The sequence below is a fragment of the Perca flavescens genome, chromosome 23 (assembly GCF_004354835.1).
Source record: "Perca flavescens isolate YP-PL-M2 chromosome 23, PFLA_1.0, whole genome shotgun sequence".
NCBI lineage: Eukaryota > Metazoa > Chordata > Actinopteri > Perciformes > Percidae > Perca > Perca flavescens.
Genome location: NC_041353.1, coordinates 10,954,115 through 11,098,293, shown reverse-complemented (window position 1 = coordinate 11,098,293; position 144,179 = coordinate 10,954,115). Strand labels below are relative to the sequence as shown.

General features: G+C 41.0%; 2 protein-coding genes across 2 annotated transcripts; both read left to right on the top strand.

Annotated features, from left to right (window-relative positions):
• The first annotated feature begins 28,662 nt into the window (after positions 1-28,662).
• sema3aa (sema domain, immunoglobulin domain (Ig), short basic domain, secreted, (semaphorin) 3Aa) lies at positions 28,663-61,536 on the top strand. Its single transcript, XM_028570624.1, has 17 exons — positions 28,663-29,266; positions 42,716-42,876; positions 44,264-44,326; positions 47,834-47,953; positions 48,856-48,946; positions 49,040-49,159; positions 51,237-51,379; positions 51,557-51,671; positions 51,781-51,850; positions 54,013-54,157; positions 54,324-54,543; positions 55,349-55,440; positions 55,552-55,593; positions 55,829-55,986; positions 57,816-57,883; positions 57,981-58,129; positions 58,974-61,536. The coding sequence occupies exons 1-17, from the start codon at positions 29,161-29,163 to the stop codon at positions 59,703-59,705; spliced, it is 2,595 nt and encodes an 864-aa protein (XP_028426425.1). The 5' UTR covers positions 28,663-29,160; the 3' UTR covers positions 59,706-61,536.
• Positions 61,537-73,684: 12,148 nt separating this feature from the next.
• pcloa (piccolo presynaptic cytomatrix protein a) lies at positions 73,685-130,295 on the top strand. Its single transcript, XM_028571291.1, has 26 exons — positions 73,685-73,896; positions 75,961-76,972; positions 79,099-80,121; positions 95,309-95,506; positions 98,846-102,950; positions 103,281-104,818; positions 105,426-107,496; positions 110,368-110,522; positions 110,733-110,808; positions 111,974-112,099; positions 116,497-116,605; positions 116,973-117,037; positions 117,262-117,446; positions 117,970-118,020; positions 118,267-118,397; positions 120,383-120,409; positions 121,592-121,685; positions 122,162-122,233; positions 122,320-122,566; positions 123,196-123,465; positions 124,578-124,766; positions 125,895-126,036; positions 126,198-126,259; positions 127,440-127,574; positions 128,951-129,096; positions 129,842-130,295. The coding sequence occupies exons 1-26, from the start codon at positions 73,685-73,687 to the stop codon at positions 129,983-129,985; spliced, it is 12,585 nt and encodes a 4,194-aa protein (XP_028427092.1). The 3' UTR covers positions 129,986-130,295.
• Positions 130,296-144,179: the final 13,884 nt, after the last annotated feature.

Genomic DNA, 144,179 nt, shown 5'->3' with positions numbered 1-144,179 from the left:
AGAAAACGTACTTAATCAGCCCAATACTGATCTTTCGTTGAGTAATCGGAACCCAAACAATGTTATCTCTGAAATAATATGTCAAACATCGATTCCCATATCATTTTAAAATTGGTTTAAAGCCCTCAACGGCTGTGCCGTGTTTTTTTCTTAGGGCATAATTTTGAGCTATAGTAGCTGATTTCTCAGGATTTTTGCCATGGTATCTGAGAAATGATATTGTCTCCTTTTTATTATCTTTCCTTATATAATTACAATAGTTATTTTTGCCACCAGATATCACACTATTGAATCTGTTTTTATATTGGAACTTTGTCTTTATAAATAATCCATCCTGGGCTATGCATCCCTATTTCTTTCATATGTTACAAGACAGAATTAATCTGCCATGTGTTATAATAGTTAGCAGACACCTGTCAGTATAACACCACTTGGTATTGTGAGAGAGGGCACTCAACCCTCACAGGGGCCACTGGCCAGCACTTTAAGCTATTACAAAGCTTGGCTGAATTCACGCCTCTCCGTTTAACAGCCCTTGGCCCCACTTTTAGGAAATCGGGCCCATCCTTTTCATTGGTGCACCTGGAACAATTTTATTTGCCGCGGCTGGAAATATTCAAGGTGCAAGGAAAGGGGACCATTTGTGGAGCTGTGGTGGAATGAGTCTCTTGGCTTGTATTGTCCCGAACAATGCCAGAGGCTTTTTGTTTCATTACTTTCCCAAACAGTTTGGTTCTTACACTGACAGGGTGAATAGCTCTGACTAGGCTGCTTTGGGGGAGTTCTCTATTTTGGGACAGTCATTTATATAAGATGACTGTTTTTAATGCAGGTCATCCCTGGGTGAGATTCTGTGCCCATCTTTTGTTACAGTGATTTGAATCCAGGATGTCAGGTTTTGACATATTCTCTTTGGTTTGCTTTGCTGAGTCAGGAGACCGTGTATTTTTATATATTCTGTTGCTATTGTCCTTGTTCCTTTCCCTGTTCCCAAATCACATCTAAACCTCAAGCAGTTTTCTTACAAGTTTCTAACCCTACCGTGTTACTCATTTTATTCCTTCCTTTAATTGTGCTAGACATTCTTCAAAAGCCAAAAAAAAATAATCACTGGCCAAGACATGGCATTGCCGGCAGTCTTAAAACAAGCACTACATTTGCGTGCGTGCGCGCGCGTGCACACACACACAGAAACACACTCACGCACACTCACGCACACATCTGGTTTCAGTTTGAAATGCCTTTCCTTATATATTTTCCTTGTTCATCCTCACACACACAATAGTCTTTTTATCCCCTCTAAATCTGGCTCTTCTCAACCACAGTCACCACGTCCAAATAGGCCAATGAATTGCAACATGTCATTAGCATAATTAAGACGTTTAGTGCAGAGAGCTGAATGTGTCATGCATTTCATAGGATGCATCTGACCATTTCCTCATATAGATCAGGTGTATTCTAGTTGCTCCTTATGAAAGGCGGGAGAAAAAGAAAGAGTCTTCAGTGGCTGTGGCATTTCACGAAAGGCAATTACCATCAATCACTTTGAATTCTGTGTCAAGGTGGCCTGGAGTTGAGTTCCTGTACCGTGGGGACAGCGTTTTGACAATGACATAGGATCCTCTATTGGCTACAAGCAGGAACATAGAAGATGAAAGATCCTATTGGACCTAATGGGGGCCATGGTCTGAAATGTAATGCATGGCCATTGACTATCATTACGCCCTTGAAAAGCCAATAAACTGCTGTAGGACACAGACCATTATATGTCATTAGAACTCAGCTCATACCCTTCATCTAAACACATTCATTCATAATGTACCACTTTCAGCAGCTAGCACAGACAGAAGGAGTGCTTTTCGGTAAAATAAGTTCAGTTAATTTAAGTAGTTAGCAAATTACATAACGTACAGTCAGGCAGGGAGGGGTACAAACACATATAAGCTTTTACTTTTGCCGGTGATGTTTGCACCAAGATTTAGACATAACCACAACTAGCTCTCCTTCCCAAAACCATCTCTCATTTCTGGTCTATAATTTTCCACTTGACACTTGCTGTATTGTACACACAAGAACTGAGTGTACACACATAATAATCCGCTTACAGGTATCTTCCTGCGAGTGTTTATAGTCCCAGTGAAGTGAAGGGAATTCACAGATGCCACTTCTGTTTTTCCCGCCCTCGGCACGGGGCATTCCACAGCTCCGCAGAGGTGTTGGCCAATTAGTCGCCTGACCTTTCAGGTCGAAGGTTGCCAGTGCACCGAGCCTCAGGAGTACCCAGTGATATTTTAAGGAGTTGTGACTGTGGATACTTAAAACAGCAGAAATACCCTCAAGGCTGCGCAGGCCGTCTTAAGTGCATTACCTAGGTCACAAAATGACAGGTGATGGGTATCAAGATGGAGCTGTAGCGTTTTTTTGACCCCTGCTCCTCTGTTCCCCCAAATCTCTCAGGTAAGGAAAAGAGCCTGAAGTTGATGATGCAAGGGGAAATGGGGCAGTCCTTCAAAAGATGACCTGGAATAGTTGCTTCTGGCTGGGGTTGGTAATTGTAGCACATTCCCTGCCTGGACTGGAGAGGCCCAGGGGATAATGGCTTACCACAGCTCCTACAGCCTAATCACAGCCTCTCCTCTTCCTTTAATGGACTTAGAGAGAGTTTATTTCAACGTATAAAAATGGAACCCTGTTGCCTTATAACAATTTTGGATTATGTTGCAATGCTTTGTTAAAGTTGACCGGCCTGATGACCTATGATTGGGCAATCACTGTTAAGGAGAGGAGCTTTGCAAATGGATAAGAATGGTCAATTTGGATAAGCCAAAAAAATAAAACTCAGAGGAAGGAAGTATCCTTCTTCCATGACGTGAAGATGAAGATAAAGTATGTGCCGTATGTACAGAGTAGACAGGAGTGGTAGTAGTAGAATTACAATATTAAGTAAATAAAGCTCCTATTATGTGCTATTACAGTAAGTCAAACATTAAGTGTAATACCTAAAAAGAGTTAGGGACATAAGTGAAAAGAACATTATAGGAAATGCTGCTGGTGAACTCAGAGTCATAGGGTTCATAGCAAGATCTCACCTCTAAAGACCCGAGCAACATAGACAGTGACAGAGTGAGAGAGAAAACAGGTGTGACGAAGTGGGAAAAAAAGAGCCATAACCCACAAACATGGAAAACTCATTCACAAGCCCTGGCCTCTTCATTATAGATCTCTGCCTGTATATCTTCCCCGCTTTTTGACAGGTGATACCTGACATGAATACATCCATAACATTCCTTCCCACTGATCTCCCACTGTATCTTTACTTCCCGCCACCCAGGTGGAGCTGTACATATTGGAGGTCTTTGAACGAGTGCTTTCACTCTCCTTTGCCCCAAGGGTGTTTGAACACAATACAGATGACCTGCCACACCATTAAACTCACCAAACCTTCAATCGCCATGTTCAGGTACACTGTGTGAAAGCCCAAGCTGTGATTTACTCAAGCCTGTCGTGGTGGCTTTTGGGTTGGTAACTGTCCTTCAAATACATCAGTTATTTGCCAAGACTTAACCTTTGGGTCATTGTGAAATACTTAAAAACATAGATGCATGGAAGCAGGGCTGATTTGAACTGTCCTGTAGCTTGGATGTAGAAATTAATGGGGTTCTGAGACCACCGTTTTGGTGGTGGTTTGTAGGAGAGAGAGAAAAAAAAGTCCCAGTTGCCTTTGCAGTGCTGCTGCATCCTTGATAAGTGTCCTTGTGTTGTTTTTGCAGCCGCAGTCTTTCTGTGGTGGCCGCAGTGCAGCGCATTGTTTTATTTTACTTTGGTTGCACAATGTGTGTGGCCATTGTCCTTCCAGTTAATTCATCCTCGGACATAAAAACAAAATGAGAACAAAGTGAAAAATTGCATCCAAAAGCAGTCCGCCTGAGTAAAAAGGCTCTTTGTGTTATTCATTACTATTTACATTATTAATGACAATGAATATTAAATGTGATACTAAGAACTCTTTTTTTTTTTTAATAGTTTTTGGGTGCAATATTGAATTTGTCACCATTATGATTTGTATAACCATAAATATGTTTTACCCCTACTCTCTGCTGTAACCCTGGGGTTTGCCTCCCACTGTTTCTAACTCTATGGTTTAAGCAGTGGTGTTATTGCACAGTGAGCAGGAGCAGCAGGAGGTTTACAGAGTGTGTAAAGCATTAGGAGGCCACACAGACAGTAATAAGTCTGCTCCATCCTGACTGATAGGTCCATTTTATTGCAACAGCCAGTGAGTGCGGGTGTCCCCTCGAGGGACACATACCTATCTGCATGATGGATGGAGATTTTAGTCCCAACAGAACCCCTGTTCGCTCTGGGGGGAAAAGTTTCTCACTTTTATTGAGTATTTTTGAGCAGCACTATTTGGAAAGTGAGTGAACAATTAAAGTGTGAGTTGAAAGTCAAAAGTTCAAGCTGATAAGATATTGAGGTTTTGGGGGAGACAGGTTTCGCAGGGTGATTTGTTTCCTCCCTGTCCGCTGAGGATTTGAGTGAGTGAGCTCCTCTGTGCACCGAGGCCGAGCAGTTAGGAAGTTTGGAAAGTGTGAAAGTAAGTTGAAGGTGCTAAGTTGTCAACCAGCCATCAGGCAGCAGGGTGGATGTAATGAGGTGTGTGTGTGTGTGTGTGTGTGTGTGTGTGTGTGTGTGTGTGTGTGTGTGTGTGTGTGTGTGTGTGTGTGTGTGTGTGTGTGTGTGTGTGTGTGTGTGTGTGTGTGTGTGTGTGTGTGTGTGTGTGTGTGTGTGTGTGTGTGTGTGAGCTTTTGAGAAAGCGAGACAGGGGTATTTTTTGATTTTGTGTGTGTGTATGCTTGGATGTGTTTGTTACAGAGTAGTCACTTTTTTTTTACCTTTCCCCTACACTCCTCTTCCCTTCTATATCGTTTACACACATACACATAAGAGAGGAGAACAAAATAGCTTACCAAACACTGCAGATGTATTGAGCCTGATTACTTTACAGGGGCGTTCTAAGCTCCCTGCAAATACAGGGTAATGAAAACAATTACAAGTCATGCTAAACATTTCTTGCTTGTTTACAGTGGCCTCATGCATAGTATGTCAATACCAGAAAGGCCATTTTTCTATAGAGGTGGGTCTTTCTTGTGATTGCTTTTGAGCTCCTTGAATGGAGGTCACTGTTGGTGTTGGAGAGCAGCTTTGCATATCGACTCTGGAGAATGTTTGAAAACATGACTTATTGATTCATATTAGGTCATTAGGTTTATAAAAGTCCAGCACTGATGGATGGTAGTGCTCAACTCAAAAACATGCCAGGCTGCCTGATGGATGTTTGGCCTGCGTAACATGTCAGTATTGATAGGCAGGGATGGAGGGATTCTGTGCTAAAACATACGCGTGTATTGATTGGTTGATGCAGATGAACCCAGTGCGAGGGTCAGAGCGAGCCCTCGGGGGCCGTGGATGTGTTGGTGTGAATGTCAACCAAGGTTGGATCTAGTCATTCTGCAACACGTGTGTTTAGAAAGGGCTGGGAGGTGTGTGTGTGTGTGTGTGTGTGTGTGTGTGTGTGTGTGTGTGTGTGTGTGTGTGTGTGTGTGTGTGTGTGTGTGTTGCATTGCCCCATAGATGTGTGTTGACACTCAGCATACACATTAGGCTTTGTTTCTTCATATTTGAGTCTTTCCAAAATTGTGCAGTAAGCGTACGCAATAAATATAACTGCCTGGCTATTGATCCGATGGCATATGGCAATACCATGGTAGATTTACGGAGACATTTTTACAGTTATATTTACTGTATTTAAAATGTGATCTAAATCGAACCACTAAAATCCATCTAAAGTTGCATTATATTCATAGTTTATAGAGTGTCAGTAAAGTGGGAAGGCTCACAACTTTGCTTATGTTGGCAAAAAACACAAAAACAAAAGATAGAAATATAAATTGTAGATGCTGAAACTAAATAAGAGAAGGGGGGAAAACAAGACCAGAGGGGAATTCTCCATTAAGTGCTATACAGAAAGAAGGCATTTCTCCTTGACTTCTGCAGACAGCTTGGATTGTGTCCTGATTCATGAGCACTTCAAGTTGAAATGGGCATTCCTCCCATCAGTAGGAAGGTTGACACTTTCATTTGGTAAAATAAATAGTCAAATGTCCTGTAGCAACAAAAGACATGTTCCAGCTAAACATGTCTTGTGTTGCTTCAGGGCATGCAGAAAATGTGTCAAATGAAGCTCAATAAAATTCAATGTATATACAATTCAATACTTCCGAAACCATTTTACAGTTGTGAGAAATCACTTTCAATCCTGGTGACAAATGTATTTCACACATAAAAACAAGATTTGCAAATGTGTATGACAATTTGTAAGTAATTTGTGGTGTTCACAAATGTATTTTGTAATCCACAAACGAATACCAACCAATTTGAAAAACTGTGGTTAGTAAATTTGAAGTTCCCAGAATGAAAGCAAGATGAACGTGGAATATTTAGTGTGAAAATACTTATATTGTGATATTGTCTACTCAAAAGGCAACAAATTATTGTCTTATCACACTTTGAAATTCCACATGAATGCGCTGAAAAAACACTTAAAAACGCAACATGCATTTGTGGATTGGTGGCTTTGAAAAGAGCCTCAAAACTCCACAAAGAAATGTAACCCAATCCACACGTCAGGTGATCTATGGACACACATTCATCAAAAATAAAAAGAAACTTGATTTTATTTATACATTTATATGTATAAACATTTGCATTTATATGTAGAATAATCACATTAACACAACACCATAAATTGCTCACAAATCATATATGTGAAACAGTCAGTATTGGGACAATTCTATTTCCATAATAAAATGTCTTTTTATATATTTTAATACATTTTAAAAGCTAGTTTGAACAGTTTTGAATGTCATTTTCCAATCCTATATGATGACCATGAAGGAGGGAACACCTGTCCCACCCGCCCATCACTATCAAGGTCTGAAAATCTTGAGAATGGTGTAGATTTCCTCTAATATGTGTTGAGTAATTGTTAACAGAGTAATCTTTGTTACTAATGTTACAGATATTATGTTAGTTTTGTCACAAAATGGCAATTAATCTTATCGAGACAATCCTCTAGACGCTGCTCTGTCAGATATCGTCATTTGATCCTGGTGATCTCACAGTCCGGCCTGTCATCGCCCGATAGCAAAGGTTAATACTCTTTCCAATGAATACACTTCCTGTTTGGATAGTGTGTACAACATGCCCTGGTGGTTTAGATAATATTGGGACAGTCTGTGTTTGTGAAAATAGCCTGGCCTGGACCTGATTTTGCTCCTCCATAGATCACACTGATTATTTTTCTCTTCAAGCTTACTCCTGTCTTAGATGTCCCTGATGTGCATATCTGACCTACAAATATGGACCGTGACGGATTCAATGCATCTGGGTGCCACGGTGTGTTAACCCTTCAACTTGGCTCCAGTCTCTGCCTTTGCATACTATTTAATTTTCCAAAGAGAGAGGGGGGGGGGGAGAAGGTGCAGTGCATTGTCCCTCTGTCATCCTCACACCTGCACCTGCTCTGGAGAAGAAAAGGAGAGAGAGAGAGAGAGAGAGAGAGAGAGAGAGAGAGAGAGAGAGAGAGAGAGAGAGAGAGAGAGAGAAACAGTGGTGGATCACATGTCTTCATGGCTGTCCAACAGTAAATTAAAACGAGGAGCAATTTCCTGAGGCCCAATTAGCAGAAAATTGGTCCTGTCTGTTGGAGTGACTCCCCTGGGAGGAGGGAGAGTCGGTGGAGGCTGTTGCTGCGAGAAACCGAGAGAGAGAGAAGGTAAACTCTGCACAGATTGTCACATTACAGTGTGTGAACTAGAAATACAGTAAAATCATGTTGAGACAAGCAAAAATAGATGCCAGTGATGATAGAATGAGAAGGATACAACAGATGTTAACATGGAAAGTACGTGTGAGAAATTATGGCATAATCTATAAACTCTGTTTACACATGAACATTATGGGAATCTACATTAGAATTTTCAGGTCATTTTTGTAAGATCTATTATTAGAAAGACCGTTGAATCTATTCCTGTTTCACAGTAGCTCTGCAGCCACACAGGACCCAATTGTATCTGAGCAGGCACACAACAACATTCTCTATTTCCGTTTTCCTCATCCACACTAAAATGCAAAGCTGGCGTTTTCAGATGTATCCACTCTGGAGAGCGTTTTCGGGAAACCGCACAACCGCTCAACCACACCGCTCAAAGTAGAGAAAAAGTAGCATTTTCAGATTGGTGTGGAAGCAGTGTTAATGTATAGTTCAAGTTCAAGTTACTTTATTGTCCCCCAATGGGGCAATTTGTTGTGCAGCAGATAGTATAGTACAAATACATTCTTGTACTACACAGAAGTTAATAAGGAGGTGGTCGGGATGAATGGTAGGCAAGCGCAGGACTTTGTTACTGGAGACCTGAGTCCCACGCGGGGTTAGGGTTAGGCAACAGAAACACTGTGGTTGAGGATAGGGAAAGATTGTAGTTTTAGTTTATGTCCTGTTTTGTGCTTCAAGTTGCTGTTGACTTTTTCAAATTCTAAGTGCTGAGAGTGCCTTAACTTAAGCATAAAACAAGTTTTGTTTGCCGTAGTTTCTACAAGTGTGTACTGTATTACAAGAGCTGACATTTTAGGAAAGCAAACAAAATAAGTTGCTAGTGAAGATTTTCTGAAGTTCTTGGTCAATTTCCTTAAAGGAACATGCCGCCTTATTGGGAATTTAGCTTATTCACCGTAACCCCCAGAGTTAGACAAGTTGATACATACCCTTCTCATCTCTGTGCGTGCTGTAATGCTGTCTGACGGCTCCAGCAGCATCAGGCCAGCACAGAACATGCAGGTGAATGGTTCCAGCAATCCTACTGCTCCGAATAAGTGACAAAATAACGCCAACATGTTCCCTATTTACATGTTGTGATTTATAGAGTCTGGCGTGTACAAAAACAACGTAACATGAGACACAGCCGTCTTCTAACTGTAAACAAACCGGAACTATATTCTCAGGCGGAAGAATATAGTACTTGGGCGGAGTGATATGCTCGCAGCAAGCCTGTCTGAGAATATAGTTCCCGGTTTGGTTACTGTTAGAAGATGGCTGTGTCTCATGTTACGTTGTTTTTTGTACACGCTGTGACTATACAAATCACAACATGTAAATAGGAACATGTTGGCGTTATTTTGTCACTTTTGTCACAATTCGGAGCAGTAGGCTAGTTGGAACCAGTTACCTGCAGGATCTGTGCAAGGCTAAGCTAATGCTGGAACCGTCAGACAGCGTTACAGCACGCACTGAGATGAGAAGGGTATGCATGGACTTGTCTTACTCTGGGGGTTATGGTGAATAAGCTAAATTCCCAATAAGTTGGCTTGTTCCTTTAAGAATCTTGAATAAACGTAATCTGGACGGCATTACATTGCTATCTAAATGTATTTGCTGTTGCAAATTAGCAGCATGTAAACATAACTCTATGAGAGGGTTGGCAAGCCTATGAGCAAATAAAAAGGGGTGATAGAGGTTCAAGAATGCAAGAAATCTGTGGTTGTACGATCAGAGTCATTGAGAAGCTGTATTTACTTTAACTCGCAATGCAACAAACACTTTCACTCTTCTTTCAATCAATTTCTACGTTTATGTGAGACAAAAGACATGAATGTTTTCACTCAAATCACAGAACAACCACATAATTAATGAGGCAAAATGTTTGACTGGGAATTTGCTGAGCTTTAATTTAACCATAATGGAGAATTGATAACCGAGGCAGCATGGTGATGGATGTTGGTTTTTGGATGAGGTCCAGTGCCTCCACAAGTAATACTCTGCATGTGCTCTCCACAATCAATTCACGCACATTTTGCACCAGAGTGCTTTGGCTATTGATGACAGTGATGATGCAGACTCAGGAGTCATGCAGGGGGGGAACTGGGTCAATGTCAGTCCCCGGTTCGGGATCGACCCGCCTCGACATGCCCGTCACTCAGTGTTAATGAAAGTCCCCGATTGATTCCGGTGCACAGTCCTGTCACGACGACGGAACTCATCAATCCTGCTAGAGTCATTGACCATTGATGGAATTAATGTTCTTGCTCCGGTAATTAAGTCAACATTTATCTGAGCTTTTGTCTCTGATAGGGTCCAAGGATGAATATCTGGGTCTTAATTCTCATCATTAACCTTGCTTTCTATCTTTTTCCATGGTAAAAACACATATAGCACAGAGGCTGAAAAACATCTTTTACAGTTTCACATAATTATGTATGACCTAATCAAGGCAAACAGATAAATTACTAAAACTGCTGTAAGACTTAGAACAACAGCGCTGTGTATAATTCCACTTTCTTGGTTAGACATATATACAGCTATATTTCTGTCAAAAAATTCTTCAACGATTGCAAGTTGCATGACTGTGATTTATAATTCTTAAATCCCTCACCACTCAAAGTCTGGAAACCATATCCATTTGAATAAGATTGCGATTAAAAATAAATCATCCTACATTTAATCTAAAAAGACTAATGTTTACCGATAGTAGGCCTAATTAGTGTTCCTGAAAATGAGCTGTTCTCTTGCAGTTGATTGGACACCAATAGACAAGAATACTTTCTGCTCCGAGGACCTGAATCGCCCTCTTGGTACATTCATCCTCTTCCTTTTAAATTAAATAAGTGATGGCCTGTCCCTGTTAAGGAATTTCATCTCATCAAAAAACCATCTCGGTCCTCTCTGGACTAAATGATCATGTTCTCTTAGAATCACAGCCAGTCCTGATGACCCAAAAGAAGCAAAGAAAAATCCCACATATCCAATGAAAGAATAAGTGGAATTCTGTGATTCATCCTTAAATCCGTAAATAATCATCAAAGTATTCTTAAATCCTTAAAGAATTGTCCAAGGATCCTTAAATCCTTTTTTGTATATGTATTATTTATATGTAAAAAAAAACAGCATTCCTTTAGTCACGAGGAGAGCAGGATGAGGAAATGTCTGCAACTAAAGCAATTTTTGACTTTGGAAACCTCAAATACTTATTCCAACGAGGCAGATCTAAAACAATCCAATACTAATTTGGCACTCATTAAACATAATTGTTTTGCCATCTTTCTAGCATCAGATTTGGTATCCTGTTTTGTCACAGTGTGAATGTAGGACAAAACTTTTAATGAGCGTGGGCCAATGTGGATCCAACAAAGAGACTAGGACATGAAGATCCAGTATTGTCTGCTTCCCTGTTGTTCCTTGCTGATAAGATTCAGCCCTGTGTCTACTCATCCATCTAATTATCTGTCTACCTGCCTGCCTGTGTCCATCGCCACCCTCCTCTATTGTTATTCACTCCAGGCAGGACAAACATGACTTGCTGACCTCTGGCCATTAGAGACCTTTCAAGCAAAAAAAAAAAAAAAAAAAGATCGTGCTCAGGGTCATTGAATGCCACTGTTTCAATGCAAAATGCCATTATATCATTTGAAAAGAGGATAATGGCAGTTTTCTCTTGCCAAGTTTCATAGCCTCACCCCAACTTCAACTACAGCTTCCAAGAGGACAAAAGGAAGATAACCCCAACTGAAACCAATTGAAAACTTACCCTCCTTGAAACATTAATGAACATAAGGACAGAGCTTCTCCTGCACTTGGGGGTTAATATATAATCACACACTTAAGAGTTTCTTCCAAGATCTCAAGACATAGAGAGGGCTTGACCTGGATTTTTGTAAAGCTCTAACTCCAGGCGTCAGTCGTACTATTCAGGGATATCAAGTCTTAACATCTTCGCTTTCTCTTTTTTTTTTCTAAGTAGTATCGCTTACTTTCGTAAAAGCTCTGGCTTGTAACAATAGGCCTTATTCTCTTGGTGATTGAGGTGCGGCTTTATGCTATACCCCTTGATGCATAGGAAGGTAATTTCATGGCTCCTTCCTGCAGACACGAATCAGAAACAACGCTCTATTATCAAGCCCTGAATTTTAGGGATCCTAGGTAGGGGATGGAGGTGGATATTAATCCTCAAAGTGTGTGTGTATGTGTGTGTGAGAGAGTTGGAGACAGAGCCAGATAGAACATGAGTATATGTGGTCTTCATGAAGCAATAGAGGGGATGGAAGTGAGGGGGGTTTGTGCGGTCCTGTGCATGATATATCACGTTGCCGACTGTGTGGCTGCTGCCATCACATCAAAGAACAAAGGGGTGTTTATGTCAAGGCTGACTGATTTGCTTTTTATTAATGTCTTACCTCCCTTTACTCCCCCACTACCATCAACTTCCACACATCACTCCCCTTCCCCCATTATATTAACTCCAAACGGTGCTTTGGAGACCACACTGATTTCTTTTGCATTTGTCTCCCACCCTTCAACACACACACACACACACACACACACATGCACACACACCCACACTGTGCAGGGTTCTTGCCTGACTTAGCTGGGGCCTCCCTGAAACGTGCCATGTTTTCTCCCCGAGTGGATGAAGCGTACAGGCAGACATTCATTCCCACTCAAGCTCCTTTTTCTCCCCCCGAGCCATTTGCACGGTGGAAGAGGTTAATTGCTCGAAACACTGGCGGTGTTATTTCAGCTGATTCCAGAAGCATTGCATTTGATATTAAACAGACAAGAGATTACTGTGTGATAACAAACCGTGTGCCAAGAGAGTATTTGCACATGCAAATGGGATATGCTTTAATTCTTGGGATGCGTTAGGGTGATAAACTTTAAAAGAAAAAACACAAATAAAGCTAAGCCTCCAGTTGCCGTTATTTTTTTTTTATTTAAAAAAAAAAATCAAATATGGCAGCCACAGGACAGTAAATAGAGAGAGGCTAAGCATTCAAAGCAGCCTAAAGTTGTTAAATCATTTTCAGTTTAATCTGCCTTTACTCTCAGCTGTCCTCACCCATGAGTGATGGGTCCATGTGCAGAGAGCTGTGCTAATCCCTTATGCCCACATTGTGCGCAGTATCGTCACCCCGTGAAGACCATTAGCATCATAGCTGTGGGTGATCGGTTTCTGCAGCTCAGGGTCAGCGCTGGGTTTACTTTGAGGTAGCCCGGAAGAAAGAAAGATGTGGATCAAAGTGAGGAGTTTAGACGAGACAGATAGACACGGGGGGATTAACTGAAAGATACATTTGACTTGACAATGCGGAAAAATGTTGTGAAAGAAAGACCCAACCTACAAAACAGTGATGGGTGATTTCACTAACTCACCAATTAGTATCTCCTTTCTGATTTAAGATGTGCTGATCACTGAAATCTCCCAATTCATCAATACTGGAAGAATACTTCATATAAAAACGTATTAAAAAATTTTGTACTTTGGTAGTTAATGTGATCTTTTTGCAGCTGTGAGTAGCTCTTTCATTGCTGTTCATTGCATTAAATAGTGTTGGGCACTACACTCAAATGTAGTGTAATGTAACTAATGTGCATTATATAATATCATTTCCAAACTATCAAAAATTCACAAATTTGAAAGGCAAAATGCCAAACAAGCTGTGAAGTTTGTGAAATTAAAATAATTTGTCATATAATGGAAATAACAAGCCTTAGAGTTTCCTTAGGCCCAACAGTGCTTTGCGCTAAATGCTAACGCTCAATGACAATGCTAACATGCTGATGTTTGGCAGGTATAATGTTTACCGTGTTCACCATCTTAGTTTTGTATGTTAGCATGCCAATGTTTTCTATTTAGCACTACACACAAAGTGCAGCTGAGGATGATGGGAATGTCATATTTGAACCTCATGGTGGCGTTAGAGAAGATCGCCAAAGTTAGTAATTATTCATTTTCTCGGAACCATGAATGTCTGTACAAATTGCATAGCAATCAAATTCTGTAGTTGTTGAGATATTTCAGGCTGGACCAAAGTAGTGAACCAACATTTCCATCCAGAGAGCCATTCTGTTAGCCTGACTGACCCTCATGAAATTCATGAATAATTCAATATTATAATCAGTCTAATAGATGCATTAAAAACATCGTAAAATACACAACAGGGAGGAATTTTCTTTAGAAGATAATTATTTATTTGCAATGTACTTAATTCAAGCCTTTGAATATTTACAATAATTTAATTTATTGTAATTTTCTGTCAATTGCTGACTTGCCTCATGAATTACTTTGCATTCATCTTAATCAGTTACTGTATATGCTCATAGTGAACATGTTTTTTTTTTTTGTGTGTTTTTGTGTGAGAGATTCTGTAAACGCTCAAACACATTAGGGTGTAAGTGGCGTCGGAAAGGCTAGCATAGTCAAACAAATTACACAAAGCGAGGTAGCCTATGCTCTCAAACACGTTACAGTGATTGAGCTTGAGAGGTAAGAGTGTGGCATTCTTTAAACACATCGTGTTTGGGGAGAAGTGGCGTATTCAAACACACGGATAAGAGGGATGGGGGTTGTGTAGCAAAATGCATTATGGAGTCGGAGAGGTTGAAGGAGTGCAACATTTCTAAACACATTATGCTGGAGCGGCGATGGCATGCTTAAACAGAGTGTTGATAGAGAGCGGAGAGAGAGGGGGGGGTCAAGAGAGTTTCTGTTTTATTTTGGCGAGGTGTGTGTGCTTTGTCTGCCCATTGAGTGCTGACTGAGTTTTGACATCAGCTCAACCTGGGTACACAAACTTCCTAGAGTGATTCGTCTCACCTAAAGCACACTTGAGGGTTTATTGGCACACACATACAGTACACCAATGGACTGATAAACATGCATGCATATAGACGCATATGTGAATAAAGTCAATTGACATGCACAGACAGTCTGTCTTGTTTTTTTTGCATCCAATAAAACCAGCATGTAGAATCACTCCCAGAACCACACTCCTGACCCCGCCGATAAAGCCCGTCGTGAAAGATTAAGCTCAGATCGAGCAAAACACTTCAAGACATGTTCCCGCATACTTTATCTTGGCAATGTGTCCAGCCCAATTAACCTTACTAGCAGGCCTTTTTTCAGTTGCCAACTCTGAAGCAGCAGGGGTACCTCATCCCTGGCATTTTTCTTCGCCTGGCAACGGAACACCTTAATGCCGAAAAAAAAACGTAAAAAATGCTCTCTTCTGCTCCTGTGGCGGCACTCGGGTTGAATCTTTTCAATTAGCCAGGTTGACTTTGCAAGGCTAATTAAGTCCTCATCCTTGATGAGCTGTCTGACTTCTCCTCCAAGCCTCTTACCGGGGGCTTACAGCCCTGCAGGGGCCACCGGCCAGACAGATTGTTGTCCAGCTGGAATGGGATTAGCAGCCCGCCAGGGGCCTGAGGCCCACAGTTCCCGAGCTTTTGTTTGAATCTGAAGTGTCGAGTTGGAAGGGGTGAAGCAGGGAGAGAGGATTGAGGTAATCCCCTCCTCTTCACGACTGCTCCCCAGAGGAGCGAATCCCTACTAAACCACTGAACGCTGTAGACCACCAACCACCGTCAGAGCCACTGTTTACCCATCACAGCACAGCAAGTAGAGGGCCAAAGAAGAAGACTCCCCCGCCCTGACATGAATTAATGTATGTTCGGAAAGGTAATGTTCAACTTAATGAAAACATGTTGTTCCCTGGCCAAGCGTAAAATATAGGAGTTGTCTGGCAGGATTAGATGCTTCACACTGTGCAGCAGCAGGTTGTGAAACCCACCTAGTGGACTGGATTTCGTATGCTAGTACAGTGAGATTATTTATATAATCAACCAGCTGCCAATCTCAATATTTTTAACAGAACAAAATGGATATTGGCAAGAAAACATTAGTTAGCATATCCAAATAAAAAATTTTATTCCAGGAAAACAGTCCCTGAGCACTGATTAAAATAATAATAATAGTTGCGAAGCTGCAGACTCTTTTTACTTTTTAGACTTAATTTGCACAAGCATGTTGGACTTCAGCCAAAATTGTATGTCACATTATGTATCAAATGATTCTCATTAATAAATGACTGAATGTACAAAAAGACTAAATGATGCTGACTCACAAAAGCACTCAAACACCTGTGGTATGCAGGTGTTTGTAGACATGTTCTTGCTGCAGTGTGTATACAGTATGACCATACAGTGTTTGTGTAGATGATAATAATAGATGATTCAAAAGGTAGGCATTATGTCAAAGGACATGTCTTGTTTTGTGATGTAGGTTCTGCCTACATTTTTCCCCTGACAACTGTTGTGTTAAGGTAATCCTTCATAAAGAAGATGAAGACATGTTAATCACAAATAGCTTAGCTGTGGAGGCTAACCTTGTCAGGTTTGCAAAATCCTCCAACAAAGAACACAGTGAGTGGTTTGTTTTCAAAATCTCCACCCTTTTTAAAGGATTAGGGGAGAAAAAAAAACAGAATTCTGTAAATTGTCAGGTTAGTCACTGCAAAATCAGGTTTTACAAGTTGAAACCAGTATGTATTTACTTCTTGAGGGTAAATGAGGTATAGAAATCCCTGCTAGTCAGCTAATTTGTTTTAATTTATTTAGTGCATGTTCCTTCGATGAACACCATATTATTTTGTATTGTTTGCATTTCTTATGAATATTATTGAAGGTCAGCAAGTACTTTGACCTCTCATGGAGCACCTGTGCCTGTGAGTCAGCTTCAGCATTGAGCCAATACCAACAGGCTGTCTTTCATCACAGTGTGACAGAAGCACATTGGATTATAGAAAAATCCACCAAAAACAACCACACTGAGCTGAGGGATAATCCAGAGCCCAAACATCAGAGGGAAACAGGAGGACACTGCTTCATCTATCATCCAACAAGAATCCACCCTGAAGGAAAACACAGGGACGAGATGCGCCGCTTTTGTCCAACCTCACTGGCACAGGGCGTACAGGATGCGATGAGTTTCTATGCCTGAGGCAACTGGGGAACCACTGTGCCACCAGCCTTGAAACGTGTTATTATTGGAGCAAACAGTGGCTGCCTTCATACAAAAATATAAAAAGAGAATTTCTTTGTCTTTTACTTGATTTTGAAGCAGCCCGTGTGTAAAAAAGCTGGCCCAAGCACAACTTTATCAAGAGATATGGATTGATATAAAGCTCTGAATAGACGTTGGACTTCAGGGCATTTATTAAAAGTTCAATGTGGTTGAAGATAAAGCTGTGCTAATTCAAACAGTGCACTATTATGCACCATTCACTGCTCAGGTGACTGATGTGGTTGCTTCCACTGTCAGTACTCTACATCTTATTTTACAGTCATTACAAAGGCTTTAGTTCAAAGGCGTGATTAAATGCCAGAACATATGCAATACAGCTGTTTGAGACACTTAATACATCGGTATCACCTTCATCTTTTCTTTTTATCATCAACCAACACCCTGCCACACACACACAGCCCCCCCACCAATGTACAGTATCTTGTTGGCTCTCCCTATTGAAATGCAAGATGGCTAGAGTACAGTGAGTCTGTATGTCATTGTGTGTGTGTTAGTGTGTGTTAGAATGTGTGTAGCGAGCTTTGCCCAGTTCTCACCAGCAGGACCAGAGGCTGTTTTTATAGCTGCATTTCTTGCGTCAGTTCTCTGAGATGTCAGAACTGAAGGGTCAGAGAAAAGGAGCCTCCGACTGAAGAGGAATGAGACTGATCCTTTGCCAGACAGCCTCAGCTGGGGGCCACCATCCAACTGAAAACCAAAAACCCCCACTGTCCACCCTCCCCACATTTATTTCTGGACATGCACTGATAACAGAATTTCCGGGGAACTGTCCAAACAGATTGCCCTGTGTTGCAATATATGCTGTATTTTGGACACAAATCAGGATTACTCCATTAGATGGGTATCAGGTGTGGCTGCTTTGTCAGCATGTTAACACGGAAAAGAAAGTCCCCATTTGTGCCGTTGAATAGCGGAACACACCACAGCCCTATATTTGTCCTGTAAATTGATTGTGTTTCTAGCTTGTCTCTAAAATTGCCAGATGCAAGCCTCTTGAATCTCGATCTATAGGCTTGAGCTCCAGATATTTTCTCTCAGGCCCCAGATGGACTGTCTTGTGCCGGTCAAACATAGCATACAAATGACACACTGACTTATTTATTTTAACAAGGCTTGTTGTACAGACACAAACTTCTGACATTTATATTCCTTTCCTCCTCTTTCTCTCATCCTCCCTACCTCTCCTTTTCACTGGACAAAAGAAGAGTTCGCAAAAGTCAGCATCACGGTCATTCCTCCTAATCTCGGCTACGTTTTTTTTTACTCGTGACATTCTTTAAAGACATTTATTATAAGATAGTAAAGAGTAATGGGGTGTTTCATTTGCCATAATGAAACCTAATCACCCTGTGGACAGTGCTTTGAATCCATCTGTCCAGTGGTTTAATAGTCAAAGTTGAGCCGTGGAACAGAACAACTCTCGGCCTGCAGGCTGTCAGAGAAAGCAATTGAAGGAAGGGATTCCTTTACATCTTAAAGGATTGAAGTATGTGGATGATGACGAGATGAGTAGTTTGAAGTCCAACTTTTTTTCCCCCTTTAGGAGAAGATGTATTCTGACAGATGCGGGTAAATCATTTTAAGATCATTCTCAATGGGATTTGTTTGGAGGAAATGAAACTTTTTATTTAACTGTAGTTGTAGGCTACTGTAGTTTACAACTACAGTGTTCAGCAGTGCACTATTTCACACACACTCACGCGTCTGTGAACTTTGACCCATTACTGATAGCAAGCTGCCTTGACAGGGCTGACCTTTGAGGGAACGTAGAGCAGGAGCGTCAAAAAACAAAGGAGGCTATTAGCATATTAGCTGTGTTGCACCATTCACATTAATTTAACCCTCCTCTCTTGAGTATAAACTACTCCAAAAAAGATGATTGGTTTGCAGACCGTCATGAGACCGGAGTCAATGTTACAAATACATCTTTTGAATTAACTATTTGAAAATATTGTCTCATTAGCGGTTTAGCTAACAAGCTAGCAAATGGGCGGCTAGCAAGCTCCTTAGCTTGTAAAGCTCCTTTTCCCATTTCAATACTCTTTATTGAATAATGATGTAGCTACAGTCTTGATGATAAAAATGTTGGTAAACAGCCCAGTAGAGAGAAAATACAAAATTTAAAAGCTAATGACTCATTAGCACCAGCATTTCCCCGCCTGGCTAATGTGCTAATAGTTAGCATGCCAACTACATTAATTTATGAACTACCCCTACGTCACCAATCTTCTAAAACCACATATGTTGTGCATGGATGAATTTCACTGACTTTCTGGTGTCTCAAAGGGACTAAAGTATAGTGAGAGAAATATTGGCAAGATAGCAAAAAATCACATTTGATTGTTAGCTGTATAATTAATCTTTCCTTTTCCGAAGAGCACCTATATCTACATATAATATGTCTATAGTGTAGGCTTCAGGCAAAAGTTTGCTGTTTAGTATGTGCCTGCCTGTGTTATTTTAAGTGTGAAAGATAATTGGTCACCCAGGAGGTTATAATGGAGCTGCTTTGATGGAGTCATTTAGTTGCACCCCTTTGCATTTCATCACTTCTGTCTGTCAATTATACTTGATTTACAAGGTGTCTAAGGGACAGCGAATGTGAAGCATCAATTTGTGAGTGGGGGATTGCACTAGAGAGAGAGGAGATGGCAGGATATATCATTCATTAACATGGCAGGATGTCCTTCAATTATCCCTTGTCGAATTGGAGTGAGTCATTTCAGTCATTACTCTTATGAGCAACGACCTACCAGGTATACAGTGAAAGTCTGCATGAGCTTGTGTGACTTGTATAAAAAGGTAGATACAACTTTTCCTGAGGTATTGTGCTTTTGTACAGGTGGGACTCATCTCTCACCATACCGGCCTGTCAGAAGTCTGTTTACACAGATGGTTTGTATGTATTCATTCAGGGCCCTATATGAATGCTGTAAAGCTAGCAGAATACAAGGACTTTGTCTCTGCATAGAGCAATGAATAGAGAGTACCCTACATGACAGTTTTGTTCTCAGGGTTCCATGACACGGGGTCTCATAAAAAGTAAATGGCGACAGACATGAACCACTTCCCCTAGACAGAGAGGGGGCACAAAGGTTGTCTGAAGTTCCCCAAGGTTGCATTATGAGCCCTGATAAATTTGAACTGATAATATTGTGCTAATGGCTTCAGGGAGGGCTGGGACAATAAATAAAAGAAGGTAATTACGTTGTTAAAAATTGGGGCCGTAACTGTTCAGGAGTAAGGTCTTTTATCTAGAGGAAAAACAGGGTTAAGTAATGAGAGGTGATGAAGTTTGGTGCCAGTCGAGCCACGTATCTGTCTTCTGATAAAACACAGAAATGTTTTCCCTTGGCGTGGAAGTGTTAGCCTGTTCGCACAGCTGGGGCAAATCACCGTGGAGAAATGTGTGACTGCTGAGTCACCCACATGCCACAACGCATCTACTATATTAAAAGGAGACATTCACCAACCACCAATACATAATTTTACTTTCAGATAGCTTTCATGGGATCATATGGTAGTGATCAATGTTGGGCTCGCTTCTCAAAAAATATATTGTTCTCATTCATCATCTCAAAAGGAATATTATCATTTTACTTATTACTCCATGGAAGCAGTGATTTACTGTACTTCACCTAATTTTTTGAAATCAGAAAATCAAAATGAAAAAACTTTAGAAATCCAATAGGCTATCCAATAAAAGGAGTGGAAAGATGTCCGCAATGAGAAGAGAAATAAAATATCTCTGTTCTTACTCATTTATGCACCATATGTGAGGGGGAGCAGCTAATGACAATATGGAGGATGTGGTATCATGTTTTTGCATAATTCAAATTCATCCATATATCTTAAGGGTGATACATAACATCACTAACTTAACTAAATGAGACTTTGTAACTGGGATGTAATTGCTGGAACTGAAAGAGTCATTTGTCTTCTTAACACTGTGAGAAGTAGTTTATTGAGTAATTCTTTAACTCCCAACCCTAAAAGACAATATGATTGGGGGTAATAATGCTGAGTCATTGTTATTGCATTTTGAATTATGGTTCTTTTTAAGAATTATAAAAACAGTGGGGCACTCAGAATCCCCTCAGCCAACTTTTTCCGCACATGATCTATTAAAACAGTCAGATATGTATGCGATATTCAATGGGTTGAGATGTTTTACTGAGAGATGTGCAGTGCAGTTAGCGTCGTCATGTGGGATTTCAGGCTTAGGTTTGACCTTAAAAAGCAAAAACAAAACACACAAAAAAAGCTCTCAATTAACCGTTGGACACTTGCTCATCAGTGTGAATGCAGTAGGACCCATTTGTCTCTCTGTCTGTCTCTCTACTTCTCCTTATTTAACACACATATTCTTGGAAGCGAATGTGAGCCAGATTAAATCTGACTCCTCTGCCGGAGCGGTATAATTCGAGCGCCGGCGGTTAGTTTTATATGTTTCACAAGCGTGTAAATATTTAATAGAAGATTGGGACGGAGTGCTGTGTCACTGTTCCTGCCCTGCCAGCCATACAGACGTAGAGAGAGAAATACTGGGGGAATTTCTTCCTGACAGGAGAAATTTATTGAGCAGCTAGAAGATTCATATACAAGTCTTATTCTTATTTCGTCGCAGTCGGATTCTTGGATCATGTGACACAGACATGGATATACAAGCTGTTTACGGTTGCAGAAGATGTTAGTTGGTCTAGATGGTGATACCTAACTTGATATGTATGAAACATGACTTACAGCATTCCAAAGTTTGGATGTGTGTTTGGTCTGTTTGGTATTTTGTTACTGCATACTGTATGCTTACAAGGGCTGGTGGGAGTTCAGATGCATTTTTTGGTCTCATAGCATTTTCCATTCATATTTTTGAAACCCACAGGTCTTGCACACATTTCAGTCCTATTTTAAATACTCAGCTTGGAATCATTATCAGTCAATGAGCCGAGGGCTCGTGCAGGAGTAAAACTACATTCCCAAATGTAGATGCAGAATATTTGCTGGTTTTCTTAGTCTTATATTAAATAGAACGTCTTTAAGTTTTAAATTGTGGGTTGGACAAAACAAGCAATTTGAAGATGTAAAGTTGTGAAATTGGGATCAGCATATTTTACTATTTTCTGACATTTCATGGATGAAATGATTTATCAAATAATCTAGAAAATAACCAGCAGATTAATCTATATTGAAAATAATTGTAAAATGTTTTGTTTGTTTGAGGTATTGATGGGGAAATCTGCCTTTGTTTTTAAGTTTTAGTTTTGACAGTCATCACATATGTTATATGGTTTTGTTTTGGTTGCTGATGATTTGGTTATAGTTATGGTTGGCAGGAGGCTGCACAAGTATATAAAAAGTTAATTGCTTTATGGTCGTAAATTCCAGCTGTTTACCAAGAATACAAGTAGTTGGTTCGAAAGAGAACTTTTGTGTTCTGAAATAAAAGACAAGATGTTGCAATGAGTTTGGGGCTGACAGAACTGAGTTTAGTGTGTTACAGTAAAAGGCTTGATTCATCCATCCGCACTCATTAAAGGAAAATTCAGGCACAAAATCACTCAACCTTTCTCTGGGATATGTTTTCATGGTAATCAAATGTGTATGTTGCTTGAAACAAGCTAGTGCGAACTGCTGATTAGCTTAACGCTAGGCATTCGGGGCACTGGTAGAGTAAAAATAAATTGCTATTTTATACCACTAACAAGGCTCAAAATAGCACCACACTTCAACGGTAGCATAATGAGGGTCCCTACATGTAAAGCAAAGCATTGAATACACTTACAAAGTTCTCAATGCTTCGGTGGTTTGCGCTAGCTTGTTTCATGCTATATACACATTCATATCCCAGAGAAAGGTTGACTCGGTACACATGTGTTATCAACCCCTAGGTTCATTTTGCGCCGGAATTGTCCTTTAACTGATGTAGACTTAAAGCAGAGAAAGAAGAAATATGTTTTTAGTTGTTATTTCAGCGTGGGCGACTAAGAAAATAATCACAAGAAGTAAAACTAAATCTCATCTGAATTAGTGTGGACATGGAATAAACAAGGTTGCTTTTATTCTCATCATTACTACCAACAAATCCTAACCACGCAATTAGGTTATACTTTAATTTCAGCGACCTCGCAGAGAAGCTAATGCTCTTTGAGCGATCTCTCAGAGGTTCTATTCACTGTGGGTGACTGTGGGTGTAGATGGGAGGCAGGGGTGAGGGAAAGCAGATTTCTCCAAGGCCTGTAAGCTCCCTGAATTTGGCCATATAGAGGGAATAATGAGCTTCTCCACTGTTGTCTCAACCCAACCCCGGACTTAAGTCCTCCCCCAACGAGCCTCCATTCACAAATGGCGTGTTTTGCATTTACATATACATACGATTTAAAGGAATCCTTCAGGTCTTGGATTAGTCAACGTCCCCCTCACTTCAAGATTTCTATTGGTCCTTTCCGCATCAGTGGTGCCTCATGAGTTTGAAGTCTTTCATCTTAGTCATTCATTTGTGACATCGTACTTGTTGTTCAGCTGCTCTGATTTTAAAAGCCTATTGGTTTAAATATAGTGAATATTGTTATAATTTACTACAGAAGAAGACATTTAGACCTCTACTCAGGACATGTTCCTCAACAAGTGCACACCTGCTGATGTCTGACAAAACAACTCCTCCGTCCTCCTCCCCCACACGAACGTCAGCAGGAAAATATCAGATTTTATGAATCAGTGTTACGTTTCAGTCAAATGTCCTTGCTTCCTGTAAACGGCTCTCAGATCAGCCTTGCACCACCGTCATCAAATGACTGGAGCGGACACATCTGTGTGAGGCAAAGCTCCACGGGAGACTTCCGTCACCAGAAGATGGATGGAAATGTATCAGCAATGAATAAATACGCCCAACAACTTCCCTTCATCCCTCCCTCATTGCAACAGATGTTACAGCTCGGTAGTGTTTTCTCTCCCATAGTGCAATGTGGTTCCAATTTTGTTTATTTATTCTCTCATTCCCGTACTTGTCTTGAGTGGATGCGGAAACTGCACGTGCACGCATGGAACTGCGCGTATGTATGTGTAGATGGAAGGCCCCTGCTAAAAGAGATTACCCAAGCACCGTCATGCACACGATGGGGTTGCGTGACCCCATTGTAAACCTGCAGGCCGACCTCTGACCTTCTGAGAAGCGATGAAATGGAGGGAAACCTCCCATTTCCCTCCGCCGGGGTTTGAAGGCACTTCTGGTTTAGAGGAAGCATTGTTAATGAGCTCTAGAATGGATTTTTAATGAAACCGCCACTTTGTTTGAAGAGTAAGAGTAGGGCAAAAAGAGCATGCAAGAGCCGAAACAGGTGTCAGCACTTGACTGGACAGATGATAAAATAGGGGGAGTATTTTATATTTTTTGTCATTGTTAAGACTTTACTTAGAATGACGTCAAAGTGTGTGTCTTTCATCACGTAACTGCCAGACCTTCTTTCTATCACACTCCAGATGTCTTTCCTGTTAAAATTATCTCTTTTTCTGGTTTTTGGAAATATTAGAAACCTGAGTTGACACTTTGACATGCTGAGGGAGATGTACTTTCAGGCTTCATATAGTGTGATATATAGCTCATTGTACAGCTCTCACAGAGACACAGGTTTACAGAGTTACAATAATGATTGCCTACACAGATGTTTTTTTTCTGTTTTTCTTTCCTTCCTATGCCTTTACATTCAGGCAAATGTTAAATTGTGAAATACTGCATGCACAACTGGTGATTTATTAGGTGATCTTCCTTTTTTACAGTCAAATGTGTGTGACGAAAAAGTCCAGAGTTGCACAGTTATCTCCTTAACTTATGTGCCTCCTCATAGCCTCCCTTTTGCAATAAACATAGTCAGTCAGTATAACTCACTCATGTGCTGATGTTTTACAGTTTCACTTTCCTCACTTGTCATCTGTTACTGCATCTTTTATGGTGTAATATGATCATTACGTGTGCATACCTGCTCACACAAAGACACACTCACTCTAGACTCTTTGCCTTGGCCTGTTTTGCAGCTTTAAGGCTTGGTTTGTTCATAACACCCACTACTCGCTACTGTTCTTCCTGTCGCTTTGCCCGTCTTTCCTGACTATCTCCCACCTTTTCCTCATCCATGTTTCCTGGACATGTCATTTGCTGAGTAAGGGGTTGCTGTGTGACCTCCCATAACAGGGAGTAGGAGGTGGTGTTGAACAGGGAGTTAATAGGAAGAGGAAGTCCACTGGGGTAAAGGAAGTGATGGCTGTCCGTACCTTGAACTTCGTATGTCATTTACCAAAACGGCAATTACTAATTCTGTGGCAATGGCCTCAGGGATGTTGGGTCAGTTAGGAGGTGAGCAGACCGCCTTTTAGGCATGTGCTAAAGAAGGGGAAAGGTCGAAGGGCAGTGTGTACAGGGTGGGACATTTCCGATGTTCTCTGTAAAACAGATATCTAGGGTCATGTTACCATAATCATTTTCTTTAACACAAACACACACACACACACACACACACAGACAGAACATTAACAGCGCTTCCCATACCACCGGATGAAGATACAGCATCAGTAACAGCACATTGACACTCGCCACACACACAGACCTGTTTGACACCTATTCGCTGTGTCCTCATAAGCAGGGTGTCTCATGTCCTCTTCTATTTTTACCGGCAGGCGCTGAAAGCCTCTGGAAGCTCCTTCTCAATGGGCTTCTCGTTCCACTGCCAGCGGCGTGTCACCATTTATTAAGTCGTCATTACTCAGGGCCACTCCGGGTGCTGGGGAGTTGTTACAAATAGATCGGCAAGGATAGGTCTGACTGTTGCTACACTCCCTAAAGGGCAAGCCATAAAGGCATGTTTGAGCACATCTCACTCAGCAGGTGAAGATCGATGCAGGTAGCCAGACTGCCATTAGTTTGGCTAATGCAGATAAATGGGAGAAAGGTGGCTGACCGGAGCAGAGGAGAGAGGCAGAGGTCGATTGACAAAGGCTGAGTGCCAGAATGGAGTACTTTCATATGTCTGTCGTCACATCTTTTTGTTTTGGGTAAACAGCTAAAAAGGTTGTTTAGACTAAAGGGGTGATGAGAGACAAGGACGTGGGCACCATTGTAGTGGAAGTAAATGCACAATGGAAGACATGGATGCATGTAGTTACACATCAAGATTGATTTAGAACAACTTAAAACAGATAAAGGGTCAACATTACTTTAAGAAAAATCCTTCTTATTACACCCTGGGTCTTATTTTCATAGATTTAGCCATAGTTTTTCATTAATTACAATGTACTCACTAAGGCAGTTGCTGAGATCTGGGAACATGGGGATATTGCAAAAAAGTCTGGTGAGTCAAGAAAAACAGAAGTTAGACAATCAAACAGATTTTAAACAAGTGAACTGTTTAGCCACATTATCTAAAACACTTAATTTGGAGGTACACCTGAAATAAAATGCACCTGAAATGCAGTATAATCCTTCATCACACAGGGTGCACTCAACTATGTTAAGTACAGTAGTAAACTAATGATCATTTTACAGTTTGCCTTCATTTTCTCTTTTAGATAACTTTGGCTAAGACTTTTTTTTTTTTATAGCAATTATGCTGTGTTTCCAGATCTCAGCAGTTATCTCGGAGGGCACAATGTTATTTTTACCAATAAGACGGATAGCTAAAACTATTAAAATAATATCCAAGTTCCAATGAACTGGAAGTAGCCTGTAAGGACTGTGTTCCTTTAAGGATACAGATGTCCCACATTCAACTTTTCTTTTAACTTTTCCAGGAATGATTTAGGACACCAACAGTCCCGACTAAAAGAAATTATTTTATAGAACACACACACACACAATCCCAGTTCAAATATGCTTTACAATGCAGCAACAATAGTTTCAAAACACAAAGCACCGGTGGGAGTGCTGGAATATGAGGGTACCCTTATATCACAAGTACACACTCACTATACCAGCCCAATTCTCAGGTTGTTTTCTTTTAGTGTCTTGAGGTGTGTGAGTTGGCACATCAGCACTCCTGTTTGTCAAAGCTTTTATCACCTCACCACTGCTATTTCACCCTCTGAGAGGAAGCAGGAGGTGCCCACTAACACACACACACCCACACACACACACACACACACACCTGCAGGGGCTAGCGGGGGTTGAGAGCACGGGGGAGTGTTGTTGACCTGCTCTGCTGATGTGAATGGCTTAACCAGATACAGGATCCGTCTCAGACTACACAGGTTAACTACCAGCATGTGTTCCCCTCAACCGGCAGTTTTCATCTGGATAAGTCAAAAACACACACTCTCAAAGGCTATACTCTCTGTGGGAAAATTGTGACTTGTAATTTATGTACAATACTCATACTTGACTCATAACTCTCTGAAAAATATGTAAATTCTGAACTCAAAAGAAGAGAAACAGGCCTTTTTAAGTAATCTTCCTTTCAATCTACTTTGTTGAGTTTGGAGTGTACATGATATGGCTATTATAGAAATTAGACACTCTTGCTCTGTCTTGCCTGGCCCTGATTTATTTCGCTCAACTTTTCCCAGGACTGTGACTGTTTTTTTTTTTTTCTTCATCCGTGTCATCCAGCCTGATTCTTTAAAACTCCCAAACCCACTTCAATCCCATGTTTCAACCTAAATATCCTGAAAAAAATCTTAAATATGACCCGCAATGCATTGCAAATTTAAAGAGATAATGTGGAGGATCCTTTATTGGCCTTTCTCACCGGTACTGAACTCTTATATGTGAAAATGGTATATTTTTTGTAAAGATGATGAAAAAGCTGTAACATATAAATTCCTTCCAAATTATCTTCCTGTCAAAATCCTGAAGACACAATGTAAAAACTCCTGTTTTTACATCTAATGTTAGCCTCTATTGGCAAACAAATCAGTCTGAACATTTATGGACGGCCCTTAAAGTGCTCAAAGAAATAATTACAAGTTTAAAAAAGTTCAGCATCTATAGTTCCATGACAAATGGGCAAACTATACTGAGGAGGACTGTGTAACACTTTCCACATTTTTATTTTTTTTTTACCATGGAACAACGTTAACCAGAAAAATGGCTCCTATAACTTTATAACCAACTCACGCACAGATTTAAGTTAAGGACGTGGACCTGAAGAGTGTAGTTTGCATACATCCAAAATGTTTTACAGATGCTGACTCAAAAAATACAAACTGACGGCAGGAATCACAATAAGATTAGTACAGATCTCTGTGAAGTTGAAACGTTGCTTTATTAAATTTAGATTTTTTTTTGAGCTATCAGTTCAGTGTGTCAATCATTGATCTGACTTTTGCCTCAGGACATACAGTTGACCTGCAAATCAAGTGGCAGGGGCTTTAAAACCAGCAAACGCCTCGTTTGAGTTTTGGCGTAAGAGATATTAGCATAAAGGAAATGGAGAATTGATGACTAGCAAAAAAAGAAACGGAAGTGCGGAAGAGACAACACTATAAAAACCTAACCATCCACTATACTTCCTATCCAGTATGCTGGTTTCATCATTGCTCTCAAGTCATCCCGCCCCCCTTTCTCTCTCTCACCAGCACTCCCCTTCTCTCTCTCTCTCTCTCTCTCTCTCTCACTCAGCTGCTCTCCTTCCCCTCCCCTCTCTTCCCGTGGATGGTGTAGCTCTCTCTCTCTTTCTCTCTCTCCCTCGCAGTCTGGTGGAGCCGCACACAAGGATTAGAGGGTTGCTGCGAGTGTCTGCTCAAAGAGAAGTAGCCAGAAGACAGAAAGAGATAAAAAAAAAAAAAAAAAAAAAAAGATTCTCCAGAAAAGGATAGCCTTACTATTGTGGATAAGTGATCTGATTTACCTTTACACAGGCTCTTCCTCTCATCTCACGCCAAGCTGAAGCCCTGCTGAGCCTTCACCTGGGGGAGAGCAGATAAGCCAAGGGACTATATAGCCTGGACCTCCACACAGGGAGCCATGTGAGTGGCACCCCTCCACCCACTTCACACTACAGAGGTCCCCCCACAGTCTGCTCTCAAAGCTGGGGAAACACAACCAGGATTTTGTTCCCCTCAGTGGAGCCTTCACTTTCAGGGCTTGCGTGGAGGGACTCTCCAGGCTCGGCGTACCCCAGCGGGAGACACTTATCTCTAGGCACTGGTCGGGGTGTGAGTGCCCCCTGGTCTGGAGGCCAGCCAGCAGCACTCCAGCACCATGGATTACCTGTTTGGGATTTTAGTGCTGCTGTGTGGGGCGGTGCAGCCGGGAAGAGGTGATGAGTCCAAGCACAACGTACCCAGGCTAAAGCTGTCATACAAGGGTAAGCCCATTCTCTGTTCTCCCCTGACTCCAGGATATGGGACCGCGGTGGTTGCTGGTGCTTTTAACGTAGCTTGTCTAGTTTATTTTTCTTGCCCGTGGGTGCTCTTTCATGCTTTTCCTTTCATCCATTCTTTCTTATGTTGAATATCCCTTTTTTCTCTTCTATTTCTGTGAATCTATTTCTGCCTCTGTATCCCTCTCATTCACTTTCTCCCTCTTGGTGTGTTCCTAGCATCAAACTCCCTGCTTAACCTTCTGTATTGCTCTCTCCCATTAACTCACTCCTTCCTTTTCACTCGCTCTGCCTGTCTCTTAGAATTCACTATTCTTCTTACAAATAGTCAGATTGGTTCCATATGCTGAGGAAGGGCTCTTGCCTGGAGTTAAATGTATATATTGGCCCCTGTACCAATTTTCCCCTTGTGCTGTCCCCTTCTGCTAGTACTGTACAGCCCTGTTAAGTGCTCCGAACATGCAGTGGAGCCTCTGTTTTAATGGCTTCTGTCCCAAAAACTCTGCTTCGGTCATGACACAGAGCCTTTCTTTAAGGGGCCATGCAGTTTTCCCAAATTCTCATTTACTATATCCTAAATGGATCCAACAGATGAGTTTTGTTTGAATGTAAAACTACACATGCATGTTGATTTAATGTGTGCATTAAATAATCCATGTGCAGTAGACTGTATTGGGAGGGAATGAGAGGGAGTTTCGCGTGCCTTTTTATATCGTGCACGTGTAAGTTTTTGACGTATACAGCAAACATGTTATTCTCTCTCCTTCTGTATTATTTTGAGGGGAGACTGCGGAGCGCCGGTTCTTCCTCTCCTCCTCCTCCTCTCTCTCTCTCTCTCTCTCTCTCTCTCTCTCTCTCTCTCTCTCTCTCTCTCTCTCTCTCTCTTGTCTTGTCTCCTCTCTCACACCCTACACTAAATCAGGCTCTTTGTAATAGCAGACTTTTCATCTCAGCTAGAAATAACTGGCAACATTTTTGGCATATTTTGGGAAGTTTTTTTGCTTTTTAATGTCAGTGAGGGAGGCTATTGTGGTTCTTTGTCCTAAAACATGACCGAAAGTATATGGCTTGGAGTGTGGTCTCTCAATTCTTTATTTTAGTCCCGTTTCTCTCATAAAACATGCCCTCTTAAAATTTATGAACGGGCTAATTTGCCGTTGTTTAGCATCATCCTCTTGTGTGTTTGACTGTCACCCAAGGCTTTGGTTCCTCAGATAATTTCAATGTACGTTGAGGGAAAATTTCACTGATGAAGAGGGTGAATGTGATGTTTGTCACTCTAATTCATTTTCTATCTTTAGCCGAGACGTTTTGGTATAACTTATGTTTAGAGGCCTGCTATATGACACGCTTTATTCTTTAGATGGAGTGCAAGTTGTAATTTTGGTACCGTATATTTTCCCTTCATCACCCTTTTAACTTCTTAGTGTGTATGGCGAATGTCTCTGTTCTAAATCTTTTGTAACATTTAATAAGCCTTTTTCAGTGTGTCCTGAGGGCACTGTGGTGTGGTGGCATATCAAGATAAAGGCTTTTAAAGGGCGATGACATGCATTTACCATGCGAACAAAATAAATCTGGAAAGAATCATAGTTGAACTTACCTGCTACAAGTCATCTTTTCCCTTGGGCTTCATCATGTCAGTTCACACAAAACAGAGCCTCTAGGCATGATGGGAAAATGTCATCCCTTCTTTACACAGCCATCTGTTTAAAGAATGTGAATATAGTTCCCTCCTGCCCCCTTTTGTGATCCTCTTCACTGTTGAGTCTGACAAGTGAACATGTTGCTGACAACAATACTAGACAAGAGATATGTCATCAAGCATCAAAGTCTGCATTGACTGACTGTACGAGTGATGGATGTGTATCGTCCAACCAATAGAGCAGGTCTGCAGGGAAAGAGTAGCCATCCATGATGTGGATGTACTTTAGTGTATGTAAAATCATTTTTTATTTTTTTTTGCCAGCAGTACATCAAAGCCTTGTTGTTTATGTGTATGCGTGTGTGTGAATGTTCTTGCCACGTCTTGGTGTGAGGACTCGACACCCTCTCCTGTGATTGCCTCCCCTTAGACTGTAAGTGGTGTCTCGGTGTGCGAGTTTGTGTAGTGGTGTCTCGGTGTGCGAGTTTGTGTGTGTTTTAGCGAAGCAAAAATGTGTCGGGTCTGGCATGCGCCCATATAATTAGACACCTGGTTTTGTGTGTGTGCCCGTGCACGTATGCATAAGCTCACAAATCGGTATCTTTTATTGTGCTGTTGAATCAGTGTTTCTGCAGTTATGTGCGATTGCAAGCTGCTGTCGGTTTCCACTGTTGTGTGTATTTCATTGTGTGAGTCAACATGGGATGTAAAGGCATCAGAGTGTATTGTGTGCCAATGTCTTTGTGTGTCACTGCTCGACAGCGTCTGCGCTTGTGTCTCAGGCCCACAGGTGTTTGATGGCTCTCTTGATGCCTGTCAGGGGACGATTCTCGGTTAACACCCACACTGTGGCGGTTGGAGAGAGGAAGAGCGGGATGGAGGCATGGTGGGGGGTTACGGTGGAGGGGAGGAGATTTGCTTTTAACGAAGGAAAAGCTGGCAGACATACACTAGACGACTCGCATAAGGAAGGGAGGCTGGTCGTTAAGTGAAGTGTCACTCATCCCCTCTCCCTCCACGAAGGCGGCATAGTAATTAAGTCAAATAAACGACAAGGAGGAATCCTCCTGGGAAGGACAGTCAAATACACGCTGAGCAAAAGAGTATGCTGGGCCCCTGAGTGGGACGATCACACAAGCAAAGAGTGAGAGAGAGACTGAGGCCCAGGAGTAGGACCGTTGCAAGAACAAGGTGGGCCTGTGATTTGGGGCAGTCAAATAAACACTCAGCATGCAAGCAGGGTCCCGTGAAATCATTCTCAAATGAGTGCTGATGACACGCCTCCAGGGACTGATAGTCTTCTGCTGGAAAGGACAGGCGAACAACTGCAGAGTGAGCAGTTTGAGAGAGTAGAATGTCTGAGAAATGGAGGCAGGTAGATAAAATTACCCCTCGTGGGACGGCTGGCGCAGCAAGTGCAGAGTAAATGATTTCCCAGTGGGGTCAGTTAGACATCTCTCCCGGCTAAAGGGATCTGGCTTCATGGGGACAGAACTATGATCACAAGAGTTAATGATTTTCTCTTCTCCTTGAGACTAGCTTTTCGGGAACATACTGTAAGGAGAGATAGACATAAGGTAAACTCAAGTCCAAGTTAAAATAATCTTGCTTAGCAAAGATATTACATGTATTGTTATCTCTTCATCAAAGGCTAACTTGTTTAAAGAACTAATAGAAACCAGTGGTGTAATATTTAACGGAAACAAATGGCAACCTGATTTCCTACTGAAAGTGAGTCATCATAACCTAGAATTGCCTAGCAATGATGTAAAACAGTAGTGCTTTTAGTAGTGTCAAGATTATTCACTTCTGTTGCTGCACTTCCACAATACAACAACCATGTGAATTGCAAGGATAAAACAATGTCCCACTCTCTTGAATCGATGTATACCTGCAGACAATCACATTCCTGAGCACAATTCATCTATAGCACCCTCCAATACTCTAAGTAGCCATCAGGAGAAACACTGACCCCTAAAGGTCGGTCGGTGCACATACAGCACACAGTGAATACAAACAGTATGGGGGAAGATCCACGATACTGCAAAACCTGGCCCTATTGTGCTCCCTAAAAAGGAGGCAGCGAGCACCACTTTAATACTTAAAAGGCGACGTCAAACAACCTGATAATTACCCTCGGCATGGATAATTATGGAGCCTTCTGTATGACCTCCTAATGCCATCGCAGCCACCCCACACTGGCTGGATGGGTGGAACTGAGAAGGAAAGAGAGAGCGAGACTGAGAAAGAGACAGGGAATCTGGAATTGGCTTACAACCCTTCAAAATAGACACTTGGTGTGGAACCGCACTCAACGCAGTCTGGACTCAGCCCCATAATAAGTGTGTGTGTTTGTGTGTGTGTGTGTGTGTGTTTGTGCGTGTGTGTGTATGGACTGTTTGTGGGTTTTTGCATGTGTGTTGGTTTATCAGTGTATCTTGTCTTTTCATTCTTTTATATGTGAATGAGTCTCTCTCTTGCTCTCCATTTCTCTCTGTTGTATCTGTCCATTCTGCGGGTTTGGGCTGACATAGCGGATGTAGATAATTATAAGGTGTTCTCCCTACGCGCCAACTTTGGAGATGTCTGCCCCAGTCTGTCTCTCTCTCTCTCTCTCTCTCTCTCTCTCTCTCTCTCTCTCTCTTTCTCTCTCTCTCTTTCTCATCGTTCTTTTCTTCCTACCCCCTTCTCCCTCTCTTGCGGCTCGGTCGCTTCTCAAGGAACCACAACACCGCAGACCCTAAGTACAATCTTCAAGTAGGGTGTGTGTGTGTGTGTGTGTGTGTGTGTGTGTGTGTGTGTGTGTGTGTGTAATTTTTTATTTTTTGCTGGTCTCCTTTTCCTGTCTCTTTGATTGCTGCCCAGTTGATACATATCTTTTGGCTCTCCTTCTTTTCAACTCTCTTTAGACACACACACACACACATACACACACACACACACACACACACACACTGAACTACCGTCATCTTTGCTTCCACACAGCCACATTCCAATAGTATAAACAAATGTTTTGCCATAGCTTGCTTTTCAATTATCCCCCTATGTTACATCCGAATATATTCCATATCCTCACACTGATTCACATACCTGACCACAAGTTGAAAGATGATGTAATTAAGTGTGTATAAGTGTGTATTTCTGTTGCCACACAGATAATTGTGCAATGACACAACGCACTTGCAAACAAAAAAAGCCATTCATCAAGTCACCGAAAACTCTGTCACTTGATTTCATTTAAGTTTTACACCAGCATACTAATACAGAGAGAGTGTGATATTGTTTGTTGATGGGTTGTTTCATGCTGTACCTAAGGTATGGTATTGTATGTGATTAAAGCTAATAGAGGCAAGCTAAAGGAGCGATTAGAGTGTGTTATCATTACCCATGTTGCAATATTGGTACAATCTATGAGTTTTATGACCTTTCAATTGCATGTGTCTGTAGTTTGCTGTCCAAGTTGCTATGTGTTTTGGAATGCTGTGCATTTCCCCAGTGTTCATAAAAGGTTCCCTAATTACAGTACTATTTTCTTAGGAAACCTTTATTTAAACCGAAACGATTATCAAAAACAAACTGGATGTGTGCTCATATGCCACAATAGGATGTATTGTCAGTGCAGTGTATGTTTGCTCAAAGATTAATGAGGAAATTTGTGTGTTCAGTGTACATTTTTGTCTGTGTGTACATAAGCACTGTATGGCACGCAGGAAAAATACCCTCCGCCTTTGCATCTGTGTTTGGGATGTAGGCTTGGGTTACAACGTGGTGCAGATTGCTGAACCACGGGTATGAATGAGTCCCGCCACCTGCTAAGTCTCGTCAGTCAGATGGAGAAAGGGTGCACCATTCAATCTGAACAGAGTCGTGTTACAAATGAGGGGGACATCTCTGCAGAAAGACTGATAGACAACAGACGGACACGAAGACGAAGATGGGAGCGGCAGAGACACAGAAATGTTAAATAAGTAGAGAAAGTAGAGTGTGTAATGACTTTTTGTACAGGATTGATGCTAGTAAGGATGTGCCCTGATTTATAATATTATATCCACTATTAGAGATTTTAATCCAACTTTACCACGCCAATCATAAAAATACCCCAACAAAATCAAAACTTTAAATCGATTTGAAATACTAGTGCCTTTAAATCTCAATGTGGAATAATATTTTTCTTTCTTACCCTCAGATTTGTTATTTGTCATAAATACCAGAAGCATCATAATACATAATTTCCAACCTTGTAAAACATTAATCTTGACTTTATATAATTTAAGAATTTGGGATTTTGTCAATTATCATTTTCTAGTGCAAATGCATTTGATGAAATTGCAGACACTGTTCTCATTTATTGCACAAGACCGGATTTTGTTACACCTTAAATAATGGTGTGCAGAGCTAAAACGTGCATCTGTGCCTGTGGATTTGTGTTTGAGTGTCTCTCTCGCATCGACGTGTTTGCTGTCACAGTTTTCCAGGGACACATTCAGATCTGTAGCCTTGCCTCATTAATTTCTAATAAAATGGCAGAGCTGACATTCAGCTACACGGTACAGCTGACAGGCTGCACTAACAGGCAGTGGCTCCAGACATGACCACGCTAACCACAGCCTGGTTCCTCTCAAAGTCCATCCATCAAACTGCCTCACAATAACACTATCTCCCTCTCTCTGCACAGCTTTGCAGAGGAGTGATATGTGTGTGTGTGTGTGTGTGTGTGTGTGTGTGTGTGTGTGTGTGTCTGTGCGCGTGGATCCACATGGCACATTTTTGCATGTTTGTACATATTCAAACTAGTTTGTGTCGATAACCCTATTTGCATACAAAAGCAAATGTGTATATTTGTAAGTGTGTATGTGTGTGTTTTTCCTTAAAAGTATTACGAACCAGAGAGGCTGAGCAGCCTGGTCATACAGTGAGCATTTATTGGTGTGTGAGTGGGATCTCTGCGGTAGGCATGGCCAGGCCTCTAGCCGTCTGTGGTCACAGCGCTGGTGGAAAACCGCTCTCTGTGGTCCAGCCCTCCAACAACAGGAGGAGACACACACTAATGGAATGGTTCCATAATCAACTGCTTTTGTTATGTGTGTGTGTGTGTGTTTTTTTTTGTAATTGAATTCTTTTGATTTGATTGAAATTGATTCTGCCTTAGTTTGGCTTCATTATCCTCTATTTTGTTGTCTCTACTTGTCATTCATTAGGTTGCTTTCTCTGCTTTTCTTTTCCTGTATACTGTGGTCTTATGATTAGTATCCCCCCTCACTTGCTTGTCTTTCTACCTCGATGTTGTGCGGTGATGCAGAAGTCTAACATTTGGGTTGAGAGAGATGAATGGTGCTGTATGGTGAAATTCAACACATACTTAGACTACTCATACAGATTCTTGTGGTTTGGGATGTGGTCACGTTTTCCTTGTTAGTCCCTCTGATACATATCCCATGGTTTAACATACTCTGAGTCACATTCACGGGACAGAATATGGTATTAAAAGGTCCCATAAGGCACAGTACTTGACAATGAATTATGGCTCTGAGTCACTTTGGTTGAAAAATAGAAAATTAACTTTCTATTTCAACTGAAACCGTGTTTTGTAGAACTGGAATCAAAAGAAATTCTTTCTGAAAGTAATATCACTATGGCTTCAACAGCAAACTTCTCACATATTTAGTGTGGCTGTAATGAATAGTCAATCAACACACTTTGTTCATGCGCACATTCTCTGTTCCTTTGGATTAAAACACACACGCGAGATCTTCTTAATCGCAGAGTTCACGGCACTGTGTAAGGTAGCACATTTCCTGTCAGAGCTGTCACTCGGCTGCACCTGAATGAGAAATTCAACGGCCCAGGTTGTGTTAAACAGACGGGTCACCATGGAAACCAACCCACACCTGCTTCTGTGCTTAGAAAGAGAGAGAAAGGGAGCGAGCGAGTAAGAGCGGGGAGGTGAACTTTTGATGCTTGTGTGTATATCCTTGAGCTTAGGATAATATTTGAACACTTTGTTAAGCAAAGCTCTCAGCAAATGTCCAAGGAGCGGCTGTCTCGTCTTTTTTTCTGACACCTGTGTTTTGTGGCCGAGGCCATCACGAGAGCAGGAAAAACGTACACCGCACCACACACGGAGAAAAAAGGAAGAATTCAGAGGCAGGGTTGGGAAAGAAAGAGAGATTGAAATACCAAACCAAACTAAACCACTGGAGATATTACAGTACTGTGTGTATTTGCTTTTCTAAAGCTACCTTGTATTTAAAAGATAAATGTGTAATTCTCTGCGCCAGTTCCTTTTGATCTGCAATTTTCTTTTTTTTTTCCCTGTCTGTCAATTGAGTAAATCTTTAGTAATACACAGACACAGACTTACACACTCTCAGAAACCACAGAAACACGTCTTTTTGGGTCTAAGCGCACCTTTTGCCAACTGCAGATGAATAAGAAAGCTGTGTCAACCAAGAGGAAATGAACAAGTAAAAGGTGGCATTGGCATTGACATCACTTTTTTACTTTTCGAAAAAAAAAAAAAACTCTCCTCTTGTTGAGCCTTCACTGTATCTATGCACAAGAGATACACTTAACAGTGTTGCATTAGTTTGATGGAATATTACTCATCTGTTGAATCTCAGTCAAGTGTTTTTCTCCGTCAGGCTTTTATGTTTAATGTCACTCAAACACACACTCACAGCAGTGGCGCGTACACACATTCAGATAAACATAATTTAATGCCCTGTCGCCTTTCTTTCATGCAATTTCATTATTCCGCTATTGCGTGGCATGTAGGCGTCTAAAGCGCCTGCCTGTTTGGAGAATGGGGGAGTGAAGAGTACTCCACAGACAATTGCACTTGAATTTTGAATGTAGCTCTCTTTTTTTCCTCAGGGGCTTTTTAAGACAAGAGCCAGGATATTTTCCATAATGGAGTATGACAGAGGGACAAATGATAATTTATATGAATGAATTTGCTAGTTGTAAGGGGTGTCCTTGAATATATAGCATGTGTTTTTATGCATGGAGCGAATATGAAAATGAAGACATGTAACCTCAGTTTAGTTAGTACATATACATGATTAGGGCTGGGCGATATATCAATATTATATCGATATCGTGATATGAGACTAGATATCGTCTTAGATTTTGGATATCGTAATATCGTGATATGACCATAAGTGTCTTTTCCTGGTTTTAAAGGCTGCATTACAGTAAAGTGATGTCATTTTCTGAACTTATCAAACTGTTGTAACTGTTCTATTATTTGCCTTTACCCACTTAGTCATTATATCCAAATTACTGATAATTATTTATCAAAAATCTAAGTGTGAAGATATTTTGTATAGATATATATAACCTGTTTATTATTTATTCATTTGATTTTGCAACTGTTCACTGAAATAGTCGGTTTCTATGAAACTACTTGTGACATGTCATATTTGGCTTTGACTTTGACTGAACTGCTCTCACTTTGTGGAAAAGAAATATCGGGATATATATCGTATATCGATATTCAGCCAAAATATATCGGGATATGACTTTTGGTCCATATCGCCCAGCCCTATATATGATTAGCATATATAACATATGGTACAACTTCCATCTTTCAACAATATGCTAACACTAAACTACAAATTGAGCCAAGGCAACGATTTCACCATATCTGCAATGCATGTGTGTCCACATGTTTGCATCTCTGTGTGCTTGCATGTGTTGCTGCATGTATGTCTGTGGCTTTTTTTTTGTATAGGCCATTGTGTCCGGATGTGTGTACTTTAATGTGTAAAAGACAGAATGTGCAAGTGAAAAAGAGCAGACAGAGGATGTGTGTAACAAGAGAAAGTGTGATGGAAGTGAACTGAACAGAGAGTGTGTAGCTATGTGTGTGCATGTTTGAAGTGAGTGTAATGCGTACAGTATGTACGCACGAGTATATGTGTTTAAATGTCTCTGTGTATCTTATGGCCAGTGTAAGCAGACATGAAAATAGGTGTCTTTTAATTTAATGTGTGTGTATGTTGGGGGGGTGCGAGGCCAGGGAGTGTGTTCGAGGTGGAAGCTGCTGAGTGCGCTCACTGTTGGACTAGTCCATGCTGCATAAGCAGAAATAGTGATTGGATTACAACTTAGTCTGGGAAGTATGTGTGCGTGTGTGTGTTCAGGGATAATTGATGCGGTGTAAACATTTAGGTCAATATTAATATATGCATGTCAGTTTAAGCGTTTAGAGTGCAGTGAATTCATGTTGAACCTGCTTTGTTTGTGTGTGTGTGTGTGTGTGTGTGTGTGTGTGTGTGTGTGTATCTGTCTGTCTGTCTGTTTCTGTGTGTGTGTGTTAGTCTATGCTTGTCTTTTGCTTGGTTACTGTATTTTGTATGAGACGTGCTGTGCGCTCTGTATCTGCCCATGCTCCCATTTCCAAACGAGCGTGTCTGTGTTTAGGTTAGAGGTCCTTAGGTGCTCACGCCCAGTTCCTCCGATTCTCCAAACCACAGCAGATCCCAGCTCAGATAAAGCCTCTCTGTGTATATTTGTGTGCGCAGGCCACCATGTATTTGTCAGAGATCGCCACGTGTTGAAATACGCAAGTGTGTTTTTTCTTCTTTGGTCCATCTGGGGGAAACCTTTCGTGACGGACCATTTTGCACCACATTCCCGGCTCCTGGGTTCAGCTCCAACCTCTCACAGGTTGTTACATATCGAGCCAAGATGGCAGTGAAGTGGAGTTAAGAAAAGTCTCTCCTAAGGCTATTGTTTTTTGTCTTCTGTCATTATTTTCTCCCTTTTTATTTTTTTCTAATCTTTTATTAGCCTAAAACTATTTGTTTTTCCATTTCATTCCCATTTTTATGCCTACCTTGGCTTTCTGCCACATCCATTTCTTTTTCCGTTACTTCATAGTTAAAACATAAGAGGACCTCCCCTGGCGTTCTGTCGACTGGAAATCACATTTCCTTACTACCCTCCTCTAAGTCATTTCTTTACCCTGCAATGTCATGTCTAATTGGTAAACTGAGAAAAAGAGGGCTCTCTGATTGGCTACCACATGATACTGAAATGGCTCCAAATCTGACGAGAAATCTTATCTTCAATAATTAATGTCTTGTCATCGTAATTTGAGTCTTGTAGCGGTGCCTTCCTGTGGTAGCAGACTTATGAGTGTGTATAAATGTGAATGCCAGGATGTTGGTGTGCATGGAAAGGCCAGTGTAGAAAAAAAAGATACCTACACACACACACACACACACACACTGAAACCCACACACATACGCTCAACCCATCTGTGGTACACTACAAATTCCCACACAACCACACATCCACAGACCTCCATTCATGCCCACACCCACCCACTCCATTTCCTCAGCCCCAAACCGAAATCCAACTGACGCAGATGAGCTGCACGGTGACGACCGCTCCCTCTCACAGTCCTCATCCACCCCACTGGTACTCGACACACATACATGGTTGACACACCACTTCCTCCATCTCCCCTTCCATCAGTCCCTTTTTTATGTAGACACAGATGTCCAAGATCTTACACACTGTGAGTGGGCGCAGATGGCTCCTATAGCAGCCTGTCAATCAGAGCTTTGTGGTGAGAGCAGGGAGATCACAATCCACCGGACTGTGTGTGTGTGTGTGTGTGTGTGTGTGTGTGTGTGTGTGTGTGTGTGTGTGTGTGTGTGTGTGTGTGTGTATGCATGTCTTTGTGCATGCATGTGTGTGTTTATATATGTATGTATGTACAGTATATATATATATATATATATATATATATATATATATATATATATATATATATATATATACACAGTATGTGTTTATGTGCATATGTGTACTGGTTTCTATATTGTGTGCCCACATGTCTCTATGTCTATGTTACATGGTGACACTGATGATGATGGATGATGTAGTATGATAGTGAGACTTTTGTATTAGAAGACTCTACCTGTGGTGAAAATATAAAACACATGTTATGTATCCATTGGTCCAACCAGGGGCAGATGGTGAAGGGGTTAATTAAATTTCTATTCATTTCATTGTAAACCAAATGTTACTGTTATTATAATAATAAATCAGAGAAACCCATGGCCTACTCTTGATTGTCAAACTGCAATTGTGCGAGCTGCTTTTCAGTTAGCTAAAGATATTCCATTGTTTTGCTCTTAATTATAATTAAGGACAGATGTTTTTATAGACATTTGGTCAACTTGAGCTCTCCACAGTAGACATACTGTATGTAGTAATTACATGATGTGAAGGGAAAGAAAATTAACAAATGAATTGTCTTTATATACAGCAGTATGAATAGTTTAAATTGTAATAGCCTACATTAATATTGCTTAATCCATATGTTATTTTTACAATTACTTGATTATTTGCTTAGTCTACAAAATGTTTGGAATAGTGGAAAAGGCCTGTTACAATTTCCTAAACCTTAAGGTTTCCAAATAAATATATTATTTAAAATTGATAAATATATTCAATAAATATTTTCAGTGCTATTAAACAGAGAAACACAGCAAATTCTCACATTTAAGAAGCTGGAACTAAAGAATGTTACTTGATAATTGAATTTTTTTGTTGATCATATAATTAAATCATGGATCAATTGTTTGAGATTATTAATACAGACTGAAAGAAGATAGATATTCTAGGTCTTTCATGTTTTCACTAAACATTTCCTGGTTACACTATTACCATCCATGGCTGTTGACATGTGGTATGCTAATGCAAAATGATATATGAATATAAATGAACTGTTTTGCCTGACTTGTGCTGTGACACATGAGGATCACTGAAATCAAATTCAATCGGGGGTTAACTTGGTCTCAGGGAGGGAGGGTGGATCTTTGTTAATGGAATATCAGAGTTGATGGAACTCATGTTTGGTGGTTAAAAGTTAACTGACTGTCAGAGGTCTGGCTGGACTTCGGCCCATACGTAAAATCTTGTGCTGGTTTCCATTTAGCTTGTTGGTATATACTTAAAGACATAAACACTGTGCAGAAATCCATGTGTAGTCACACACTCTTCAATGTTGATTTACATAACCCATTTACAGCTACATGCCACACACACACAGACACACACACACACACACACACACACACACACACACACACACACACACATACTTACGCACAGTATCTCCCCATGGTTCTGACTCCATATGAATTATTTAACCAATCACATGGCTGAACAGTCTGAACTGTGTCCCTGATTGGGGCATGCTGTGTTCTCTTCAAATGTCTCACGCTATACCTGACTGACATGTGTCTGTATGTAAGAGTGTGCAAATGTGTGTGTGTGTGTGTGTGTGTGTGTGTGTGTGTGTGGAAAAGCAGTTAAGGAAACGTGAACAAAAGTTACTGATTTCATACAACAGGGCATTTTGATGGAGGACGCACTAATATTTTCAAATAACCCAGGTTTTATACACTTCATCCAATATTCATTCTTTTTCGATGCAGATACATTAAAGCTTTGACACATGCCTATCATCATAGAGCGAGAAACAGTTTAGTGTTTGAGTGTAAAAATGAAGTGCTCAACTACTGACTCATATATTTAGTATGAATAGTTGTGCTTTCATACAATATTTAATATAAACGTTTTTCCTGCAAATGTATTTTTTTACACCATGTAGTCCACACTTTTAGTTTACTAACTTCCCTTTTTATGACTGAGTAAATGTGGAATATGTTTCCTAATTTTCAAGCTGTTCGTTAATCAATATTTTAGTATTTTGTTAGTCATTCCCAATACATGATCAACACCATCTCCTTCTCCTCTTTCTCTTCCAGAGATGTTAGAGACCAGTAACCTTGTCACCTTCAATGGCTTGGCCAACAGCTCGAGCTACGATGCTTTCCTATTGGATGAGGAACGAGGGAGACTACTGGTCGGAGCCGAGGACCACATCTTCTCATTCGACCTCGTCAACATTAACAGAGACCACAAACAGGTCAAATTCATATGTACTCGTCTTTATTTTGGTTACAGTTTGGGTATAGTTTGTGTGAGAGTTGAATGCAGTTGTGTTCTTTTGGTCCAGGTTGCACATGTTATTTGAGCTCTTCTCTTGTCTTCTCTTCTCTTCCTACTGCTCCCTCTGGAGTCCATTACACCACCTCTTTCTTCCTTTCCCTACATCCCTCCCACTGTCTGTCTTGGTCCAGACATGGCTGTCCATAATTCCATTACTCCACCTGGAGTAGGTTAACAGTCTTTTTATCAGATTCGGGCTGCTATCATGGACACACAAGACTGACACAGACTTGCCTGCAGGCTGCAGAGAGCTGAGCAGGGGAATGAAAGTGCTGAAAAATACATAGTCAATGCAGAGAGGGAGAGTGTGTCTTTCTTTCTTTTTGCCCTTGGCTCGGATGTGTATTTTTTCTTCTTCTTTTTCGCTCTTTTGTTCTGATCTTTGCATCATTATCAGATAAACGCCAAAAAGCAGTGATTAAGCAAATCTAATGTAATTACCCTGAAATGTGCAGTGCAGATTCCCCAGAGAGGGAAACTCAGCTGATCTAGAGAGGATATAAAGTCTAGGAACAGAATAAGGAATGTGTGTGTAGTGCATTTACATAATAATGCATGTGCATACATTTCCTTTGTCTTTCCACATCTGTGTGGCCACCAGCAAAACAAGTGGGCTCAATCGCACCCAATGTCTGAGTATGTAATAATTCCCTTACACTTGTACACTCATATGCACTATGTGTGTTTATAATTCATGTGACACCAGGGGCCACAAATAGATTCGCATTGAGGACAGTACAAAGCCAGTATTTATTTAATATAACGAGTCTTATCTTTTCCAAAACAAAGAAGCAAAATCCTGTTCCCTCTTCGTATTTGAAGTAAAAAATCATAACCAAATGCCATAATTTGAACCAGAACTCATATTTAGACAAGTGTAAAGGGCAATACAGTATTCATACGTGTTCCTACATGCTGTATCTTATCCAATTTCCATAAACACAGCACATTTTTAACTCAATTTGTTTCTCCTTATTTTGATTTACAGTATGAGTCACATAAACCCATTACCTTCTCCACTTTCATGCAGTCATCATCCAGTTATCAATAAAGCCATCCCTTATTTATCATATGCACATGCAACACTCATGGTATGGCCAGGGATATAGAGTGAAATAAGCAAGTCACTGAATTAGGAATTGTCAAAATAAAGCCTGACAAATCCAAAGTTCTCCTGGAATTACACAAATCTGGATTTCCTCTGATTCACTGCATTGACTCACCGCCTTCCTTGTTTCATGAAACAACATGTAAATCTCTGCTCTCCAGCATAGTATGACTTTGTCTTTCTCTCATTTGCACAGATTGCGTGGCCTGCCACCCCCTCTAAGAGGGATGAATGCAAGTGGGCAGGGAAAGACCTTGGGGTAAGTCCAAATTCATGATGGCATCATCGTTTGAGCGCTTCCCTACAATTTTTGCTTCTATTGTTACACAAATTATATGTCTGTCCTGCGTCCATGTCATTTTACAAATTTCTCTGGAATGCATGTTTTTGTTGCAGCGATTGCAGCATACTGTAGGAGAGGTACCAGCACCCGTACAAATTACAAGACCAATGTAGAAAAAAGAAATTAGCTCACATAAAAGTGATAGTACATGTTCCATCTCACCTCTGGCACACTGTACTCTCTATAGACCATACCCAACTGACTCCCACAACTAAACACACTGTGCGACAGATGTTCGGTCACAGTAAGGTGTACACAGTGTCCCAATGGCACGAGGACAACCATGCGTTACCTCAGAGGTTATTTGCTGCTGTGACGTAGAGTTTAATGTCGGGAGTATGTTTATGTTTGCGCCTCAGAGTGTGCGCATGGGTGCATATTTATGTGGGAGTGTATTGTTTGAGTTCTCATTATCTGGCACGGACTATTAGCTCACATGTGCACAAGTTTGCTGAACACATACTATATGCCACCGATTTTGTTAGTGTGCACGATGGTGTTAGTGTGTGTGTTATCTCTGGGTTGCTGTTTGGTTAGGCCCTCTCCGTGTTGTATCTGATCTTAATTTCATGGCTGAATGAGTCTGGAGTGCAGCGGCTTCAGGGTTTTAGGATTATCCAGAATTGCATAGTCATTTTAAATCACAGAGGTTTTTACTGGGGTCTAACTCACACTTTTAGGTTTTTCGCACAAACACAAAGTCGCAACCACACAAGAAGCACTACACCTTTGCTCCCTCACACAGTGGAAAGTGAATATATCTGGCAGCAAAAAAGCACACAAAACACAATGATGAGGTATTTGCATGCTGTGACAATGTTTACCCTTGAAAATGAGGCGGTGAGAGCGGAGACGGAGTGCAACATGGAGAGGCCTTGATTAGGACATTACTAAAGCATTCAGAGCTCCCAAAGTGATGCATTTCTCCAAACCACAATTTACAGCCACAGAACAAATGTAACAGCTGCCCCCCTCCAAAATGCCTGATGGCTGTATCATTCTCCTTGGCAGGATGAGTGTGTAACGCGGCCCAGGTTGTTGCATTTGATTCAGTGAACAAAAGGTTCAGATGGAGTGTAGATAAACGATTTCCTAGAACTGCCTGATGTCATTTCTGATTATTTTCCAGCTATTACAGATATTAAAATAAAAATAAAAGTGATCCTACTTTTCCCATAAATGTCACCTATTCAGTAAGAGACCTCAGCATAATCTCAAAATTCACTCAACTTATCCAAATATATACAAACCCACATACAAATCTGTCCACCCATTTCTCCCATGGAAAGTCATCATCGATGCCCAGTCCAAAGAGAGTCATTAGTTTGATCCAATAATGACTCATTTATCCTCTGTGGGTGTTGTGGTTTTCCCATAATGACATGGTTTGTGATCAGGGAAACCATTTTTCACCTGGGGGGGGAGAAGACAGAGCCGCATGTATGAGTGGCATGCATAACTAACGTCTGTCAGTGTTTATGTGCAACCTACCTACCGCATAGCTACAGTATTATGTCCACGTAACTCGAAGACAGCCATGTAAAATCATAAACAGAGCTGACATTGGCAGCAATTATAGGAGTTGGTGAAATGCATATAATAAGGTTGTGAGAATGATGTGGACATAGCCCCCCCTTTTTAACAGTTGAAAACACAGAGGGTAAAGTCATTAACTTACACATAGACACACAAACGTGCAGGGTTGAGGTCAGGCACAAGAAATCAAGTTTAGTCTTCCTCTGTGAACTCAGCAATAGTCCTGTTTCTGAAATGTGGAACATCGTTGGGACAGTGGGTTAATGACAACACTCACAGTTTAAAGGTGTCATAATGCTTCAATAAACTCCGGTCAGTTAGAAACTACCACCACGCTACAGTTTTGTATTACAACAAGTTAATACTTTGACATCAAATTAAAATCAGATTTTATATTAAAGAAATAGTTTTTGGACATAAGGACATTTTGGTAAATACGTATGCTTATATGAGATTTAGACTAGAAGATCAACCATTCTCATGTCTGTACGTTCAATTTGAGGCTGGCAGCTGGTTAGCGTAGCTTAGCATAGAGTGAAAACAGGGGAAAACAGCTAGCCTGGCTCTGTTCAAAGGCAACACTCTCCGTCTAATCTCCTATCTTGTTTGTTTAATCACACAAAAACCAAAGTACAAAAATGACAATTTATGGTTTATGGTTTATGCGCGGGACTATTTCATGGCCCGGTGCAATGACTGTCCAGCACGCTGTTTCCCCCTCCTTTCATTTTTTTAATGCTTAGGTAGGCTAACAGGCTGATAGCTCAAGCAGTGACTAAGCATACTTAGATCACGCAGAAAAGGGGGAACCTAAATATCAAACTCTTCCTTCAGGCAGATTACTGAGCAGGGAAACGTCAGAGCTTAAACATGAGTTTCTTCCTTTCTGAATAATAGCAGGAAATTTAGATTTTTGGAAAAGCTTTGCAAAGTGAGATCCCAGAGTCAATCTGGTGATGCGCTGGAAAATGTCATCACTCAAACCTGAACTCAGTGAAGCCTCAAATCCATTTATGTCTCATATGAGGGACATCATCAAATCATCAAACTGAAATGTCTGTGTGGTTTGAAAGCCTGAAGAGTTGCATGTGTTGAAGGGAGGAAGAAAGAAGGGTGATTTGGCCATCTGCATGTGATGTGATGTGTGTGCTGCATTTCCAAATCCCCAAGCAAATGTCTACTTATTTGTTGGGTGAATATTAAGCATGTATTTATAATAAGGCAAACCCCAGACTAATCACTTAAACACGTGCCCAAATCAACTCCTCGAGGCTGCTAATAACCCGCCTACATTAACCAATCCCGTTGATTAGCACTCTAATAAACAGTCTCACACCACTGGGACTATCATTATGTATTTGAGAGCCAACCCAAACACCCTCAGTAAATTCAAACATATGGATCATTACAGATCTGAGGTAGATTTGCCTGATTTGACGCACAGGTGGATATCCTTGAAGGAGACCCAGTTTCATTTTCCAATCCAACTGGAAAGTCCCTGCTTTAAAGGGAATTCCAACAGAGCTTTTCTCTATTCTCCGTTATTCTCCGCTTCCTATTGTCTCTATTTTCAGTTGAATCACAGCAGCACTTTTCTCTATTAAAAGTGTCAACGTTATTTTCATAAGGGATAAAACTTAATTCAAACTTGATGGCTTTTTTGAAGTTAATGCTACCATATGCAATCTCTTTCATAAAAATCCCCTTGAGTTTCAGATGCTTTGCAAGACTATATAATATACTATGCTGGTAGGATTACTTCATAAACAGAGTAGGGTATTGCACACACAAAATGTATTTAAATCTCTTCGCCAGATGTAATTCTCACTGTATGAAATGATACATTGGTTGGAGTTTTTGATGTCTCATGTCTCATTTCTTTTCCAGAAAGAGTGTTCTAACTTCATCCGGGTCCTCCAGCCCTACAACCAGACCCACATGTACATCTGTGGCACAGGAGCCTTCCACCCCATCTGTTCTTTTCTAGAAATGGGAAAAAGAGCAGAGGTAATACATTGGGTGCATTAATGTTGGTTCACCAAATGCTGTGGGTTTTTTTTTCTACATGTTTAATCAGTTATATATATGCAAAATGTAATTTAGATCTCAATTGAGCATTCATTAATAACATGACACATGAAATGTGACACCAGTGCGATAGTAAACTAATGACAGAGAAAGTACCATAATATTTCCCCTTAAAATAATCTGTCCACAGTAACCACACTGGCTGCACTGATAACACACACACACACACATTTTTTTTTTCTGTCAAGCACGGCAAAAACCATTTCCCTCATTGATTATTTTCTCATCGATGTTTTCTTTTGTGTGAAGAACTGGAAAATAAGTGGTCACTACATGGTTCGACTTTTTAATTAAGCTACCTCTTCCCTACATAAAAGTGTAATCAGTCATCTTGATAAAGGTCTACAGGTTAATCAATGTACCAGCATGGGTTCTCCAGTCCGACAATGGGGAGGGGAATGAGTATAGAGGACCCTGCATGAGTTCACTTGAGTTTAAAGTAGTGTTGTCAGTAAGTGATTTAAAGAAAACTAAGTTGGGTCTCTCTTTTGTCACTTTTCTTTTGATATATTCAAAGAGTATGAGGGTGCGCTGTGCTTTTGCTACATGATCCTACTTTATTCCCCATCATTTATTTTTGTTGTGCGGTTGCATAAATTATTGTTCTTCTGTAAGCAAAGTAGAAGAAGTCAGCAGTGTAAAAAAACATCTTATTGCTCATGCCTGGATGAAGTTGTGGCGCATCACATGCACATTCCAAAAGCAGCAGGCTATAATGAGAATTTGGTGTAATTTGAAACACAGGCTATAAATGTACCTTCGGCCAGGCTTAATGTGGCTTTCACTGACCTCATGTTGATCTCTGACCCTTTCCACCACAGGACAACATCTTTCGACTGGCCTCGCATTTTGAGAATGGCCGCGGGAAAAGCCCCTACGACCCCAAAATGCTCTCGGCCTCGCTTCTGATCGGTGAGTTTGATCTCTGCCTTGATTAGTTCCAGGAAGTACACATTTACTTCAGAGCTGGACATTTGTTCCTAACTATGCTTTTCTCACTGGCAGATGGAGAGCTGTACTCTGGCACATCTGCTGATTTCATGGGAAGGGACTTTGCTATTTTCCGTACCCTGGGAGATCATCATCCAATCAGAACAGAGCAGCATGATTCAAGATGGCTTAATGGTAAAATTATTAAAAAATAAAATAATAAAAAGGAATTATAAAAGGTTTTTATTAGCATGTCAACAAAGTATTAAAGGTTGACCAAATTTTACTCCTGAGGAAATGCATTTTTCTGAAAAACAAGTTGATTTTTCTTTTGTACGATCTAGTTTTTCTTCTTGCAAAAAAAGTTATTTTGTGTAATTTGATATTGTACTATTCTATGTGGGGTTTTGTCACTGTAGTCTACTGTACATATGTTGCCTTCCCTGGTCATTTTAAGAGTCCATCTCCATCTATAAGCTTATAGTGGAAGCTAATAGTGTTCACACTGCAAAAATTAGATAACATTTTTTAATCCTCACAAATGCCAACAAACTTTACTATTAAAGTAAAACTGGACACTTGTGGCCCACATAAAGTGCAACTATTCAGTACAAGGTGGAAGTAAACCCTCATTGGCCAGTTTTGGAGAAAGAATACCATTCAGCTTTTCAATGGACTTTGAAGAATTAAATTCTCCCACAAGCCTGAAGTCTCATATCATTTCCATTCTTGTGCAGACATCAGATATTAGAGCCCATTCACAAAGTCACTGGATTTGACTGTGTTAGTAAGATTAGCGCAGCAGTGAGGGTTATTGACTCTTCAGTCTGTCTGGCTATCTTTCGGCACCGCGGAGGACTTAGGGAGCCACAAAAGGTCAGTTTGAACCTTTCCATCAAGCTGTGCCATCCCTTTTTCCCCTCTTTCCCACCAAACTAATCCGCTCTCAGCTGTTTTCCTGTAGTGGAGTCAAATTTCTCTCAGTTCCCCTAAAAAAAAAAAAAAAAAAAAAAACCTACCCCAGCGCCATCTAAACTCACAAACGCTGTTCTCTGCAGTGCTGATTGCTGTCACATATTAATAAAGAGTGATTTAAAAGGGAGAAGCCATTGTTACAGCGTAAATCCCCATCGATCTTTCACCTTATTCAAACAAATACACCAGGGATTGTATCCATTCGGCCCGGCAAAATCCAACTCCTTCTCCACAAAGGGGGGATTGTAATTGCATGGATTACTGGGATGGGGATATTCTATTGAGCCTTTATCAACAAGGTTACATGGTACTCAAATGTAACAAAAAAAGAAACTTGGGAATGAATCCTTAATCACAGTCTAAAAAGGATTTAGGTTTAAACGGTAGCTTTGGCTTTGCTGGTCTTTATTCATGCAATTTATTTACACATCTCTTCACCCTTTAATGCCCTCGCACTCAACATAGAGGTTGGATTAAACCTCGACTGAATACAGTGGCCTTTTGTTGGGAATTAAATGTAATGAATTGTATGACCTCGATCGTTGGCGACACCAGCAGAAGCCTGTTTTTGTATGCGAGAGCATGCAAGGTTGAATTTATGAATGTGTCGATTTAATGACACATATTCACAATAGACCTAGAGGCGTGTGTGGGGTACCCATGATTCATACCAGAGGTCTCGCACCCGTAAATCTGCTTCCCACTTTGGCCACACTCGTCTTTTTCACAGCTACTCTAACTCCTAAACGGCCATGGAGGCGTAACATGGCACTGCTTGTTTCTCCCCAACTAACCCCCAAGCTTTTAGACACAGGCTCGTTTTACGCGCGACGACGCCTCAGTGACTGCAGCCACTTTTGCTCAGTCCCTTTGCCCCTTCAAGTCAGGAGAGCCCTAAGGCCCCGGCTGGCCCGTTTATCTTTGATTTCCTCTTCTGCTTAAAGTCGAAATAAATGTATTCAAGTGTTACCGGGGACAATCAGAGCCATGTGTGTTTGTGAGGATGTGGCCTAGAGAACGGGGTTATGTGGGATTTGGACTTGGAGCACTCACTTGGGGTAAAGTCAGATACTGTAACACCAGGGTGTAAAGGGAATGGCTGTTATTACTGAGCCGTGACTGGAGAATATCATGGGGGATTTGAATGCAGTGGTGTAAAATAGGGGTGAAAGGATTGTCAGAGGTTGGATCGTAAGTTTACGTTTGTGTATGATTCAAGTGTATGAACAAATGTACGCATATTTTACTGCCTACAATATTGTTTTTGTGATTTATTCTTTTTCTTTTTTTCCTCTAGACCCCAGGTTCATAAGTGTTCACTTGATCCCAGAAAGTGACAACCCCGAAGACGACAAGATCTTCCTGTTTTTCAAAGAGAACGCCATGGACGGAGAGCACACTGGCAAGGCTACCATCGCCAGGATAGGACAACTGTGTAAGGTAACAACACACACACACACACACACACACACACACACACACACAAAAATCCTTATCACAACCCAAAGCAATGGAAAGATTCATAATCATTTCTTACATATCTGGTTGGTCTTACAGAAATCACTACATGTCAGAGCTTGTGCAAATGTATTGAGTTTCTTTGTGTTTGTAATACAGAATGACATGGGAGGTCACAGGAGTCTGGTGAACAAGTGGACCACTTTTCTCAAGGCCCGGCTAATGTGTTCAGTGCCCGGGGTTACCGGCATTGATACACACTTTGATGAGCTACGTAAGTGTGTATTCTTCATTTGTATTTGAAGAAAAGTTAACCTCACAGACTCTCTTTCAAATGCTGCTGAAAAACCCCACCTTCACCCATTCTTGCTTTGTATTTTCAGAGGACGTGTTCCTCATGAGCTCCAAGGACCCGAAAAATCCACTTATCTATGCTGTATTCACCACATCCAGGTACAGATCTTTTCCGATGACCTTTCAAAATGTGTGTGCAAAGGCTCACATTCTCAAAAAGCTTGACATACGCTGCTAGTGTCATATTTGTTTTGTTGATTTGTTGCTAGGAGATCAGAAGGAGCTATATAAATTCAACGGGCAACCGTCCCGGACCAGTTATTTCCTCTGTCTTTGAAAAAACACACACGCTTCATATTTCCTTTCAAGAATTCTTCCTTTTCACATCCTTTATTCCATGCCTTTATCTGTCATTTCCTAACCCTTTTAAATGACACGGCAGAATGCGAGCTACCAAGCGTGCCCCCGTCAAATTCCCAGACAGCGCTCCGCATCCCGTAATCCACTTACAGGTGTCTTATGGTTGCTTTCCCCTCATATGGTTCCCCTCCCCACGTCTCAGAATGGAGATTGCTTTTATCCGTTCACCGTTCCCCGCTACCTGTCCCCTTTTTCACTGAAACCTTGGCAGAGGCTTGTAGGGAAATCAGATTATGAAGCAGGAGGGAGCGAGAGAAACACGATATTCACTCAGCAGGAACGCGCGTCTCTCCCCTGGCCGCCGCCCCAGCCTTGAATGGGGTTTTCAAAAGGCCGGGTGGGGCTCTATTGAAGTCTGTGGAGAGGTGAAGGCATGGGGCAGGGCAGATAAGTGAGTTGAAATGGCACAGATGGTGGCACTTATCATGATGATGATGAATTTGCATTTTGCAGGAGGGGGGGGTATTTTGTGTCCAGTAGTGTCTTTGAACCGCTATGAAAGGAGGACAAACACCTCACCATCAATCACTGCTAATGATAAGACAGGCTGAATAGAATGGCGGCGCAAGCTAACGCATACCGACAGGCGCCTTGCATCACTAGGCCCGTATGGCTTTTCTCAGCTTTCTGGAAATGTATTCAGAGCAAGAGGTCGGTGCGCTGTAGTGGGTGTACACATGTGTGCCCGTACACACACACACACACATACACACATGCACCCTTTAAAATTCAATTATGGGGCATTGAGGAATTAGAGTGGTTTAATTGGTTTTCTAAGTGGCCGGTTTTCAGAGATGAATAGAGCAGAGATTCAGAGGGACCGGCTTTTAATATCACTGCTTAATGAGGCACAAAGAAGCTGCCACTGACAGATCAATGTGTGTGTGTGTGTGTGTGTGTCACTGAATAATTTGTGTGCTTCTCTCAAACTGTTTGTATCCGCACAAACACATGTTCGCTCCTTTTCTTAAGCATAGATATTGGAGTGCCTTTTTTTGCCCCCGGAGTTAATTGAATTTCTCTGTAATTAACATTTTCAAATGCTAATCCATTCATCTTCCATGCTTTGGTGAGTACTGTTGGCTGTGTGTGTGTGTGTGTACTGTATGCCAGCCACATCCCTAATTAGTCTGATACAACTTCCCATTGCAGTCAGCAAGACAAAGGACGTCCCGAATCTTATTGAAGCATTTAGTTTTCTGCAAATGCAAGACACTGACACAAATTAAAATCTGCCTTGTGTAAAAAGTGACAAAAAGCTGCAAAAAGATTTTTGAACATCTAGCCTACAAGCAAATGTCACAATCTCCACAGTAATATTTTCATGACTCGTTTGGAAAATATATATTTTGGAAAATTCCTGTGCAACTCCCAGATTTTCCACGCCAGACTATGAATTAAAATAAAATCCACAAAATTCCCCCTTTTCTGCGTGATTGATTGACCTTGCCTGCTTTGGACCTTGTCTGGCCAGTGAAAGCAAAATCCACCCATCTGGCTCGAGCGAGCGCTCGCAAAATATTGGAGGGGGTTTCAAATATGCTCCGAACCAGGTCTCCAGTTTTGTTGGTGGTGGGCCCAAATTCCTGTCTGTTCTCAAGAGGCTGGAAGCAATCAAAGAGAAGTTCCAATCTGTCATTCCTATACTTAGGTAATGACAACCTTGCTGCTCCCCATCGTCTTTGTGCGATGAAAAGTAATTTTGTTGTCTTTCTTCAGTATTTCACAAGCCCCTAATCCCTGTCTTGTGACCGATTGTTTATGAATCCTTTTTGTTTGTTTTTGTCATCTTTCTTTCTCTCATCATCCTCTTCCTACCTCCCTCTCTTCATACTTAAGCTCTCTTTTTTTTTCTTTTTCTCTCTCGCCCGTTCTAAGTTTCTCCCTCTCTTTCTCCACAGTAACATCTTTAAAGGCTCAGCAGTGTGCATGTACAACATGGCAGACATCAGGAGGGTTTTCCTGGGCCCCTACGCCCACAGAGATGGACCCAACTACCAGTGGGTGCCTTTCCAAGGGAGGGTGCCCTACCCGCGCCCTGGAACTGTAAGTCCCCGAATAAACAATTGTCCACAAATGCAGTGATTTTACAAGCAGTAAAGTCAAATATAAACCACATGGAACGTATTACGTTCATAAGATAATGAAACATTAATCGTGCACTATCAATCTTCTAAAAGTTACCTGCCTGCCATTTTGGTCTGATTCCCAGTGCCCCAGCAAGACATTTGGAGGATTCGACTCCACAAAAGACCTCCCTGATGATGTCATCACCTTCGCCAGGGGTCACCCAGCCATGTACAACCCAGTGCACCCGATAGGTGGGCGTCCCATCATGGTGCGGACAGACGTGGACTACCAGTTCTCCCAGCTGGTGGTGGACAGAGTGGAGGCAGAGGACGGACAGTATGACGTCATGTTCATCGGGACAGGTACACAACTTCACACTGTGTCTTTGTCAGTTGCTTTGTGCTTTAACATACAAAGCTCCTTTTTCTTTCTTAGAAATCAATTTTTGACAAATTATTGAAATCAGTCACAGTTACGTGGTATTTAAGGTTGATTGCTGTTACCTATGTAACCTATTTTTCACCAAATAATCCGTTTAAACTCATTTTAACCTAGAATGTATGCACTCAAACATTCTTTTGCTTCCTGCTGCAAAAAGAAATGTAAAGAGAAAAATGTCGAGTAAATGAGCTCTGACAATGTACCAGAATCCAACTTCAACTTTATTATTATTATGAAATAAATTTGATTTGCAGGGCAGGCTCTTACATATGTTTGTATTTTTTATATATTGTATATGTTTTTATATATATATATATATATATATATATATATATATATATATATATATATATATATAATATCTTTTTCAATATTCAAAATAAACGGATACATTCCAATTTTAACTAAAACCTGAAAATATCTCTTCTTTTCTTTGTATTTAAAAAGTGGAATTTCATAAATATTCCTAAGGAATGATATTCAAATATTTCACGCAGTATTTTGTAATCCAGCTTTACCGTAGCATCTATATACTGAAAATCTCAAACAATAAAGTTTAGAGAAAAATGGCATTTCCAGTATCCAGTACATAAAGCAACACCAACAGAGTGTCAGCAACAGATTAGGAGCAGTGAATTTCTTTTCACACAAGCAACGATTAGTCATACATAATCAAAAAAGACTTATACATACATTTGCTGTATCTGAATGTCTATATTTTTTCAGACATGGGCACCGTACTGAAGGTGGTGACAATCCCCAGAGAGAGCTGGCATGACCTGGAAGAGGTGGTGCTTGAAGAGATGACTGTCTTCCGGGTATTGAAAATTGAGTGTTAACAACAATTTATGAAGCGTATGCCTATAAATATACACACACTGTCCATAGAAGTGGTAGTAAAGCAGCTGTGCTATATTTGTTTTGTGCAGGAGCCTACTCCCATTACTGCTATGGAGCTGTCCACAAAGCAGGTAAAAACTTTTAAAATCATTTATCCTGAGGCTGTTGACAGGTCAAGAAGTGAAACTAAAAAGTGAGAACTTCTGGGCCTTAAAGCAAACACCGATATCCAAAAACCAAGATGTCTAATGTGCCTACTAAAAGCCAACCCCACAGCCACCTTCTTTTTTTTATGAGAACCTTTCCAACTGAATCTCACAGGAATACTCCATTTTTACATCCTCACTCTTTCTTTTGCTCCCACAGCAACAGCTGTACCTTGGCTCGGGCCTGGGTGTATCACAGATGTCTTTACACCGTTGCGAGGTGTATGGGAAAGCTTGCGCTGAGTGCTGCCTGGCCAGAGACCCTTACTGCGCCTGGGACGGCAGCGAGTGCTCGAGATACTTTCCTACCGCCAAGAGGTAGGAGCATGCACGCACCAAACAAATCTTTGACCTTTTGTTTATCCTCAGAGGGTTTGCTGAGCCTGCATGCTTCTTTTCAGCAACATCCTGCCTTTTGTATAAATGCCGTCATACGCAGTCACACCTGGGAGTTATCAGTGCACCTGCAGTCAGCTCTTGCAATTGGCTTTTAATGCTCTGCTCAAGGGCATCTCAATATGCAGCCCGTTTCTGTAACCTCAGACCTCCACCAGTGCTGTGAATCCCAAAAAAAAAAAAAAAAAAAAAGTACACGGTACATGCCAAAACATCTAAACATGGAAGTAATCTGGAGTCAAAATATTACGCAGGCACAAAATACAGTCATTAAATACACACAGGCCAAGTATGCATTCCAAAAGGTACAATCCCGCACCCTGGGTTATAACTTCTGCCAGTAACAGTTGTTCTGAGTAGTGATCCCGTCGCCCTACAGTCAAGATTTACACACACACACACACACACACACACACACACACACACACACACACACACACACACACACAGTGATAAAAAGACATACATCTACACAACCACACACACACACTAAATTATAACCAACAGGAGCTGTCTGACCGCTTCACCCTCCAGCCAGGAGGTATGAACATACACACCCTCAAATTACCCTCTGCTGTATCCAGCGGGATTAGGCTGACCGCCACAGCCCTCACACACACACACACACACACACACACACACACACACACACACACACACACACACACACACACACACACACACACACACACACGTAGCACTACACCCCTGCATCTCATTCATCCATAACTTCTCACACCAACAGAAGTAGGCCGGTGGGTATAGTCCAGCTTGGCTGGGTTACAGAGGAGGTGGCACACCCCGTGGTTAAGGCCAGGACCGTCTCCTCTTTGCTCTCTTGTACATTGCAAATATTTTCCCTCCCAGAATGAGAACCAGACACCCAGCCCCGCACGTGCTCAGACGGCCAAAAAAGACAGGAATGTTAGCCTAGGAAACCTACATAGGAGGGACATGTGTGAGAAAGAAACAGAAAGACAAGTGTCAAAAATATGTATGGCACACAGAAGTAAAGAAGTAAAGATGTTAGTGGCCATATGTTGTGTGCAGAATACACACACTGACCATTTTGCTCCATCTGTTTCTTTTTTACATCTAACGGTTCTACTTTTTTCCCTCTATCTATTTATTGCTTTCTTTCCGACCCGCGTCTCACCTTTGGCTTAACCCACCTCTCCCCGCTTTGATTTTTACGGCAACCCGTCAGAGATTTTAAACTCGACCATGACAACTAGGAACAGGGGAGACACATTGAGTTAGTCAGTGAAACCAGGCATGTAAACGCCTCGCCATCGCAGTAAAAGAAATCCCCCCCCAAAAAAACCTGAATGATATAGTGGACTTCCATATCGAGAGGACAAAGAGTAGGGCTGCTTTTACAACCATTTCAAGGGTGAAATGCGGTATGTGTTTCATAATAACGGCTCATCAGAAGGCAATGAAGCACGCTGTTTCATTGCTCGACACGGTTATGTTTCTTACAATTCTGCCAGGGTTTTGTTTTTTTCACTCATGCGATTTAACAGTGGAGTAAAGGTTCAATAAATACCTCCTCCTCTCCAGTCCTCAAATGTAAGCGAAGCTGAATGTGGAATAGTATTGCGCAACAGTGCCCCCTAGTGGTTGAAATTAAACAGTACAGAGAACAGAACGTGAGAAGTGCATTACCGGTCTATTTTGTAGAACATATGTTGCTTAAATGACATGTACACCTACTACTGCCAATAACTTCCAGTGTGTTTTCTTCCCAGGCGAACCAGGCGACAGGACATCAGAAACGGAGACCCTCTCTCCCAGTGCTCAGATCTTCAGCATCACGGTACCTCGATGACTTAAACACAAACACCTACACTCTCCCTCCTTTTTGTCACACACTTCTCATTCTCCCTTTCGCTGTGTGTTTTGGTTTTGAGTAGACGACATGGATGGCTTAGGAGGCAGCGTGGAGGACAGGAGTGTGTATGGCGTGGAGAACAGCAGTATGTTCCTGGAGTGCAGCCCCAAGTCTCAGAGAGCGCTCGTTTACTGGCAGCTGCAGAAGCCCAACGACGACCGCAAGCTCGAGGTGTGTATGTTTCTCACGTTGTTTCTGATTTGCCTCTTAAAAAAAGGGCGGTTGGATGATTGTTAAACCCACACACCTCAATTTGGACTATAGCTCAATTTCCCGCTAATTCAATAGCTGCAAAATAAACATCATGTCTCTGCCAAAGGCTACGCTTTTCCTTCTATGTGTTATCATGTAATAACCTCTGACCCCTTTACCTTTAACCTCAGTGACCTAGAAAGGGTGGTAACCTAGGGTTGTGGATGTTGAGATTGACTTTTGACCTCATGATATAACCAATTACTGTTGCCTGACTTTCTACAGGGCCTGTATTTGTCTAAATACAGGGCGTGTGGTTTTAGGTACTTGTGAGACGCAGAAATACAATCCAGGAAGTTCAGTTGGAGTAACGGATCCATGAGTTTTAAGGTTTATCACATGCAAACCACCGCCCAGCAGGTTATACTATTATAAGGATATAAATATTTTTATTTCCCTGGAAAGCTATCTTGGCCGCAATCATTTTATCTTTTTTAAACATCTTATGTAATGTTCATTTATACGCCCTCCGTTGATCCTCACCACTTCAATACAATAGTCCCTTTCAGATCAATGATGTGGTTGCATTTTTTACGCAGTGCTGTTGTTTGTCTTGTACTGAGACTGTATTGTTGCTTCACTTGTGGAGGCTCACTGTGCAGAATGATATATGCTAGTTTGACCAGAGAGGCCTGTTTTTACATTCATCTGCTGAAGGGGGAGGGTTTCTCTGTGCTTACCTAAACTTTTGAGCATAACTTTGTGACATCAGAAATAGTTTGCTCTTTATTTATTTCTTTGTCTTTTGTTTGTCTTTTTTCAGATCAAGCGAGATGACAGGGTGCTGCGTACAGACCAGGGCCTGCTCATACGCAGTCTGGCTCAGTCTGACACAGGTATCTACCACTGCCAAGCTGTCGAACACGGCTTTATCCAGCCCCTACTGCGCCTCAACCTCCAGGTCATCCCCGCCCAGAGACTGGGTGACATCCTACCTGGGCTTTCCAGTGCGGGGGGTGGGGTAGGTCACTCTCCCAAGCACAGGCTGTGGTATCGAGACTTCCTGTCTCTCTTAGACCACCCAGACCTCAACAGCGTGGAGGAGTTTTGCGATCAAGTTTGGAAGAAAGAACGAAAACAGAAGAGGGTGAAGACGCCCAATGGCAACAGTCAGGGTAAACCCGACAGCACCGGTGGTTCTAACCCTGCATTAAGACCTAAAGCTTTGGCTCCCAATGCTCAGAAGCAGCAAGCCAGTCCACCACAGAGCAGGCCATGGCCTCAGGCTGGAGCTCCGACAGTGGAAGGGCCAGCACGGAGCCAGACTACCCAGAAAGGTCAACCGAATCTGGGTACGTTGACTGGCCAGGCACCTAAGAACAATCAGAAGACGCAGAACGTCCAGAAGGGGCAGGGCAGCCTGGCTGGTTCTCAGGCCGCGGGGGGGTCTCGGGCGAGCAGCCAGCACGCGGCCAAATGGAGACGGATGCAGGAAAATAAGAAGGGACGCAACAGGAGGACCCATGAGCTTCAAAGACCCCCACGTAGCGTTTGAGGAAAAAGCACAGAGATGCACACATGCAGCCAGATCTACACACACAAGCACAAACTTCAATTCAGTGACCTCGCCATAACAACAGCAGAACAAAGACCCATAAAAAAAACAGCAGCGCACACTTTTAGGTAGAAATACATGAGCTGCACTCGTGTAACACCATAAAGCTCTCATTCAAAGACACATACACAAATGCACATAACCTGTGAAGAGGACAAAGATGAACAGAGGACTGTAAAACTGGAATGCATACTGTAAATGTGTGAGGATATGGCTGGTTGCCTGGGATACTGCCTGGCAGACACTTCAACCTCCTGTACATAAGCTACTAAAATAGGACTGGGACAGAAATGTTTAGTGAGGTTTGTTGGTAAGCAGATGGACTTAAAATGCTGAGAGGACAGTTGTGGAGACATTAATAGATACACAGACATTTGTGGAAGCAGAAAGAATGCATCCACTGCAATCTGCTGCCCTCTTTGACCTGAGCATGTGAACCGCAAGATAGTGTACATGGAATGGATTAAAAACTCTTATTTTGAAGAACTGTTTGAGGAGAAAAGAACCTTCCATCCAGTCTTTCGAGTGAAGACAGACAACAGAACTCTTAAAGGAGGAAAGGGAAGGGTTGCACCAGTGGCCCTCATGTTGTTCAAAAACAAATAGAAGCATTATTACATGCAAAAACTGCAAAGTCATACCATGGTGCAAAGAAAGTGCTTCGTCATAACCTTCTCCACCTGAGGCTGGGAAAGCATTGTGCATGTTGTTGTCAATCAATGTTTTAATAAGCTAGTTATTTTATGGAATTCTAAAGGCTTTTTTTTTTTTTTTTTTTTTTTTTTTTACACCCTACCTAAAATAAATGTTACATGTCCTTTTATATTTCCTTTCCAGACCTGTGCTTCTATTTTTGGGGCAAAAAATTACAAGCAACATAGTAGTCTCATTGTGCATTATCCCTTCTGCTCTTGAGGATTCTGTGTAAGTTATTATGTTGTTGCTTTTTCTGGGATTTATAGAATCTGGGCACGAATTCCAGTTGTAGGCTATGCTAAAAACCCAGTCTGAAATAGACTGGCAGTTGTTTTGTGTACATATATACAACAAACTAAACTCTCTGTGTATATAGAGTACATATACAGTACAAGAACACCACTTGATTATTATTTATTGCTCATTGTTTTGTGAAAGGGTTGCATTTATTTTTGATATTACGGTATTTTTGGCTCATCAATATATTGGAGAAACAATGGCAACAGCAACTGAGAAAACTTTGATGGACCAACTGGCTGAAATTGTGTCAAGGAATCCCTTTTTGGGGAGAAAAGGGTTGAAAATGACTTAAGTTTAGGAGCACCATTACAGGGGCTTGTGTCATTAATACATTTTTGACAGAGATCCCGCTAACGATAAGCACAATTTTTTCTCTTTTTACTTTCATAACAGATGCTTTCATTACATTTTATTTTTTCCCAAATCCATCCACGTCTTCGTTCATCCAGTATCCATTATGTGTAAGATAATTCCCCAAACGGAAAAACATTAGCTGTGAATCTCTGTAAGAAATAGTGGAGAAAAATGTTAAATTTAGTCTGAAGGAGAAGACACGTTATACTGCATGTGAATGCTACCTACAGTAAGTGCATCTTTTTATCGTCTCTACGTGTTTTGTGTGAGAGGTAAAGTTCCCTTAAATCAAGGTGTGAATTACTTTTGTCCTTCTGCCAAAACAGTGATATTAACAACTAATGATACTCTGGCCAAAGCTGTAGATCCAAGCTCCTTAAACTTTGATTCAACAAAGGTACCCCCTGTCTCCCCTGTCCCCTTAATACATGACAAGAGTAATGTGGCAATGCAATAAATTAGCAGATAGTGTTCTCGACCAAAACTCCAAAGTTTGGTGTGTCCCTGATCCGGGTCTCTCTCTCTCTTTGTTAGAAAAGTGAGAGATCTGAAAGTTACTGCTGCTGTAACACAGTTCTTTCTGGCATGCATTCAGTTGTCTAAATAAACATCTCCGTTACAAAAAAAATGGTCCCCTTGTTCTCATTTAAGTCAGAAACCTTCTGCACACCACATGGTGTCCTCAGCTGCACTCTGTTTTATCCAAGGTACCACACAGGGCTTCAGATTTAACAATTTACCCTAGTCCAGTGACAAAACACAGCTTGACATTCAGAATCAGAAACCGGTTTTTAAGTAGTTTTCAGAAACAATCACTTTGTTTATTGGTGCATAACAACATAGTTTAAAGAAATGTCAAGAAACATAAATATATAATAGAAAAAACATTTCAAAAATTATGAAAAAATTTACTCCTCGACGCAGCGGGTCTGGGTTCGACTCCGACCTGCGGCCCTTTGCTGCATGTCATTCCCCCCTCTTTCCACTTTCATGTCTTCATCTGTCCTGTCAAAAATAAAGCCTGAAAATGCCCCCCCCCCACTCCCAAAATCATATGTATAATATATATGTATATTGGTCTGCAAGAAACAAAAACAGTTACGAATCTTTGTAAGAACAAGCTCATGCAAACGCTATTCGATCTTACTGGAGCGTCATTTCCCCCAAATTATATAAAAACAAGACCGAGTCTACAGCCATGCTCACGGCCCTGTGAGGCTGGACATGGAGCTAATGCTAAGTGCTAACGTCAAACGTCAATCATGTTAACGTTTGCTACAATATTCTATACTATATGAATTGATATTATTATAATTAACATTTGGCGCCAAGTAGCCTACAGCTACTGATGGGAATGTCAGTACTCTTACAGATAGCAGTAAATATTCTGGCATGTCATTGTACGAAAATCACGTAATTGATAATATTAACTGCATTCCATTTAGGTGAGCTTGTATTGTGCATGCTGTCTCCCTGGCATGGATTACATGGATATATGATGAAACTGAGACATTGTGAAGATGGTCTATTCTGGAAATCTCAGCGTTTGTTAAGCTTTTTAAAATATATTTTTGATAGTTTTGCAAGAATGGATTTACTTTCATTGTGTTGTGACGAAGTCAGGATGGACATGGATAACACAAGCTGGGCACCGGTAAGTAGGACTTGATGTTGTATGTAAGTTAAGCGAACCAACCTTTTACAGCTATGCTATCACAGAAAACCACCATACTTAACTAGGAACAAACAAGCTGCTGTTACTGCTTAAAAGATTTATTTATCCTGCAATGAATTTACAAGGTAATTTAGTTTTTCACAACAGACATTTCAGATTTTGCAGTATGCAAGTCAGCATGCTTTTCTGGCTATTCTGGCCCACTATCCTTTGCACAGCAGCCAAGAAGGTCAACATTCAAGGCGTAATGTTATCAAGAGTGGATGAAGAATAGTATGTGCCAATTGTATGTTTACTGCATGCATTAGTAGGCTCCATACTTTGTAAGGGCAGCTGCAGAACACACTAAAAGTAAAAAGAAAATGTATGATTTGGAACTCAGCCTTACTTTGTAGGAAAAGCACACAAGTGTTACTAATAAATGAATGATGGCTCTGTTCTATTGAGTGTCCCAGTGAGCCATGCCAGTGTGACAGTGAGCCAGCATGCACAATACCACCTTAAAGCTGAATCAGCTAAATGAATATCATCATAATTAATGTTATTATGTAAACCTCTGTTTGTCAAAATGGCTTTCTCATGTAAAACCACAGGAAGAATAGCTTTAAGCTTATGCTGAAGCTAATGGGGATCCAAATAAAACAAACCAACAAACAAAAAACCACCAGAGGTCACTGTTACCTAACTGTCTGTGCAGCCTTGCCCATCTGAATCTTGTGCTGATGTCTAAGTGGAAGCTGTAATGTCTAAGCATGTTGTAATATTTTTACAGAAATTTCTCCCTTTTTATAGTCGGGCACAGTTATCCGTGCTCAGAAACTGTGTGCGTGTACGTGCATGTCAGCTGAAGTAATTAGAGGGCTGCAATCATTTTCACTGCCCCCAAGTTTCCCCACACGTGTTATGAGTTCACTGTTGCTGTTACCATGGCGACTGTGTGTGTGTGTGTGTGTGTGTGTGTGTGTGTGTGTGTGTGTGTGTGTGTGTGTGTGTCTTCAAAGCTCTTCACCAAGTAGACTCTATTCAGAAGCTCTGACTTATTCCTTCTTGCCCAGGTGCTAGCCCAAAGGATTGTGGTAAATTAAGTCTGTGGGCAAGCAGAGAGGAGGAGATTTAGGCCAATGGCAGGACAACACAGCAGGCTGCTGGACTCACAGCCAGTCCCCCCCTTTCTACCATACAGTATATTAAATTTACAGTTTTTAACTGACTATTGTTATTTAGTGTTGCACTGTACAGCACCTTGTAACCCTGGTTTTGAAAGGTGCCTTACTTACTTACTATACTGTTTAGCTTCCTCCAGCTCTTTTTTCTTCATTCTGTATGAAGAGTTGCATATTTTTTCTTTTATACGCTCTTGCTGATCTCAAATGTAATATAGTTTTACAGATGCTTTAACATCAGCAAGGGCTTTTCCTTGCTGATGTTAAAGCATCTGTAAAACTATATTACATTTACCCTTTCCCCCTGCGGTCTATCTGTGTAAACTGCTGTAAAAAGCGGTGACACATACTGTACAATCAACGTTCACACATACATGAGAGCTTACAGCTGTAGGCTTTGTAGGTGTGCTGCACTGTACTGCAAGGAACTGTCATGGCATGTGCATTGCACAAATCTTCCAGTGATCCCTTAATTAGGAAGGCAGCAGGTGAGTGGCATCTGCCGCAAAAACCGTGGCAACTGGGGAAGGATCTGATACAGAGCAGCTCTCCTTGATGATCGATGACATTTTCCATCAAGACCAAACCCCACTGAGCCACAACTGTGCTCTCAGGGTGCAACTTTGCTTACCTCCTCACTGATTGCCTTCACTGCTTTGGTCAAAATTGTCTAGAAAACTTGTATGTGTGTATGTGAGCATAATATATCGTAATATATTCCTTTATATTTATAGACGGAGAAAATAATTGACAATGAAAATAATCGTTAGTTATCAATCATTCTATTAATGCTGTGAAGGGTCTTCCTTTAAAAAAAAAAGATGAAAGTGAAATACACTTCAACCCTATCCCCACGCCAATAATTTCCATACAGTCCCTTTAAAATGAAAGCTCCTCTGCCATGTTTATCTTTAATTTTCAAATACTAATTACATAACCAAGCGCTTTTTCCTCTCTGCACATACTGTATATTCCTTGGGGTTTCACTGTATATACTGTTCCCTCTGGGGGTGCTGTTTCCCAGTCTGTTGTTAAGAAGCCATGATTTATAGTATGACCCCGCCTCCTCAGCATCAAGCTACAAGGTTGAGAGTTATAAACACAGACTCCTTACACAGCAGCGCAGCCAGGCACTTGTGCAGGGAGAGATATACAACTGACTCCAACCAGTTTGACTCACTTTTCACTGATTCCTTGGGATTGATTCCGGTGATCAATGACCTATTCCTGTCTGTCTGTGGAGAAAATACTGATTCACAGTGGGCTGCAGGGTTACATTCAAGGACTTGGTCAAATATCAAGGACTGCCAAAGATTTCTGGTCCAAAAGTCACCTTAGTAACGTTACAAGCCCCCCAGCTGTATGAAAACAGTTGGCTTTAGAGTATTTTAAGTAACGCCCTTGTTAGCTTCATAATGTGATGTGGTGTTTGTGTTTTTGTGTGTACGAGCACACATTCGAATTTACCATCAGTGTGACTCATCTGTGTTTAGTCTAGCTTAACTCCAGGGACTTACCCCCTCGTTGCAAAGTGATGACGTCACCGGCTATGACGCACTACCTTGACAACAGGTGTGTGTTGTTAAAGATTCATGAGCATGCAGGGGTGTTTATGACTTGATTGGCATTTAAACCCACATTACATTGACATTACGTCTCATCCCTTTCTAAAATGAACTCTTTCCTTTCTCTCTAAAGGACTACTCCCATGTCGGCTTCCACTTCTGATGAATCAGCCCAGACCCCCAGAGCAGCATTAGTTAAGATGTCAGCTGCTGTCAACTCACTCAGAAAAATGAAAGTGGAATGCAGAGTGAGAGTGGGTGATGAGTAGTGGAGGAGACAACACCAATCCATTATACTGGTGAGCCATGTTTTTGAAGGTTTATCTCCACAATTCTCCAAGAATAGAAAAAAAGAAAGAAAAAAATATAATAATAATAATACGTAAATTAAAGCTGCAAACAGCGTTGGACAGGCCCTCCTCGCTTCTCTTCACGCGTCGGGGTTACTGGCGGACGCCGATCCACACGACCCTGCATTTGCGCAACTGTCGGACACAGCGCACACGCTGGTGTGCGCTGTTTGAGATGGTGTATTGCCAAAGTTGTACCAAGTGTAGGGGGCGGGGCAAACCGTCATCAATGAAACTCTGCTGAGTTCAATGATACCTCACACAATAGCCTACCATAAACGGGTCATTAGTTATGAAAGGGGCATGGCTTTAGCATAGGGGGTAGGCCAAACAATGACCAATGACAAAGGAACTCTCTTCTGAGTTCAATGATACCTCACACGATAGTCTACATCAAACAGGTCATTAGTTATGAAAGGGGGCGTGGCTAAAGCATCGGGGGGCGGGTCAAACCATCAATCAAATCAAAAAGGAACTCTCTTCTGAGTTCAATGAAACCTCACAAAAGCCTGTACATTAAACGGTTCAAAGGACATAAAAAGGGGCGTGGCCTGAGTACATGGGCGTGGTTAAAATATAGGGGGCGGCTCAGTGTCACATGTAGACCACACATTATAAGTTTCATGTAAATCGGATGATGTTTGTCATATAAAGCTGATATCCTGTTGCCAGCGGGGGGGTGCGCTATGATAAGGCGCTGTCCTTAAGCCTGGAAAGTTTTTCTTTTAATAACTTTTCATCTTTAAGGTGTTGAGATGGTACAGAACAAATTTGAAGTCCATTGGATGAAATCTCTAGGAGGAGTTCATTAAAGTATAGCATTAAAGGCCCAGTGGGTAACGTGTTTAGTTGTTCATCATCAAAATCTGTGTTGCCCGTTCACAAACTTGTCCTTTTTCATGAATATTTACCTCCACCATCAATTCCAAGTATTCCTTTTGGCTTGAAATTTCACATTTGCATTCGCATGAACTGGGGTAGACGCTCCATATTCATGTGCCATCTTGAAATACGTCAGCCAGTAAGGGACATACAGGACATACTGCTCCGCCTTTCGCGTTTTCGCTGTCACATGATAAACTCACAGGTGCTGCTAATGCTGCTAATGGGTATCGTAGTTTCCCGGCCCCGGCAAGTTTGAAGAAGGAAACACGGAGGACCACACATATTCAAAATCCAAATTTCAGCATCAGTAGTCTTCTTCTTCGCCCAGAAAAAGGATATTGAAAAGAGCAAGAGACCGGCTTTTTGAAACGTGAAGGCTACCGTAGCTGTAATAAGTACTTTGACCTGCGTGGTGCGAGAGAGTTGATTGCGATATATGATCTCAACGCTAGATGGGACAAATTCCTACACATTGAACCTTTAAGAACTATATTGCTTGATTAAAGAATGTTATAAGAATATTTTTGTTGATTCAAAATTAAAAGGAATAGTACAACATTTTGGGAAATATGAGTTAGATGAGAAGATTGATAGTGCCTCTGTCTGGCTCTGTCCCAAGGTACAAGCACCAGTAACATTCAATAACACGTTGCATCTCGTTTGTTTAATATGTTCAAAAACTGAAATGTAGAAACGACAAGTTGTGTTTTTTTACGGGTTACGTGTCGGACTATTTCTTGGCCGGGAGCTAAAAACTTGGCCAACAGTTGTTTTCTGTGCACTTCAATAACGTAACACCTGAATAGAATAAGTAAACAAACAGAGGGAAAGTGAATAAATAAAATGCAAACTTCACATATTTTGCGGAACAAAACACTATATATTGGGGTCATTTACACCAGGAAGTGACTACACCCTGCCAAGAAATATTACAGCATATAACCCCCTGTAAAACCAACTGTAAAGCCACGTGTTGTTTTTACACCTCGGTTTGTGATGTTCTGACTCTTTGCAAAAAATGAATAACCATACTGTATTTCCCAAAATGTCCATCTATTCCTTTTAAGGTAATAATCCACAAATACATGAGGGCTTTCTGCTGTTGTAAACTCCTGTGGTGTGTTTTCTGTCTGCAACTTGTGTGAGAAACACAGTAGAAAACCTTATTATAAGCAATAGCAGCCTCCACTGAAGAGACAAAGAAAATGACTGGTATACTCACAGGAATTCAAACTGTCAAACTATCTCAGTGAGAAAAAGAGTGCTAGGCACAAACAAGCATCAAGTACTAAGGGGGCTTTCTATAGATATATTACTCTGATGTATTTGTTCACCAATAGTTTTTGGGCCGCATTTTTCTGTCCGAGCCCGGCCCGTGTCCAAAAGAGCAGTAACCGAGCCCGACAGGCATTAAGATATTTATGTCCGAGCCCGACCCAGTTAAAATCTCATACTAATGACACATGTACGTTTGTTTGTCCATCCTCTACTTCTCATCTCACTGTTACCCCTGCACTTTACTTTGGCAAGGAAGTCGTGCTGCTGTTACATCAATCTGCCACTGGACTAGTGGCTTTGGAGATTGGCTTCCGGACTGTGACCACTAAATCCTATTAACAGTTCTGTTACCAGTTAAAGTCTCCTTCCCGTGCCCTTCACCAAAGCACATAACAACCTCCTTGGAATAAATCTTACAGACGCTGATTTGAGATCTGTTTCACTCTCCAAAAAATGATAATCTTTACTCTTGAAAGATAAAAATGTCAGGACTTCCCCACAGTGATTTAGACTGACAGGAGAATTGAAGGTAATCCCTTTGTGAATCCATGCACCTTTTTTAAATCCGCCTCACTCATGACGAGGAGACGCAGATGAGGTGATGTGCACCAGAAAGACAACTGAACCACCCAATGTGTGATGTTGCTTTCAGCACATCATGATGCTATTTGACACACTTCACGTCATAAAATCTCAGAGACAAACATTAATTCAAGCTTTCCCATCAGTTTAATGCACACATATGTCTTCTCGACTCTGCTCTTTGTATTTGTGCTGCTGTGTGTTTGTACGAAACAAAAGGGACTTGTATAACTCTGGCATTGTGTCGAGTGTCTGAATCAGACGCCTTTGTGTGTCTTCAGGGAGCGAGGAGAAGAACATTATTCACAGAGAATTTAGGTGGAAGGAAACTGCGTCTACATGCCATGAGAAAGAAATACGGCCTATTTCTCAAATACTGCAGTGAAATAATATACCACTTACCTTGTTTGTGTTTACTGGCCTCAACAGATGGTTGTGTTTAGGGCTTATCAGTGCAGCTTGTGGCTGCTGAGAGGGAAAAGTATTCTTTGGGTAAAATGTAGTTTGGCAAGGGATGAATAATTGATTTGGGAGCTTGTTTTCTATTTTTTTGTTGTGCTGTTTGTTTTATTTTCAATTGATTGCCAGTGCGTTCACCTGACCCTCAACTATATCAGAGAGCTACAGCAGGACTCCATGCAATGTGTGTACAAGAAAACAGCTTAGAATGCAGAGCAGGGTGTGATTGGACTATCTCTCAGTAGAAAAGAGGATTAGAGGGGCCTCTTATGTCTGCCTGTGTGTCAGAGCCAGTGTTTGTGTGAGTGTGTGCGTGTTGGCAGGTGCACCCAAGCACGCCTACCCGTGTGCCTGTGCGCTAGCATGTAGATAGTAAGATTGAGAAAGGAAAGGAAAGGAAGGGAGCCTCTGCGTCTGTGGTCAGGAGAAAAAGCGCCAAGGGGCGGTGTTAGGCACGTGCCAGGTTTGCTAATAGGGATGAGAAAGGCTCAGTCCTAATATACCAGAAATTAAACATCACATGCAAGTACGCCATTTCCCTGGAGCTCCCTTACCTCATCTTACCGACTTTGTGGATACATAGTCCTGCACATTAACGCACTAAAGTAAAGGTATGTAACTCTTTTTTTGCTTGTCTTTTGGAGATAAAACTGCTAGTTTCAAAATAGAAGAGGGGATTATGGATTAAAAGCTCTCATAGGAAGGTTCTCGTAGATTGTTTTTTAGACGAGAACTCCACTCTATTACAGGGGAAAAGATGCTATTGTGGGACATATTTCTCTAAAAGGTATCTTAGGTTGATAGTGGTGTCTTTGGTGAATTGTGTTATTGGGTAAACCTGCAACCTGTTGTGTGTAGTAAGATATTGTTAGTACTTTAAAGCTAGGTTTGGTAGTTCCACCGATCCCTGTAGCAAAATAAATTGCCTTTGTTAGTGCCTTTGCCTCATACCCCAACTGAGTATCCAAATTTAATGAACACAGTGCAGTGTGTGTTATCTGGTTACCAGACTCAAGTTACACTGGCCAGGCTACACAGCACAAATACATCTCACACAAATTGTCAAATATCAATTCAGTGGTGTAAAGTAACAAAGTTCAACTACTGCATTTTAATGCAGTTTTAAGGTACTTGTACTTTATTATGCTTCTACTGAATTACATTTCAGAAGGACCTATTGTTCTGTTTACTTCACTACAGTTATCTGACAGCACTAGTTACATTTCACATTAAGATCTTACATTTAAAAAAAAGACATGATGCGTCAGTAACAATCTAATAAAGTCATAATATCAGTCACAGGGGTAATTCTTTTGCAGAGTGAGTACTTTTACTCTCTGTACTTCAAGCACATTTTGCTGTACATTTACTAAAGTAGGATTTCAGGAATGAATCCTTATCTGGGATCCATTTCAATATGTTGTTTACTCTTAGAAATATTCTTAAAGGACCCTGAAAGCTGTGTGTGTGTGTGTGTGTGTGTGTGTGTGTGTGTGTGTGTGTGTGTGTGTGTGTGTGTGTGTGTGTGTGTGTGTGTGTGTGTGTGTGTGTGTGTGTGTGTGTGTGTGTGTGTGTGTGTGTAAACACTGCTGGGTTTGCACATGCCTCAGAGAGTGCTTGTCCCCAGGCCTGTGTTTGATGTGGTGTGTTTACACCTGTGTGTTTGTTTGTGTGTCTGTCTGTCTGCTGAGAGAGAGAGAGAGAGAGAGAGAGAGAGAGAGAGAGAGAGAGAGAGAGAGAGAGAGAGAGAGAGAGAGAGAGAGAGAGAGAGAGAGAGAGAGAGAGAGAGAGAGAGAGAGAGAGAGAGAGAGAGAGAGAGAGATACGTGCTGCTTCCGCCTCACAGCGTAGAGACAATTAGGCCACGCTTCAGCGATCAGTGGGAAGAAGTGCAGGAGCAGAGCTACACTCATCGTTTATCACTGAAGACAGAAACCCAGACTCACGGCTGCATACACGTAGGCCTACACTAAGGTGAGGAGGAGAAAGACTGAAAGGAAAGAGGAAGACAACTAATTAAAAAAAAAAAAAAAAAAAAACGAGGCATATCTAGGCTATACATAGGAAAGCCAAAGAGATGAGGTAGGGATGAAGAAAATATGATTCTGAATGTGCAGATAAAGAAAAGGGAAATAAGGACAGATGACTGTTGGTTGGGAAAAAAAGCAAAACATGAAAGGAAACGGTAAAGCTGATTTGAACCCTGTGGCCGCATCACCCACCATGGTCAACAGCATGTTGGTGTATGGCCATTTCCCCGCATCTAATCTATTATGGGAAACCTTTTACACTTTAAAAAAAATATGATTATTTTCTTTTTGAGAGTTGGATAAGAAGATGTCTGTAAAAGTCAGGAGACGCTTAGCTTAGCATTAAGACTGGAAGCAGGGGGAAACGGTTAGCCTGGCTCTGTCTGAAGGGAAAGGCGCTATTTCTTGGCCAGGTGCAGTAACTTCCTGCACATAATTTTATCCACAACCGTGTTACCGTTGTTAATACCGTGTTTAAGCTTTTTTGTGTGCACGAAAAGCAAGAAAAGTCTAGCACATAACCCTTTTAAAGACAGGGGACAGTTAGCTTAGCTTAACTTAGCATAAACACTAGAAACGGAGGTAAACTGGTGGCCTAGATCCGTGCAAAGGTTAAAAAAAATATGCCACCACCTCTAAAACTCACTAATTAACAATAGAATATCTCATTTGTTTAAGCTGTACAAAAAACAAAGTGTAAAATTGACAGGGTTTGGTTTTTCGGGGGTAAAGTGCCAGCTTTCTTCGCAACCAACAGGAAAAATAGGCTACAGCACATAACCCCCTGTAAACATTTCATTTTTTGTATGGATTAAACAAACAGGATGTTAATTAGTGAGCTTTAGAGGTGCTAAAAGGTAGACTTTGTTACGTTTGGACAGAGCCAGGGTAGCTGTTTCCCCCTGATTCCAGTCTTTTTGCTAAGTTTAGCTAACCATCTTCTGGCTCCATGCTTCATATTTACTGTGCAGACATTGGAGTGGTATCAATCTTGTCATTTAACTATTTGCTAGAAATCAAATAAGCACATTTCCCAAAATGTCAAACTATATGGAAACGGACAAAACATTTAACGTTGTGCATTGTCCTCACGATTCAAATTGCAGCAAAGACACAGACAGAATACAATGGTATCTAATATTCCACTTGAAGGAGCTGTCATCACATCTACCATTTGGTTTAAATGATCTGTAGTGTCACATCGTCCTTAATCCTTTTATTCAGAATATTTTCTATGTAGTAAGAAAAAAAACGATGGACGCACATACAGTAAATATCTGTCTTTGGCTGGGTTCCCCTTGGTACAGACTAGTCACCCAGTCTTCACTGCCAGCCTTCAGTTGCACATTTGAGAATATAAAGCGTTAAGATATAAAACCTCTTACAGCTGCCAACTGAAAAAAACAACAACACATATGCGATATTATTCATGCTATTGTCATCTGAAGACCTTTTGCAAATGTTTTATCTGTGTTTTATTATATTTTATGGTAGCAGTTTCCCCTAAAATTAGATACATAATATGGCATTTTGAATGTCATTGCTCTAATGCTTTTAGTTGCTCTGTGGAATGGCTAGTCCTGGGTGGAAAAAGAGGCACATAATTTCTTATTATATACAGTATAAATCCTGGGAGAGCATTTTTCTCACTCTGGGATATAACAAGTCAGAGAAGCTTTGTATATGGAGAGGTTAGGTGTGTGTGATCATACAGTATATGAACTTCCTTAAGCCTTTTGCTGGAGCTCCAGATACTTGACCCACAAACAATATTCACTACAACTCTCTTGTCTTTCTAGTTTAAAGTTATTATAAAGGACTAAAACAAAACCGTCCGTTATGTTCCGCTTAGCCTCGATTCTTTAAACAATCAAACCAGACACATTGAGCTCAATAAGTCCCCTTTAAAACATTTTTTCCTCCGCTGATGTCTTCGGATCACCTGTCAGAGGAGGCACATGCGCGGTGAGCAGCAGAGGCGAGAGGCTGTTGGAGAATCTGCGTCAAGCGAACCAGTGTTACATAGAAAATAACGGAAAGAGGCTGATATAAATTTGGTGTCAATATAAAAGCCATAAAATCTTTTATTTGAGATTACAATGAATGAAGTGTCAGTGTGGCGGAGCAAAAGTCCAGACTTTTAAAATGAAGACTAGAATACTTGTTTTCCACTCGTCTGTGGAATTATAATGTGGTTTTTCATGTTTAAATTAATTGCATTTATTTCCCAATGACACACAAGTTAATACCTACATTAACACTAGCTAATTCCGATTTTATTTTTGTAAATCTACCGGAAGCCACCTTCTTTGACTGAGCAATAGTAAAACAGAGACCCCCCCACACGGAAAACTGTGGTAACTGTGGTGTACAGCTGCAGAGATGCGCGACACGGAAAAACAAGGAGAAACGAGGGAAATGGAACGACATCACATGGAAGAAAAGTAACCACTGCAAATAAATCATCTGAGATGCTACGAGATACCGAGAAACGCCGTGTTGTCTGCGCACTTTGGACGTAAAAACGCGGAGAGGGCTCGGGTCGTACATTGATCCGAATACACTGGACGGGAGGGGTCGATCATGGGGAACGAAGCGAGCTTGGAAGGAGGCGAAGGGCCGCCGTCTGGGCTACCAGAGGGGCTGGCACCTGACGGGAAGGGCGGCTTCGTCCGGGTCTCCGATGGGACACCGGTCAACCTGAGTGAACTCAGCGAGGAGCAGAGGAGGCAGCTCGCCGCGGCGATGTCAAGGGCGCAAGCCAGGCAGCCCGGAGGCGCAGCAGCTGCACGAAGGCAGGGCTTTTTTACCAGCATTTTTATGCACTTAAAGTATCCACACTAACCACGCTATGATTCGTGAGAGAGGACCGGTGGATGTGTTGTGGTTGTGTGTGAAGAATCATTTGGAAAGCGTCAAAGATGCTATAAGGAGGCAGGGAGCTTGTTCACGCCCATTTTTGATCCTCCCAACCGCACTAAGAAATTATTCTATTCTTAGAGCTCACTGTAATGGATTATCATTAACATTTGATGATCAGCATGACAGTAAAAAAATGTGTCGTCTGATAGCCTACAATTCTAATATTGCCTGGGCACGTTTATATTGACAAGCTGCCGCTTTGAACGTTGTGTATCTGCTGTCTTTACACATTTACGCAAGCCTCGTTTTAACTGCTCGCCATTCTCTTTTCTAAGACTCAATGTGTGAAATTAGTCTGAATTGGTGAATGGTTTGACTCAGTGTCCGCGGGTTGTCTCTCCGTGTGAGATCAGAGAGACACACCTCCAGTATTTGTGCGAAATTTTCGAAAAGCCTGCTGGGTAAGAAAATCTGTCGTGCCCAGTGTTTTTTTTTTCCCCATCTGAACGACGTTTGAACACCCAGCTAAACAATTCCACTACCTTTATCAGCTGTGTATCCGCTCTTTAAAATATTGCCAATTATACTCTCTACTTCTGAATCTCGCATTAAATTGGAATTTAATCGGCTGTGTGGAAAATATGCCGTGTTATGGAGGGGGAGGTAGAATGCTGCCAATGAAAACAATATGCTGCCAGTTCCATAACGCTTCCGATTTAAATGTTACTCATAGTGAAAGATTCTTCGATATCTAATAAAATGATGTGCGGTGCTGCTAAATTGCTCCAATTGGTGGAGAATTTTTATTTACACCCGAGCTAGAGATGGGAGGGGGGAGGGGTGCATTAATATAAATATGACTATAAATAGAACAGCAGCGTTATTGTCATCACTCACAGACTTCCCTCCTGTTGATCTGCTTTTTTGTTTATTTAAAAGTGGGATTTCATTTTGACATTAGTCTCGGAGTCTGGTCGCTGTCCATGGTGCTGAAATACGCTGATACTGTCCGCTGCAGTGGATTGCCCAACAGCATTGCAACACTACTACTTACAATGTTTGCTGGGCTCTTACCATGTAAAGTCATGTATTACTCGGTGCTCATTGTAAAAAAAAAAAAAAATCAAATGCTGTATTCATTACAACATTAAACTGTATTGCCTGGTAAAGTAATTTTTCTCAGACATAATGGCAGAAGCACCAGGGACTTTCAAATAGCAGCCTTAAGAAATCACTGGGTCTGTATGTTGCATACACACATCATCATACAATAACAAAACATTAGCCTACATTGATGCATTTCTCTATGCATCCCGTTGACTTTCACGCTTGTGCTTAGCAGTGTGTGTTGGTTGTGTAGGTTGCCTCTCAGCCTGAGCTAACAAAGATGTCTCATCTTACCCCCATAGAGGCAAACAATTCCCTTCCTATCTCAATGATCTGCACTTCATGTCATTCAGCAGTATTCACTTTCCTGTCAGCTTTACCCCAGGGCTGCTAGCTTCACATTATGTGTCCACGGATGTGTTGAAAGGGCCTGAGATGAACAAAGAGCTAGTTTTATGGTCTTAATTTAGCACAGTAAAGCTACAATAGAGGCAGAGGAGTTGGTAACATCATAAGCAATACTGTTTGAGATGGAAAATAGTAAATGCATTGAAAAGACTACATATACTGATACTTTGTTTATTAGCAAGTATTAGCATGAATTAATATGAGAGCTATTTAGCTTCTCATGATTTTAGTGTCAGTTGATCACCACACACATCACAAATTACAGTGGGGATAAGGCAGGTAAATGAGCTAAAGTATATTTCAGAGCCATCTGGTCTTAAACTCTCATTGACAGGTCTATTGTTTGTACTTTGGCACTGGGTCAGCTGAAAGTTGGTGTGGATTTGGCTTATAAAATGTTCTCACATTTCCAAAGTAAACACAAATTAACAATAGCAATAAAAGCAGTGCTAACAAAAACTTTCTCTTTTTCTCTTTTCCAGACCATCAGAATCTGATACACATCAGCGTTCCCAGCAGGTAGGGGCCTCCAGGGGCCCCACAGGTCTCAGTAAGAGTCGTACTGTAGACGCCTTCAACCAGGGTCCACCTGGCAAGCCCACACCGGGCCGCAGCCCCTCATCCCTCAGCCTTTTTGAATCCAGATTCCGGCAGGAGCCTAAAGACCCAGAGACCAAGTCATCCAGCATGTTTGGCTCCAGCTTCATGTCATCTATGACCTCTGTCTCCTCCTCCATATCCTCCATGGGGGATTCTGTCAACATCCCCAAGTTTGGACTATTTGGGGATGAGGAGGAGGGAGATGCATCTGCAACACTTGTGTCCAAGCAGGGAGGAAAGCCACCAGGCAAGGGCCCTCAGCAAGGGCCAGGTCCAAAGGGACCACAACAGGGAGGACCTCAGAAACAGGGTCAGGGCCCTCCTGGACAGGGGCCAAAACCAGGGCAAGGACCCCCTGGTCAGGGACCCAAGCAAGGACAGGGACCACCAGGCCAGGGACCAAAATCTGGCCAGGGTCCTCCTGGCCAAGGACCCCCTGGGCAGGCCCCCAGGCAAGGACAGGGACCACCAGGCCAGGGGCCAAAATCTGGCCAGGGTCCTCCTGGCCAAGGACCCCCTGGGCAGGCCCCAAGGCAAAGTCAAGGTCCACCAGGCCAAGGACCCCCAGGGCAACAGGCCCCCAAACCAGGTCAAGGACCACCAGGTCAAGGTGCCATACAGAGTGGCCCTCCCCAGCAGAAAGGTGGACCCCCTCAGCAAGGACCTGGGAAGCCTGGACCCAAACCAGGCCCTGGGGCTCATCCTGTAGAGCCAGCTAAGAGCGGCGGGCCTCCTGGTCAGCAGGGGGCTGGAAAACCTGGAGCAGGACTCTGTCCACTGTGTAAGACCACCCAGCTAAACATTGGGTCAAAGGACCCCACTAATTACAACAACTGCACTGAGTGTAAGAACCAGGTCTGCAGCCTCTGCGGGTTCAGCCCCCCAGACTCAGCGGTAAGATTACCTTCTTTTTTTCTTTTCTTTTAAACCTTTTCTCTTTTTTTTAATATGTTTCTTTTAAAGGTCCTATGACGTGCTCCTTTTTGGATGCTTTTATATAGACCTTAGTGTATCGGAAGTCTCTTTCCTGAAATTCAGCCTTGGTGCAGAATTACAGCCACTACGAGCCAGTACCACAATGAGCTTTCCTTGGGATGTGCCATTTCTGTGTCTGTAGCTTTAAATGCTATTGAGAAGAAGAGAGGCGGGGCAAGGTGGAGGGTGGGGGTGTGGCCTTGACCAACTGCCACTTTGCTTGTTTGAAAGCCATGATGTCTCTCTCTTTCTCATGGGTGGGCCAAATTCTCTGGGCGGGCAAAGCAGAGAAAGGGGAGGTAACCTTGCTCCTTATGACCTCATAAAGGGAAGATTCCAGATCGGCCCATCCAAGCTTTCATTTTCTCAAAGGCAGAGCAGGATACCCGGGGCTCGGTTTACACCTATTGTCATTTCTAGCCACTAGGGGACCATAGACAAGCTAGGGGAATTCATATTAATGTTAAAAAACCTCATAAAGTGAAATTTTCATGCCATGGGACCTTTAATGACATTGAAGTAAGCATTTTGCATATGTAGCTGTCAGTTTTCCAAATAATAAATATGCAACGGTCAAATAAAATACCAGTCCACTGCCAGGGATACTGGCATTTGTCTAATAATACACAAGACAGTCCATGTTATTGATCACATCGGGTGGGAAAAGTCACAAATTATTAAATTTTCTGTTTGTGAAATTTCAAAGTGTCTATTCAGTTCACTAAATCCACATTACACTGCAAAATGTAATCGTCAAAGCTTATTTACTCCAGTATTCAGACTCAAATGTTGTTAAGAGTTTAATGAACATCTTAAATAAAACTAAATTACTTTGTGATATAGAGAGAGGAAATTCTCAAAAACAATGGAAACCATGGAAATGATTGAAGATTGGTATGTTTCAAACGAATAAAACTAATATTTTAAAAATAAGTTCAAATATAAGACCAAATATCTTTGCTCTATTATTAAATCCAATATGAGGCTGTTAGCATCATATTGCTGTTCTCTAAGCCTGGCGAAGGGACTGCATCTCATAAGAGTGGCACGTGATTTGAGGAGCAGAGGGACCATATGGACCCAGGGAATGTTGATCAAGGTGACTCATGTCATGGCCACAGGAAGATACTGTGCCAGCCAGTGACGACACTCCGTTACACATGGACTGAAAACACTAGTGGGCATTGATTACAGCACAGCAGAATGACCGGTTCCTTCTGCTTGAGCCTCTTCTTAGGATTTATTATTATGCAGATTGAATTCAGAATAACGTCTACGTCTATGCTGTTTGCCGTTAATACTACACTGTATACTTTTTAGATTGGTTGAATTGACCTCATCTCTGTTTATATTGTAAGCAATTGCAATTGTTCTTTTCTAGATAGTGATCAAATTGTCAACATTTGGCCCCTTCAAACACTGTGGTTTGCACACAGTGGAAACCTAGATACCCTGATACTAAACAAAGAGCACTGTGGTGTAACCAGGCTTTTTTGGGAGCAGGTGTTGACATATACGGTATGGTCAAAACAGGGACCATGAAATGCAACTGTTTATGGTTGTCTAACATTTACACAACCTATGATAGATGAAAGAACAAATAGCATTAATAAATAGTGTATGCCTTTCTGCTTTCAACAGTCTGTTAAAAATATTCCTTTGGTTTACAGACTTTGTGTTATTGCTGAATTAAAACAATCATGTGTAGAAATAACATGTTTTTATTCTAATTTAGTTAGAAACACATGTTAATATAAATGTTTTTTTTTATTACTTTTATTAGTAGTATTTATGTTACTCCTGCCAGATTTTAATTATCTCATGGTATAAGAAGCGATTTGCCTATGGAAAACAGGATTTAACATCATTTGATACACTAATTAGTGTGGACACAAATTTGTCTTGAAAATTATTATTTTAGGGGTTTAATTGGTTATGCTTGCCTGTGTATATACTGTTATTACACATGCTATTGGTGTCTGTGCTCATAACAGTGTACACATTTGTTCCAGTCAAATCTAACCCATCTTTTGTTTCATGCACAGGGTAAAGAGTGGCTATGTCTGAACTGCCAGATGCAACGAGCAATGGGAGGTATGGATCCCCCTGGAATGACAAAGCCCAAACAAGGCTCAGCCCCGCCCTCACCCCAGAGACAGGCATCTGGCAAGCCTGGAAAGCTGCTGATAAAGCAACAGAGTACCACCGACCAAGGGTTAACGCCACCAACCACACCGAGGCAGAAATCCCCAGGTCCTACCTCTCCTGGGCCGCTTTCCCCTGGCTCCTCATTGGGAGGATCCCCCAAGATTGACCCCAAGACAGGCCGCCCCATTCAGCTGAAGTCCAGTCCCCAGCAGTCTCCATCTAAAGCCAAACAGGAGTCCAGCTTCTTTGGGGGATTTGGAGGTATCAGTCTGGGAAGCTTGACAGACACAGCCAAACCTCCTGCGGCTGCTTCACAAGCTGCCGAGTCCGTTACAGGGAAACTGTTTGGTGGGTTTGGCGGTTTGATGGAATCATCGAAGCCTCAAGCACAGGCCGCACCAAAGCAGGAGGAGTCAGTGGCTGGGAAGTTGTTTGGCGGTTTTGGAGGGTTGACAGAAACAGCAAAACCTCCAGCTGCTGCTTCTCAAATGTTCAGCTTTGGATCATCACTCTTGAGTTCAGCCTCTAATCTTGTCTCTGGAGAGGATGAGAAGGCAGCAGGTTCTCCACCTGGGTCACCCCTAGACTCTGGACCAGGTTCTCCTGCAGATTCTGGCCCCGGCTCACCACCTGACTCCCCCTTCTCTCTTCCTGGGTCTCCTCCTGATTCGGACTCTGCTCCTGACACTCCAACCAAGTCCAAGAGACCCCCCAGAACCATTTCTGTGGAACAGGAAGAGAAGGTGCCAGCAGCCAAACCTGGACCTGCCCCAGCCTCAACAACCAAGGAAAGCTGCCCTCTCTGTAATGTGGAGCTGAACATCGGCTCAGCAGACACGCCCAACTACAGCTTCTGCACCGAGTGCAAGAAGACAGTTTGCAATCTTTGTGGATTTAATCCTACTCCCCATTTAGGAGAGGTAAGAACTAGTTTTTTAAGCCCCACAGCTTCCTGTGCTTTCAACACACTGGATCTACCCTTAATTTATGCAATCTGTCGTGTATAAATAGAACGTAAACATCCTCTAGATGTTTCATTGAAATAGGTCACTGTAAAGATACCATCAGGAGTTTTCAGCTCTGCGTTTTTCCCCACTAGCATCTTGAAAAGTACTCTGAAAGGAGGATAGCATGTTACTAGTTGTACATTAGTTACAGTATATGTGTTTGTGTTACCATTTCTGCTTGTGTATACAAAATGCACAAATATCTTTCTATTGACTATTCTTTCATGGTTAAATCGGATGCAAGCTTGTAGGATTTGTGTCATGCGTGCGATGCGTGTTACGATTGTGTGCGTTTGTGTACATGAGAGTGTGTCTATTCATTGTCTTAGCTTGCTTAATGATGACGAGGAAATCAAACACTTTTGGCCTGCTTATCTTCCGAGGTGTGGGGACCGGTTTGCCAGTGTTACCGTGGTGTTTTTGTCCCACATGGATGCAACATCACAAGACTGCGTTGAGTTCCACAGAGTAGATGGTACTCTATGCCAGGGGTCTTCAACGTTTTTTAAGCCAAAGACCCCTTAACTGAAAGAGAGCCGGAGCAGGGACCCCCTACTACATATATTGTATACAATGAAGTTGCATATTAAACTAGGCCTACAATAAGGTGTAGGGCAGCCTAAAGCTTTTATACATACCTTTTTTTGCATAAAATACTAAGCTTTTAAAATAGCCTAATAATTGTTGGCATGATTTTATAAATCATGTTTTAATGTTAAACATACATGTAGCAGAGTGAATCTTTAGGATTGACTGTATCTGTGGCTGGCCTTAGTCATCAGCAGTGGGGATTTATGTTTGCTAATAATATGTTGGATTCATGTTAAGACATTTTAATTTTTGAAAAAACTTTCAAAAATTAACAATAATTTGGAGGCCTCCCTAGGGGCCCCGGACCCCCTGTTGAAGATAGATGTAAATGTTAATGGACTGTATTTATATAGCGCTTTTCTAGTCTTAACGACTACTCAAAGCGCTTTTACATAGTACAGGAACCAATCACCATTCACACACATTCGTACACTGGTGGCCGATATTCACACACATTTACACACCGATGCACAGCATCGGGGGCAACTCGGGGTTCAGTGTCTTGCCCAAGGACACTTCGACATGAGACTGCAGGGCCGGGGATCCAACCACCAACCTTCCGATTGGCAGGCGACCGCTCTACCACTGAGCCACAGCCGATCTCTGCTCTATGGTGTAGGATCAATATATTGTGGTAATAGAGGCCAAAAAGTGCTTTTGGTTGAGTGGTTTCTCAGCATGGAGGCAAAACATTCACATATGCCAGCTAAATCCACTTAATATTCCATATCTTAGTTAGTATCTATATGCCACTCATCTACACATTCATTGAAAATTATAAGCCATGCATGGTTAAATTAACTGAAGCCCTAAGTGATTTACAGTACAATATTTAATTATATCATCTTGACATGGACATGCGAGTCAGGGCACAATCTAGTTTGTCAACCAGTAGCTCTATCATGGCTTCGCCTATTAACTACTTTGTTAGCTGGTGGTTTAAGTGTGTCTTTAGTAATCTGCTGTGTATTTTTGGTTCTTCTTCTGTAACAGCGAGTGGGACTTAACTGAGAATGGACTCCACCGTATCTATGTACAGGAAATGCTAAATTCTCATGGGAAATTAACTTTTATTTTGTTAAAGAAAGATCTAGCAAGAATAATCTTGGCTTCCTTTCCATTATTACTCAGATATGAAGGCGAAACCTACAACATTTAAGAATGGACACATTTTGTATGTCCGTACTGTGCAGTCTGAACTTTCAAAGGAATCATTTCACATTTTACATAATACCACTCTCATGCTGTTCGTTAAACATAAGGCTACAGCATAGACTGTTAATATTAATGGACAACACATCCGGTTCGGCAAAAGTGCTGCAAATGCGGAAGTGCCTTAAACCTGCATTCTATCTGAATTCCAGCAGGGGGAGACACATGTGGTTGCAAAAGGAGTTCGGTTTCTGTAGAAGTCTATAAGAAAGTGACCCACTTCTCACTTAATTTATTACCTCAGTAAACACAGAGTTTATGGTCTCAATCGCTAGTTTTAAGTCTTCTGCAACACAGAATGATGTTCATTTTTTGAATTATCGTCTCATTGATTTTAAAATTGGCGATAAAGCAGGGGGTGTTTTAGGACGTGGCTCTGATGTGATTTCCAGTGAAAGTGTGTAACATAATGTAGAGTGTAAGCAGCTCCTCCCTCTCTCCTCCCTGTCGTCTAAAAACGTCACATCCGCAACCAAGATGGCTGTGCCCGTAACGGCAAACTCGGCGACAGATAGCAGATCTCCACAAACCAATGGGTGACGTCACACATGCGCTGTCCATTAATATACAGTCTATGGGCTACAGCCAGCAACTGGATATCTTAGCTTAGCATAAAGACTGGAAAGAGAGGGAAACCGGTATATCTTGGCTTGGAGCACTAACTTCCTGGAATCTTGCACATAACAATAATCAATCATCCTTACTCAATATTTTGACATGCCAGTTTGGTTGTGTATAGTTGTGCACACATGGACCTGACCATGGCTCTGAAATATCAATAGCCTAACTGTGCTATGTGTTGGTAAATCCATGGTGCTGTCCGTGGTGCTGAAGTAGCAAACAGATTAGAGATGCACTGATAGACTGGCCGGTGACCGGAATTGGCCGGTTTTCACGTGCTCGGCCATGACCGGCGACCGGCAGGTCAGTCTGACATATGCCGATTTCATGCCGGTCAATGCTACAATTAACGGACAACATAAGTTATACGAGTTACAATTCTCAAGGACGCACGCACACACAGGACGCTCTTTTTCCTTTCTCTCAACTTTTCGCGTACCCGCTCGCGGTGTGAAGCACGTGTCCGCGCTGTTCTCGCACATATAGGGAACCTCGTGAATTAACCTGCGACATGTCAGCTGTTTGGAAATTCTTCAGCGTGTGTGCAGAAGATAACAAGTTTGCAATATGCAACACCTGCAAGGAAAAAGTAAGGCGTGGAGGGACGACACCAAAAACCAAAATAAATCTTTTTTTAGTTGGATATTGGATGTAAAAAGAAGGAAATGGTTCTAACATTGCACTTTAGATGTGTGTGAATTTCCCACAACAGGAGTAATTTATATAGTTCTATTTTATAGTGATCCATTATCTGTTCAAAAAATGTTCTATGTTCCTTGCAAAATGTTCTATTAAAGAAAAGATAGAAAATAAATATTTGCGTGTGCTGTAAAGTGGTTAGAAAAAATTAAATCGGAATCGGCTAAAATCGGTATCGGCTGGCCTAACTCAAAGAAAATCGGAAATCAGAATCGGCCTGGAATGTTGTAATCGGTGCATCTCTAAAACAAATATGTAATTGTGACTTTTTTTTCCCCCCAGTCCCACCCTTCTGTCAGTTTCGTCTTGGATCTTGGGTGGGGGGTATTGGAAAAGAGTTGTTCATAGGGCAGTTGGCTAGTCGCAGGTGAACAAAATAAACCGGGTCCACCCACTCTGTTAAAATGAACACATTGCATACTGGTTGCTATGAAGTACATGAATGTTCAACATTATTAATGAAATTGTCCCTTGCCCCACTGCTACAGTAGCACTCCAAAACAAGATGGCTGCCATGCATTTACAGTAGTGACAGCACTATTCAACACATTCTTGAACTAGAATAAAATGAGTTAAATCTTAAAACAGCAGTACCTTGTGGAGTATGGCTGTACACACACACACACCTTGGTTGAGTCATCTACCCCCTACGTACTGTGCCTCGCTTCTGTGTCATTCGCTGTCATAATTTTGGCTGTCAGTAGGGGTTTACTTGCTGACGCATGTGAGTGGGTCAGAGTGTGTGTACGTGAGTGTGTGTGGTAACTGAGCAGTATGTTTTATTTCCAAGACTTTAGAGACTGGGCAGGCTGGTGTGAGTCTGAGTGACTTTTCAGCACTACAATTTGTGGTCTCCATTAGTTTTTTGGGATCTATTTAGCTACAGTTCTGTAAGTCACTAAAATACTGAAGGTTGAGAGTGCATGCATAACATATGTGTCAACCGTGTGTAGGCGTAATCTCTGTTTCTTAAAAGGATTTAAAGGGCAACAGGAAGCCTGTCATTTTTATCGAGGCTTGATCCTTGACTGAAGTGTCTGTGCTTAATCCTCACCAATATGAGTCGTGAAAAGAGGCACCCCATAAGGAAAAGCACTCACCTTCATGGTTTTTCTCAAATGTCTTTTTCCATCACAGCCCTCCATCTTTGTCCATCTTTTTCCCTCTAAAGATATTTCTGTCACATTTTCTTAAAATCTCTATATCATTTCACTCTGTTTTATGTCTTCTTTCTCTGTATCCTTTAATCTTAATATAAGGCTTGGAGGAGACACACTTAATACCAGTGTTTTTTTGTGCTTATCCTCCTCTTAAACACAGTGTTTTCTCTGTGTCAGAATCTGCCTTTAGTGGTGCTATCCCTTTGCCTTTCTCACTGTTACTACCCTTTGATGTAGGGAAAGTCTGTAGATGTGTGTGTCCAGTGCTGCTCAGTGATGTTACTGTAGCTCCAGGCTCCATGTCATGTTGCCCTTATCCGTAATGAGTGTGCTCGTCTGAGAAGTCTTACGTAAAATGGGAGAGGCACCACTTTGCCAACAAGCACGAATGAAATAATCCAAGCTAAGAGAGGACGCTGCAAGCTACATCCTGTATCACCTACACTAATGAGAACCAACTGAATCTCACCTTTCTTACCAAGCTCGTTACCAAGCTAATTCTTACCTTGGTGCAGAATTAAAGCCACTAGAGCCATTCCCACAATGAGCTTTCCTTAGTATGTGCCATTTCTGTGTCTGTAACTATTGAGGAGGAGAGAGGGGGTGTGGCCTTGACCAACTGCCACTTTGCTCGTTTGAAAGCCATGATATCTCTCTCTCATGGGTGGGCCAAATTCTCTGGGCGGGCAAAGCAGAGAAAGGGGAGGTAACCTTGCTCCTTATGACCTCATAAGGAGAAGATTCCAGATCGGCCCATCTGAGCTTTCATTTTCTCAAAGGCAGAGCAGGATACCCAGGGCTTGGTTTACACCTATCACCATTTCTAGCCACCGGGGGACCATGGGCAGGCTGGGGGAACACATATTAATGTTAAAATACCTCATAACGTGACATTTTTATGCCATGGGACCTTTAAAATCCAGTCATAGATACAATGACATAGTGAAGGGTGAATGCACCTGTGCCCAGCTACTCTGTAGTCTGACATAACAATTAACCATACCAAATGTGCATTAATTTTTTTATATTAATTAAATTGACGTCTGATTGGGAGTTTATGTTTACTCACCTTTAAAATGACCACTACATAACTGCAGATATACAGCTGACAAAGTATTTTACTTATCAGAGATGCTTTGCTGGAATATATCAAATGGCCTCCCTGGCCTTAATTATTAAACACTGTAATGCTGTGGAAAAGGGAGGATCCTAGCCATTGAATGTTGTAAAGGAACAAGATTTCTGCTGTCACGTTTAAGGACTGACATCTTAAGGATTTGTTTAACCTCAAAGACAGGAAACCGAGAAACATGTTAACCAGGCTCCATACAAAGTAAAAACAAAGTGCGCCAAAAGCTATTATATTTAAAGGAATATTTGACATTTTGTGAAATATGCTTTGCATTCTTGGCGAGAGTTACATGAGAAGATTGATACCACTTTCATTTCTGTATGGTAAATATGAAGCTATCGTCAGTTAGCTTATCTTAGCTTAGCATAAAGACTGAAAACAGGGGAACTGCTAGCCTGGCTCTGTCCAAATGCGATAGAATCTGCCCACTCGCACCTCTGAAGCTCACTAATTAATGCGTTATGTCTTGTTTGTTTAATTCGTACAAAGAAATAAGGGTAAAAAACCAACAACTTGGTTTTACAGGAGGTTATGTTTAGACTATTGGCACTGCTTGGCAACATCATGGTGACTCCAAGTTGCCACTATATTTTCAGTACGGAGTATAGCAATGTAGTCACTACCATCATTGTATCCTAATTTTGTTCGTGGTACATTTTTGATAATATGCAGATCTTGTGATAGTGCTTTTGAGGTGCTGCATGGTTCCACTGACGAAAAATTGCAATTCATTTCTTTGAAAAACAATGTAACACATTAAACATTTTGCAATTAGTTGATTATATAGTTAAGGTTAGGTGTGTTCTCCAGTGAATAAATGTAAGTTCATTCAATGTGTTTAATGTGTGTTTGAACATGTTTTTGTTGGTAGGCTCGTGTCTTTCACATCCTCACGTCTGTGCTGACACTCACTACGTGGTGTTTCCTATGTCTTCCTCCCTTATTATTATTCTGTGGTGGTGCCATGCACAGAATAACAATGCCCTTCTACAGTCTGAAGCCTCTTGAATCTGTACTGGCAGATAAATGCATGCTTCATGGTCATACATAGAATACACACATGCATATGTAGAGTACACCAACAGCCTCAGCTCAGTCATGCATACACACAGTACATTCATGGCCCTCTCAAAATTTTAGCCTGGTGTCGTTTGTTCTCCTCTTTACATAATCTATCACATCTTGCAAAAAAATCCAGTTGTGATATGAATCTGTTGAATCGGTTGGTATGTTAGTCCAGGTTAGTCTGTATCTAGCCCATACAGTCCAGTCCTAACAGCTTTTCCATCATTTGCCCAGGAGGCTGAAGTGTACAAAAATAGTCACAGCCACAAAAGAACCATAGAGAGGACAACACAAGCTATTGCAGGGTATCTCTCTCTCTCTCTCTCTCTCTCTCTCTCTCTCTCTCTCTCTCTCTCTCTCTCTCTCTCTTTCTCTCTCTCTAGGCTATTTTGTGTTCCCTCTTTCATATTTCCTTCTTTAAAAGGGTCTTTCTGTTGCAACCCACAGAGTCCCCCCACACGGCCACCTTGGAAGGCTTGAAAATTGATGGTATTTTTAGACATTAAGGTGTGTGTGTGTGTGTGTGTGTGTGTGTGTGTGTGTGTGTGTGTGTGTGTGTGTGTGTGTGCGCGCAATGCTATGGTCTTTCATTGGAAAAGTGGTGCAGTTTTAGTTATTTTAGCAGTGTGAATGCTTGTACATGAATAGGAATGTACATATTATGTTCATGTTTTACCTGAGTGATCACACAGGGTAAACATGTACCGTGTTGTTTGCCCTATTTACCAGGTCCAAGACCTTGTTTAAGCTGTGTCAAGTGGTTTACATTTGTTTTAGAAATTGCTTTGATTGAAATGAACTGTCCTCAGCCACTGCAAACAGCCTCTTCTCTACCTTTTAACACAGCTCGCCCTCCAGCTCCACTCCAGAATGATTTCCAATTATCCCCTTTCTAATTTACTGGTGCTTGCATGCTTAGCAAGGGCCACATTTTAGTCGCTGAGCCTTTAGCGCCAAGAAGGGGGGAAAAAAGCCAAGACATTATGTTTGCCAGCACTGAGCCCTGGTGAGAAAGAGAGGCAAGGACAGGCAGGCAGAGACACACAGACACTTGACAAAACACACATTCTGGCACTGGCCTCATCTAGTTAGCACGGGCTGTTGTATATTTACATCCAGACTGTTGCTGCTCTCTCTCTCCCCTTGAAAACAGGCTTTACTGGAGTGATAGGAGAGCTTCTGATTTAAATTGAAAAAAGCAAGTTGCCTTATGGATGTGTGTCTGACTCTGGCTTTTTTACTAAAAATTGATATTCAATAGGTGTGGCCAAAGGCAGAGCCTGGATTAGGGAATGGCTGTACCTCCAAAAAAAAAATCATTTTCATGCAATAAAAAACTTGAGAGGAAAATAAATTAGAAAATGGTAAAGTGAGTGAAGCTGGAAGGCACTTGTTGGATTGTCAGATTGAGACACATAGACAAGATTCTAGTCACAAACTGTCAAATCTTTTTGTTAATTTACAATAGTAAGGTGTGAAAACCACAAATACACATGTAGGAGCCATGTTCAACCATTTCTTTTGTTTAATAATTTATTATAATAATGTTTGCCCTGTTCTTCTTAAGTTGTGGCCTCTACAGGTCAAAAGGCCATTAAATAGGAAGGTGGTGTTGGTGGAGGTGTGGCTGACTGGGAGCACACAGCTTTTTGACCTTGCTACACAAACTGTTGCAGGAACTGCTGCTCTTTTTTTGTGCTCTTTAGTTTAAGAATATCCAGTCTGCCTTATAATTTATCTACCAGATAAAGGATCTGTGCTATTTATTGTGTTGTAATAAAGGACCATCTGTTTTTTTCGACTTTACTCTCTTGGATATTTTTTGGTTTATTGGAGCAAACAAGCGTCCCAGATTCCCCCAGTCAACACCAAGGTGACAAAGAACAAACTCAGGACAAAATAGTCACTACAACACACATGCATCCAAGCTGAACAACATACATTACTTTTCTTACCAATGTAAGCTGTGAAATGAATTAACAAACGCACAGACACATAACATGTGTAGTGGAGGAAGGACGACTATACTATTGTGGTTTGTCGTTGCACTTGTGACACACGCCTCTGAGTCACATTAGCAGCACCTATAGGCAGAATTTACCGTCAGACAGAAACATCTGGTGAAGCAAGAATTATAACATAATAACATATTCAAAAATTATTGATAACAGCTACATAGTTGCCAGTTCTGGTACAAAATGCTGGTTTAGGACAATAGTATTAAATGTATGTTGTTTTATGACAGAATACAACTAATCTAAACTAAGTCACATCTGACTATAATAAATTGCATGTTTTATTAGGTAAGGACTAAATATGTGCTTTGTCACAGGCTATTCAGGCACTTTTTTTCCATATGAACCCACAGGGAAAAGGCTTCCCAAGTGGGTCAGTGATATTACTTGCTTGAAACATATTGCTATCCAGAGCCTTTTCTGCATCTTTTATGTCATTGAGTTCTTGTATTTGTGCACAAATAGAGTGTTTTTCATATGAAACAAATATTAAAATCACACATGTACTAAAATTATATAGGCTACATTGTGCTATACATGAACAATTCATATTTGTCCAATTTGTTTTAGATACTGATTGCAGAATTCATGCAAAAATATTACACACTACATTATAATTTGTACATGATTTTTGTAGTCATTATACTGTATTTTGTCATCTATGTAGTATATGCATAAATCAGATATTATATTCCATGTACAGTAAATATAATGTATTAATACTCAAAACATCTATGAAAAACATTTTCAAATACAAAACATTATGTGGACTGTGTGGTACTGTATATATGTTCATATATAAAGTTTATAATTTATAGAGGGCCACTTTTACACAGCTGATTAATTTACAGCCACAGTAATTAGCACTATGTGCTAATTACAGTTAAATGAAAAACACAGTCCCTTTTCTCTCAGTGTGTATCTCCACCTCTTAACGCCATATCTTCTTTAAACAACAGCAAGCTTCCAAATGTTTTTGTTAACCAAAGCCCACAGTTCATTAGGCCTAACCTTTAGACTGAATGTAGAAGGGAGAGGAAATGTTCCTCCCCCCTCTGTGTCCTTTTCCCTTTCCTCCCCCCTTTTCTGGCACAATTCTTAGTAGCAGAATGCAAATTGACATGTACAAGTAACTGATTTTTATACACTATAATGTGTAGCAAGCAACTGATGTTAGTAATAATAATAGTGATAACAAAGTGTTAGCAAACAACTGACAAAAAACTGAGCAATAACTGATCCTCATATGGGTAATGTGTTTTAATATAAAACTCTGAACAGGTAGGATAACAGGGATTTGAGGTTTCTCATTGTGGCTAGCCAGACTAAATATGCATACATTTATTTTTCTGTCTCTTTGGATAAAAGTGTGCATTATGTGCCACATATGATATGTACGATGACTAAGGGACTAGAAGCCTTGACTGAAGAAAGAGAAGCATCTTAAAATCCTTGAGTTTCTCAGACAAAACTCAACTTCTTCTATTTCAGATGGGAACCTGACACATGCAGACATATTATGAAGTGGGTCGCAGATAAACGAACAAAGATGCAGACAGAAAATGCCCTGAAAGAAATTTTTCTCTCTCTCTCTCTCTCTCTCTCTCTCTCTCTCTCTCTCTCTCTCCCTTAATCCCTGGGCTCAGAGTATATACAGTATAGGCGCTGTCTCAGACCTCTTGCTTTGTGTCAAATCCACTTTAAAAAAAATATGGACTTATACACACACACACACACTTTTTCTCCCTCTCTTCTCTCACTCACCTTACTTTGGAATACCAATCCACAATGTAGCGACATAGTCTGACACTCATGTCACAAGGAGGAACACTCAGGCTCTTGTTGTTAATTAACTTTTTTCAACTTTATTCAACCTTCATTTACCCAGATAATGTTTGCTCAGATGGCTTGCTGTGGTTTCCTGCAGCACTCTGCTTCACTAATATTCTGTTACGCACATTTCCATCTAGCAACTGACCAGTACAACCACAGTCCTCTAGATCTGGTTACTAAGCAGCTGAGGGTTAAAAGTGCTTTTCTCTGAGGCTTTTTGACAGCGGCAATCGATTTATTCAACTTCCTCCCCACTCAGATTTTGCTGCTTATTTTGGGATTAAAGCCAAAAATCTCCTGGTCCAAAGCCCAGTTCTCCAGCCTTAAGGCTATCATTGCTCACATAACATATAGTTTCATGATTCAAACGAGAATTGCATCAACACATGAGCATGGATCACTTCAAAAGGGTGCCTCCAGCACATTGAACCAGAGATGGGAACATCTATAAACATGGGACATTTATTAGGACAAAGATCTTTTTTGGCTTGCAAAGGAGCTGATGATGTGATGTTCTGCTTGTCTAGTACATTATAATTAAGTTGGCCACTCAGCAACACTCATCAATGAGAAAAGGGTAACGACTTCCAGACTTTACTTTTAACAAGAGCTTTAGCACCAAAAGGTGACTTGAGCAGTGCTGCAGAAAGGACGCTAGGATTACATAAGGATTATAAAAGACTCATCTGCCTTTTATCTTGATTAAAATAAGGACGTGCAGTATTTATTAACCTGTACAGTTGTAGATACCCATGTATCTTGGAATATGGATTGAAAACACTAGTATCATGTTTAAAGGAATAGTTGCTTCTACTGCTTCACCCTTTCCCTCACCACACCATGCTCCTTTTCTCCTCCCGCCCTTTGTTTCATCCTGTTTGCTTATTATGTGTTTGCTTCTTATTGCTTATCTTTTGTTCTTCATCTTGTTTCTCTTTCCTCCCTTCCCTCATCCTCCTGTTTTTCTCTTGCTGCCTCACACACCATTATCACCCTTTGTTTCTCTCATGTGCTTGCATTTCCTCTCCCTCTTTCCTTTGTCCTTCCTCTCATCTGTCTTTATCCATCTGTCCCATCCCATCCTCCTATAGATCCTCTTCTTCTCCCACTGTCAGTGCCAGGCTCTGTCTAAATTTAGATGGGTAAAACCCTCGTAGGATGCCTAGTCTTAATCAAAGAGCTGCTCCGACCTTCACAACACTGCAATTCCCAGTTGGAAACAATAACCGAATTTGGGAATAGCTACAGCCCATCTTGTCTCAATATCTGGTTGCCGTCTGCGGTTTTTAGTTTGTCTTCTTTCTGTGTCCTTGGAGGAAGTTTGAGGAAGATGGAAAGTTGGAGATGAAAGAGAGATGGAAACACTTAATCTGTCCTTATTCATTCATGTATGAGCTTGCATTTGTTGAGAAACATCATGTGGGAAGAGTGCAAGTTGTCATTTCCTTCCAAGGTATTTCATGCCTTTCATGTGAGAATATGTATGACATCAACACCGTCACAAACTCCTCTCCGTTGGTGTTGGTGGGTGTCAACATTTTGGTATCCATGCACATGTGATGCTAGAAAACGTCCTTGTAAGATGTGAGCAAGCAACTCCCCTGCTTTTATGAGTCATCCACGCTGCTGTTTGCGGAGCTCATGACAGCAGACAGACAGAAAGGCACACAGGCTTGTCACATTTATTTGAAAGCTTGCTGCAGGGTAGATTGTTATATAAAAATACACCTGTCTAGTTAGTGTTAATTACAAGACAAGGCAGCAAGAGTGTAGCATCCCCGCTAATTTAGACCCTGTGGATTCCTTCTATAAACGATTTGTGATGTGTGTGTTGTTACTGGTGAGAAGTCTTCTCTGATGAAGACAGTTCTAACTATGGCTGTATGTTATCATTTTTGTCATTATCAATTAATCTACCGGTATTCATCAATTTTAGTCATGCTAGCAACGTGGCTTTACAGAGGGCAATGTTAGTCTGTCAGTGGGTCGATCAAGCCTTCCTTTTTGTCTGATGATCCATTTGATGGATTAAAATGACATTAAATATAGGAATTCATTATCCCTAGAGGATGAAGCCTAATAAAGGTGTATGACCAAATACCTGCAGAACTAATGACATTCCCATCAGCCTCTGCTGGACTTTTTGTTATTTAGCTTTTTGCTATTTAGCAAATGTTGGCATGCTAGCACGCTACACTTAAATGGTAAGTAGGTAAGGTAAGTAAAGTTGATTTATATAGCACTTTTCACTTTTTTCAAGTGCTTCACAATAAAGTGAAATACAGTAAATAAATGCCAGATGTCCCTCCCATTTTGCTATCTCTGCTGCTATCTATTTTGCAAGGGCACTGTGGCTGCATCCAGGGCTTAGCGTCGCCCAGGACGATTGTGATTGGTTTAAAGAAATACAAACAAGACTGCGTTCTTTTTCTTGTCACATAAAAAAAAGCCCAGTAGCCAGACCATACTCCATACTGTTTCTGGGTGTTGAAGTCAGAGCTGCCAGATTTGCCTTGTGTAACTTTAAGTAAAGCCAGGAAGTCACTTAATGACTTGATGGCCTTCCAGGGGATTGCTGTAAGATGTGTCAGTATTAAATTAATGGAGATGGTCACTTAGCAGTAGTGAGTTAAAGTAACATAGCTGCTTTAACAGAGAGGTTTTTCCAAATGACTAAAATAGGGGTAATTTAGTTCTGCATAGTAGTTATAAGAAACTCACTGCACAACTGCTTTTGAGAGGGCAGTACAAGCTTTAAGTGTGCCTGTTGTGATTTGTTGATAACGTCGGTGATGACTGGCTCTGAAGTGGCTGAGGTTGACCGACTGTCTGACTGAGTGGGTTTTAAGCTTTTCATATCTGGCGGCCATCTCTCCGGCTCTCAGTGCCTGGTCTCTCTGGTTTCACTGATAGAGCCATCAAGCTGGAGAAACTCCCATCTCAAGTCCCCCCAGCAGGGACGGATGTTGATAGGGCACATACATACACATACAAATGCACTTGCATCTGTGCTTTGTCCATCATCATGTCTGAAAATTCGCTGGATTTCTGTCAAGTTGGGAGTGTAACTCAATAACGTCAGCAAACCTTAGCACTGGCATCTCTGTATGTGTTTCTTTTTTTCGTTGGCTTCCATCCATATGTGTTTGTTTCCTTCTCTTCTTACAGAAATTAAAATCATCTCTTTAGTAAATATTTATTTCATCTTGTGAGTCAACATTGCACAGATATTTGCCCTGTCAAAACATTTTTGCTGCCTTTTTATGTTTGTGTATATGCCACTGAAATGTCTATGCAGGTGTGTCCTTTTTTCTAGAGTGTAAGCTTGATATTGTTTAGGACTGAAACCTACTGCTGATTCCTTATTTACCTTGACTTTTCTTCTGCGACATACCCTCAGTCTTCTTTTACCATCTTCCTCCTATCTCCCTCTTTCTTTCCATGCTTGGAGAGAGGTGGCTTGTCTGTTGCGTGGCTTAACATGCAGGCTGTGATTTTCTCCGAATTTAGCATAAACCCTGCTGTTAAGCTAGTCAAAGGCATTCATAAGAGCGGGGGGGTCACAGAGGAATGTTATAGCACTTAGTGAACTGAGAAGTTTACATCAGAGTAGAGGATGGTTGAAAACTTGCTGACTATTAACGTGTGTTTGTGTGTGTGTGTGTGTGTGTGTGTGTGTGTGTGTGTGTGTGTGTGTGTGTGTGTGTGTGTGTGTGTGTGTGTGTGTGTGTGTGCGTGCGTGCGTGCGTGCGTGCACGGTATATATATCCATTGTTGTTGTTTTTTTTCCTCAAATCCCAACATGTTGATTGTTTATCAACACTTTTATACCACTTAAAGCAAAGCACTACTGGATATTAAACTCTAATAATAGCTCTTGAACTATAGCCCTCGGAAGGGCCTTTAGTGTTAGGTATTTCCCTCTTGAGTCCGTGTTTAAGTGAGTACCTGGGAATATACAACAATAACAAGAACACCACGACAGGACAGATTTAGCTGTTAAGATTTGAGTGAGGACTACATCCCAGGTGTTTTTTTTAATGGTACTTAAAGAATAAACACCACTTGCCATTTCTTTAAATTGGCCTGTGCTGTGCCTCAGCGTTTGAACAGAGGTGTAATTGGAACAAAATAAGATTGTTCAGGGAGTTCAAGGAGCACAGAGTCTTGGGAAAAACAGTTGCGCTTCACTGACTCGCACAATAATCATGCAGAAAGTCCCTGTTTTTTCAGTCTTGAATGTTTTTAAGTAATTGAATTAACAGGTTAGGATATGTGCACATTCTACTGTCAAGCATGCCTACACATATGCACACCAAATTATACAATCATCAAAACACAAAATACACATTCAAACAAAAAAGCCTCTGTTAAGTCTGCCTCATGAAATGTCTGCTCAGGCCGCCCAACCCTTTCTAACATGCCTTGGTACACCCTTGTCCCATTACTATGCATTATGCATAGGCCTGTCTCTTAAGTCCCACAAATGTAAAAGCTTCCCTTGAAATAGAAGAAGTCACACTGGTGACTTGTCACAGTGACGTTTTAACTACGTAGAAACATTTAGTTTCACGTGACATTTCCAAATCTAATTATTTGTGGGTATTTTTTAGCAGTGTTGTCAAGCCGTTATGTGCAATTCAAACAGTACTGTATAACAGATGAATGCCAGTTATTTATTTTCTAATTTAGTGGTAGAAATCATATTGCAGCAAGCAGTAATTAATATGAATTCTTAAAACTAACAATTGGTTCTTATCTTTGTCTTACAGAAAGAATGGCTCTGCCTCAACTGTCAGACCCAAAGAGTCATGTCTGGCCAGCTGGGAGACATGCCAACTCCAGCCATGGCTTCTCCAAAGAAGCAACCAGCTGCTCCTGCTCCCTCTTCCACCCCTGCCCCTGCTGCTCTAGATAGCAAACCTGTAGTAGAAGCAGCAGACCTAACCCCACCAGCTCCTGATACCAAGGTAGTCCCAGAAACCATTGCCACACCTGAGGGTGTATTAATTTCCTCTCATCATGATTCCCCTCTTTCTATCCCTGCCCCTCCTCCTGATAGCACCCCTCAGGAAACACCACAGTCACAAGAACAAAAACAACCACTGCTAGCTGAACCGCTGACTGAGCCTGTAATTCACCATGAACAACAAGTTCCAATTTCTGACAGTGTTGCTGAGAGTGTCCCTGCATTCCCAGCAGTTGAGCAAAAGCAGAACAGCTCTGAGAAAATAGCAGAGAACCATCCTCACTCTGACACAGAGCCATCTAATGTTGAGCAACAAGCACAGAGTGCACCTGTCAGTAGTATCCCGGCAGGTCTACAACAGAGTAGCTCTGAGAATGCGACAGAGGACCTCTCTCCCTCTGTGGAAAGTGAGATGCAAAATCTATTGATTAATACAGGTTTAGACAAGACAACTGTCCCTGCTGAGGTAGAAACAGAGCCAAATCCCAAGATTACTAAGAGTGAGACTGCAGCTTCCCTGACAGATTATGAGAAAGTAGAGCCTGTTCCAGAAAATCTTCCAGAAGTGAAAAGTAATTCAGTTGAGTCAAAACCTGACTTGATCACAGAAGCAGTCTCACAGGAAGTTCCTGTTCAGCTTGATCCAAAGCCAGATTCCTCAGCTCCAAATGTAAAAGAGGAGGAAATATCAAAGGTAGGCTTACCTAAGCCAATTGAGGAACCCCAGATAGATGAAGCTGCTCCAGCAGGTCAAACTCCATCAGATACAATAAACACAGCTTTTAATGTAGGGCAAACTGACATAACTACAAAACCAGAGGCCGACAGTGTAGCACCTGATGTCAAGAATGAAGTTACGACAGAAACAAAGGTAGAACCAGAACCTATAATAGAAAAGCCAGTATTCAGAATAACTGCTCCTTCTGCAGTTGGGGTTGCAGAAAATGTAGCACCTATTGACAATGTTGAGGTCCCTAAATCTGACGAGACCCAGCAAGAATTAAAACCAGAGCCAGCAAAATGTGTAGAATCTGAAAGTTCCTTAATAGTGTCAGATAACAATCCTGTATTACCTTCAGAGGAGGAAAGTCAGGCTAATAAAGTAGGAAATGAACCAATAGGTAAAGAGGAGGAGCCTACTCCACCTGACCCAGCAGATAAGTCAGCTCCTGTTGCTCCAGTTGAAGGAGAAACCAAAGCTCTAGAGGAAGCAAAAGAGGAGAACACTGTTGAGAATAACGTTTTTGAAAAAGTTCTTATTGAAGAGGCAGCTAAGCAGAAAATACCTGATGAGCTATCAGTTGAGATGGAAACAGAGAAGTACACTACTGAAGAAAAACGTAATGAGGAAAAAACTGTTGAAAAAGAAACCATTGAGGAGGGAGCTATTGAGAAGGAATTGATTGAAAATAAAACACTTAATGTCAAAGCCTTTGAAGAGGAGGGAGTTCAAATGAATGCAGCTATTGCAGAGACGGTTATTGAAGTAAAAGCTGACGAAGGGAAATCTTTTGAAGAAGAGGCAACTAAACAGAAAACAGTTGAGAAGGCAAATGATCAGAAATCTCTAGAGGAGAAAGTTGCTAAAGCTGAATCAAGTCCAGCACCCTCTGCTACAGACACAGAGAATGTTTGTCCTGCAATAGACAAAAAAGAATCAGAAACGGCAAGAGAGCCATCTCCAACTGTCACTGACGAAATCCCAAAAGAAGAGACACCGATACATAAAGAGATAGAACCAGAAACAAAGTACGAGCCATCACCTGCTGAGAGAAGCCTTGTTGAGACAGCATCATTGCCAGAGGAGTCAGAGGAAAAAGAAAAACCTATTGTCGACGCAGAGAGTGTAGCATACAAAGAAGAAAAACAGATACCTATAGATACAGTGTTAAAGGTAGATAATAAATCTGAGGTTACCTCTGTTTCCCCAACTCCTGATTCTAAAGAGCAAGAAAAGGTCAATGTAAAGGAATCAATGCAAAGTGTAGAGATGGTGTCATTCTCAGCTCTCATTAGTGAGACACAAGTCAGAGATGAAGCCTGTGAGGAGAAACTAATTCAGGATGGGACAGAAGCCAGTTCACAAAATACTAACAGTATTGCTGAAAATCAACATGAAGTAGAGAGGGAGACGTTAGCTCTGACAGGCAGTGATGAGAAACCGCTCGAGAAAGTTGCAGAGCAAAAGCTGTTAATCAAAGAGAAGGAAGGAAAACATGACAAAAAAGAGGGTGAGTCACAACCTGTTGCTGGCAATATCCAGTATCTTATTTCAGTGTCAGAAACAAGCACAGTCTGTGACAAAGATGGCACTGCAGAGTTTGATGTAGGAAAGAATACAATTTTAAAGAAGGATGAAGTATCAGTTTTTGAAAATGGAGGTGTGTCTGTATCAGTAGTTCCAGTCCCTGTTGTAGAACCTGAAATCCCAGTGTCTGTAGTTAGTGAGCAGGTCAAAGGCCCAACAGAGGAGAACACTAACATGGAGGAGAAAAAGGAGGCTGAGGCTCAGCCTCTGGAAAAGTCCAGTGGTGATGATGCTGAGGTGACCATAGTATTTAGCATGAGTAGCAATAGATTATAGGATTATCTTTGTACATCAATATGTTTATTTCTGCTATATTAAACAAATGTATTTAGGTACATGTGGATGTCAGTTATATGGAAATGGCTAAACTAAACATTGTCCCATAATCTCACCACTGCATTATGCAGTAGAAGGTTTTGATTGCAGACTATATGTATCAAATACCCTAAAGAGGAGAACATGTCAATTTACCTAGAAAGCATTTCAAAATGCCTCAAATTTTACTTCCATGCTTCTGTAAATGCTTAGTTCTTAAATTAAGTAGTCTCACAAATTGAGAATATTATACTAAACTGGCCGTGTTTTGCTGGCATTTCTTTTTTATTTGATGTATTGAAAAAACATGTTTTTTTATAAATAATAATGAAGTCCTAAAAAGAACATTCTCATCTCCATAAAGACGCCTATACATGATCCATGGTAGAACCACGAGGTAGGATGCAGAGCAGAGAGGCAAAGTGTTCTGGAATTAGTTGTGCCTTGAATGGTCAGAGGCAACTAGGTCAAATTTGAAATAATTAGAATGTTGAGCCTAGTGATGCAGCACTGCTCTCCCCATTGGAAAACAACGAAACGACCAGCGCACAGCAGTTTTACATGTTTTACACGGATCATGTGTAGGCGGCTTTAGAATTTATACGCACCAACACATGGTTCACATGTAACAAGCTAAAAAAAATCCTAGTTTAGATATTACATTTTTTATTGCAATATCTGAGGGGGGGAAATAATTGTCTTATTTAAATCTAACAGGTGAAAACAGTGGAGACCTTGAAGGAGCCTGGAGAGAAAGAAATGGCTGCCAAGGACAGCAGTCCCACCAGCCCATCAGACCTAGCCAAGCTGGAAAGCACAGTCCTTCCCATTCTTGAGGCCAAGGCAAGCACGCAACCAAAGGATAATGAGGAGAAACTAACAGACACTCTGAAGACCAGACGTAAATTAGAGGTGCTTCCTCTCTCACCTGACTCACCCAGCTCAGAAGATGACAGAGAACCTTCTGAGAAGAACACCAAATGTACCACAAAGAAAAAGCTCCTTGTGCCCATGGATGTCAGGGCAGATTCCCTGGATGATAGCAGTGAAAGCTTTGGAAAGGAAAGCCCAATGTCTGGGGAGGATGAGGAATTTATCCGAAAACAGATAATGGAAATGAGTGAGAATGAGGATGCTTCCCCGTCTGATGAGGAAAATCTAATCCGACGCAAGATCAGAGAGAATGAGAAGAAACAAATGCAACAGAAGACAGCAGAGATTGTTGAGAGGAGTACATCAGGAAAAGCCTGGCGACTTACCAAAAAAAGCACTATAAGTCCAGATGATGAAGAAGATAAGCAACTCTGTGGCTCAATGGATAAACCTGATATAGACAAAGAGGAGGGACAAGAACCAAAAGAAGAGGAGCATCAGAGTGGTACTGGAGTTCGCAAATTCCAAACTATGGAGCTGAATTCAACCAGCAGCCCTGTGCGTATACCTACTGATGATGGAGAGCCTGAAATGGAAAGCCTTACAGACTCTCCAGATGACCGGTCAAGAGGTGAGGGGTCGTCCAGTCTACATGCATCCAGCTTCACTCCTGGGACATCCCCAACATCTGTCTCATCCCTGGATGAAGACAGTGACAGTAGTAGTCCCAGCCATATCCGTTCTGGTGAAGGTAAACAACACAGGAAAGCCAAACACAGACAACCTGGTCAAACGCTGCCAACTATTGAAGACTCTTCTGAGGAAGAAGAGTTACGGGAAGAAGAGGAGCTGCTCAGGGAGCAAGAAAAACAAAAGGGTTCTGGCAAAAAATCCAAGAAAGACAAAGAAGAGATTCGAGCCCAGAGAAGGCGAGAGCGTCCAAAATCACCACCAAGCAACCTTTCCCCCATTGAAGATGCCTCACCAACTGAGGAACTTAGGCAAGAGATTGAGATGGAGGAAATCAGACGATCATCCTGCTCGGATTTCTCCCCCAGTATTGAATCCGATTCTGAAGGATTTGAAATCCATCCTGCAAAGATTGCAGCAGTTCAGAAAACCTATCAACTGCCTGTATCAGTATCTCTTCACTCTCCAACAGATGATCAAAATACTGATAAACCGCAGAAAAAATCTCTCAAATCTGCTGATGAGGCTTATGAGGAAATAATGCTGAGGGCTAAGTCTCCAACACTTGACAAAGGCGAGATACAACTGGAAAAAGAGTCCCTTTATGGAGGCATGCTTATTGAAGACTATGCCTATGGATCTCTTATTGACAATTCAACAGATAATCTGGGGGAGCCAGAGAAGATTGTTGTTCCTGTCCAACCCAAAACGCTCAGATCACCAGATGAAGTTTATGAAGATATGATAAAGAAGAGGAAGGAGTTCATGCAGCTGGAGCAAGAATATCAAAATATTCAGCCAAAAAAGGAAAGCACTTACCCAGAAATTGTGTTGCAACCTGCTGAGAATATCATCCCTAAACACAGCATAGTAACATTAGGCAAAGATGGAAAGCCATTGTTGGATGCTGAAACTGCATATGAAGAGCTGATTAAAAGAGTGCTGACTCCTGGAACAAGTCCAACTCAGCAGGCACCAGAAGCAGAAGCCAATGCATCTAGAAGGGCACTCCACCCCATTCCAGACTTAAAGGTGACGCAGTGCTCTTCAGGAGAGTTGTCTTCTGATGACGAGAGTATGATTAAAAAGGAAGCAGATACAACTGCAGTGTCAGACACAACATTACCTATGGAAACTGAGCCTGTGACAGTGTTTTCCGAGTCCCCTCCAATATCCATATCAGATCAGCAACCTCACACCACAATTGCAGAATCACAGGCTGAAGTTGTTGACTTATCTAGCGCACTACCAAGAACATCAGCCCCCGTAATTGTAAGTGTTTCACCCTTGCCCACAGTCCCCCAGTATACACCCACTATTCCCAGCGTAGTTTCAACTGCTCCACCTATACCTCCCAAGCCAAGTGTCCTGCGTCGGGCTAATTCTCAGGAAAAAGCAGAAGTACCTGTTGCACCACCACTGCCTCCTCCTACCCCACCAAAACCTACTGTTTTTCCCAGGAAAGCTCCAGTTCCACTTCCACCTCAGGCTTCAGCAACTCCAATCAGGCCCGAGATAGTGGCTACAACTGCAGCCCAAGTACCACCTACAAGACAAACAGTTACCCCAATGTACAAGCCTCATGTTCCCCCTCCTGTTGCACCAAAGCCATCCATTAATGCAGGGATTGGGGATAGCCACCGACCAGGACATGGTGTCAAACCACCAATTGCACCAAAGCCTGGCTCACAGCCTTCTTCACCTGCCCATGCCTCACATCTACCAAGACCCACTGTACTTCCCACTGGTCCTACTGACATAGCCCTGAATTTGAGCCCTTCCTCTGAGAGCAAGCTTTTTCAACCCGCACCAAAGTCCCCTTCTTCTCCAAGATATGCTAGCAATCATCGTGACACATATGTAGTCATCACACTGCCATCTCAGCCCAGCTCTCCAGTAGACAGTGTCTTAACTCAAGCTCCCTCAAGCCCTGGCCCAGTATCTCCTTCACGCCAACCTCAGCCCCAAAGTTATTACCAACCACAGCCGCAACCTCAAGCTTATCCACAGCACCATCCACAACCAATCCCTCATAAAACAACCAGGGTGCCTCTGGCATACACACGAGTCACAGAATCCATTGAAAGTCAAGAGATTTGTGGCCCAGAAAAACATGTATCTAGTTCTTGTCACACAATTGAGGCTGTATCTGCCTCGGCACAGCCACCTATGGTTATGCCTAACCTGATCTCTCAAGTGGTCACCACCGAAGTCCAAAGGACCACTGTCTCTGTTGTTCATGAAAGAACACCACCACCAGTGCCAGCTCCAAGGGCAAATGGTGTCCCAATCTCGATGGAGAAACCTAAGCCCCAATGGCCAGCACAGAATGGACAGGCTGTCCAACCTTCTGAGGTAGTAGATCTTAGGACTATGAAGGTGGACCCAGGATCAACCGTGGAAGGTGTGGATCTGTCTGCTGGCCCAGACTCAAGACGTCAGTCCTTTGCAACCGATGTCATTCGTCAGAACAGCGCAGTGCAGTCACCTGTGGTCAACCTCAGTGCTGAATCATCCACTGTTTCTATAGTGACTGATAGTATCACCATTGTGACCTGTGCTGCCACAATCCAGCAATGTGACAATGTAGACACTGCTCAAGTATCTTCAGTGCCCCTTCAGCTAACAAAAAACAAAGCATTTGAGCCGGTTTCTCAAATTATATATCGGCCAATTGAGTCTCAGCTTTCCATTCATGCTGGTACAGAGACCCCTATTAACCTCTCAGTTGGATCAAGCACAGGTGGAGGAACTTTCCAGACCACCCCTGTCACTGTTGCACCCACTTTTATTGCAAGTTGTGTTGCCAATGGATTAATGACGGGTACAACCACAGTGGCAGGAGCTGTTGACCTTAGCACAACTAAATCATTCAACACTATGGTATCAGTGGATGCTGCTTCTGCAGAAGTGGTCACAGCTGTAATCACAGATGATGATGGCAAACCAGTGGATCTGACTGCAGGAAAAAGAGCTGTATGCTGTGATGTTGTATATAAGCTCCCATTTTCAGGAATCTGCACTACTCAGCAACCTACCACACCCCTGCCTGAAGATCGTTTTGGATATCGGGATGACCATTACCAGTATGACCGATCACCTTATGGCATGAGAGGGTTTGGTGGAATTAAACCATCAATGTCAGACACTAATCTAGCAGAAGCTGGCCTGTTCTTTTACAAGAGTAAGAACAGCTATAATTTCAGTGGTACCACAGAGGGTGCAGTAGATCTTACCTCAGCAAAGATTTCTGATGCAGGTCAGTGCAGTGACATTGCAGACCTGTCACTTAAATGTCACTTTGAACTGCCTCGACTCATTCATGGCTAATGCGGCATTTTTTTGTTTATTTTTGCTTTTGTTTTTGTTTTGCATGAACATTTTTTTTTTGTCCTTTTACCATAATATTTTTGCATGTGCCTGCATGCTGTTACTGTACATCTTGTTTATACTTGTTGCGCTTTGGACATTGGACACATTTTTTTTTCCTTTCTACCTTTTTTTCATTATTTGGAAAAGGCTTGGCTTGCTTCAACATTGAATAAGTCTGCATTATTTGCACTCAACTGATATTTTTGACTTTTGACAGGTGAAGCTGTTGACTACTCCAAGAAAGGGACTTACGCAGGAATGACAATTCCACCCTATTCCCAAGCCAGAGTTACAAGTGCTGTCGGTACACTCTTTGGTACAAGCAGCGTCTTGAGGTCATCAAATGGGGTGGTCTATTCCTCTGTCGCAGCACCAATCCCATCTACATATGCCATTACTACCCAACCTGGGTCCATCTTTAGTACAACATACAACACTCTGTCAGGTATGCATACCAGCGACACCATGCCTTCCCTGTCCAACCTCCAGAACTTGCCACTTACACGTTCCCACAGTTTCCTATCTACCATCTCCACTACTACAACAGAAGAACAAGGAGATGCCCCACTCAATCTGGAGATCTCTAGAGGGGTTAGTACTGCTGCTGTTGCCAGAGCAACAAGCTCTTTATCCCTTGACACCTACACGGATGCATCCCTAGAGGCCATAGCTGCTTCACTTGAGGCTCTGTCTTCACCTTTGGTTCCTGGGGATGGCCAATATCAGGCAGAGCGTGAGAGGCTAGAGATGGAGAAACTCAAGCAACAGCACCTGGCTGAGGAATTAGAGTGGGAGCGCCAGGAGATTCAACGCTTCCGAGAGCATGAACAGTTCTTGGTGCAGAAGGAACTAGAGGAGCTGCAGGCCATGAAGCAGCAGATCCTGAACCAACAAGAAGAGGAAAGACAGGCTCACCTTATGATGCAGAAAGAAACCTATGCCCAGCAACAGCAGCAACTTGAGCAGATTCAGAGACTCCAAGAGCAACTGCGCATGCAACTGGAAGAGCAAAAGCTTCGTCAGCTGTACCCAGGTGGGGACATACCAGGGCATGGCGTGCAGGAGGCACTTGTCTTAGGACCTGATGGCACAGTCCTGTCCCGAAAGATCACAGATAGTGGGTGCCAGACAGATGAAGAGGATGAGACAGTCAGCAAAGCCTACACAGCAGGGAGAAAAAAGAGAAGTACTAAAAAGAGTGTTGACAGTTGTGTGCAGACTGATGATGAGGATCAAGAGGAATGGGAGGCTCAGACCAGAAACCGACAAAGCCGGCCACGCACTGCCAGGGGTGATAGGGGTGGGCATTCAGAGATGTCTCTTAAAGCCCATACTGAGATTTCTATACAAACAGATACAGAGGGGAACATTAGAATGGACACCAGGATGGAGCTGTCTGACTCTGAAAGGACCTCACCAAAGAAAAGACCTATCCCCTTAGAAATAGGCCAATCTCCAAACCTGAAAGTTGATTCCTCTACACTTCAAGCCCCTCTTAAATCTCCCAACGTGCTTTATTCCCCCATATCCCCCTGTATATCCCCTAGCAAATCCCTTGAATTTGTGTCCTATGACAAATCACTGGGTGATACAAGCCCACAAAAGCTAAGAGGAAGTACTGATCTATCAAAAGCCTCTCCAGCAAGTCCAAGGGGAGCAAAAGCCATTCAGAGATCCATGTCTGACCCTAAGCCCTTGAGTCCAACAGGAGACGAAAGGGCAACATCTGGCACCCAGCATGGTGAAAGCTATACTGTGAGTACTATATGTATCACTTTAACATATATACATTGACATAAATATAAGGACAAAATGTAATATAAAAAAGAACATAGGAGCTGGCTAAACACAAAAGTGGGTTTATTTTAACTGTAAAAAGAGGAGGATGTTATTTGTGTTTAAACTGTTCTTTTGGTTTATAATGTGTAAAACTAATTGAGATGTTTCTGTAGAGGTATTTCCAGCTTGAGCCGATATCTTCATAAAATACCATGGTAGCAGCTCCAATGATGGCAGTTTTTTCTGCTTCATGTAAAACTAACTATATGTCAAGCGTTTTGCATCATAACAAAATTATCCTTTGTGACATGATGGCTGTCATTAGCTATCCTGCTCCACAAAATACTGAGCTGTCAGAGATCCATTGAGGCTTATTGTAAATAAATTACCTCTTTTAAAACTAAACTTAAGCATATGCAATTTAGTGAGTAGTGAGTAATATTTATGGACATTAGTACATGTCTTACTGGAAGGCACAAAAGGTGAACAAAAGATATTTTTAAAAGTATTTTATTTTCAAATTCTAAGAAAGCAGTTTGAATTCCTACAGTACTAATCAGTTTTTTGTTTACTTGTCCTACAGGGGAAAGATGCGGGTGGCACACCAACAGGCACTCAAAAAAAAGTGAAGAGGACTCTCCCCAATCCACCGTCAGAGGAAGAGACAACAACGAGTGGCCAGACAGCATACAGCACTGGTTCGGCCCGTCGAAGAATGTGCCGCAATTCCAACATGGCACGTGCCAAGATCTTACAAGACATTGATCGTGAGCTAGATATGGTGGAGCGTGAGTCATCTAAGCTGCGCAAAAGACAAGCAGAGTTAGATGAAGAGGAAAAAGAGATTGATGCCAAGCTTAGGTATTTGGAGATGGGCATTAATCGTAGAAAGGATGTGCTACTGAAGGAGAGAGAAAAGAGGGAAAGGGCATATTTACAGAGTGTTGCCGAGGACAGAGATTACATGTCAGACAGTGAGGTTAGTAACATCCGAGAGACGAGAGGTGGGCGTGGAAGTGGAGAAGATGAGGAGATTGAAGGTCATGGTCTTGAACGTCCCAGGACTGCTCCTCAGTCAGAATTGGATGACTTTGTCCCACCTGAAACTAAGCATGAGTATGGAAAATACTCCCAGTACCAATACAATCAAAACCAATACCAGCAGTCTCTCTACCAGACTCCCCAGTCCTACCAATCTCATTCCCTCTACTCCTCTGTCCCCTCGCTCACTAGCGCCCAGCAGCAAAGTTACCACCAGATGCTGCTGTTGCAGCAGAAAGCCGCCAGACAAGCAGCTCTCCTCTCAGAGCTTGATGCAACTAAATATGAAGTAATTAGCCGCCAGCCTGATCCCACATCATCAGCTTACCTGGGAGTCACGTATGACAAATATGGCAACCACCTTGACCTCAGAGCCTTGGAGGTGGGAAGTATAGCACGTAGCCCCATGTCAGCTGTCTCTGATTCCTATTACACAGATGTAGATCACCATACACCTCAGAGTTACATGTTGCTGGAAGATGCTGCAGAACTGGCTAAGGGCTCCACAGGTCTGTCTTCATCTTACAGTCTGGCTGAGAGGGAGCTGGCCAAGGCAGAGAAGCTGCTGCGTAGGAGTGCTGCAGATCTCGGGTCTACTGACTATCTGGGATCCACCTCGAGACTCCATACTTTTGGAAAGACCCCTGATGAAGAGGATACAATGGAGGAACCCTACGAACTAAAACTCCTGAAGCAGCAGCTCAAGCAAGAGTTTAGGAGAAGTACAGGTGGGACAGAAAACTTAGAACAACTGACAGGCCTCTCCCAGCACTACTATACCCCAAGTACTAGCATATCTAGTTACTCCCAAAGAAACTATCCAAAGTCAGACAAGTACAGCATCAGTCGACTTACTCTAGAGAAGCAGGCGGCTAAAAATCTCCCAGCATCCATGCTGTACCAAAAACATAAGGCACCATTGTTAGATCCTAAGATCTCTTCCAAGTATTCCTCTATGACAGATAACAGAAGTTTGGAGACAGACTATACCAGCTATCTTGGGACTACCAGTGCATCGGTGAGATCCAGCCGGCTCTCGCAAGATGAGATTACCTTTGGCCTTCGTAAGAATATTGCAGAGCAACAAAAATACCTGGGATCCACCTTGGGTGCCAACTTGGCTGGGTCGCTAAACTTGGGCCAGAGCTTAGGTTTGGACTCTGCCTATCCTAGTGGTAGTCGCTCAAGACCCTCATCCAGGCCCACATCTTGCTATGGCCTGGACTTGTCTATCAAAAGAGATCCATCCAGCTCTTCACTGAGACTTAAAGGGGATGGTGAAACATCTGTAGATGTGCCAAGCTATCAAACCCCATCTGGTCGCACCAAACCCACCAGCCTCCCCATTGTGCAAAGTGGCCGTGGCCGAATACCCATAGTGGCCCAGAACTCAGAGGAAGAGAGTCCATTGAGCCCAGTTGGGCAGCCTATGGGCATGGCCCGTGCATCAGCAGGACCTCTGCCACCCATTTCAGCTGATTCAAGGGATCAGTTTGGTTCCTGCTTGTCCTTGCAGGACTCCCAGCAGCCGCAACATATCAGGGAAGAGCCAACCAGGGGTAGGGGTTATGTGCTGCTGGATGACCTGCAGGGCACCATGTCAGATAGTGAAGGTAAAAAACAGACTTGTCACATTGTCACTCTTTTCCTACTTAATGTTTCATCCTTGAGAATGTCTGGTTATGGGTTGTCTCGCTTGCATTTAGTTCTATTTTGTAATATTTAGCTGTTGTGTGTTTATTGAAAGTCTGCATGTTTCTAACCTTAACTTTGGTGAATGTATCCTCTTTTTCTTTTGGTCAGTCAGTTGAGATCTGGTGTGCATGCATGCCTTTGTACATTTTGCTCTTTGCCTAATAGGGTGTGCTTGAATGTATCTTCATGCATGCATTGTGTTTCTGTCAGCATTCCAAATATTGTGTAACATGTTTCCATATTAGTTCACTGCATGACTCAATCTAACTTTCTTTTCAACTCATTCGTATTAATGGGTTTGTATGTTATCGTACAAAAATGTATGCACAACAATTCGTATGATATCCTACAAAATTTCGGCGAGCGCCGGCCGGTCACGTGACGACCTATCACATGACAATTCAATTTTTGCGGTCTTTACAGTTAAATTTAGCAGAAAAAAGGTTTCTGTGAGTTGGCTACAGAGCACTGTGAGGGCCCGGTCCTTTTAGCGGTCGTTGCAGTTAAGTTTAGCCGAGAGAAGGTGATTGTCATGCACGTTTAGGCCCCAAAAAGACTAGTTAAGATTAGAAATTTTTTTTTGTTAAAATACCGCTCCCCTTATGTTGTACAACCCGGGACACAAATACCCGTTTCCTGGGTGAAATCCCTGTGTTTTATGACCATCCTCCCCAGCCACCTCCCTACGTGGCATTTCACACTCTTATACATCAACAGCCATTGTGCTGCATACAGTAATAAATATGTGGTACACATACAAACTCCAGTGCATTACTTTTCGTAAATATACGTACGAATGGTTGAGGAAAACAGCCTTTTCTGGTACAGCTACATTGTGGCAGTCTGCATTTTATTTAAAGTGTAATCTGAGTTTTTTCAACACTTTCATAGTCTTTCAAATCCTGCTTGTTAAGCATACAAGGCTTGAGCCACAATACAGAATCATCCTTCAAAACCGATTTTGAAAGCTTTTTTCCCCCACAAATATTACACTGCAAAAGTGCCTCCCCTGCTTGCAAATTTTACATAAATGATAGAGTATTTTGTCAGTTGAATCAATCAGTTCTTTTACAGTTTCTTTTCAAAATAAGAGAATATTTTAATAACACAGCTAATGGTCCATGGATTCTATTTTGAATTCTACAATAGTTGATGTGTAATGTGGATAGTGGATAATGGTGTATTTCATCATCATATTTAGGTGTATAAATATATTTGTGGATTAATATATGATATCAAACTATAAGCAAAATCAAAACGTTATGACATTCCAAGAAAATAGATTAAAGCAGTTTACTGTCGTATTTTTGCAAATGCATGATATTTGATTGCAACACTTATGTGTGTAATAAATATGAAACTTTACCATGCATGTCTTGTCGTGATGATTGCTTGCATGTACTGTATTGTAATACATCAGTGACTTTATGTTGCATGGAATACATTTATTTAACCTTCTGTTTTTTTATGCTGCACTTTCTAAAGGTCTTACTGCCTTTTCTGTATATTTTATTTTAAAACAGTAAGCAATCTCATAAAAATCAATTATGTAAGATAGACTATTTAAATGATCATTTGCTGGGCAAATATTCACTTTCATTTATTTTTCTCTACACTTACTGAAAGCAAACATTATTCTGAACTGCCATCACTAAGAGGACCCCGTTTTTTGTAAAATGTGCTGCACAGTGTCTTATTCCAACAGGAAAGAAAATTATTATTTTAAGCAACAACATAACATTTGGGTAAATCTCAGTTTATTGCTGTTTTGTTTGGTAAAAGCCATAAACCATTGATTCATTTTATAAGCTATATATTGTTGATGCATACTCTTCCAGTCATGACTACAACCATCACAATAATTAATGTGTATTATGGAGTACTTGTGCAGCAATGACTTGGTTTAGATTCCAAACTGAGGACAGTGTTTTCACGAAGAGGGATGCAAAATGTGAGAGTTTTAGTAGTTTCAGATTCTAACAGAGGTACCGTTGTTTATTTTTCTGGTTTAAACCTTTAAATATCCCAGTTCTGAGTTCAGTTGTCTTCAATGCAGCATAACTACTTGCTAATGAATTCATATGGATCCCATCATTTCGCAATGTAAAACCATTTGCCTTGATTCCAGCACTAAGTGATTCCCTGATGGCTTTGAACAGAGACGATGCAACCAATGGTAGAGTATTAGTTCAGTTCTCTAGTTATCCATTAACTATTAAGACATTAACCTGCACCACAAAATGATGACCAAAATGTTGGGGAGGTTTTAGACACTTGTAAAGTTCGAAATGAATACCACTTTACTTTGCAACTTTAAACAAATTTTAATGATTTTACATTGCAAACATATAGTTATACTGTACTGATACACTTTTAACAATTGGAGTTAAAAATAATGTGAAATATGTACATACCCAACATTTACATCCATGAATAATCACCATACTATAGGTTTAGATTATAGTACTATACATACTGTACTAATACTGTTTTTATTAACTCTCAAACTGCATTTTTTCTGCTCATTTAACAATACCTGTGAAAAATGTTGTCTTGCTTGGCTTCCTTTCCTCTTTTCAAAAGAAAGTGAAATAATTAATCAAATCCATCTCAGGCTCTTGTTTTATTCACATTTGTATCCCAACCACAAACTAGTATAGCCTTTGATGAATTGAATTCTGCTAAATGGCATGTAATCACCTTTATATGAACAGATGAAGCCCATCCTATATAGTCAGAAGAAAATGTCTCATTTGTATCTGAAGTAGTGCTTGTTTTTATATCTGAAGCCTACCACCTTAAACGAGAGGAGACAGACTGGTTTGACAAACCTAGAGACGGACGGTCAGAGAATGGACAAGAGAAGAGACAGGTGAAACAGGAAAAACACCCACACAACACACACCTATCGTCACATTCAGACTCTGTAGTAAACTTCTGTCATGTACTGTATACCAAGTCAGAGCAGTAATGAAATGCATGCTCTCACAATCAATCACCTGGGAATTTATATGTGGTATGTACGCTCACATGTTAACTGCAGGCACTTAAATGCAGCATATACTGTATGTCTATGTTGCAAAGCTTTTATACTTAACAGTTTCCCATTTACCTTGTACATACATGACATGTCACCAATATGTATGGGCCACAGGGAAAAGGCCCATACTACCCCTTCCCTCACCTCAGGGTCAAACTACAGAGGGATCCCAAAGACCGCAGTGTCTCAGGTAAGTTACCACAAATATATTTCATTTAATAATAACAGCAGCATGCTAAGAGCAGTATTACAAGTGAATGTGTTATTGACTGTGATGCACGCATTATATTTTATTGACCCCATTGCTTACTGACTGCATCAAATATGCATGTTCACAGCATACATATTTTTTTCCTTTATTGAATTGGACTAATTATAAAATAGATTCAAATTTTTTCAAAAAGGATAAGGACAAATAAATTGTACACAATATGGATCATAACATCCCATTAGCTTTACAGACCGTGACTAGTGTACGTCCTATTTACTTGATATTCATGCCAGATCTCAACAAAGTGGTGAGTCAATTTCCCTGCCATTACGTTCCATCACGCCATTTCTCCAGGCTTAAAGCAAACAGACATTTCATTTCCTGGCTTCCCTTTTCATTTGGCTCTTTTCCACGCTCATCAGTCATTGCCATGCTCAAAATGGCGTATCCCTCACACTCAGGATTATATTACACAATTAACATTCAGCCCACAAAGGAAGCATTTTGTTTATGAGGACCCAGTGCTAAACTTAGTCATTTTGCCTCAGTCATTTTGTTCTTTCTTCCATAACCATGTTAAATACTGTAAAATGAAAGAGGCTCTGCTTCTTTGTAGGTGATGTGTGACCTGCGGAGGGACATGATAGATCCATATGTGATTTGTGGATAATCAATAGTGGGGTTGGCATGTATGCTGTTGTCTATTTAATTGTTCTACAAAGGCAGAGAGCAATAACTACAGAAGTGGTTAAATTGAGAAAAATTGTTGAATAACTGAGTAACAATGGTTGTAATGCCTTCATTTTTATGTCTGTTTAGGGTGACCAAGTATAGCTGCCATATAACCAACATAATACCTAAATACCATTGGGAAAATGTGTTCCATTTGAATACGTTTTTATTTTTAAAGAAAATAAACTTTAGATTTTATTATTTACAATCCATAGTTATAGGATTGAATGTAGATTACTAGTTACTGTATTATGGCTTTGGAGGGCAGTATATTTGTGCCCATTTATACCTTCTTTCTGTATTGGTGAGTCTGCATGGGTATGTGGACACAAAGAGTCAATGTTAAATGCCAATGAGACTATAGACTAATTAATAATGCTACTCACCAGACTTTGTATTTGGTCCTAAACAGGAAATGGTCTGGGTATCCGTGTGGTTGGAGGAAAAGAGGTCCCAGGCAGTAATGGAGACATTGGAGCCTATGTTGCCAAAGTCCTACCTGGAGGAGCTGCAGAACAAACAGGAAAGATTCTTGAAGGTAAGCTCTTCTACTAAATTAAACTTCCCCTTGTGCAAAAAAAAATAAAATCTAGGATACAAGGATTGATACCACTGTATGTCTGTAGGGTAAATATGAAACTACTTGCTGTCAGCAGCTGGTTAGTTTAGCTTAGCACAGACTGTAAACAGTGGAAAGCTATCCTGGCTCTGTTCAAATGTAACATAACAAAATCTACCTGCCAGCACCTAAAGCTCACTGATTAACATGGAATATCTCCTTTTGTTTAATTCATACAAAAAACAGTTTAAAAACTTAAAATTTTACAAGGGGTTATGTGCCAGACTATTTCCTTTCTACTTCTATTTCATATACAGTGGCTTGAAACAGCTACAGTTAGCAGTTTCACTAAGTCACCAAGTAACCATTAAACCATTGTATATATCTACAGTGGTGTGAAAAAGTGTTTGCACCTAACCCAACATAAACCAATAAACAATAGTCAAGGACAACACAAGTAAACACAAAATGCAATTTGTAAATAAGGTATTAAAAGGAGAAAAAAATAAACCATATGACCTGTGAAAAGTTTCCCCCTTGTTAAAACATACTATAACTGTGGTTGTCCACACCTGAGTTCAATTTCTCTAGCCACACCCAGGCCTGATTATTGCACTTTCTCAAGGCATCACTTAAATAGACACCATCTCCAGGATAAAAGCTTGCCGAGACCCAAAGTTCAGGAACAATTGAGAAAGAAAGTATTGAGATTACCAAAGGAAAAGCATTTCAAAGCTTTGGGAATCATGACAGTGAGAGCCATTATCCACAAATGGCGAAGACATGGAACAGTGGTGAACCTTCCCAGGAGTGGCCGGCCGCCTAAAATTACCCCAAGAGCGCAGCGACGACTCATTGAGGGTGAACCTTCCCCAGGAAAAATTACCCCAAAGATGTCATCAAAAAGACCCCACAACAACGTCCAAAGAACTGCAGGCCTCACTTGCCTCAGTTAAGGTCAGCGCTCATGCCTCCACCATCAGGAAAAGACTGGGCAAAATGGCCAGTTCCAACCACTGCTGAGCAAAAAGAACATCAAAGTCATCCCTCCAACATTCTGTCCATCTGTCTTTGCTCAGTGTCCCACTTTTCATTGCTTATGTTGGTGGTGGCATTGATGGTCTGGGGCTGTTTTGCGGACAATTGTTAAAAGGATATGAATTCTGCTGTCTACCAAGAGATTGAAGATGCCACACTGGTGATCTATGGATGGGGGACAATGATCCTAAACACACCAGGGTCCACCACCGAATGGCTGAAGAAAAAAAAATGAAGACTTTGGAGTGGCCTAGCCAAAGTCCTGACCTGAATCCTATTGAGATGTTTGGACCTTAAAAAGGCCGCTCATGTGTGCCCTAATCCATCTGTCTGGACGCTGTGTGGATGTGTTGCAGTTGTTGCTGCTAAGGGTGGCCCAACCAGTTATTAGGTTTAGGGGCAATTCTTTTTCACACAGGGCCATGATGGTTTCTGTTCTTGTTTTGTGTTTACTCCTTCCTATTGTTTAAATTTTTTGATGTTCTTAAGTGTGACAAACATGCTTGTTTTTCACACCACTGTATATATAAATATATGTTTCTTCTATGTTTTTGCTCTCAGGAACACATTTCATCCACTTTTTGGCGGAACAGACTAAATCTGTCTGCTCAGTGTCCCCTTTATTGCTGTGTTGAGCCACATTGAGGGTGAAACTGCTTAATGAAAAAACACTGGTGAATGGATAAAACAAATACAGTTTGGACCTGCGGGAGTGCTATCCATCTGTCTGCGCTCTGTGGATGTGTGTGTGGAGCAAATATTGTTCTTGTTTGTGTCTCTTTACAACATAGTTGTTTGTCTTCTATGTTTTTCTCTCTCCACAACAGACTCTCCAATGTAAAAACACAAATAAAACAAATGATGAAATATTGAGTCTTTATTCCCCAATGCTATGAGAGTCAACCCATGCTAGTGAGGCACTATAATAGTGCCTTGAGCTAAATGCTCAAATCAGCATGATAAAATGCTTACAATGACAGTACTAACATGCAGGTGTTATGTGCACTATGTGCATCTTCTTAATCGAGCATGTTAGCATATTAACGTGCCATTTGCTAATCAGCATAATCACAAAGTACGCCTGAGTCTGACGGAATGCTATTACTATAGTTTGTCTGTCTGCAGGTCTTACAAATTAAAGATGTTGACATGATGAAGACATGATGGCTAGATGAACAGTCTGATGATCCCCAAACTTATTAGAATTTCTTCTCTTGGGACCTTGTATAACTGTAGCATATTTCAACAATCTGTTCCATTCCTAGAGCCACACTGCTAGCATGTCTAAAAATCAATACAGAACAAATATTTAAAAATATGAATAAGTTAATTTGTTCTTTATCACTTAAATAGTATTAATGACTTCAGGTCAAATTTTAAATAAAATTAATACCAAGAGACTTCTTTTTTGTATACACGTTATTTGGTACGTATTCTTTAAATCACGAAACAAGAGCCTTCATTTTTCATTTTCTAGCTTTAATTGGATAAGTCCAAAGGCAGAGGATTCAGCAAGCTGCCTAATTTCCCAAACTCTTAATTGATCTGAGATTGTGTGTTATGGTATTTTATGCTGCATTCACGTACTCCTTGGATGGTCCCATTTGCCGAGTTGGGAAGTCGTTCTTCCGACTTCAGGCTGTTCATGAGCTTTAAGTCATAATGTGGAAAAAAACATGGACACTACAAATATGTGTTGTATTTTATTGCTCAGAACATTTAAATAACGCTTTGATATAATTAATTATTTCCATTTTGAAGCGCTATATTAGTGATTTTGTCCAGAACTTTTTACTGCACCAATAACATTAAATTCCCTAAAACCACAAAAATATATAATATTTACCTGACTTGTTATTAGGGTTAATGCTATTTTCTAGAGTCTCTTACGTCACTCTACATGGACCTTGCAACAATCAGAACACATACATTACATGTGAGCAAAAAATTTACAGTATATGCAATAGGTGAATTAATAAATAATTCTTTCGCCATGTAACCACGTAATATGACACCAACTTGGCAAGTTGTTTACCAAAAAGTATGCTGACTTTCCGTGTTGTTCTGACTTGAGGGGGCATTCACCTAAATTTTCCCAGTCGGAAACTAATTTTTCCCAATTATTCTTACAGCACATGAATGCAGCAATACTGTTTCTTTCAACTGATTTCTGAGAATTTCTGCCCTGTTTTTTGCTATAATATTTTGCTACCTATTACTGTTACCTTACACTGTCTCAGCCATCAGCCCTTTCTAAACTAGTCATTCTATGTACAGAAAGAAGTCAATATGCTATAGGCTGAAGCTGTTGATGATGCTTCAGTCCAAGAGTCAAGATGCATTTGTGGTGTTGTTAGCTGCGAGGAGAACTCAACCATGATAACAGCAGACATACAACACTGAGCAGAATGGCTCAAAGTACTTTGGTCCTGCCAGTAGGAACACGGTGCCTCACCCTCCGTGGTGTGATTATGGAGAAATGTTGTGAGATTGAACTGGAGTAGAGGCTTTTTTGTGTCACAGGGGGACTCTTAAGTGTACAAATACATGCTTGTTTCTTTGAATGTGTGCAAACTGCAACACCCATGCAAACAATTGTGTGACCAATTTGATGAATAATATGGTGAAACTACAGTAGCTTCCCTGTCACTCACACATGCAGCTCGAGAGTATCGTCGCAAACGGACCCTCCTGATGAGCTGTTTCAATCCGTGTAAGTCCTGCCAGTGTGCAGGGTGTGTTTTGGGCAGATGCCGTGGGTTTGCTGTGCTGTGTGGATTCATATGAGCTTTTACTGCTGTAATAAATACAAATGAATGGTCAGTTCCCACTATGAAACATTTGTCATCGCTTGATTTTGTGTTCTTTCCTGGCCATAATACATCATGTTTGAAATGTTGTCCTGCAAATTATAGTTTCATAGCTAAAATAACATGAATCCATTTCCAAGTTGATTTTAACCCAGTTCTGTGCCTGAGTGCGCCATGAGCAGCTTTGTCACACAGCTGCTGTTTAGGCTGTCACCAGCTTTTATTGCTCCAGTTTTGGCTTGCAGTCTGATGCACATGTTGTTTGAGTGCAAGAATCAAAGCTTGTTTTTTCACCGTGAATTTAATCAAAGGATGGATGTTAGACCCTGATCTGGTCACTTATTTGAGTCAACATGAATTTATTTTTTTTAGAATGAATTGATCTCTTTAACATTTAAAGAACTACTCTCTTAAATGCTTTGATTTGGTTTTGGTTTGAGGTAAAATGTTTTTATCTACAAGCATTCTTTAAGTATAACTGTATTTTTGATTGTTTTCTTGTGTGTGCAAATGTGTTATTGTGTAAAGGAATGCAAGTCCTGGAGTGGAATGGTGTTCTTCTGACGGGGAAAACCTATGAAGAGGTACAAGGGCTCGTCGGGCAGCCGTGCAATGAAGCAGAAGTGTGTGTCAGACTGTAAGTATAACCTTTGTCACTTTCTGTCGTTCTCTCCTGCTTTCTATTTTTATATTTTTAGCGTCATACTCATCCTTCTGTTATTTCTATTCCTTTATTTTTTTCCTTGTACTCTAATCATGACTTCTTCATCTTCCTAATCCAATCCATATCATCATCTGCCTTTTCATCTCCCTGAAGAAATAATCCATTCATATAAATATTTAAAAGGCGTGATTGCTAACTCTGCCCGCACTGATTAAGTTTATAACTAATCAGTCCTATTTTCTTTATCTTGATCTACTATATCATGTTCAGTTTTCCTTTAACCTATTTGTTGAGTTTTAATTTTCAGAATCATATGTCACATTATATTCTCATCTTTCAGTGATCTCAACATGCTGGCTGACTCTGACGGTTCTGACCACCTGGATTTTCAAGAGCACGGCAAAGGTGAGCTACAGTATTCCTAGAACTCACACCCCAACATGCGATCGCTGCTTTCCACTTTGCTTTCCCCAACAATTGCCCTGCCTTCACAGTATTTCCCAATTAACTTTTGTCTCTTGCCATTTTCAGACTCTCTTGGCATATTGCTTTCATCTTCAATTCTCTCTTTTCTCAAGTTGGCCAGTTTTGTTTTATTAAATTATGCGTATGGGTGTGACCCCTTCTAGGTGACAGACCTCCCAGGTCTCCAGGTGTTGACCCCAAACAGCTGGCGGCTGAGCTGCAGAAGGTGTCCCAGCAGCAGGCTCCCACCTCCACCTCTTCCTCTGGTCTGCCCCCCACAACCTCGGCGACCTCCAGCCCCGCTCAGCCAGGATCACCCTCCGTCAGCAAGAAACGCCACAGCAGCAAGGCGAGTCTGGGGAGGGTTTCTTTGTCACGTTCAGCTTAGAATAGATTTATCTTATCATTTTTAAGAATTGATAGTGTTGGTCACGCATTACAGAACATCTCTGAAGTGCAATGTCATGATAGATTGCTGGACAAAATGCTTTTTGCATCTTGTTTTCCCAGTTTGAAATTACAATTTAGGAAACATTTTGTTTACACTAAGTTTATTAAAATCTACATTACTGTACATACATCTATAACATTAGGTAGTTCCTCATTTCTCATCAATATAACATTTAGCAAAGAATTGTCCGTATGGAATACAATGTAAGAGTTAACCACTTGTAACTTATCTAAAATGAATATTTAAACAGATGCATCAATTTCGAAGAACTTAACTTGTTTAGCCTCAAGCACTGCATAAAGCACAGCGCAGTACGGTACGTACTGTACAGTATGTGCAGTACACCCACCAGTAATCACAAAGTATCCACCTACAGATTCCTGCTAGCGGTATCTAAGCATGGTGCTTTTATTTCTAACAGACTGCAGAGGGAATGAAGACCCAGTCCCACCCCATCTCTGGAGAGATAGAGGTCTGTGAAATAAAAAGGATGAACTCTGTAATGTTTAAGTTTAAAAGTTTAGATTTAAGAGTATATAATGTGACCACTGTGTCTTTCAGCATTTCCAAAAGCATTAAATGTAAATAAATTAAAAAAAAAGGTGAATCCTGTATTTTATGTTCTTAAAACTATTTTTGCTATTGTTTTCTTACATTGTTTCTCGCACCGAATGCATTTGAATCCATTGTAATTCATTCCATGTGCTTGTTTTTGCAGCTTCAAATCCACTACGACAAGCAGCTTGGCAACTTGATCGTTCACGTCCTGAAGGCTAGAAACCTTGCCCCGCGGGACAACAATGGTTACTCTGACCCGTTTGTTAAAGTGTATCTCCTACCAGGGAGAGGGTGAGTCAAAGGCTTGGAACCTACAAGCACACCTTAAGTAGTTGAGAAGAGGACCAAGGTCAGTTAGGGATAAATGATACAAAACGAGAAAAATGTTTTAGCTGTACCGATTTTGTTGATTTAGAGTGATGAGATGTTTAAGATGCTGTTTTTATTGCACTGCCTTTTTTTTATCAGCCGCTTTTAGAGAAGGAATTTGAGAGATATACCTGCTTAGATACCCCCATTGACATCCAGGCTTCAAAGGCAGCCACTTTGTTAAGCTCAAACCTAATTTCCTTTCATTTTAAAATCGATTTACAATTGATTTTGGCTTACCATGACATCTTTCAATGTGCAGCACATTACCTTTCTTTGGTATCAAGTCCATAGCACCTATACACTGCACATCAAGTCCATCAGATGTGTTTTAGAATGTAGTTCCACTAGTGTTATGTGATATAAGCCCCTTATCGCTGCTGAATGACATAAACATTATGTAAAAGATATGAAGTTGCTTGTGTTCCTGTGATGATGTTGCCTCCGTTGATGGGAGTTCTACTGTAGGTGTGAGTGCAGTCAGAATCAATAGCTCTCATATTTACTTGCAATACAATCCACACTCTCTCATAAATCCAGGGCTCCCTTTCTCACTGTGATTGCGCTGTATTGTAATTGACTCAACCGCCTTCTCTGCTGTTTGAGGTCCCCAGAGAGAGTGTTTTTTCCTGTGATCGTTTCAGATTAAAGCAATAGTGTACAGCTGTGGGCTTTGCAGCCGCCACTCTCACAGTCCTCCTGTTCGACACGTGCAGATGAACCCACCACTGTGGGTTTAAGCCAGGGTTAGGGTTATACTAAAGGTACTGGGAGAGTGGTACCCACAAGCCCCTGCAGCCGCCCTACTGAAAGTGGTTACGGAAACATGCACACTTAAGCACATGTGTGCAAATACTCGTGTATATGCTACATGTGTGTCTACTCGCTCACAGCTATCAGTACCGACTGCAATCCATACAGAGGCTATTCAGTTGCATTACAAATCTTCTGGCAACCACATGGAGCTGCTGCAGTGAAACCGGTGCTTATATTCTGTAGTTTAATACATAGCAACCAGGAAAGAGGGATACAAAATTTGTGATGTGGTGAACGTAATGTACGTTTACATGACAATGTGTATAAAGCTGGAATGAGGCTTCTCCAGGCTGCGTGAATGTACACGGGTCTCGTACAGACGTGTTTGCTTGTGTGTTTATTTCCTACCTGTACGGATTATGACGTTTAGCAAACCACAATCTAAAGAAAAGTAGAAGAAATCTGGAAATGGAAATCAGTTTCACATTGGAGACAGTGTAAACAAACCACTTTATCAGTGAAACAAATGTAAAAGAATGTGTATCCCACTATAACTTTTGCTAGGAAAGTAGAAACTTCTCCATAATCATGAAGGTTATTAGTTATGAGTTGAAGTATATACAAAGTAAAATACTTGATGGTAGGGCAGAGATTGTGCATTATGGAGGGTTGTACAAAAAAAGTTTGCTTTACGATTAAAAAGATATGGTTGCCTTTGTCCTTCAGTAGATATTCTTAATTCAGAGCAATGATCAATACTAAGTTGAATAACACAGAGGACAGAAGAATAAAAGCATTTATTTTGATGGATGTGCCATGTATCAGCTGTCCACAGCTGTTTCATGAGCAGCAGATCTTCACTACGGTTGCCAATGGATGCGTCACATCACCTGAAAGCCCTCTCAACACAAGTCATGAGACACTAAAGCACAAATTCAATCCACCGCTGCAGCACACCGCAGTCCCCTGCTCATGCCCCCTTCCCAAACACACGCAATTAATAAATCACACACCAAACCTAAATCTACAGCGATGTCCCCTTCCCACATACACACTCACAGTCCATAGACAGTCTTTGACCCCTCACCCTCCCACTGACTATTGTTTCTGTATGTTGTTCTCTATATTTAATGCATGCTGGACCCTCTCAGTCAGGTCATGGTTGTCCAGAATGCCAGGTATGTGACTTGACCACTTTGGTACTTTGGTTCTGTTTGGTTGTCAGTTGGTGAAGGTAACAAAACGTCCAAATTGTTTTCTAACTGATCGGAAGCTTATTGATACAAATCAGTTTGTTCAGTTCCACTAACTCCCTTAAATTGTGCCTTTTTCCACGGTCCCCATATTCTCATGATGTTCCACTCACTTTTAGGCTTAGCACTGCATTTTGGAGGAGTTGAAACCCTAAATATTAACATCTACCCATCTCCTTAACACACCATTAATAGACCTATATTCCCCTGTGCTGAAAATTCACCTTTTCCCAGCTAACTGTTGTGTGTTCCTGGTAGATGGTCTGTTTGTGTTCCTAACCATTGTAAAATCCTAACATTGAAGCTGACACCCTTTAGTTTGTCCCTGTTTTGTGATTAAAATCCTTCAGTAATGTCCTACATCGTGCCCTGACATCGTACTGTACCCTTGATGCCCCGCCACATTCTATACACACTCCCATTATCTTGCTCTGCAGTCCTTATTCATCCCATTATTTTCCAATATACAGTACAGTAGACTGTTCTTGTCTTTCCCTAACTAACTCTTACAGACATACTCATATCCTACAATCTTAAATAAAACCCTACACACTGCAAAAAAAACATCCATCTTAACAAGTCATTAATTTGATTTCAGTGAGTTTGCTGTGATGTAAACTGTGTTTTTCTTCACTCAAAACAAGTGAAATAATAAGTCAGATAATGCTATTGTTTCATATGCAAATTGACTTTTTTCTTCTTCTTTTGTTTGTAATTCATTTATCAGCAGAATTATTTACCTGATTGAGTTATTGGCACTTAACAAAATAAACAAGAATTTAATCAGAAGTAAGTCAACCTCTCTTTCCATTCTGACATACATTTTTACTTGTTTTGGGACATTCAAATTTCATTAGACTAAATGACTTGATGGACACCAAAATGGATTTTTTTGCAGCAGGCCCTGACATCATACCCTGCCGTCCATGCACGTAGGCCCATACATTGTTACCGTCCAAACAATGTGCATCACATTCATGCTTTCCCTTCTACTGTCAAATTGTGCCCAATATATTGTGCTTACTGCATTGTGGTGGCCCACTATCCTTTGGGGCTTTTGCATCTCTGTGACCATGTGTATCTTGTTGTGATATGTTCCCCCGCCAGTGCTGAAAACAAGAGGAGGTCCAAACACGCAGGCAAGAGTCTCAACCCCGAGTGGAACCAGACTGTCATCTATAAAAACATCCACCTGGAGCAAGTATGTCATCATGCACACATTTCTCACAGGCATAGCTGCACACATTTAATGACACAGACCTGGGTCATATTAACTTAAATGTTGTGTAATATACTTTCCATAACTCTAAAAGGCACAAACAAGAGAACTCACAATGTGCCAACTTCCATGTTAAAATGATGATATTGTCTTTTCTCTGCTGGCATGATGACTAGCATTGTGGCCATTGGTTTTAGTAGAGCAGATGGATATGCCATTGGGATTTAATTTTTATCACTTTAGATCCCATTTTAGATTCACTGGACCCATATCAATCACAGCAAATCTGTGTTCTGTTGTCAGGGTTTTTTTTAAGCTGCTGAATGTCTGCTCCCACTTTAAGCCCAGATCATATGTTTTTTTCTTTAAGGTTTATTTTGCTATTTTCTTATGCACTCAGCCAAGATTGTTACTCACTAAAAAGATGCATTAACTTTACATCTGTGCGTGTGTATCAGCTGAGGAAGAAGACCCTGGAGGTGAGCGTGTGGGACTACGACAAGTGCTCCTCTAATGATTTCTTAGGAGAGGTAAACCTTTTTGACATTCACTTTAGTGGTGTACCACCAATACATTTGTATGCATATGCCTATTAAACTGTTGTGTTTGTTCCCAGGTCCTTATTGACCTGTCCAACACAGCCCAGCTGGACAACGTCCCGCGGTGGCTTCTCCTGAAGGAGCAGAGCGAGGGTGACCACCACCGGCGCTCCCACTCAGGCCAGGGCCGACACACTTCCTCTAAAGCCTCCTCACAGCACTCCTCCCCTAAAACCACTGGCTCCGCACATGACAATCAGGATTCCCCAAAATCATCTGTCATCAAGAGCCGAAGCCACGGGATCTTTCCAGATCCGGCCAAGGGTAGGACATGATGAAATTGCCTCACTTGCTTGACTTTATCACCATCACCCCGTTACAACCGTCTGTACTCTGCTGCTTCTGCTATTTCCGTTTCCCTCTTCTCTTCTTGTACTCTGTTTCTCTTTCTTCTTCACACTTCTCTTACTCTGTGCTCTTTTCCTGCCACTGCCTCTCTCGTCTGTTTCTCCCCACTATCTCTGTGTCTACCTCTGTTTCTCTCTCACAGTCTTTTCTTTCTACCAGCACCTTCCTATGCCCAATTTTGCACACCCATCATAGCTTCAGCTTCATGCTTTTTGCTTTCTCATGGTCTGTTTTCTTGGTTGCCATGATGCCATCCAGCTCAGAGGCCTAGCCTTAGCTTCCCTCTATCTTTCTTCTAATACAGAGGGCAACATGACTGTGGAAGGCTTTGAATGCTCCCCAAATTTAGAAAAATAACCATCAAATTTAATGAGGATGCTTGAAGATCATAGACTTATATAAGGCAGTTACCATGTTGGCTAAATTAAGTTTCTCACTAGCCAGCTACTAATTCACCACAGGTGGTACACAAAAGGTAACAGCCTCTAAGTTCGCTAAAGTAGAAAATAGCTTTTTTGGTAATTTGGTGAATTTGGTTGTTTTAGACACGCAGGTGCCCACTATCGAGAAATCTCACAGTAGTCCTGGCACATCGAAGCCTTCCCCGTCCGAGGGCCAGAGCCAAAGCCAAAGCCAAAGCCAAAGCCACGGACACAGCCAACACTCTCGCTCGCACGGCGCTTCACGCTCCAGCAAAAGTGCCGCACGGCAACACCATCAGGACAGCGGCACTGGAAGCGGCGGAGGCGCTGCCATAGCAACGGGCGATGCCCCACAGCAGTCACAGCAGCAGCCGCCTCAACGCCTCCAACCAAGTAAACCAAGACGCAAATAAAGCCTACGCAGCATGGCCTCCTCGCACTCATCTGTTGTACCTTCTGTACCGTCTTCCTTTGGTTTCCTTATCTAGTCTTGGTTTCCCTCACCCTTTACACCCTCTGGTCCTCTCCCCCGTTGTATTCACAGTGTGTCAACCTATCACCGCTTCTCTTCTGTATGTACTCACAAGTGTGTAGAGCCAGTAGCTCACCTGTACCTGTCTTTGACCTTCCTGAGTTTAACCCATTTTCAATGAAGCCAAAGAGGCGTAATGGTTGCTTATTGAAGGCCAGTTCTAACTACTTAAAATTACCATTTAAAAAAAGTAAACATGCTATAGGCTAAATCTTATTCTCTAATGCTACTTCAATATGAAGTTAAACAGAAATAATTACTTTTACCTTGGCTGAAGATGTTTGAATAGAATGTAAATACATTCATCATTTACTAAGGATGACAGTATGGAAAAAATGTCAAATCTGAAATGGAGACATCAGAGTTGCACAACATATTCTGAAGGAACAAATCAGCAAATCTGTCAATTTCTGTCAGAGCACAGCGACATCTCCAGCTCTCTCACATGACAAGACTAGCAAATAATAAACGTTGGTTCAGTTAATGGAGCAGAGTTCGCTCGGATTTATTGATCCAAGCAGGAAAACAGAAGAAAGTTGCAATCCCACCCCCTCCCCAAAATATCATCAACCTCTTTTAGTAGTTTTCATTTTTGAGTTCTTTTTTTTTAATTATTTCCTTTTCTTTAACAAACGGCGACCAGCTTTTTCTGAAGCTCCTCCACTGAGATGGCTGTGCATGAAGTCCACTAACCCCCTTTTTTATTTGAACAACTATCGGACTCACAATGCACCCCAGTAGATGCTGCACAACCCCACCTCCTAGTGACATGCAGGAGGGGCGAGTGTGCACTGCACACTGTGGCTGCATGTGATTGACAGTGAAGCTGGTTGCCTTGGTGAAGATAAACCACTCTCTGAATCTCCATCTCGCTCCTCCCTCCTGCCATCTTAAACTTCGACCCCATGACCTTTGTTTCCTGCCGTTGACCCCCTGACACCTGACCTACGCCTCCGAAAACAAACACATCCAGGCCAAATAGGCCGCCTCTCACTGAAGTACCAGAGACACAGCGTAGTGGGCGTGCTCACCATTCAGAGAGCCCAGTCTGATTGGCTACCTGCCCTGCCATCGGCTGTGTCGGCCAAAGGGAGCAGAGCAGACGGCAGACACTTGACCCTCAGGAAAGCCGTGTCAGAAGAGAGGCCGCAGAGGACCGGAGGTGAGAGTTTGCCCAAGAGTCTCCTCTCTGTCGTGTGACTGAAGCACAGATGGAGCAAGGAAAGAAAGAGAGAGAGAGAGAGAGTGAAAGAAAGAGAGGATGTGATGCTACTAACGCACACCTGCAGAAAGAGAGAGAGGGGAGTCTTACAAGCTAATTAGAGAGCCAGGAAGGGAGAAACAGAGAGAAAGTTGCACTCAGCCACATCACCAGAGATTCATGCAGCGAGACACGCTTTCTTACCGGCCACCAACACAGTTTACTAATACCAGGAAATGAATGTCTTAAAATTATTCACTGAGAGTTAACACTGTGCCATTGACACCTCTGCTGCGTCACGACTCCCCAATTGCTTCATTGAACTGGTATTAGTGAGCTGTAGCAATCCATCAATGACGTGTTGAGTGGCCTAAAGAATAAACGTGTCGGCATGGATTCTGTTCTGCACCACATCCACGCATCTCACATCATTCATACTCACACTGCCTGATCCGCTGTTTGAGAATACAATGTTGACATTTAAACATTTATAAATAAAGAATAACATCTCAAATATATTGCATGTAAACAGGTTTTTTTAAAAACATTTATTAAAAAAAAAGTACATTCAAAAGCATCATTTAAACTATACTCATGTAATTTGATTTTTAAACTAAAGTAATGCTGAGATTGAGATATTAGGTGATTATTAATAGTTCATATAGATGACTAACAATGTCAGTAGGGTCTCCGTGCCTCTTGTTTGGTCTACTTTTGCATAAGCATTTATATGTGATGTTTCTCTGGATTTATTTGTCTGTTTCATGTTAAAGCTTTATATGTGAGTTTTACTGTCTTGTCTTTGTCTGGGAGAATGATTCAGTACAGTTTGTCCATAAGCTTCTTGCTGATCCACAGTTTTTGTGTTCTATTCATTACAATCCAGTCTTTTGTGCTATAAATAACACTTCCCTTTTGTCTGCCAAACTAAAAAAAAAAAAAGTATTAAGTTGATTATGATGGATTTCAGTTGCTGCAGATATTAACTAATGCTTCTTGGCCCTAGTTTTTACAATCTTGGATCCGGCAGAGGTGCAATTTTTCTTCCTGTCTCTTTGTCGTGATGGGTGTGGTCGTATCTCTGCACAGCTCGGTCGAGCTACAGATCCAGTGATGCCCCAGTCACAGCAGCCTCATTGGACAGCGGCCTGAGTGGCAGTGCCTACAGCCTATTGGACGAAGAAGGAGAGACAAACGAGGTGGACAGTGCCATCTTCCAAGTGCCCCGACTGTGAGTCAGCTTATTCAATACTTTTATTTTGAAAAGCCTCAGTTCCACCTTTTGGATGTGCAATAAATGTATGCTTAACTACTACTTTCACTACGCCCAGATACCTGTCCAGAAGATATACAGAGCAATAGATTATACTAATTTCCCCCCCCTCTCGTTAGTGGAAAGATCCCAAACGGCACAGACGTGATGAAATCATCAATGGGACACGGTGACACTGAAGGTTAGAGATACATTACATGTATGTGTGTGTGTGTGTACATTCATACTTTTTTGTCTTGATGCTTTGTAGTATTAAAAACCCTTACACTAATACTGTAAATGCATTTTTACCATTTTAGGGCTGAATAGCTGATCGTAATTTGAATGTATAAGTTTGAAAAGTTTCAAACTGTTGAATTCTAATAAAGCAATCTCAACTTTTACCACTATCCAGTACAGTATTTGCATTCAGATGTCCAGCCTCAAGAAATAGTAAATGTAGTGAAATTAAATTACTAATTAATTGATAGAATGTTAACTGTTTCTTTTTTTTTCCCTCTTTTGTCTTTGGTTGTTTATTGTAACATGTTTTTTGTTTTGTTTTTGTATTTTAACTGTTTCCATTGCGAGTATTTACATTATCTATAGACCTATTAACTAATTAATTTACAGGTTATTTTCATTAATCCATCCTTGCTGATTTTGCATTTGATTGTGCAAAGATGACCTATAAAAGCTAGAAAGAGGTTTGTTATCTGACTTTTACATTTACAACAACGTGTGAGACCGAAGCTTAATACACACACAAATCCTAATAACACATTTGTTCTAATCCGCATGGTGTCTTCATCTCTTTATCATCTCCTCTCTGTTCTCTCAGTCTTTTTGTGTCAATGTGTCTCCCTCTCCTAGGCATAGACACATATAAACACACACAAACAAACACACACACACACACACACACACACACACACACACACACACACACACACACACACACACACACACACACACACACACACACACACACACACACACACACACACACAGAGGCTACCCGTACCGTTTGCCAAGGTCTTGTTGACCCAGCTTTAAAAACATTGTCATTTCATGTCATTTCCATTCAGTTTCCAAGGCAACCAGAAGTCAGGCAGAGCTCATCATAACTTCTCCCCATACTTGTTAAACAAATAAATGTGATTGCTTGCAGGCCATGTTTGATATTATTCATCATGATAGTACACTTAGTGTCCAGTGGAGGGCAGTCACACGCAGAAGAGAACAGAGTAGCATGTAGTATGTACTGTATTTCACTGTGCCTAGCTGATTCAATTGGTGTGTGTGTGTGTGTGTGTGTGTGTGTGTGTGTGTGTGTGTGTGTGTGTGTGTGTGTGTGTGTGTGTGTGCGTGCGTGTATTCAGGTAAGTCCCAGGTAATGGGGGAGATAAAGATTGCTCTGAAGAAGGAGATGAAGACGGAGGGTGAGCAACTGGTCCTTGAGATTCTTCAATGTCGCAACATCACCTACAAGTTCAAGACTCCAGACCACCTGCCTGGTAACATAAAACAGCTTCCTATTTATGCTTACATACACACTAAAAAATAACTTTGATAGACACACTAAAAAATAACTTTGATAAGGTCTTATCATGCAGGACTTACTTTATTTTCACTTATGTTCACCACTTATGTCAAGACTTTTCAAAGTCTCTTCACAGCATTCAAAGACAATTATATGTGATACATATCATTTTTGTCATTTTAATAATTGACAGCTAGGGGGCCCACACAGCAAACACTGTTTAGAAAGACAGGCATCTGACATCCCAGTTTTTCTAAAAAAGAACCACAGGTGTTGTGATAGTGTTTTCCAGCCAATTTTGCCTTGGAAAGCTGCATTATACATTTACTTAACCTTGTCTGCAATATATTGTATATGTGCAAGGTATGCACATAGACATTATATTGTATAATATAATATTACTATAACTATTTCCAAGCCATGCCCAGATGGCCACATTTAGTTAACACCCAGGATGACATTTTTGTATTACTGTAACAAGCCAGTTACTGTAACTGCCAGTTACAGCTGTGTGGGCTGTGTGGGCTGTGTTGCTGTGTGGGCCCCCTAGCTGTCAATTATTAAAAAAAGCCAGTTACTGTAACTGGCTTGTAGTTTAGAAAACCAGCATCACCCTTAGTCACAGGGTGTACTGTGTTATCTAACCAGTGTTATCTACAGTATATACAATATTATTTAGATTACATGTGAACCCTAACTTGACCCTGACACTGGACAGACGTGTTTCTGGTGTACACAGCAAAATCAGACTTCTCTTCCCTCAATAAAGCGCAGCTTTCCGACCACCTCGCCTTTTCTTGTAATATTTACATCCTAATATCCAAGCTGCATGCCACTTGTTTGATTTGCATTTCCTTCCAGATTGGATTGGCACACAATAGTTTATGTCCATTGAAAGTTTGTAGAAAGCACAGTATATGTACCATTAACACTTTATTGTTGGCTATGTGCATCGTTGACTATTTCTAAAGCTGGTATGTTGAGTTTCTTCTTTACATTCATTACACAAACATACCAAGTCTTAGAGAAGTTACAGCTCTCGTATTGCCCTCTTTTTACTGGCTTCAGAAAAAAACTCCACCCCACTCCTATATTGATGACCAGAACCTTAAACTACATACTTGAACATAAAATGTATTAAATGTACTTTTTCACACATTTTGTCTGTATAGGCGCAATTGCAAATTAGATCACTAGTGTTACCCTCCATGGGTATAAGGGAGATGGACATAAGTGCCTTAAGTGTATAAAATGCCCCTGGCCAAAATCACATTCATTCAGTATGATGTCAGCTTTACATTTGTGTGTGTGTGTGTGTGTGTGTGTGTGTGTGTGTGTGTGTGTCCACAGATCTTTATGTGAAGCTCTATGTGGTGAACATCGCCACCCAGAAAAGGATCATCAAGAAGAAGACCAGAGTGTGTCGTCATGACCGGGAGCCATCTTTTAACGAAACTTTCCGCTTCTGTATGAACCCCGCCGGACACTCTCTACAGGTAATCTGTAACACAAGCGCACACACAACAGGATGAGAGCTACATATTTTAAAGGTCTCATGGCATGAAAATGTCACTTTATGAGGTTTTTTAACATTAATATGCGTTCCCGCAGCCTGCCTATGGTCCCCCAGTGGCTAGAAATGGTGATAGGTGTAAACCGAGCCCTGGGTATCCTGCTCTGCCTTTGAGAAAATTAAAGCTCAGTTGGGCCGATCTGGAATCCTGCTCCTTATGAGGTCATAAGGAGGAAGGTTACCTCCCCTTTCTCCTTTTTGCCCGCCCAGAGAATTTGCCCCACCAATGAGAGAGAGACAACATGGCTTTCAAACAAGCAAAGTGGCAGTTGGTCAAGGCCAAACCCCCACACTCCACCTTGCCCCCCCTCCAGACCACTAAAGTCTATATAAAAGCATCCAAAGAGCACCATGTCATGGGAACTTTAAGAATATATACATTCTGTAATTATTCATACACTAACAGCCAAAGAAATGTTTAATATTTAAATATGATTATTCGCTTTCTTGCCAGAAGTTAGATGAGAAGTTTTGATACCACTCTTGTGTATTTGTGTATGTCTGCTGAATATGAAGCTAGAACCAGGAGACGGTTAGCTTAAAGAGCGCTAGACATAAACAGCTAGCTTAAAAAGTCTATTCCTGCATACATAAATCTCTTGTTAAACCTGGTTGATTCCTTTAAATCAACAATTGTGACATACTGCTTTCTGTTCTTTTCACACCAGCTGTTCCTGGTGTCCAATGGTGGCAAGTTTGTAAAGAAGACCCTGATAGGGGAGGCCTATGTGTGGCTGGACAAAGTCGACCTACGCAAGCGAGTGGTGAGCTGGCACAAGCTTCTCACCAGCACCGCCCAGATCCACTCATAGAAGGAGACTCGATCTGAAAAGAAATAAGCTTGAGAGGGAAAGAAGAGGTTTCTGTTATCTGGGGACACTTTGGTTCAACATCTGTAACACTGATCCACTCTTGTTTGGTAGGGGAGAGAGTGGTTTGGGTACGGGAGGGGGCAAAATATGTATTTCTTTAATCTTTCTTTCAGGGCTCAGAGTTTTTGAAGACGCTTATGTTTGTTCTGATGATGATTTCTGTCATGCAGGAAGTTAGGAGGAAGTAGTAATGCGTTTACAGGAAATGAACACAAGTTTACAGGACGTACAGTGTACAGTTAGTGTGGCCAGGGCTGAGGAGAACACAGGTGCGGAGTTCAGAGGTCAAGCGCAGAATCAACCAGGTATTACACACTTTAATTCACAACACACACACACACACACACACACACACACACACACACACACACACACACACACACAATTATTAACAAATTTGCACACTCATTCATACAGAAGAGACATTTTAATTCTACAGGGAATGGACACACTTGTGGATTCTAATTTATTTATTTAGATGTTTTATCCATGAAAGATTTTCCTCATTGCTTTATTATGAGCGCAGAGTTTTATTGATTTACAAAGCATTTTGGGAATGAAATATTACAGACTCCGCTACGGAGACCTCGTATTTATTTTTGTATTATAATATTAGCGTTGAGTTCTATCATTTGTCTTCTCCTCAATTAATTAAGTACTTACAAATCTATCCTGGGAAGGCAACATAGTATATTTTATAACACACTACCTAGCATTCCAGTTTGGAAAAAAAAATCTCAGCAAGCATGAATTTATTAACAAAAACATCTGTTTGTTCACTTTGGACCCAATCTTTTCTCTCCTTAAATGTAAACTCAGTTCTATGAAATGACAATTATTGTTTGATAATGATCAATATTGATATATATATATATCAAATTGGACACTATATATTGTGAGTCTATCTATTTGGTGTGCAGTGTCACATGTTCTGCACAAAAGAAAATCACCTCTAAGGTTCACTTTGTAAATAGTGAAGGGTCATAGCTGGAAAGTAATTATAACATATATATATATATATATATATATATATATATATATATATCTTTATCTTTATCATAGACAATCAAGTCTTGATGATTGTGACATATTGGTTTTATTTACCCATGATGCCCCTTAGAATGTCAGACCTTTACCATATGAGATTTAAATATTTCTTTTTTTTTGTTGTGAGATCCAGGCACATTACGAGTCTTATATCAGTCCTGCTTTTTGGAGCAGGCACCTCAACAATGCACGCTTTTGTGGTATTTTGCACTTTTTTCTGCTTAGATTGTAAAACTGACATTATCATCCTGCTAAAAAAATGAGATAGCAAGATATTTTGTCTTTCCAGGGGGAGGAAGTAGAGAGCTAAAGTAAAACTATGACAAAATCAGGAGATATTATAGCGAACAAAAGACAAATGTGCCAGAAACCATCCATGAAAAAGCACTACTACCATTCTCAGATACATCAATGCTATTCCAGAAGCATGTTGATGTTTCTCCCAGCTTTTTGCCATATATGTGTTGTCTTGATATTACCACTCAATGTTGTGTCTTTAAAAGTCTACTCTGTCCATTATGTCTTGGAAAAGGTCATTGTGTGTACTTATACAGGGGTCAAGAGGCAGGACAATTGGTTCATTCAGCATTTTTAGTCCAACTTAGCAGTGAAAGTTAATATCTGAGCGGTATCTATTCAACATCTACTGTAAAAAGGTGGTAACTGCATCTTGACTTGCCAGAAATGTCAGCGGAGAGAAAACATTTGTATTGATTTTTCTTTTGCACTGTTGTGTTTTAATGTCCTCCATGAAATATTTTAATGCATCAATATGATTTAGTTTAGTTTAAAATTGTATTTTTTTTATTGCTATATGAATATTTATTTATTGCCTGTGAGTCTAATTAATATGTTGTATTATATTTGTTTACAGTACATATCAGGTGTACATAAAAATAAGTTGAGGTATTTTGTTTTTCTACACAACATAGTGCTTGTTTACAATGTTAAGAGGGCCTACAACTCAGAGAACCAACTTTCACTAACACACTCTCACATACGGAAATTAACATGCATGGATCCTAAATTTCACATAGTTCACGATAAAAAAAAACAACAACATTTCTATTCAAATGATTCCCATCTTTTTATGCATTCCCGCATTGAATAGTTTAATTTTCCAGTATGTGTATGAGAAATCACCAAAAAAGACAACATTTTAATCAATGGACTTTATACCTGAAATGAGTCGTTTTATGGTCAGTGTGTGTTTTTTTTGTTTTTCTTATTTTTACAACCATGTGCTTGTGTGTAGCATCTTCATGCCAAGTCCATGCATGCCATTGGCTCTAATGCATATCTCTTCTTTTAAGTGTTGTCTGTCTAAAAATATTGACTTTAAAATCTCTCGTAATACACAAAGAATTACACGCTCACACACACACACACACACACACACACAGACACACACACACACGCGCGCACAGACACAGACACATGCTATCTCTCTAGTTCCAACCTTGTAAATACATAGCTTTTTATACTGGGGTTTGGGGAGCAATAGATCTTTTAGCAGATAAAAATGTGTGTGATGATCATAGAAGTAAAAGGAAAGTTGTTTTTCTCTCGATCAATGTACAGTGGATGGACTGAGAAACAACCTTACGTCTGTCTATAGGGACCCAGATTTACTCGACCCTTTACACCAAACACTTAAGGTTTACCAGAGTCTATCTACACAGAAGTCTATCTTAACAACTCAAGCAGTTGCAGGAGAATTTAAATGTGCTCACACTGGATGTTGCATGTTTCGTTGGTGGTTCATACTATTTTTGTGTCCAGATATTGTTGAAGAAAAAAATCTGAATGAGGTAAAGAAAGATATAGAAGAAAAATAGACTTAGAGAGGGTGAAATTATAATTAGAAGAAGAAGAAAAAGAAAGAAAACCTATTAAAGTTATTGATGATGTATGCTGACTGTACAAAGATTATGCTTGTAAAACCTGTATGGTTTTTCACTTGTAAGTAAACAGAAAAAAAAATCTACTGTCATGGTTTTGTGATTGTACACAGGAGGTATTGATAAATTATGCAAATTGTGCTGTAAAAATGGCTGTTGCCCCATGTCTAAATATTAAATATTGGTTCAAACGGAATGTTGTGTATTGCATTATTTATCACAACACAGTTTTATTTTGAAAAATGTGGGGGTTTATTTTGGGTTATCTTTACTTTTGAGATTTCATAGCTGGTTGGATGTGATACCAATGATGTGAAGTAACAAAATATAACCACAAGATGGTGCCATGTGCTTTTATTTTGAGAAAGAATTACAAGTCCATGGTAACAAATGTCTAAGACCTACATAGCTGTGGTACACACTTACTGGCTGATTAGACCTCTTCTGAAGACTGGGAGGCTGAGTGTTTGATTGACAGCTCCCCTCTCTCGGGCAGCATGTCTCCATCCAACTTCATGCTCACATATGTTGTATGTCCATGGTGCATTTGCAAAGGCAGACCAAATTTTTCCAGTAATGTGTAATATTTGTAAGCTCAAACATGGTTGTATTTCCTGCTGCTCTTTTTGTGTTTTAGATGCTTTCAGGTATTTCATATTATTGTTTATAGCAGGGAAAAGCACACGTGTTACTAATAACATTAACGATAGCTCTGTTCTGTTCAAGTGTCCCAGTATGAGCCATGAAAGTTTGACAAGTGATGCATGGAATTCAGCCAGCATTGATTTTCAAAAACTTATTTCATTTCCTGTTTCAGCTAGGTAAAATAACATCTTTTATTTGTTTTCTTAGATACAACTGATGGGTGGTCTTCCCTCTTCCTTGTCCTCTTCTTTCCTTGAGCAAGGTTAGGACAACAGTGACATTGTCCTCCAATGCTTGTTTCCAAAGGCATAAGACCCCATGCTCAGTAAAACTGATAGATGTCCTCTTTGTTGTTCCGGAAAGTCATAGAAACAATCAGCCTGAGTATATATCTACCTCCTTGTGTGTACTTTTTAAGTGGTCTTATAAATCATGAGGCATTGGTCCTCTAGCTTGGCAGTCCTTACATGGCAGTGTTGATTTGTGTACTGTGAGTTATTTGGAATGGATATCTCAAAGCCATTTGAGAGGACAGTGGTGGAGGGTCAAATAATAGTAAAAAAACAACTGCAAAATAGGATTATTTCAAAGGTGTCAACAACATTACTTAAGGTTAAAATGTAAGCATTGGCATTTAATATTCCACAGACAAATGGACAAACTCATTTGAAATATCTTTTCTGCTTTTAAAACAGGATTGTTTTCATATTTTTGTCAACAGTGATGGTTGGATGGCAGAGGTGGGCCTTCAGGGCGAGCAGTGCCTTCTCTCCTGTCCAAGAGATTGTCAGAATCATAAAATTATATTTGTATAATAGTTATTTCATAAATATATTTATGTGTTTTACAAAGTCCGTTCCAATTAGTCTATTACCCTAATTTCATTGCTGCTCTCTCCATCTGTTGGGCGGCTTCCAGTGCATTTCATAAATTAAAGCTTTTATCCAATCAGATTTCTCCTCTGTGCTGTCTCTGGGTGAAAAATCTACTCCGAGGCTTTGAGAATTTCGAGTGAATCCCTGTTAGTGAATCGCTGTTTAAGCAAACAGGGACAATATTGTTGATTGTCATATTCTTTAGCTAATCAAATTTCGAGTTCGTTGGGCGTATTCTCTTACAGAACAGAGCCATGACCTACGTCGGCATTTTTCGGACCAGTTCGTATACGGTGGCCGAGAAGCAAAACTAGCTAGCATCACATAAATGTAGCAGTAGTGTCATTTTGCCAGGCCTTCCTTTCGTTTAGATTTTTAGATGTAAAGTTAATGAAAGAAAGGTGGATGTACTTTTTCTTTACATGATGAGCAGCTTTAGGTAAGTTTAATGGATTTTTCTGCATTTTAGTAAAATGATTTTACTAGCCATTACTGCTTGCTTTAGATAGTTGCTGCTGGTGTGAAAGATTTGAGCAGTGTCAGTGGCCGCTGTTCCCTGGTGTGTGCGTGGAGACGTGTGGTTGAGCCCCAGCAGCTTGGCTGCAATTTGTGGGAAGCCTGTTGACCGCTGATTGTGTATTGTGGGTTTGTTTTTGTTTATTTGGTAATTACATTAATCTGGGCTATCAAATAGTCTTGTAAATAGCATGACTTTTTGCAGATGTCCATTTCCTTCTCCTTTCTTTGTGTTGGAATTTTAAATTCCGGTGAATGTACGAGGCCTATGGTTAACTGCTCCTCAGATCTCTCTGCATGGTAAATTGAGACAGCTAGCTAGACTATCTGTCCAATCCGAGTTTTCTTACGCACGACTAAAGCAACTTTTGAACAACACGTTCCACCAAAAGTTCCTTCCCAAGGCTATTTTGCAGTGGCTCCGTGCGGAGCCCATTACGATTGTGATTGGTATAAAGAAATGCCAATAAACCAGAGCACGTTTTTTCTCTCATCACTGTGTGGAATTGCCAGACCCTCCTCCGCAGCGTGTGGAGGAAGGTCTGGCAAAAGCGAGACTAACATCCTGTCATACTGCGTGAAAGTGATGGCTTCAGTCACTGTGTATTCACATCTCTGCAATAGTGTATTGAAACTCTCTAGTTGTTGAGCCTTGTGTTAAATCACTTAATTCCACATGATTATGTCCTAGTGTCATGGTGAGGTTATTCAAAGGTGGATTAATCGCTGTAGGATAGTACTGAACTGAAGGCCCAGGTGTAAAATGCACGCCCGCCACTGTTGGATGGCCAGCTCTAACAGAAGTGAATTATTCTAAGACAATTCAAGCTCACAGACAAGCCAAGTAGTAGTGAGCAGCTGAGTACTGTCCTGTCCTCTGTTCAAATCTCTTAAGAGTCAGCCTTTATTTTGAGAACCAGATTCCATTGGATAAAGAAGGCTTTGGAAGATAACCCCAGTAGTCGTGGTGTGCTGGTTTGCAGTGTGTTTAGGGATTTATCAGCGATCGAACCACGGCCAGCTTACGATTGTGTGGAGTCAGAGAGACTTGAAGAATGTGCTGTAACCAGGCTGCAACAGCAGTTGATGAAAAACAATGACGCTGGTGAAAAGGAATTAATTGTTACTTTGAGTTGCAGCCAACAGCTTAACAGACTGGGCATGTGTTGTTACCTTCCTGAGGTTTGCATGTGCTTAAATTTAAGTATTTTTGGATTGTTGTTGTGCCTGATGATGAGCTGCTTAAAATACTTAAAATATGCTCTATAAATTGTACAAATGTTACCAGCAACATGTTTAGATTTTCACATTGGAAAAACATTGTTTTTCTCAACATAACCGTGTTGTGTTTCTGATTAATTTGCTCATTCAACTTTCATTCCTTCTGTGCTACTCTGTTGTCATAATGTACATCACATTTCAGAAGTTTAAACCCATTGTGCATTTTAAATACTAATATCCTGTAAAAGTTCAAAATGTTTCACATTTTGTGCAGACACATTTGTAAGCATATTGTTTGATGGGAGCTCAGATTGAACAGTCAGATGCTTATTTCACACTCTTTAACTCATACTCATAGACAATTTGTATATCCTTATATAGTCTTTATGCACACTGGGGTTTAAAGTTTGGGTTGAAATATGAGTGCCAGCAGTTATATATTTTTTCCTGCAGGGGGAGTAAGAAACCCATTTTGCAGAGTCTCCCAATGGTCTCGATCTGAGATGATTTCTTTTGGACCTTAGACTTGATGTATTCCTCCTCTGTCGAAAACATGAGGTCAGAGTTACAAATACATTGACTGTTAGCATACTTTTTCCTTTGTTGCTCTTTATTTTCAGAGACCGACTGAGAGACATTACCGAGGGGGTGTGTGTGTGTCTGTGTGTTTGTGTGTGAAGCACCATGGTGGGAGGTGACTCTGCAGTTCCAACTACAAACCACCTGCTTCTGTCTGATGAGCCTGATGAACCCTAACCCTAAGAACACACACCATCTCAGAACCCTTCCATCCAAATTCTAGGCACAATATTCAGATTGCACTTCATCAACCGAGGACTGTAATCTGTTCTCATCTTGGAGCCTACTTGCACTCAAAAAGGAAAGCTATCATTAATCCTATAATCAGCCAAAAGTTGCTGTTTAGATGTACAGTAACTGTAGGTTTATAATAGAAATGACACCACGAGAGATGAAATCAAATTATTTCTTCACTCATTTTTTGCGTTTATGTGAAACCAAGCCCAAACCACTGTTGCAAAGATCCTCAGTGCATATCTGAGTGGAACATGGATCCACTTTCACCATTTCATAATGGAGTTATGTAATTCAGTTATTTTGGGTGATTCATGTGCTCTTCCATGGTGTCCAAAGACCCTAATCTGTTGGGTGAGGCATTATGATGACTAAAGTTGGGAATCATGGTTGATGATCTGGTGTAATTATAATCCTTGCATGGACACCTGTTGCAGACACCATAAATGGCTATGATAACTGTAGGGCTCAGTAAGCAGCAGTGAGTCTCAACTGTATTTTTAAATAGAAAAAACATTTTAAATATAGAAGAGCGCTGAGGCATTGCCACAAGCTGTATTCACAAAGATTGGCATCTGGCTGTATTGAGATATTCGCAGAGTCCCATCGCATTAGGTTGAAGAGATCTGAATTATAAATGAATTACATTTGAACCATGTTTGGAAAAAGTCTTTCACAGAATAGTTTTGGGAAATGGGCTTATCTGCTTACTTGCTAAACGTCAGATAGAAAGATTAATTACCACTCTGATATGAAGCTACAGCCAGCAGCCAGTTTGCTTAGCTAAGCATAAAGACTAACTATTCGCACTGTTTCTAGCCTTTGTCCCGAGTTATGCTAAGCTAAGCCAACTGACTGCTGGCTGAAGCTTCATAATTAGCAGGCAGATATGAGAGTTACCAATCAACAACAAAAGTTTATTGTTTTGTATCTATGAACTACTGTAAATTGATAAATTATGGTATTAATTTGATAATTTCACTTAATTAACTATCGGTTTTACCTTCAGCCCTCTTTTAATAGTGCATTGTGATAAAACATGTACTACACCTACAGTACACTCCTCTATAACTCCTATATTATTTATTTTCAGAAGTGTTTGTAAGAGAATGGTGTTGAAAGACATGGCTTTGTTGACTCACGTGCTTCTTGCTGAAAACGTTCACAATTTTGATCAAAGGTTGCAAGCCTCTCCCTGCCGGATCCCGTTCTGTCTCCTCCTCCGTTTTATGTTCCCTGTGTTGTCTTTTATATTTAACCTCTCCATCCCTGTTCTCAATAACTGCCCCTCCTGTTCTCTCCCTATCTCTTTCTGACGGACCTCTTAGATCCTTTGCTTCTGAAGATGTTTGTTCTCCTCTTCAGCCTTCAAAGATGTGGCCTGCGTCAGACAGAGGCCTGGAAACGTCCTGCGTCAGTGACTCACTGAGCAGTGATGCTGATCAAACCGACAGAGATTTGGCGAGGCCACATCAGGCGGCGGCGCCAGATGCATCAGCTTATCCAAAGTCAGACAAGGTTCACACACTCAGTGACCATGCCTGGAGTCGTCAACATTCGATTGAGACGTCGTTTTGAAATATTTGTTCTTGGACAAAGGCTTTGTTTCTTGTTGCAAGGGGATTTCAACGGATAATAATTGTGACCAAACAGATACAGTAAAAATGAATGATTAGTGAGATTTAGTTTTTATCCAGCATGGTTACCTCACAGCAGCTGGATTCTCACTAGATCATATGAAAATCCATCTTGTCAGGCTTGAAGTAATGTGTTTTGTCTGAACTACAAGCTCACCGAACCAATCAGCATCCGGTAAGGAGCTACTTACAGCTACGGGCGTGGTTTACGTGTGCATGACGGAAGTGACTGGTCGTTTACAACAACAATGGCGAACGTGATACACAGTTTTCAATGACGGCGTCTCAGATGGTTCTGTGTTCTGGCACGTCAGGTCAGCGGCATGGCTCTATGGATGGCAGTGTCGGTTTGTCTGACAGTCACTCCATCACTTCAGTCCAGTCTTACAAAATCTCTATGACTATTTGATGGATTGCCACAATGTTTTCTACAGATATTCATTGTTCCCAGACTATGAATCCTACTGACTTTGGTGATCCCCTGACCTTTTCTCAGCAGGTCAAATCTTTCCCTCATCCTGTCACACATCTCAAGATTTACCTGACAGATTGGTGCAAATTGTGGTACAGATATGCTGTATATGGTTCCCAGATTATGAATCCTAAAGACTTTGGTGATCCCCTGATTTTTCTTCTAATGCCACCAAGAGGTTGACATTTGTGATTTTAAGTGGAATGTCTCAACAACTATTGGATTTATTGCCATGAAATTTGGTTAGGACATACATATTCTGTTTGTTATGAATTGTTATTGTCTGACTTTTCATCTACCACAATCAAGTCAAAATTTCAGTTTGTCCAATACAATTGGTTTCAAACCAAATACTTGCAAAACTTATGACCTTCCCATCTCAACTGTACTTTGTGTTTACTGCTAATCAGCAAATGTTAGCATGCTAACACACTTGCACAACTTAGATTGTGAACATGGTAAAGCATTGTCATTGTTAGCACACTACCATGCTAACAAAGAAATCCCAGATGCTTTGGTTTTATACAGGAAACTGATGTTCTGGATTATTTCTTTGTAGAATATTATTGTACTAAACCATTTGACATCCTAATTAACTTAGAGAGAGACCTGTTCGATAGCAGGAGAGTAGAAACCATCTGGACTTTGATTTAATAACCAGAGCCTTTTTGCTGTTGTGCTAAATTTGTTATGTTGCTCCAAAATGGACAATGATACACAGACGGGGATGTGCTGTCACTAACCAATGATTAATGTTAGTTTCTTGATATCAAATGAAGCCATAGTGCGGAAAGATAAATGTGAATTACATATCCAGGACATCCTGGCAAATGGCAAAAGAAAAAGCTATAAATCATAAAGTGTGGGCAGAGTGGATACATTTGCAACAGAAAGTACATTTGATAACATAAATAATAGGATAAAACATTCATCAGATCCACCTGTTACATTGGCCTATGTGACAGTTTACTGCTGTACACGTTGCTAAGGCAAAGGCCATAGTTGTGTCTTGGCAGCATTCACTCTATTGAGAATTAAAGTATCTTTCAAATGACAACATTGATAAGTACAAAAGGATAAAGTCAATTTTGAAAGAAGGAAACAAGATTTTATAAGTAAAAAACAATTGAACAGGACAGCTAAGACCCTTCATGTCCAATCACCTTGGATCCCCCCTAAAGCCTACTTCCTGTCACTGGATTCCTGTTTCACCCTGAGGCCCTCCTTTGTTGGGCCATAACTTCTCCTCCTGACAGAATAGCTTTGGCTAATAGTAATGTGATCAGTCAGTGCACAGAGGGGACTGAGGCTGCCCCTGTCCCGAGTGAGACATCATATCACACACATTCGCCATCACATCTCTTTCACTGAGTCAACGAGGCGCAACCATGCCGACTGTCAACCAAGGAGGAGACTGTGGTGCAAGAAAACAGATGGGCTTTTTATATGTGGTGACCTAGAAAAGCTTTATGTTATTACTAATGGTCAGTCAAAGACAAACATGGAGATGTCCAACGGCGACTAGAAAGAATGTAAATATGTAGCTTCACTCAGTCTTGCATCACTTCAGCATTTTGGGAAATAAACCTGTTCTCTTTTTTTTACAGAGAGTAAGATGTAATATGATACTACTCTCCTGATATGAGAGTGTTACTGATCTTCTCATCTAACTCTTAGAACGTTGTGAACAAGCTTATTTCCCCCAAAATTGCAACCTTTGAAATAAACTTAAAGAAAGCTGTTATCAAAATACGGGAACAAAACTGCAGGCTGGGATTGTTTCAACATGGCTTTAACCAACCCAGTCTCACTTCAGTTCGTGATGGCATTACGAAATTAAATCTATTAGAACGTGATACGTAATTGTGAAGATTTACGTGTTGGGGTCACGTTTTTTATACTAATGTATTTCAATGAGAAGCATCTTACGTAATCACAGCACGAAACTTTCTGCAACTCGGCTGCAGCAGAGAAGCTGGATACAGCTTTGATATTATTGGTATTTTTAGCCCAATAATCGCTGTTTTAATCAACATTTATTCACCAGATCTTATCACGGTTTATATGTATTTTTTTTTATGTTATTATTTCGGTCTATTTCGGACAGGGAAGCTGGATTGCTTTATTGTTTATTGATATTTTTAAAACTATAATGCTACATCTATATATATATATATATATAAGTGTAAAGAATTTGTAGAAATAAGTTAATCACTAAATGCATCTATTCACAGTCCCAATGTGTCGAGAGAGAAAAAGGGATGCAGTTGTTTGTCGCCTCATTGAGTACCTTCTCATCCAAGATTGCTAGGTATGTTATTAAATGATCGATCAATTCAAGGTATCACATGGTTACACATAGGGTTGCCCTGATACAATGGTTTAATTTCCGATACCAATCACACACAAATATATATATATATATATAAATATAAATATAAACTGCGGATACTTGGCACAGCCACCATTATGGGACAGACATGCCACCCCTTTTAATGTCAGTTTAGTTTGTAATGAGGCAGGAGGTCTATCCACAATTAAAATCATAATGTAACTTGGTTATATTAATAATGCAGGTTTTTAAACCAACATACTTAATGCAAACTTTCTCACATTACTGCTAATCAGTTACTAAAATAGGGTTTTAAAACATTTGAGGTGAGAAATAGGCAATAAAGTCACAGTTTTAATTTGTCACTGAATTGTATTGAAGTGCTGATTATTAAAAACAAACTCTACTTGGGTTGATTTGGCTTAACTAAGAAAACATGATCAATAAATGTATTGGGATAGTATCTTGTTATTGTCCTTAACTTAAAAATGCATATTTTTGTTTCTTTTTTTAACATGGAGGATGAAAAGGTTGAAGACATGGACTAAACCATGAAGGTGCTTGTGATCCATAATCCTGCAGCCAAGGAGCATACAGCAGATGTGTTGATTGCGATGGAGGGAAACAAAGTGCTGAACGTGTGTGGAAACCGAACCAAGGCATGTGTGCTGTTGATGGGATTGATCTACGCTCTCAAACTTGAGTATTCCAAGAAGCTTGAGTATAGTTAAAGTATTTCAGAAACTCTTTTGGTGCTTGACAGAGCAAAGCTGCTCAAGAAGGTCCAGAGCCTCAAAAGTAAGCTAATGATGAACTGTTTGTCACCGTGTTCAGGCACAGACTGACTGACTGTTTCCTGGGAACTTACTGTTGGTGCTGAAGAATGCTCACTGTACAATGTAGTCAGACAATTTCATCTCCCAAAGAGCAGTGCCACATTGAAATTCACTACGTTCAAATAATGCATATCATCTCATGGATCAATGTTATTCAAAAGACACAAATTGGTTAAGCAAGGACTAAACTCAGTGTGTTTCTGACTGGTACTAGGCTGTTAATTCATTTAACCAAAGGGACACGGTGTTGAGATGTGGAAAATGCTGTTTTTTTGTTCAGGCACAGACTGACTGGTTATCTTCAACAATCCCATAAGGCTTTGCAAATATCTGCATATGTTCCTCAAACATATAAAAAAATGTAAGATGTTTATGTTTGGTATAATAAACAAACTGGAATCTACAAATGAAGGGTTTAAGAAACTTGTTTCAGTTGAATATGCAGAGTGGAGAGGGTTCTTTTGTACCTCCTCCTGTCCCTTTATTTTTTTTTTTGAACATTTCAGTGATTAAAAGAAATTTACATGATCAATTATCTCCTGTGTCTGACAATAATTTTTTTTTTAAGTAAAGTTTACCTTCCCTGAATAAGTAATGATTAATTACTCATATTGTTCAATTATTAATAACAATTATTAAGTATTAAGTGCTTACAATCAAGAGGTAATGTTACTTACTTTTTATAAGTAATCAGTTGTGTAATGTATTGAGAAATATTAGGTAGACTTTACCTAATTTCGTTTAGTGTACTATAGCTGTTAAATGTAGATATGCTTCACTCAAAACGTGGAGAAATCTACCCAAACAGACTGAGTGCAAATTGTTACCTCACATGTATTGAGTAGATTCTATAGGTTGCTTTTTACAGTGTATGAACATAGTTGTATAAAAACACCATGTAAATATGCCAGAATTAGTTAAAATAACTACTTTCCAACTGCAGTCCCTAGGCAGGTAACATAAGCCTAACAAAGACAACCAGCAGTCATACAGCACTCATTCACTACATTACATTAAAAGGTACACATAGTAGTGACATAAACAAAACAAATAAGCAAAACAAAACAGAAATGCATGATGCACGATACATGACAAGATATTATTCTTCCACCTCTATACTGCATTCAATTTACCAGTAAAAGTATATGAATAAAGAAATGTGTGACTGTTAAAAATGCGTGCATCTCTGGTTTTCTAGAAGCCACTGTTTTGAATGAGTTTTAAAAGTGTTGAATGTCAGACACTCTCTTATTATGAGGGGCAAACTATTCCAGAGTTTACCTCCTATTATTGACAATACGTTTTGTCCAAAAGTGGTGCGTCTAAATGGTATCACACAGTCCCCTTTTACAGAGGCCCGTGTACTTCCTCCGCTTTAAAGTCTCCGAATGAAGTCACGCAGCGCAGGGGGGCAAGATCATATAACACTTTATATATCAAACAAGCATACCTAAAATGTTTAAAATTTTCAAAACTTCAAAATGTATTTCTCTGTAAGATATCGCAATGGTGAAACGACAATGCCTTTTTATCGAAAGTTTTTATGGCTTTCTTAAATAGAGATTCAATGCTTTTAAGAGTAGTTATACACAATGAACACATGTCCGATCATCTTTGCCAGGAAGACACTGTGCGGGGGAGATGTTGATTAAACTTTAAACTTGGAAATAATTTGTAACCAGGGTAACGCAGAATTAATAAATGAATTGAGCTTGGCAGCCTGTGGGGGAAGAAGAGGGGAGGAAATACAGTATAAAGCTAGATTTTTGCATGAATGCAGTTTCTTGATTTTCCTCTTCAGTGAAGGCTCAGCTGTATATACATCAATTTGTTTCTCTT

What these genes read in the sequence shown, in the direction of transcription:
- pcloa (XM_028571291.1), top strand. Translation starts at nt 73,685, where the DNA reads ATGGGGAACGAAGCGAGCTTGGAAGGAGGCGAAGGGCCGCCGTCTGGG. An exon ending in AACAGGAAAGATTCTTGAAG is followed by an intron (nt 112,100 to 116,496) that starts GTAAGCTCTTCT and finishes TATTGTGTAAAG; the next exon opens with GAATGCAAGTCCTGGAGTGG. An exon ending in AAAACATCCACCTGGAGCAA is followed by an intron (nt 121,686 to 122,161) that starts GTATGTCATCAT and finishes CGTGTGTATCAG; the next exon opens with CTGAGGAAGAAGACCCTGGA.
- sema3aa (XM_028570624.1), top strand. Translation starts at nt 29,161, where the DNA reads ATGGATTACCTGTTTGGGATTTTAGTGCTGCTGTGTGGGGCGGTGCAG. An exon ending in GGGCAGGGAAAGACCTTGGG is followed by an intron (nt 44,327 to 47,833) that starts GTAAGTCCAAAT and finishes TTTCTTTTCCAG; the next exon opens with AAAGAGTGTTCTAACTTCAT. An exon ending in TACACACTTTGATGAGCTAC is followed by an intron (nt 51,672 to 51,780) that starts GTAAGTGTGTAT and finishes TTGTATTTTCAG; the next exon opens with AGGACGTGTTCCTCATGAGC.